This window comes from Natrix helvetica, assembly GCF_964273705.1.
Source record: "Natrix helvetica genome assembly, chromosome: 1".
NCBI lineage: Eukaryota > Metazoa > Chordata > Lepidosauria > Squamata > Natricidae > Natrix > Natrix helvetica.
This window is the reverse complement of record NC_138548.1, coordinates 7,394,079-7,536,697: the sequence shown is the minus strand read 5'-3', so window position 1 is coordinate 7,536,697 and position 142,619 is coordinate 7,394,079. Positions and strand designations below refer to the sequence as shown.

At 46.0% G+C, this 142,619-nt stretch overlaps 4 protein-coding genes across 7 annotated transcripts in view; 3 read left to right on the top strand and 1 right to left on the bottom strand.

Annotated features, from left to right (window-relative positions):
- Positions 1-11,696, top strand: part of SHD (Src homology 2 domain containing transforming protein D) — a gene marked incomplete at its 3' end in the record, with an annotated part of 61,125 nt that extends 49,429 nt beyond the window's left edge. The window contains exons 7-8 of the mRNA XM_081937194.1: positions 4,603-4,719; positions 11,510-11,696. Of these exons, the coding sequence (XP_081793320.1) occupies positions 4,603-4,719; positions 11,510-11,696 (304 nt within the window). The remainder of the gene's footprint in view (positions 1-4,602; positions 4,720-11,509) is intronic.
- Positions 11,697-48,582: 36,886 nt separating this feature from the next.
- On the top strand, positions 48,583-82,319 carry FSD1 (fibronectin type III and SPRY domain containing 1). Its single transcript, XM_081934252.1, has 13 exons — positions 48,583-48,774; positions 55,707-55,802; positions 58,311-58,442; positions 60,114-60,215; positions 61,461-61,483; positions 62,088-62,209; positions 64,781-64,990; positions 67,748-67,846; positions 69,377-69,536; positions 76,071-76,150; positions 76,705-76,956; positions 78,059-78,147; positions 80,925-82,319. Exons 1-13 carry the CDS (start codon positions 48,760-48,762, stop codon positions 81,033-81,035), a joined length of 1,491 nt encoding a protein of 496 aa, XP_081790378.1. The 5' UTR covers positions 48,583-48,759; the 3' UTR covers positions 81,036-82,319.
- An 8,010-nt stretch (positions 82,320-90,329) lies between these two features.
- On the bottom strand, positions 90,330-115,692 carry STAP2 (signal transducing adaptor family member 2). 2 transcript variants are annotated; one of them, XM_081941540.1, is made up of 13 exons: positions 115,235-115,687; positions 113,810-113,881; positions 109,619-109,750; positions 108,140-108,196; positions 106,180-106,307; positions 105,124-105,255; positions 104,403-104,472; positions 103,413-103,515; positions 102,796-102,882; positions 99,819-99,989; positions 94,400-94,510; positions 93,242-93,328; positions 90,330-91,011 (listed from the first exon to the last, which is right to left on the bottom strand). In XM_081941540.1, exons 1-13 carry the CDS (start codon positions 115,328-115,330, stop codon positions 90,953-90,955), a joined length of 1,305 nt encoding a protein of 434 aa, XP_081797666.1. In that variant the 5' UTR covers positions 115,331-115,687; the 3' UTR covers positions 90,330-90,952. The 2 variants fall into 2 exon arrangements, with proteins under 2 accessions (XP_081797666.1, XP_081797667.1); XM_081941541.1 differs by lacking the exons at positions 90,330-91,011; positions 93,242-93,328 and adding an exon at positions 93,947-94,081 and having other exon boundaries at positions 115,235-115,692.
- A 7,404-nt stretch (positions 115,693-123,096) lies between these two features.
- Positions 123,097-142,619, top strand: part of MPND (MPN domain containing) — a 32,159-nt gene continuing 12,636 nt past the window's right edge. For 2 of the 3 annotated variants that reach the window (XR_014174382.1, XM_081941452.1), the window contains exons 1-8: positions 123,097-123,204; positions 125,135-125,352; positions 127,020-127,250; positions 129,176-129,335; positions 131,736-131,811; positions 133,484-133,580; positions 135,279-135,351; positions 141,051-141,127. Coding sequence is in view for 2 of the 3 variants with exons in the window: in XM_081941452.1 (XP_081797578.1) it covers positions 123,174-123,204; positions 125,135-125,352; positions 127,020-127,250; positions 129,176-129,335; positions 131,736-131,811; positions 133,484-133,580; positions 135,279-135,351; positions 141,051-141,127 (963 nt within the window). In the remaining variant the exon portion in view is untranslated. Of the gene's footprint in view, positions 123,205-125,064; positions 125,353-127,019; positions 127,251-129,175; positions 129,336-131,735; positions 131,812-133,483; positions 133,581-135,278; positions 135,352-141,050; positions 141,128-142,619 lie in introns of all 3 variants that reach the window. The other variant, XM_081941453.1, reaches the window with a different exon arrangement.

Below are 142,619 nucleotides of genomic sequence, written 5' to 3'. Positions count from 1 at the left end.
CAGGACTCGGTGCACAAATGGGGATAAAACAGTCTTTTTTTTTATCATGCTGGGAAAAATGCCCAGCGGAGGGAATTTGGTTCAAATCGTGGTCAAAATAGAATGTTTGTCATTTCTATCATCCTTTGACATAATCAAAATGTATTACAGATAATTTCAGCTTACAGCCATTCATTTAAGTGACCAAGACTGATCCAAATTGGGTCATTTAGTGACCGTTCAAAGTTACGATGGCAGTGAAAAAAGGGACTCATAACCATTTCTCACACTTATGACCGTTGCAGCCTCCCGGAGGTCACAGGATCAAAATTCATACCGCTTGGCAGGTGCATCATATTTATGACGGCTTATTTATTTATTTTAAAAACTTACCATTTCCGCCTATTTGCACATGGCGACTCAAGGTGACTTAAAAGGTAAAGATAAAGGTTCCCCTTGCATGTATGTGCTAGTCGTTCCTGACTCTAGGGGGCGGTGCTCATCTCTGTTTCAAAGCCGAAGAGCCAGTGCTGTCCGAGGATGTCTCCGTGGTCATGTGGCCGGCACGAATAAATGCCTAAGGCGCAAGGAACGCTGTTACCTTCCCATCAAAGGTGGTTCCTATTTTTCTACTTGCATTTTTTATGTGCTTTCGAACTGCTAGGTTGGCAGAAGCTGGGACAAGTCACGGAAGCGCCGAACTGCCAAACTGCTGACCTTTCTGATCGACAAGCTCAGCGTCTTAGCCACTGAGCCACCACGTAAGGCGGCTTACAGGAATATAAAAACAATATATATAAAAAATAAAACTAAGAGAATAAAATAATAATAAATAATAATAAAAAATAATAAAATAAAATAATAAATAATAATAAAATAATAAAATAATAAAATAATAAAATAATAAAATAATAAAATAATAAAATAATAAAATAATAAAATAATAAAATAATAAAATAATAAAATAATAAAATAATAAAATAATAAAATAATAAAATAATAAAATAATAAAATAATAAAATAATAAAATAATAAAATAATAAAATAATAAAATAATAAAATAATAAAATAATAAAATAATAAAATAATAAAATAATAAAATAATAAAATAATAAAATAATAAAATAATAAAATAATAAAATAATAATAAAATAATAAAATAATAAAATAATAAAATAATAATAAAATAATAAAATAATAAAATAATAAAATAATAAAATAATAAAATAATAAAATAATAAAATAATAAAATAATAAAATAATAAAATAATAAAATATAATAAAATAATAAAATAATAAAATAATAATAAAATACGGGAAAGCTAGAGTCATTTAACAACCGTCTTACTAATTTAACAACTGCAGTGAATCACTTAACAACGGTGGCAAGAAAAGTCATAAAAGAGGGCAAAAGCCCTTTAACAACTGTCTCATTTAGCAACAGAAATTTTTGGCTCCATTGTGGATCTGTCTCCTTTATAAAACCATTTAATAAGGCCAGGTGGTAGGTTTCAAATCCCCTTCCAACCGGTACGGTTGGAACGGTGGCGGCGGCGGCGGCCTCATGGATGCGCGCAGCGGTTGCGTACACATGCACAGCATGAGTCTTAGCTGTATGCACCGTGGCGTGCGTGGCAGCGCAGAAGCTTTAAAAGACAGGTGAGGACCTCGGACGGGAGGGTGGGCCCTCCAGAGCACCGTACCGGAACGGTATCCGGTGCTCCGGGCTGGCTCTGGGATGTACTGGGGCGTACCGCCTGCAACCCACCACTGGTAAGGCCACAGCTGGAATAGCTGCATCCCGTTTTGATCACCATGTTACCCAAAAGATGTTGAGGCTTTGGAAAAAGTGCAGAGAAGAGCAACTAGGATGATTAAAGGCCTGGAGACCAAAACATGCCAAGAACGGCTGCAGGATTTGGGTTTGGCTGGTCTAGAGAAAAGGAAGACCAGGGGAGACAGGATAGCAGTTGCCACAAAGAAGAGGGAGTCAAACTATTCTCCAAGGCACCCGAGGGCAGAACAAGAAGCAATGGGTGGAAACTAACCAAGGGGAGAAGCAACTTAGAACTGAGGAGAAACTTCCTGACAGTGAGAACAATTAATCAGTGGAAGAGAAGTTGCCTCCAGAAGTTGTGAATGCCCCAACACTGGAAGTCTTTAAGAAGATGTTGGATAGCCATCTGTCTGAAATGGTTTAGGGTTTCCTGCCTAGGCAGGGGGTTGGACTAGAAGACCTCCAAGGTCCCTTCCCACTCTTCTATTGTATTGTAAGAGCAACAAAGATGATTAGGGGACTGGAGGCTAAAACATAGGAAGAACGGCTGCAGGAACTAGGTATGTCTAGCTTAAGAGAAAGAAGGACTAGGGGAGACATGATAGCAGTGTTCCAATATCTCAGGGGTTGCCACAAAGAAGAGGGAGTCAAACTATTCTCCAAGGCACCTGAGGGTAGAACAAGAAGCAATGGGTGGAAACTAATCAAGGAGAGAAGCAACTTAGAACTGAGGAGAAACTTCCTGACAGTGAGAACAATCAGTGGAACAGAAGTTGCCTCCAGAAGTTGTGAATGCCCCAACACTGGAAGTCTTTAAGAATGGATTGGACAGCTACGTTTCTGGAATGGATTAGGGCAGGGGTCCCCAACCCCCTATTTGAGTATTGGCACCAAATCTCTCTCCACGGAATTGGCCAAAATGTTGGGAAGGGGCTGATGGTTTAGGGCAGTGATGACTAACCTTTTTGTTGTTGCATCCCGAAAGCATGAGCCCACACCCATAATGCAATGCTCACACGACCCCATCCCGCACACTGTTCCCCCCTGCGCATATGAAGGTGACCTCCTGTACATTCAAGGGGGATCCCCATGTTACTCCGCCCCCATGCATGTACCCCATACCCCCTCCCTCACCCATTTTTGGCTTCCAGGTTGGTGCAGGAGGCTTTCCAGGCCCAAAATGGGGTGCAGAGGGACCTTCGCGTGGTGCCCCATTTTGGGCCCGGATGTCCTGCACCAACCTGGAAGCCAAAAAGGGGTGCAGAGGAACGGCCCAAGGCCCCAAAATGCAATGCGAGTGCCCCACATGCATGCACCCGCCCCTATGCATGGGTATGCATGTTTACTGCATGCACCTGAGACCCGAAAAGCAGCTGGCTGACAGGAGGCGTGCGTGCATGCGTGGTGAAGCTGGGCTGGGGCGACAACTGGCATGCCTGCAGAGAGGGCTCGCCATCACGGGTTTAGGGTCTCCTGCTTGAGCAGGGGATTGGACTAGAAGACCTCCAAGGACCTCCTTCCAGTTCTATTCCAACCTTCTCTCTACTGGCCTCCTTTACAGGCTAAGAAACTAGGGAGGGTCCCTTCAGAGTCTCTTCCTCTCCCCGTTATGCAGCAGAAGGCTCAGCTGCCTCTTATCTGACTCTCCCCTAGGCAGCATCTCTGCCTCCTGTCCCCCAAGGCCATTCTCACATCCCATTCACACACAATCTGGTGCTCTCCAGGTTGCGATGGGCTCGCAATACTGCCAGCTGGAGGACAGGCTGGGTTAGATACAAGGGTGGGATTCAAAGATTTTAGCAACCAGTTCTCTGCCCGGTTGCTGGGTGGACATGGGGATGGTGGGCGTGGCCTACTCTGCCTCCTGCACCACGGGGGAGGGGCCTTTTTGCCCTCCCCAGGCTCTGGAGGTTTTTCTCGAGCCTCCGGAAGGACGAAAACAGCCTCACAGAGAGGCCAGGAACAGGCCTGTTTCCAGACTTCCGGAACCTCTGGGAGGCCTGTTTTTTTCCCTCCCAGAGCCTCCATGGCCACGGGTCCTGCACTTACCATATTTCTCAGAGTATAAGATGCACCTTTTCCCCTCAAAAAAGAGGCTGAAAATCTGGGTCCGTCTTATACACTAAATACAGCACTTTTGGCCTCCCGAAATTCCTCCCCTTCACCAAAATGGCCATGCGGAGCCTTTAGGAGGCTTCCAGAGTGCTCCTGGGGGCTGGGGAGGGCAGAAATTAGTAAAAACCGGCGCATTTTTTGCTCAATTTTACCCCCACCCCCCAGAATCCAGGAGCACTCTATAAGCTTCCTAAAGGTTATCCATGCCCTTTTTAAAATGAAAAACGGGCCTGTTTTTGCAAAAAACGGTCCGTTTTTTTGCTCATTTTTGGCCCACCCTCACCCCCAGGATCACTCTGCAAGCCCCCTAAAAGCTATTCATGCCTTTTGGGGTGGGGGAACGGGTCCGTTTTCGTGAAAAACGGGCCGTTTTTGGGAGGTTTGCAGAGTGCAAAACCTTTTTTTTTAATTTGCCTCTTCAAAAACTATGGTGCGTCTTATACTCCCAAAAATACGGTAACTGGCATCCAAAACAGGCTGCGTGGAAACTCCTGGGAGGGGCAGGGTGGGGCGGGGCCAGCCAGTCATTGCAACTACCTGTTTGGCAAATCGGATGTGGAAATTAGCATCATCCTGTTCACCCGGATTGGTCTGACCCGGCTGAATCCCAACCCTGGTTAGACAGTCTTTGAGGATCTTTATGCTTCAACCAGACTCTCAGGAAGTAAACCCACAGAGAGGCAGGGCAAATGTACTGGTTTGACTGGTTTTTGTTTTTTTGTGGTTTGCAGGTGGTTTCATGGCCCCATCAGCAGAGCTGAAGCCGAGACACTCTTGACGTTATGCAGGGAAGGCAGCTACCTGGTTCGGTGCAAGGCCAGCCGCAGTGAATATTCCCTCTCGCTCAGGTGAGGAGGGGGGGATCTGACAGGTACCCCTCGACTTATGACCCCCATTGGCGAGTGATCCAAGCGAGTCACCTCCAATTTTACAACCCTTTTTTGTTTGGGCCACGGTTGTTAAGCGAATTGCTGCGGTCATTAAGTGAGACACGTGGTCGTTAAGCGAATCCAGCTTTTCCCCATTGGCATTGCTCGTTGGAGGCCCCCTGGGAAGATCACCCCTGGTGATCACATGCACCCTGGGATTTTGCAATCCATTGGAAGTACATGCTGGTTTCAAGAAGCCCCCATTGGGGCTAGATCCCCAGAAGGACACTGTGATGGTCGTAAGTGTGAGAACTGGCCCCACCAGTTCTGTGCTTGTGGAATTAATACTATTATTTAAATTTCTACCTCGCCTATTTCACCTAAGTGATTCTGGGAGGTTTACAGCAATTGTCCTGGACTTACCAACGGTCGTTTAGCGACCGTTCGTAGTTGCAACAGCACTGAAAGAAGTGACTTGACCATGTTTCACACTTACGACCATTGCAGCATCCCCATGGTCATGTGATCAAAATTCAGATACTTGGTAACTGACTCGTATTTAATGACGATCGCACTGTCCCGGGGTCATTTAATCACCGGTTTCACTTAACAACAGCCTGAATCTCCTAAGAAGTGTGGCGATTCACTTAACCACCGTGGCAGAAAAGGTCTTAAAATGGGCCGCAACTCACATAACAACTGTCCTGCTTAGCCATGGAGTGGTTGGGCTCAATTATGGTCGTACCAGAGGTGGGTTGCTCCCAGTTCGGCCCGGATTGGGCGAACCGGTAGTAGCTGCGGTGGGAGGCTCCGCCCACCCACCTGGATGCTTCTGCACATGCTCAGAAGTGTCGCATAGTTGTTAAGTGAATCACCGCAGGTTGTAAGTTAGTAACCCGGTTCTTAAGGGAACCTGGCTTCCCCCTGGACTTTGCTTGTCAGAAAGTCGCCCAAGGGGAAATCACGTGACCTTGGGACAACAGCGACCGTCATAATGGCTGAACGGCCCCCAAATGAACTGTTGTAAGTTGAAGACTATCTGCATTTGGCAAGGTTGAGCCTTCCATTCTTCCTCCTCCTCCTCGCTTCCCCAGTTTCTTCCTCTTCCTCCCCCTTCAGATTCTTAGACTTAGAATAACTTTATTGTCACTTTGAATCTACTGTAATCGGCGTGCATTACAATGAAATTTCGTTGGATACAGCTCTGAATGGAGTGGAATAGAATGAATGGAATGGAATGGAATGGAATGGAATGGAATGGAATGGAATAGAATAGAATAGAATAGAATAGAATAGAATAGAATAGAATAGAATAGAATAGAATAGAATAGAATAGAATAGAATAGAATAGAATGAAACAGGATGGAAACAAAACAGAAACAGGGACAGAACAGAATAGAATGAAGCAGAATAGAAACAGAACAAGAACAGAACAAAACAGAATAGAAAGAACAGGAACAGGAAAGGAACAGAATACAATAACAACTTTATTGCCACTTTGAATCTACACTAATCCACATACATTAAAATGAAATTTTGTTGCATACAGCTCTCAATGGAATAGAATTAGTAGAATAGAATTAGTGGAATGGAATTACAGAACAGAACAGAATAGCTCTCAATGGAATAGGATAGGATAGGAACAGAAACAGGAACAGAATGGAATAGAATAGAATTATTAGAACAGAATTACAGAACAGAACAGGATAGAAACAGAATAGAAACAGAATGGAAACAGGGACAGAACAGAATAGAAAAATAATTTAATTGTCACTTTCAATGTACACTAATCGGCATACATTAAAATGAAGTTTTGTTGCATACATCTCTCAATGGAATAGAATTAGTAGAATAGAATTAGTAGAATAGAATTACAGAACAGAACAGAATAGAAACAGAATGGAAACAGAACAGAAACAGGGACAGAACAGAATAGAATAATAATTTAATTGTCACTTTCAATGTACACTAATCGGCATACATTAAAATGAAATTCCGTTGCATACAACTCTCAATGGAATAGGATAGGATCGGATAGGATAGGATAGGAACGGAACAGGAACAGAATGGAATAGAATGAAGTGGAATAGAAACAGAACAGGAACAGAACAAAGACAGGAATAAAACAGAATAAAATAACAACTTTATTGTCATTTTGAATGTACACTAATTGGCATGAATTAAAATGAAATTTCATTGCATACAGCTCTCAATGGGATAGAACAGAACAGGAACAGGACAAAACAGAATAGAAACAGGACAGAAACAGGAAGAGGGAAAAGAACAGGAACAGAATAGAATAATAACTTTATTGTCACTTTCAATGTACACTAACCGGCATACATTAAAATGAAATTCCGTTGCCCGCAGCTCTCAAAGGGTCACTGCCTCCAATATCCACTACACAACCACAACAAAAGAAATAAATACAAAATTATGCATTTACCCACATACATTATATGACCCAGAGAAACAACACAATTGTCTTCAATTCACTTCAGTTTCTTCTCTGGCTGTTCTCTCCCCCCCTCCCCCCGCCGCGTCCTCTGTCATGTTGTTGGGGGGGGGAAATCCCACTTCCAATATACAATTTCTAAGCAGATTTCTTCTGCAAACGCGCAGAGTGCTTAAACGGATTTGGTGCGCAGCCAGGGGACACATCGGAAAGGGGGCGGCGAGAAACACACACATCCCTCCGCGTCTTGCCCCAGGAGATGCCAAATCGGGCTTGTTCGGATCAGATCTTGGAAGCATGAAATATTGCCGCACCCCCAAGAGACTCCCATCATCCCCAGCCCAATTGTCCTCTGTTGTGATTTACAGAGCAGTTCATTTCCATCCCGTTAAGCCCGTGGGCGCTGAGACTGGGAAAAAGAAAATACGAACGGACAGGAGGGGTATAATCTGTGTTTGAGAAGGTCACAACTGCAGCCCCCCTCTGTTGTCACACTGCCCCCTCCCTTTCCCTTCACGGGGATCTGCCAGTGCTTTGATCACACCGTGGTGCATCAGTGCGCTGCCGTGCACAACCTTTTGTTCTCTTTTCTGCTCCGTCGGAGCCGTGAAATTACAACCGTTTTTTTTTTAAATCCTTCCCGCAAATGGAGAGTCTTCCTTTAGAGACAGGATTAATGTCGTTTGACCTGCGATTCTGGCTGGAGAAAGGAGTCTAAAATCTACAATTTCTCCTTTTTTAAAAAAAATTGAATAAGAACAGTCTCCGGGTCCGTATGGAGATCAGCCACCTTTACACATGGTTGAAAAGAGACAATAAAAAAGAAGGAAAGGAAGAGAAAAAGCCCGAACGGATTCTCTCCAACCGGATAAGCAGGGATTGACACCAGACAAACAATCAAGCAGAAATAATACCCTTATCTAGAAGGAGGAGAAAACCACACTTGCAGCCCTGCTGGCAGGGCAAGCTACTGTATATAGATAGGGAATAAACCCCCACACTCACCAATGTGAGTGTGGAAGCAACCTACCTCTGGAGGAACCAGTGGTAAGAAAATTGGCAACCCACCACTGAACAAGGAGTCTGTGCGATGGTAGGGAAAGAATTTTCTTCTGCTAGGTTATTTTCAGGAGGGACCCCTTTAAGGATGGAGTTAAAATCAAAGTGGCTGAATAACACCACACTAGAAGAAAGATGTGGAGGCTCTAGAAAGAGAGCAGAGAAGAGCAACTAGGGTGATTAGGGGACTGGAGGCTAAAACATACGATGGAAGATTCTAGTCCTCATGGTTTTGATCGAAGCACAAATGGAAAGAAGAATATGCTGTGCTGAGGCAGGGCTGGCCGAAACTTTTCCCAGGGTTTCAAGCAAGGCTGGAAAATGGGAACACAAACCAGTTATTTCACTAAAGAATTTGTCTTTCTGGCCCTTCCCAGACCAGTTTGGTTCTTACCTGGACTATTGGATAACCATTTGTCTGAAGTGCTATAGGGTTTCCTGCCTAAGCAGTGGGTTGGACTAGAAGACCTCCAAGGTCCCTTGCAACTCTGTTATTCTAGTCCATTTCGGACTACTGGATGAGGTTTAAGAGCAGAAACCTGCAAGACTTTTAAAATTCCACGCTTGCATTTAGAAATGTAGTGGCTCAAGCAGTCATTCATGCTTCCCAAGATCTGACGACACAACCAGAAATAATGTTTCTGTTGCAACAGCAGCTGCTGCTTCAGGCACAGGTCCCACTTGAAAAAGGGAGAAAAACAGGAAAAACAGTTGGTCCCCATCTGGGATCCACCTCATAAATGCACAACAAAAAAGATGTTTTAGCATGCAAATCATTCCATTTGGAGAGCAACCTGGAGGCAGGAGGGAGGGAGATTAGGAGACCCTGCAAATGGGAGGAGTGGTGTTACACTGGAAGCCCCTCCCCTTTGGGACACAGGTGGCTCCTCGACTTACAACCACTTCTTTAGTGACCGTTTGAGGTTACGACACTGAAAAAAGTGGCTGGTGTCCGGTTTTCACACTTACGCCCTTTGACACATCCCAACGGTCACGTGATCAACATTCGGCCGCTTAGCGACCGGCTCATATTTATGACAGTTGCAGCGTCCTGGGGTGACGTGATCCCCTTTTGCGACCTTCTGACAAGCCGAGTCAATGCGCAAGTTAGATTGTCAACCGTCCGGTAGGCATGTACAGCAAAAGAAAAGTCCCGGGACATGTTTATTACCAAGAGTAAAGCTTTACTGACAGATCCATGCAGGCGCAGAAGAAGCAAAGGCAGTTCTGAAGTTTTGGCGCGAGAAATCTACGATCTTAAGAACTTTAAGGTCGACGGGAGGGGGTTTGCAAAATAATAGCAATAGCATTTAGACTTAGGGTACATAGCAGTTCACAGTGCTTTACAGCCCCCCCCCCCCGCCTCTAAGCGGTTTACAGAGTCTGCCTGTTGCCCCCAACAGTCGGAGTCCTCATTTTACCCACCTCAGAAGGATGGAAGGCTGAGCCAACCCCGAATCCGTCAGGATCGAACTCCTGGCGGTGGGAATGCAGAGTTAGGAGAAATATGGCATTCTAACCACTGTGGAGAGGGAGGGAGGGAAATAGAAGGTGGGGAGAGAGAGGGATTATAGATAGAAAAGAGAGAGATGATAGATAGATAGATAGATAGATAGATAGATAGATAGATAGATAGATGGATGGATGGATGGATGGATGGATGGATGGATGGATGATAGATAGATAGATAGATAGATAGATAGATAGATAGATAGATGATGGATGGATGATAGGTAGGTAGGTAGGTAGGTAGGTAGGTAGGTAGGTAGGTAGATAGATAGATTAAATAGATAGAGTTAGAGTTAGGAGAAATATTGCATTTTAACCACTGTGGAGAGGGAGGGAGGGAGGGAAATAGAGGGGGGGAGAGGGATTATAGATAGAAGAGAGAGAGAGAGAGAGAGAGAGAGAGAGAGATGGATGGATGGATGGATGGATGGATGGATGGATGGATAAATAGAGGTGGATGGATGGATGGATAGATGGATGGATAGATGATGGATGGATGATAGGTAGGTAGGTAGGTAGGTAGGTAGGTAGATAGATTAAATAGATAGAGTTAGAGTTAGGAGAAATATTGCATTTTAACCACTGTGGAGAGAGAGGGAGGGAGGGAAATAGAGGGGGGGGAGAGGGATTATAGATAGAAAAGAGAGAGAGATGATAGATAGATAGATAGATAGATAGATAGATAGATGGATGGATGGATGGATGGATGATAGATAGATAGATAGATAGATAGATAGATAGATGATAGATAGATAGATAGATAGATAGATAGATAGATAGATAGATAGATGATGGATGGATGATATGTAGGTAGGTAGGTATGTAGGTAGGTAGGTAGGTCGATAGATTAAATAGATAGAGTTAGAGTTAGGAGAAATATTGCATTTTAACCACTGTGGAGAGAGAGGGAGGGAGGGAAATAGAGGGGGGGAGAGGGATTATAGATAGAAGAGAGAGAGAGAGAGAGAGAGAGAGAGAGAGAGGGATGGATGGATGGATGGATAAATAGAGATGGATGGATGGATGGATAGATGGATGGATAGATAGATAAATATAGATAGATAGATAGATAGATAGATAGATAGATAGATAGATAGATAGATAGATAGATAGATAGATAGATAGATATGGATGGATGGATGGATGGATGGATGGATGGATGGATGGATAGATAGATAGATAGATAGATAGATAGATAGATAGATAGATAATCGTAGATTAGATAGGTAGGTGGGTAGGTAGATGATAGATTAGGTAGATAGAGTTAGGAGAAATATTGCATTTTAACCACTGTGGAGAGGGAGGGAGGAAGAGAAAGGGGGAGAGAGAGAGAGGGATTATAGACAGAAGAGAGAGAGAGAGATGATAGATAGATAGATAGATAGATAGATAGATAGATAGATAATCTATAGACAGACATAGACAGAGAGACAGCAATAGATAGATATTTTAGATAGACAGAAGATAGATATAGAGATGATAATTATAGGTAGCAATAGCACTTAGATTAAGATACCGCTTCACGTTGCTTCCCTGCCCTCTCTAAGCAGTTTACAGAATCAGCCTCTTAACCCCAACAATCTGGGTCCTCATTTTACCGACCTCAGAAGGACAGAGGGCTGAGTCAACCTTGAGCTGGTCAGGATCGAACTGCTTGCAGTGGGCAGAGTCCGCCTGTAATCCTGCATTCTGGCCACTCTCTAAACATCTCATAAAATCTAATTTATCTCCTCTTTTCTGGCACAGGAGCAGCCAAAGTTTTATGCACATGAAGTTCACCCGGACGAAGGAGAACAGGTACATCTTGGGCCAAAACAGCGCCCCCTTTGAGAGCATCCCAGAGGTCATCCATCACTACACCACTCAAGAACTGCCCGTCAAAGGGGCAGAGCACCTTTCCTTGCTGTATCCGGTGACGGTTCAGACTGCGTAATATAGACTGGGTGCAGGCCACGGACTCGCTCCGGATTCAGACAATCGGCGCCAATCATCGTCCGGACTGGAAATGGGGGTCTCGCCAGTGACTTTCAGACAATCTCTCCATTTTGATGGGGGTCTTCCCATCCTGCAGAGAGAGCTCCCCTCCTCTTCCTCTCCTGTTTTCAAGCAATAACTGCGCCTCTTTGCTTCTAAACTACGAGTAGTTCTCGACTTACAACAGTTCATTTAAGGACCGTTCAAAGTTACGTCGTCAGTGGAAAAAAAGGGACTATTGTTCACACTTATGACCGTTGCAGCGGCCCCTTGTTCAGGAGATTCAAAATTCAGGCTGTTGGCAAGGGACTCATATTTACGATGGTCGCAGTGTCCTGGGGTCCCTGATCCCCTTTGTGGCCAGTAAGTTGGATTGGCTTCACTATTGTGTGACTCACTTAACAGTGGCAGGGATTCACTTAACAATGGTGGCAAGGAAGGTCGTAAAATGGAGCAGAACTCACTTAACAAATGTCTCCCTTAGCGACCACAATCTTGGACTCGATTGTAGTCGTACGTCGAGGACTTCCTTTATAAAAGTGCGATGACTACAGTAGTCCTCATCTTCACAACCATTCATTTAGTGACCCTTTAAAGTTACGGCGCCGGAAAAAGCAACTTACTCCTTTCCTCGCCCTTACGACAGTCTTAGCTTCACCAAGGGGATCAAAATTTGATTGTATTTACGACGGTCGTAATGTCCCTGGGATCCCATGACCATCCTTTGCAAACTTCCTAGCCAGATTCTGACCAGCAAAGACAATGGGAGAAGATGGAATCACTTACCAACCGCAGGAATCACTTAACAAATGCCCTGATTCGCTTAACAACCGGGCCCAAAAATGTCATAAAATCGTGCGTGGCTCGCTTAACAACCGCCTTACTTAGCAGTGGAAATTTTGGGCCTAATTCTGTTCGTAACTCGAGCCTTTTCTATAATTTCCTGTTCTTGGTGTAGCTTTCAAGAAATCTGGGAAAGTTGTCTCGGAGTTTCTCAATTCTGATTGCTTTAAGACAGGTGGACTTCAACTCCCAGAATTCCCCAGCCAGCCATGCTGGCTGGGGAATTCTGGGAGTTGAAGTCCACACATCTAGTTGGAACCATAGAGCAAAGAAACTACAGAGTGTTTATGAGGCACTCTGGAACAGTTTGACGTAGGCTTTCCTGCCTAAGCAGGGGGTTGGACTAGAGGACCTCCAAGGTCCCTTCCAACTCTGTTATTCTAAACAATTCTAAATCAAATCCTGTGGTGTCGTTATGAATTCCCCCTCCTCAAGAGACCTTCTACTCTTACTCTTTATTTCTGACTCTTCATTTCTAAAGGGCCAAGATGGACTCCGGATGGGTGGGTGGATTTAGGCCAGAGCCATCATCGTAGTATGATGAGATTTCCGTTTTATTTCTGAATCCCCCTTTGCAGCCCACCAATTCTCTGTTTGAATTTTATTTCGGAGAAAGAAAAGAATAGGTATCTGGCTGTACGGGTAGTCCTCGACTTACAGCAGTTCATTTAGTGACCGAAGTTGCAACGGCACTAGAGAAAGTGACTTATGATCATTTTTCGCAGTTATGGCTTTTGCAGCATCCCCATCGTCACATAATCAACATTCAACATGCAAAGTTCACTTAACAACCTGACTACTAATTCAGACACCTGGCCATTGATTCATATTTATGACGGTTGCAGTGTAAAATTCAGACCAGTGGTGGAATTCTTTTTTTTTTACTACCGGTTATGTGGGCGTGGCTTGGTAGGTGTGGGAGGGCAAGGATATTGTAAAATCTCCATTCCCTCCCCACTCCAGGGGAAGGATACTGCAAAATCCCCATTTCCATCTCACTCCAGGGAAAGGATTCTGTAAAATCTCCATTTCCATCCCACTCCAGGGAAAGGATACTCCTTCCTCACTCCAGGGGAAGGATACTGCAAAATCCCCATTTCCATCCCACTCCAGGGAAAGGATACTCCTTCCCCACTCCAGGGGAAGGATACTGCAAAATGCCTATTCCTTCCCCACTCCAGGGGAAAGATACTGCAAAATCCCCATTCCCTCCCCACTCCAGGGGAAGGATACTGCAAAATCCCCATTTCCATCCCATTCCAGGGAAAGGATACTCCTTCCCCACTTCAGGGGAAGGAGACTGCAAAATCCCCATTCCCTCCCCACTCCAGGGGAAGGATACTGCAAAATCTCAATTTCCATCCCACTCCAGGGGAAGGATACTCCTTCCTCACTCCAGGGGAAGGATACTCCTTCCTCACTCCAGGGGAAGGATACTGCAGAATCCCCATTCCCTCCCCACTCCAGGGGAAGGATACTGCAAAATCCCCATTCCCTCCCCACTCCAGGGGAAGGATACTGCAGAATCCCCATTCCCTCCCCACTCCAGGGGAAGGATACTGCAAAATCTCCATTTCCATCCCACTCCAGGGAAAGGTTTCTGTAAAATCTCCATTCCCTCCCCACCCCACTAACCTGCTTTCCAGCTCCGTTCTCCTGTGCAGGGCAACAAAAGAAGACCCAGCCGATCAGCTGGGACTCCGGAGGCAGAGAATAGATGGGGGCGGGGCCAGCCAGAGATGGTATTTGCCGGCTCTTCCAACTACTCAAAGTTTCTGCTATCGGTTCGCCAGAACCGGTCAGAACCTGCTGAATACCACCTCTGATTCAGACGATTGGCCATTGACTCGTATTTATAACGGTTGCAGTGTCCTTGAGTCACATGACCCCTTTTTGCGGCCTTCTGACAAGGAAAGCCAATGGAAAAAAACAGATTCACTTCACAGCTGTATTACTAACTTAACAGCTGCAGTGATTCACTTAACAGGGAAGATCGTAAAATGGAGCAAAACTCATTTAACAATTGTTTCACTGAACGACATAAAATTTTGGGCTCAACTGAGGTTGTAAATCAAGGAATACATATGAATCATTCTAAGCCTGGTGGGCATTCAAAATCCCCTTTCCCCTCCAATTGCCTCTTTGACTTCTCCAACAAGCTAGTCCTTAACTTACAACCTTTCATTTAGTGACCGTTTAAAGTTACAACAGCACTTTAAAAAATGACTTGTGACCATTTTTTCGCAATTACGACTTTTGCAACATTCCCGTGGTCATGTGATCAAAATTCAGACGCTTGGCAATTGGTTCATATTCACGACCGTTGCTGGATCCTAAGGTCACGTGTTCCCCTTTTGCGACCGTCTGTCAATGGGGAAGCCGGATTCACTTAACAACCGTGTTACCCACTGAACAACCGCAGTGATTCCCTTAACAACTGTGGCAAGAAACGTCATAAAATGTGGCTAGTCTCACTGAACAACTGCCTCCCTTAGCAACAGATGTTTATGGCTCAATTGTGGTATAAGTCGAGGACTACCTATACTGTCTTTTCCCATTTTGAACTTGGCTTCGCACTAAGCAATTTTGAGGATGGGTTGGCTATGCAAGGAGGTGTGAAAAGAGTCTCTCTCTTCTTCACCGGCAACGTAATTCTGAGGACCTGTGGCACTGAGAAAATAGGACAACATTTTAAATCTACTGCAGGGGTGTCCAAACTTGGGAACTTTAAGACTTGTGGACTTCAACTCCCAGCATGGCTGGCTGGGGAATTCTGGGAGTTGAAGTCCACAAGTCTTAAAGTTCCCAAGTTTGGACACCCCTGATCTACTGTATATTCACAATGTCTACACTGTGGCTGAAATCGGTTGGAGTGGTCCATTTACTTGTTTCCTTCATGTCTTTTTCATGAGATCCATTGGTTCAGGCTTTAGGGGAGGAGAAACGTACTTTGAGGAGCAATCCACGTTTCTCTAATTCTCCAGAAACGAAACAAGAAAGAATGAGGCTCTCCACAGAGTCTTTTTCCTTGCTAAATATAATGGTGGTGCCATGCCACCTTTCTGTCTTCTTCCATGAAGAAAAAGAAAGGAAAGATGAGAAAGGAAGGAAGGAAGGAAGAGGAGGGAGGGAAGGAAGGAAGGAAGGACAAAAAGAAAGAGAAGGAAGGAAGGAAGGAAGAAAAGAAAAAGAAAGAAAGAGAAAGAAAGAAAGGGAAAGGAAGGGGGGAAAGTCAAAGAGAGAGAAAGGAAGGAAGAAAAAGAAAGAAAGAAAAAGAAAGAAAGAAAAGAAAAGAAAAGGGAAAGGAAGGAAAGAAAAAAAGTCAGAGAGAAAGTAAGAAAGAAAGTAAGTAAGAAAGAAAAGGCAGGGAGGAGGGAAGGACAAAAAGAAAAGAAAGAAAGAAAGAAAGAAAGAAAGAAAGAAAGAAAGAAAGAAAGAAAGAAAAAAAGAAAAAAAGAAAAGAAAAAAGGCAGGGAGGTAGGGAGGAGGGAAGGACAAAAAGAAAGAAAGAAAGAAGGAAGGAAAGAAAAAAAGAAAAGAAAAAAGGGAAAGGAAGGAAAGAAAAAAAGACAGAGAGAAAGGAAGAAAGAAAGTAAAAAAGAAAGGAAAGAAGGAAAGAAAGAGAAAGAAAGAAAAAAAGAACAAACAAGGGAAAAGATGCTTTGGACCTGATGTCCTTCTTCTACATCTCTGTGTCTTTGTCTTGTATTTTTTGGTGAGTGGACCGTTCCCTCTGTACGTCCAGTGTGTTCTGTGGACAATATTTCTCTGTTTCCTTCACCAAGATAAGAGTTCCTTTCTATTAAACACTGAGGTTCTCCTGGGTCTTTTTGCCTCTGTGTGGTTGTGTTTAATTTTTCTTTTTTTACAGTATCCTTCCCCCAGGAGTGGGGAGGGAATGGGGATTTTGCAGTATCCTTCCCCTGCCACACCCACCAAGTCACGCCCACCAAGCCACACCACGCTCACAGAACTGGTGTTAAAAAAATGTTGAATCCCACCACTGGGCCTGTCTTCTTTGCAAGCCAGAAAGTGCTGCACACCGAAAAAGCAGGTGGGTCATAAGGATAGAGCCAAAGCGCCTTCAGCCAGCCAGTTCTGAACTGCTTTCAGCCAGAGTAAGCAAAAATTGCTTGCATTGATTGGCCTGCAAGCCAAAACTGGCGGGACCACAAAACAGACCAAGTAATGCTCTGGGACTCAAACAGACAGGCCTCTGCCACATCACCAGTGGTTTAACAACTGGTTCGGTGATCACGTGATCCTTGTGCTCCATGCATATCACCAGTTTTCACAAAACTTACCTTCCATGCTACTTCTGTTGAGTAATACAACTGAGGCGCGACTCTGCCGTGCAAGTCAGCTGAGAGGATATAAGTAAGTAAAGCACAGGGACGGGCAGGTGGGTCCACCTGATCGTCGGAGCGAACGGTTTGCTCCCCAGCTGATCATCGGAGCGAATGGTTTGCTCCCCAGCTGATCATCGGAGCGAACGGTTTGCTCCCCAGCTGATTGTCGGAGCGAACGGTTTGCTCCCCAGCTGATCGTCGGAGCGAACGGTTTGCTCCCCAGCTGATCGTCGGAGCGAATGGTTGGCTCCCCAGCTGATCATTGGAGTGAACAGTTTGCTCCCCAGCTGTTCGTCAGAGCAAACGGTTTGCTCCCCAGCTGATCATCGGAGCGAACGATTTGCTCCCCAGCTGATCATCGGAGCGAACGATTTGCTCCCCAGCTGTTTGTCAGAGCGAATGGTTTGCTCCCCAGCTGATCTTTGGAGTCAACAGTTTGCTCCCCAGCTGATCGTCGGAGCGAACGGTTTGCTCCCCAGCTGATCGTCGGAACGAACGGTTTGCTCCCCAGCTGATCGTCGGAACGAACGGTTTGCTCCCCAGCTGATCGTCGGAGCGAACGATTTGTTCCCCAGCTGATCGTCGGAGCGAACGGTTTGCTCCCCAGCTGATCGTCGGAGCGAACGGTTTGCTCCCCAGCTGATCGTCGGAGCGAACGGTTTGCTCCCCAGCTGATCGTCGGAGCGAACGGTTTGCTCCCCAGGTGATCGTCGGAGCGAACGGTTTGCTCCCCAGGTGATCGTCGGAGCGAACGGTTTGCTCCCCAGCTGATCGTCGGAGCGAACGGTTTGCTCCCCAGGTGATCGTTGGAGCGAACGGTTTGCTCCCCAGGTGATCGTCGGAGCGAACGGTTTGCTCCCCAGCTGATCGTCGGAGCGAACGGTTTGCTCCCCAGCTGATCGTCGGAGCGAACGGTTTGCTCCCCAGGTGATCGTCGGAGCGAACGGTTTGCTCCCCAGCTGATCGTCGGAGCGAACGGTTTGCTCCCCAGCTGATCGTCGGAGCGAACGGTTTGCTCCCCAGCTGATCGTCGGAGCGAATGGTTTGCTCCCCAGCTGATCGTCGGAGCGAACGGTTTGCTCCCCAGCTGACCGTCGGAGCGAACGGTTTGCTCCCCAGCTGATCGTCGGAGCGAACGGTTTGCTCCCCAGCTGATCGTCGGAGCGAACGGTTTGCTCCCCAGCTGATCGTCGGAGTGAACGGTTTGCTCCCTAGCTGATCGTTGGAGTGAACGGTTTGCTTGAACCGGCTGAATCGCACTCCTGCACATAACAGGCCAGACATAACAACTGTGGAGAAGAAAGCAAAAAATGAAATAAAATTATTCTGGAGATAGCAAAAATAAAAGAAACTGAATTGGGGAAGATCACAGAATATAAAGAGTTGCGAAGAGAAGTAGAATGACTCTGGCAAAAGAAAGCAAAGACAGTCCCAAGAGGGATGGGCGCCTTGGTGAACTCCCAGAACATCTGGTTGCACCACTTGAGCGTCATCGGCAATTGGCAAAATCCCCATCGGTCAATTGCAAAAGGCAGCTCGACTGGAAACAGCTGACCTCTAACAACGATATCTTAATATTATTAAACGTTCACATCTGCCTATCCCCGGTCCTTCGGAAGGACTCAAGGAGTGGACAAATATGCCACCCTGAACATCTGGCTGACTCTGCAACTAACCATAATAATAATTGTGCTGATGGTATGGTATGGCATAGCATATAGAATAGAATATGGAATGGAATTTCTCTTCTTTTCTCTTCTCCCCTTCCTTTCTTCCTCCCCTCCTTACCATTTCCCTCCCTTCTTCCTTCCTTCTTTCCTTCCTTCCTCTTCTTCCTCTCCTTCTTTCCTATCTCTCTTCCTTTCTCTTTTCCCCTTCCTTCCTTCCTTCCTCTCCTTCTTTCCATCTCCTTCCTTCCTCTTCTTCCTCTCCTCCTTTCCTATCTCTCTTCCTTTCTCTTCTCCCCTTCCTTTCTTCCTCCTCTTCTTCTTCCCATCTCCCCCCCCCTCCCTTCCTTTTTATTATGGGTGGTAGTCCTAGCACAAACTGTCATCTTGTATTTTGAAAGAAAAGTACGGTGGAAAGCAAATACACTTTCAAACCAAACCAGTAATCAAAAGCAGCTTGCTCCTGCCAGCAAGGCATTTCCAAGCACCTCACGTTGGTCCCTGCAGGCTGCAATTTGGGATATTCCCATCATGCATTGCTTTGAGGGATCTCTTCTCTTAGAGCAGTTTTGTGGGCCAGCCAGGAATATGGAATCAGGATGGCTAAAGTTGGTTCACACCTCCTGGGACAAACCACTTTCCTGGGCTTTGATGGGCATCGCTTGCGCCAGGCAGTGCGCGATGCACAATTCAGTCCCACTTCCTATTTTGTCCCAAGTCCATCCCCGCCTTGTCTCCTGGAGGACACCGGTCTCCATAGAAACGGGCCAGCCTGACAGCTGTGTCCTTTGTTGCTTGAAGGTGAAGAGGCAAGAACAACATTACGGCCAACTGAACAACAGTTCCTTGCGGGACGTTGCAAACAGAGGTCACAATAAGAGCACCACAGTTCAAAATTACACAATTCCCTTTGGGTTACTCTCCGTTCAAACTTCAAAGGGATGAACTGTGTGTTCTGACCGAGGCTTCCCAAGAGCATGAAGAAAACTTCTTGTCCCGACAAAAACCCCTTTTATTTTATTTTTTTCAATTTTATTAACAAACATGTAAAATACACACACACAAAACTTAGACGTATAACACATGTACACAGTGCAATACAAACAGGAGCTTCCTGTTCTTTCTAGTAGCAATTATCAATCGATAGCGCTCACCTTATATTATTTCCCATTCAATTGTATTTCATTTGAGTTTCACCATTCTTAACTTTCTTATTTTACTCATAACTATTATTTTTGAGTTTTGTTACATTCCTTCATTGATTCTTGTTTCTTTCCTCCATCCACCTATAGCATTTATCCCATATCTGGTAGAATTCTGATTCTTCTTTTCCCTGAATTTCTTTAGTTAGTTTGTCCATTTCAGCACAGTCCATAACCGTTCTTATTATTTCATCTTCGCTTGGAGTTAGTTTGTTTTTCCATTTCTGGGCAAAGGCAATCCTTGCTGCCGTAATTATATGTAGTATTAAATACTGGATTTCTTTTTTGTATTTCGCAGACATTATTTCTAATTAAAAAAATTCAGGTTTCCATTCTATTTTAACCCATTATTGCCTCCAGCCAATTTTTGATCTTTTTCCAGAATTTTTTAGCCTCCTCACGGGTCCACCATAAATGGTAATACATTCCGTGTATCGATTCGTATTTCCAACATTTTGGGGAGGTATTTGTTGATATTTTAGCTAACCTTGTTGGTACCAGGTGCCAGGTACCAAAAACCCCTTTTATTAATTGACTGTGAATTCTCCTCATTCACATCCAGCAAAGTCTTTCAAGGGAGGATTTACAGTCACAGACCTTCTCTGGCTTGGAGAGCTGCCAGGCCGATATCTGCAAAACTTGGCCAGGAGTTTCGGAGAGTCAGGAACCAATTAAGCAAACTAATTGTCTCCTGCAAACTCCACTCCACTTTCGCTCCTTTTTTATTTCCTCTGGGAGGGGCCATTCACCGTCCACCTGTGGCCTTACTCTCAAGTCGACCCCTGTTGTTTAGCTGCTCCCTTTGTCTGGCAACTCTGTGCATGCGCAAACTGGGAACAGGCTCCAGCTGTTCTTCTGCCTCACTGATGCCTGACTCCGAAGGCAGCTGATAACTGTCAGACGGCTCTGGCCCCCTCTCTGCCTCCGATGCAGAGCCCTCATCAGAGCCTTCCCCAGACTCCAGGACTGGCCCATGTTCCTCCCCAACCTCCTCACTGTCCGAATCTGCTGCCACCTCTGCTGGCTACTGGTGGGCCACAACAACCGTGGAGGAAAGCAGCACAGGTAAATTTTGAGCTCAAAATTTTTATTGCTAAGCGAGACAATTTGTACGTGAGTTTTGTCCCATTTTATGACCTTTCTTTTTTTATAAAGAATTTTTTTATTTTTGAATAAACACAGACAAAACACACACACACCAAAAAACCACACAAAACCATCTTCCATTACAAATTGTAGAAAGTGTGTCAATTGGTTACAAAAACTCCCGTGCATCCCTTCCACAGTCATCACCTACAATTCATATCAAATCATACATTTTACATCAAATATATTTATATATATATTACTATCATCATACCTCAACCTTCATTTGACTGTAATTGTTTTTATGTCCTTTTATATAAAATATTCCAGATTTAAAGCAAAACCACATAATGGCATTCCATTAGCTCTTCCCAATATCATCCAGTTACATTATATCTTTATAACATGTTCTAAATAAAAATTGGTTATATTTAATAACAGAGTTTCTAAACCTCCTTTCGTAGTCACCATTTGCAATTTATATCAAATTTCCTCTTAGCAAACCAATACATAAATATGCATTATTATCATTATCAATCAATTATTTAACTGTATCCATTATCACTTCATTTTACACATAATGCTCTAAATTTAACTAAATTTGACTTAATTTTTTATTATAAGCTTTCATTACATCAACCTGTGTCTTTCCAGTAATAGTGCTATCTTATGTCTCTTGCCATTTGTGGTATTAGTATTCTGGTTATTTCCTTAGTAAGTTTTGTATGGACTTCTCTTCGCAACCTATTGCTTATTGCATATCTTGTATAAGCTCGAAACCCTCCATCTGTTTCTTCGATCAGCTTATTTTTGGTTATCACTAGTGCTTCTGACAAAATTTATCTCCTTAGTTCCATCAATTCTTCTCTCTTTTCTTCTTCTATACTTTGAAATCTGGGGTAGAGCTCCAGTCCATCTATCTCCCCTTTCCATATTCCACTCTTTCCATTTCCAACCACACTCAGTTCACTGTTAGTATCAACAATTTTCTTGTCTCTTTGTTTATTTTTTCCTTCAGATTTTAGAACTCTGACCTCCACTTTCTTCATTTGATGAAGATCCTCAATGTTTTCATCAAATTTTACTGTTCTACAATCTATGTTCTCCAATCTCTTCTCAATTTTCTCTGTTACTTCTAATAATTTTTGAATTTCAAACATAATCTTTTGCAATGTTAAGGTTCCTTTTTCATGTTGCGCCATTCTTCCAACTTGTAAACACTGCCACTCTGACATTCAAAACTTTTTATTAAATTTAAAGCAAGTTCATTTATAATCTTTCAAGACAAGGCTTTGTTTTCACTCTACCCCAACTGCCAAGAGCACCTGTATAAACAACCCATGCTCTTCTCACTATCACTCTCTGTAAACAAACTGAGGAACCTTGAAATGCAAAGTCAAATGATCAAAGAGAAAAAAGAAAAGACAATATTTCCAAGCCTTCCAAGCCTTCCAAGCCTCCAACCTCCAAGTGGCAGTGTTACTTCCTTTCCCTCTATTATTACAGCCCTCTTTGCATTCCTTTTATATCTTCTTTATATTCCAGGCTTAAAGAAAGCAAAATTCTTAAATGGAGCAAAAAAAAAACCCATCCAATCCAGCATTATAAAAATAAGGAAAAATATTTTAATCCATAGGTATAAAAAAAAGAATATAAAAAGTAGTAGAAGAAAAACTAATCCGTTCAATTTAAAGAATAGGAAACATTTGCAAAAACTTCATCCGTAAAAGAAAATTAAAAAAAAGGATAATACACTGTCTTATATAGCTTAATTTTGCCGCTTGTTCTCTTCTGTTTTGAAATTTAATTTAGCTTTATTTTTTTTGTGGTAGTCTCTTTTATAATAATATTTCCTCACCAGATGGACACACTTTCTCTTTCCGTTTTCCTCCCGTTCTGGAGCGGTCCCAACTTCAGCAGCTTCAATGGCTGCTCTTCTCTCACTGGCAAAAAGAGATTCTCCTGGATCAATCAGGGACTTTGCGGTGTCCCTGAGATCAGCAGGACGTACTCTTCCCTGTCACCATCTCTTCGGGACAGTTTAGGTCCAAAAGGACCGTCCAGTGACAAAACTATCAAGTGTGATCTTGGAGCTCCAAGATTGCACGTCGTGTTGTTGCGACGTCAGCTCCTCCTTTTTCAATTTTATGACCTTTCTTGTCCCAGTTGTTAAGTGAATCACCACAGTAGTTAAGTTAATCACACAGTTGTTAAGGGAATCTGCCTTCTCCATTCTTTGCTTGTCAGAAGATCTCAAAAGGGGATCATGTGACCCCGGGACCCTGAAACCGTCATAAATCTGAACCAGTTGCCAAGCGTCTGAATTTTGATCACGTGACCACGGGGAGGCTGCAATGGTCGTATGTGTGACATGATCCCCTTTTGCGACCTCCTGACCAGCAAAGTCAATAGGGAGACCAGATTCACTTAGCAACCTTTTTCCTAACTTAACAATGGCAGCGATTCACTTAACAACGGTGTCCAGAAAAGTTGTGGCAAAGCTCGCTGAACGAATGTCTCGCTGAATAATGGGGCTCAATTGTGGTCGTAAGTCGAGGACTACCTGTAAAAGGTTTAATTAAAGGCACGGAGGGCGTCCTTCAGCCATTTTTTCGCTCTTTCGTAGTGTAAGCAAAGAAGAAACACACCATTTTGTTCTCTGGATCCCCAAAATTTACAAATAAACATATGCTCTTTTACAAACAGACACTCCAAAGATCGATATGCAACATTTCTGTCCAGAAATACACTTAAACAGACAAATATTGGAGGATAAACATTGCTAACCGAGCCAATAAATGGTAATTAAATTTGAGCGAATTCATCCTGTGTTGGAAGAACGGGGTTTTTTTCCCCCCAAGCTCTTTGATACATGCTCATGCTTCAACCGAGCAATTTCCAACACTTTAATATGCCACTAATCCAATGAAAAATGCAGTTTCCCCTTTTTCCAGAGTTGTGCAATTACCGAACCTGGCACTTCATAACAATAACATAACAATGCATTTGTTATGTCACAACCATTTACGTGCATTGGCAAAAAAATAAATAAATGGAAACTTGAAAGACCCAGGCTTCCCTGGGAAATACCGTCTGGCTGTTTCCCCAATTTCTTGAGAGAGAGAAAGAGAGAGAGAAAGAGAGAGAGAGAGAAGGAAGGGAGGGAGGGAGGGAGGGAAAAAAAGAAAGAAGGAAGGAAGGAGGGAAGGGAGGGAGGGAGGGAGGGAGGGAGGAAGGAACAAGGGTGGGAGGGTGGGAAGGAAGGAAGGAAGGGAGGGAAGGAAGGGAAGGAAGGAAGGAAAGAAAGGAAGAAAGAGGGCGGGAAGGAAGGAAAGAAGAAAGAAAGAAGGAAGGAAGGAACAATGGAGGGAAGGAGGGAGAGACGGAGGGAGGGAAGGAAAGAGGGAGGGAGGGAAGGAAAGAAAAGAGGGAAGGAAAGAAAGAAAGAAAGAAAGAAAGAAAGAAAGAAAAAAATTTCTGCTAAAACCGTGATGGCACGTGTGCCCAAAGTGACATGCAAAGCCATATTGCCTGGCACGCGAGCTGTCTCCCCAGCTCAGCTCCACGCATGCACGCACGCTTCCCACCGGCCAGCTGATTTTCAGGTCTCTGCCACGTCCCATCCCCCCCGTGGGCCATTTTTGCTCCCAGGAGGCTGCAGGGAGGCCTACTAAATTTTTTCGCCATTAAGTGAGCCATTTCTTTTGCCCCGTTTTTACGACCTTTCTCGCCGCCATTCTTAAGTGAATCAGTGCAGTGATGCATTAGCAACCCGGTTGTTAAGTGAATCTGGCTTTCCCGTGGGACTTGGCTTGTTAGGAGGTCACAAAAGAGGATGACAGGAGCCCAGGATGCTACGACCGTCATAAATATGAACCAATTGCTAAGCATCTGAATTTTCACACGATCTGGCAGATGCTGCCAAGGGGGTCACTGTGAGAAACGGTCGTGACATTTTTTTCAGTGCCGTCGTAACTCAGAATGGTCGCTAAACGAACTGCCGTAAGTCGAGGACTACCTGTGTTTGGGTTGGTTAATTGGAACTGAAAGGGGAACGCAGCAAGGAGGCAGCTAAGGGGTATAGGATTTGGGCTTTGTCGGGGACCAGCTGTTCTGATACATTATTAATCCGACATGCTTCAACTCTTCTTACGGATGAATTATGGATGGGGTGGAGGCCTCGTCTGTCGGTAACAATTAGCATCCCTCCGCTCAAAATGCTCTTCCTCGGAGAAGACGCAGCCTCCTTTCCTGCCAATCCTCGACTTACGACCAGAAAGGGAGCCCAAGCATTTCTGTTGCTCAGTGAGATATTTGGGGAAGTGAGTCGCCACCAGTGGTGGGTTCCAGCTGCCATTACTACCGGTTCGGTAGTAAAAAAAATTGCTTGCGCCGGCCAGCATCCCTCACACGCAAACCAGACGTGTGATCCACGCGCATGCCCATTTTCATTAAAACAATCTGCAAATGCACACATTAAAAAACGAGTAAAAATTACATTTAAAAAAAATGAAGATTGTTGCCGAACAGAAAATCAAGATGGCGCCGCCGATCATAGAACCGGTGCAGCGACATGTCTGCCGCAGTTACTACCTATTTCCGCCGAACCAGACGGAATAGGTAGGAGCCCACTTCTGGTCGCCACCATCGTTAAGCGAGGAAACACAGGTTGTTAAGTGGACCCAGCTTCCCCCCGTTGGCTTTGCTTGTCAGAAGGTTGCAAAATAGAGATAATCCTCGACTTACAACCACAAGGGACCCACAAACATTCAGTCGTTAAGCGAGACATTTGGGGGAAATGATTTTTTCCTTCATTTTACCAACTCCTTTGCTCAGTGGTTAAGGGAATCGCCATCATTGTTAAGTGAGGAAACATGGTTGTTAAGTGAATCCAGCTTCCCCCGTTAGCTTTGCTCATCAGAAATTTGCAAAAGGGGATCGCATGACCCCTGGGACGTCGCTACTGTCATAAATACAGGTCGTCCTCAACTTACAACGGTTCCCTTAGTGACCGTTTGAGTTTCAACGGCACTGAAAAAAGTGATTTAGGACTATAGTTCACACTTAAGACTGTTGCAGCATCGGTCTTCTCACTGATAACTGATAACCTAATCTTTGCTGTGTGGGAAATTCTAATTAACCAACCACCATAAATCAGAACTTGGAAAAGCAGGAGGCGAAGAAGAAACATACCCGAGTTTTGGCTGTATACAAGCTTGTTCCAATTAATATATTTTGAGCAGCTATGACTAACGAGATGAAGAGTGACAAGGAAAGGAAATAACAGAGTCAAGAACTGAGAAATGCAAGGTTTTTTTTTTCTTTCTTCCTTTTTCTTCTGCAAAAGATTAAGATGGCTTCAGCTTCTCTTCCGGTTTCACAGAAGTTGAATTAACTAAATTTAAGGTGGACCAGAACCTCGAAATAAGACTTGTATAACTAACTGCAATTTTGGAACTGGACATTAAGGAAGAACAAAAGACCAAGTTGGCTCCCGTCGCTCTTCCCCAGAGCAGCTGAAGTAGATAAATTTAAGGTGGACCAGGACTCTGAAAGAAGAACTGTATAATTAACTGTAACTTTGGAACTGGACATCATGGAAAGCTGGGAATTTGAAGAACTACACGAAATTATAAAAAATATGCATACATCATTAAAATAATTAAAATCAAGACTAAATAGAATTCTGAACCCAGAGAAGCAGGGATTTAAAAAAGAAGGGAAAGAAGAATGGGGAAAAGCTAAAGAAACGGTAGAAACGGTGGGAAATAAAAAGCAGACAAAAAACTCCATTGGCCTTGGCAGTGGTATAAGGAAGATGGTAAAGGGGGAATGTGTCTCAACAAAAGGGAATAAAAAGCAGACAAAAGATATTTTGGAGGTTGACAGTGGCATAAGGAAAATTGAAATAGGTTATGTTCCAACAAAGAGAAATATAAAAGATTTCTTTGATGGTGGAGTGGGGAAAATTGAAGAGGGTGGATGTGTCAAAACAAAGAAAAGGGAGAAGGCAAGAACAGAGAAGTGGGACAAAAGACTTACTAGGAAAAAAATCAGACAACTAGAAATAGTTATATGGGAAAATATAAAACTAAGATAAGGGGTTTATTCCTAAATATGACAATAAAATGGAATTCAATATGATAATGGAAAGATAATTAAATTAAATAGAGGTCAAAATACATCGAATATGGACAAATATGAAACTGATATGGGGAGATTGTAAAGCAGAGGTCTATGATTCACTTTTTTACGTGATAATTAAACTGAGTTGCTAATTGATTGAATATGACAATTCAAATTTATAGACTTCAATTCCCAGAATTCCCCAGCCAGCCTACCTTCAAGTTTACGGACTTCAACTCCCAGAATTCCCCAGCCAGCCTACCTTCAAGTTTATGGACCTCAACTCCCAGAATTCCCCAGCCAGCCTACCTTCAGGTTTATGGACTTCAACTCCCAGAATTCCCCAGCCAGCCTACCTTCAAGTTAATGGACTTCAACTCCCAGAATTCCCCAGCCAGCCTACCTTCAAGTTAATGGACTTCAACTCCCAGAATTCCCCAGCCAGCCTACCCTCAGGTTTATGGACTTCAACTCCCAGAATTCCCCAGCCAGCCTACCTTCAGGTTAATGGACTTCAACTCCCAGAATTCCCCAGCCAGCCTACCTTCAAGTTAATGGACTTCAACTCCCAGAATTCCCCAGCCAGCCTACCTTCAAGTTTATGGATTTCAACTCCCCCAGCCAGCATGGTCGGCTAGGGAATTCTGGGAGTTGAAGCCCACAAGTCTTTAAGTTGCCAAGTCTGGAGCCCATTAATGCAATGGGCTCTTCCCCTCGCTTGGCACAATTTCTTTGAGATTGGGGTGTGTGTGTGTGTGTGTGTGTGTGTGTGTGTGTGTTGTCAATCAGAAGCCCCTCAGTCTTTGCCACCCTCTCCCGGCCAAATTGCTGACAGCCTGCATGTACATGGCACCTTTCACTGGGTGGGGAGGGGGCTGCATTTATTCAAAAGTCCCTTGAAATCAGGAGGTGATGATGCCAGTTTGACAGAAGGGCCTGAAAGGAGCAGAGGGGGGGGTTGGGTGTGTGTGTGGGAGGGAGGTGTGGAGGGGCTGGGGGTGGGGGGAAGGGTAGGGGTGCAATGGTGGAATTAATCAACCAAACGTCAAGACATCTGCTCCGGTACCCATTGGCGTGCCAGCAGCTCTGAGGAAGCCTCGCAGCGCAGCGGGTGACATTGGAAGTAATTTCCAGCAAATCGTTAAATGGATGAGGGGAGTGGGGGGGGGGACCCCTCCCACCATTCAGGCTTTCGGCAGGGGGTGGAGAGATTGCACCCACACAAACCCTCCCAAGCTCCCTCCGGATCTCTTACAGACAACTGAAATTAGGGAGAAGTTGTTGGGGGGGGGTGGCGTGGGGGGAGGAGGAGAAGCCCCATAACTTCTTGATGGTGGGAATGGATTAAAAGGATGGAGTTGTGGCCATGGGGGGTGGGGTGGAGGGGCAGGAAGAGGGGTTGAAGTTGTCAGAAATGGCAAAAGAGGAGGGGGAGGAAGAGAAAAAGAAGGGAAAGAAGAAGGAAAGGAAAGAAGGGAAGGGAGTATATAGATGAGGAAGGGAAGGATAGGAAAGAGTGAAGGGAAGGGAGAGAAAGAAAAGGAAAGGAAGTATATAAATTAAGAAGGGAAGGATAGGAAAGAGTGAAGGGAAGGGAGAGAAAGGAACGGAAAGGGAAAGGAAAGGAAAGGAAGTATATAAATGAGGAAGGGAAGGATATGAAAGAGTGAAGGGAAGGGAGAGAAAGGAACGGAAAGGGAAAGGAAAGGAAGTATATAAATGAGGAAGGGAAGGATAGGAAAAAGGGAAGGGAAGGGAGAGAAGGGAAGGGAAAAAGAAAGGAAGGGAAAGGAAAGAAAGAAAAGAAGTAAATATTTGGTGAAGGGAAGGGAGTAGGAAAGAGAAGGGAAAGGGAGGAAGGGGAAGGAGGGACAGAGGGAGGAAAGAAGAGAGAGAAGAAAAATAAATAGATGAGAAAGGGAAGGGGGAGGGAGGAAGTTGAATGAGGGACAGAGGGAGGGAGGAAGAAAATGAGGAAGAAAAAACTGAGAAAGAGGGAAGGAATGGAGTAAAGGAAAGGAAGTAAATAGATAAGAAAGAGAAGGGGAATGGAAGGGAGGAAGGGGGAAGGAGGGACAGGGAGGAAAGAAGAGAGGGAAGAAAAATAAACAGGTGAGAAAGGGAGGGGAAGGGAGGAAGTTGGGCAAAGGACAGAGGGAGCGAGGAAGAAAACGAGGAAGGAAAAACTGAGAAAGAGGGAAGGAATGGAGGAAAGGAAAGGAGATAAAAACCCCACCACTCTCTCTCTTTGGGGGTTTCCCTCTGTTGTGGAGCAGCTGGTCTCATCAAAATTCTCGGAAAGCTTTGAGTTTAGCTGATCTATCCATGAATGGCAGCCTTTTGAGAAGAGGAAGAGCAGTAGCATCTGTCAAATCGGTGGTGGGAATTTGTGCTCCTAATCAGATCTCAAAGCAATTTGAGAAATTAGAATCCGGAATGAGGAGGGGGCTTCAACCGTGTGTGTGTCCCCCCCCTCCACCAGGGCCAAGAAAGGTCCAGAGGCACAGGGAAAAAATGGAGACAAAAAATCTACTTTATTTCAAAAATGAGAAATCAAATGGGAAAGATATGGCCCACCAGAACTGATTCCCTCCCCCCACCTCTATAAAAACTCAAATGTTATGCCATATTCACTGAGTATGGCCAACTATCAATCAAATGCTGGATGGTATAACCTGAGGAACTCAGCGCCACAAGATTTAGAGAAATGTGAGGCGTGAGATGGGGCGCATGCGCGGGGAGTTGCAGACACATTGCATTTTGGAGGTTCAGGCATGCGGGTACGCATTCACACATGCAAGCTCCTCCTCCTGGTCCTCCTCTTCCTTTCTCCTCCTCCTCCTCCCATCCTTCTCCTTCTCCTCCTCTTCCTCTCTTTTTCCGTCTCTCCTCCTCCATTCTCCTCCTCCTCCCTTCCTTCCCCTTGTCCTCCTCTTCCTCCTTCTTCTCTTTCTCCGTCTCTCCTCCTCCATTCTCCTCCTCCCATCCTTCTCCTTGTCTTCCTCTTCCTTCTCCTTCTCTTTCTGTATCTCCTCCTTTCTCCCCCTCCTCCCATTCTTCTCCATCTCCTCCTCCTTGTCCTCTTCCTTTCTCCTCCTCCTCCCATCCTTCTCCTTCTCCTCCTCTTCCTCCTTCTTTTCTTTCTCCATCTCTCCTCCTCCATTCTCCTCCTCCCATCCTTCTCTTTGTCTTCCTCTTCCTTCTCCTTCTCTTTCTGGATCTCCTCCTTTCTCCTCCTCCTCCCATCCTTCTCCTTGTCCTCCTCTTCCTCCTTCTTCTCTTTCTCCGTCTCTCCTCCTCCATTCTCCTCCTCCCATCCTTCTCCTTGTCTTCCTCTTCCTTCTCCTTCTCTTTCTGGATCTCCTCCTTTCTCCTCCTCCTCCCATTCTTCGCCATCTCCTCCTCCTTGTCCTCTTTCTTTCTCCTCCTCCTCCCATCCTTCCCCTTTTCCTCCTCTTCCTCCTTCTTCTCTTTCTCTGTCTCTCCTCCTCCATTCTCCTCCTCCCATCCTTCTCCTTGTCTTCCTCTTCCTTCTCCTTTTCTTTCTGTATCTCCTCCTTTCTACTCCTCCTCCCTTCCCTCCCCTTGTCCTCCTCTTCCTCCTTCTTCTCTTTCTCCATCTCTCCTCCTCCATTCTCCTCCTCCCATCCTTCTCTTTGTCTTCCTCTTCCTTCTCCTTCTCTTTCTGGATCTCCTCCTTTCTCCTCCTCCTCCCATCCTTCTCCTTGTCCTCCTCTTCCTCCTTCTTCTCTTTCTCCGTCTCTCCTCCTCCATTCTCCTCCTCCCATCCTTCTCCTTGTCTTCCTCTTCCTTCTCCTTCTCTTTCTGGATCTCCTCCTTTCTCCTCCTCCTCCCATTCTTCGCCATCTCCTCCTCCTTGTCCTCTTCCTTTCTCCTCCTCCTCCCATCCTTCCCCTTGTCCTCCTCTTCCTCCTTCTTCTCTTTCTCTGTCTCTCCTCCTCCATTCTCCTCCTCCCATCCTTCTCCTTGTCTTCCTCTTCCTTCTCCTTCTCTTTCTGTATCTCCTCCTTTCTACTCCTCCTCCCATCCCTCCCCTTGTCCTCCTCTTCCTCCTTCTTCTCTTTCTCCATCTCTCCTCCTCCATTCTCCTCCTCCCATCCTTCTCTTTGTCTTCCTCTTCCTTCTCCTTCTCTTTCTGGATCTCCTCCTTTCTCCTCCTCCTCCCATCCTTCTCCTTGTCCTCCTCTTCCTCCTTCTTCTCTTTCTCCGTCTCTCCTCCTCCATTCTCCTCCTCCCATCCTTCTCCTTGTCTTCCTCTTCCTTCTCCTTCTCTTTCTGGATCTCCTCCTTTCTCCTCCTCCTCCCATTCTTCGCCATCTCCTCCTCCTTGTCCTCTTCCTTTCTCCTCCTCCTCCAATCCTTCCCCTTGTCCTCCTCTTCCTCCTTCTTCTCTTTCTCTGTCTCTCCTCCTCCATTCTCCTCCTCCCATCCTTCTCCTTGTCTTCCTCTTCCTTCTCCTTCTCTTTCTGTATCTCCTCCTTTCTACTCCTCCTCCCATCCCTCCCCTTGTCCTCCTCTTCCTCCTTCTTCTCTTTCTCCATCTCTCCTCCTCCATTCTCCTCCTCCCATCCTTCTCTTTTTCTTCCTCTTCCTTCTCCTTCTCTTTCTGGATCTCCTCCTTTCTCCTCCTCCCCCCATCCTTCTCCTTGTCCTCCTCTTCCTCCTTCTTCTCTTTCTCCGTCTCTCCTCCTCCATTCTCCTCCTCCCATCCTTCTCCTTGTCTTCCTCTTCCTTCTCCTTCTCTTTCTGGATCTCCTCCTTTCTCCTCCTCCTCCCATTCTTCGCCATCTCCTCCTCCTTGTCCTCTTCCTTTCTCCTCCTCCTCCCATCCTTCTCCTTGTCCTCCTCTTCCTCCTCCTCCTTCCTCCTCCTCCCATCCTTCTTCTCCTCCTCCTTGCTTCCTTTCTCCTCCTCCTCCTCCTCCCCCTCCTCCTCTTCCTCCTCTTCCTCCTCCTCCTCCTCCAATCCCTCCTTTTGCCTCATAAAAGAGACCCAGGCTGCCTGCAGGCTGTTGTCGTCCCCCTCCCCAGCTATGAACCCCAGTCGTTGAACCCTTTCCCCCGGACAGAGAAGATGGTCATTGGTCAGACTGCCAGAGGATGCATCCAAACAGCCTTCAGGGTCAACATTAACCCTGGTGCTGACGTGAAGCCAGGATCTCCTCCTTCTCTCTTGCCAGAGATAAATGCTTGCAGCTCAAAGCCACTCTGGGCTTGCCTTCCTTCCATCTGCCTTCCCGTTTCTTTTCCCTCCCCATCTCCCTGGATCCCCCCCCTTCCCTCCCCGAGTCGTAAAGCCGCCTGCAGCTAGATGTCACACATGCTCATAATGAAGTTTCCCCATTAATTACCACCATTAAAAATCCAATTAGTCTATTAGAAGTGCTGGCAGGCAGGCAGGGGATGCGAGAAGGCAGGAGAGGCGGCAGCCTGGCCCGAAAGCATCTTTTTCATCCTTCGCCTCGTTACAAGCCAATTTTTGGAAGAAATGTCCTTCTGAGTCCAGTTCCAAGCAGGGAAAAAGAGACTGGAGACATGGAGGCTGCTTGGAAAGATGGTTTAATGGTGGACAGGGCAACATGGTTTGAGGTCCTGGGGGGGAAACGGGCAGAGATGCTGAGAGTACCTGGGTTTTATGCCCACTCTGGGCTTTTGAATTCGAGCTTGTATTCGGATTGGTTGTCAGGCTCCCATGGGGCCATGCAGGGGCAACTCGGTAGGTTGTCCTGAGTCCCAAGCTTGGTTGACTCTTGCTGGGTGATGATGTAATGAAAAGACTTTGGGGTTCCTATTATGGCTCTGCCTGAAGGAGGTAGACCTTTGTTATGTAGAATAGGCTGGCTCAGGCCTTAATGGTCCATTGACAAAGTTGGGGATGAGTTTCTGCCTCCCTTTTAGGGGGGAAATATTCTGCCCTTTGCTAAAATGGGTGGAAACTAATCAAGGAGAGAAGCAACTTAGAACTGAGGAGAAACTTTCCGACAGTGAGAACAATTCATCAGTGGAACATCTTGCCTCCAGAAGTTGTGAATGCCCCAACACTGGAAGTCTTTAAGAAGAGGTTGGATAGCCATTTGTCTGAAGCGGTATAGGGTTTCCTGCCTAGGCAGGGGGTTGGACTAGAAGACCTCCAAGGTCCCTTCCAACTCTCCTATTGTATTGTATTATACAATACCTCATTTTTCTAGAGAGGGGTGGGCGCTAACTTCCTACACCAGCTTGTGAGTGCCTCTCCCCATCCCATAATACCTGCTGGATTACGTGGGAGGAAGAAGAAAAAAAAACCTTTTCCAAATCTTGGGATTTGATCTCAGAGATTGGAAAGGAATAGATTGGCTTTTTCTTTTCCTCTTAGATATATGCCTTAGTTACTCCTTAAAGATAAAGGTAAAGGTTCCCCTCTCACATATGTGCTAGCCATTCCTGACTCTAGGGGGCGATGCTCATCTCCGTTTCAAAGCCAAAGAGCCAGCGCTGTCCGAAGACGTCTCCGCGGTCATGTGGCCGGCATGATTAAATGCCAAAGGCGCACAGAACGCTGTTCCCTTCCCACCAAAGGTGGTTCCTATTTTTCTACTTGCATTTTTTACGTGCTTTCGAACTACTAGGATGGCAGAAGCTGGGACAAGTAACGGGAGTTCACTCTGTTACCCGGCGCTAGGGATTCGAACCGCCAAACTGCTGACCTTTCTGATCGACAAGCTCAGCATCTTAGCCACTGAGCCATCATGTCCCTGTTTATTTGTCCTTAGATTTATGCAATATATATATATATGTATTTGTGTTACAACCCCTGGTATGCCCTTTATTTATTTATCAGCACAAATACAACACACACACACACACACACACATATATACATATACATATGCATATACATATACATATACATATACATATACATATACATATACATATACACATACACATACACACACACACACACACACACACACACACACACACACACACACACACACATATATATATATATATATATATATATATATATATATATTTGTGTTGTATTTGTACTGATAAATAAATAAAGGGCATACCAGGGGTTGTTACACAAATAAATACGTAAATAAATAAATAAATAAATATTCTGAATTCTGAAGATATACAGAGTTTTCTATTCTGAGGGTGGGGGAAACATGCATGAGTGCTATTTAATTTCCTTTTTTGTTGCTTTTTGATCACAGAAAACGACGTGCAGGGAGTCCTGGACTTATAACAGTTCATTTGTAGTGACCGTTCAAAGTTGCAATGGCACTAAAGTGTGACTTATGGCTGTTTTTCACACAGCCTCCCCGTGATCAAAATCCACCCCCTTGGCAACTGACTCGTATTTATGACCGTTGCTGTGAGGCAGGACATAAAATGAATCAGGATATAAAAGTGAGACATGGCAGAAAGAAGGAATGAAAACCTGCTTTTGAGACATGTACAAGAACAGGAAATGTTAAAAGCCAAAACCGCAAGTTTAGCTACAGTTCACACATATGAGTTAAGAGTACAGCTAGCCACAGAAAGTTGCTGGAAAACTTAGGTAAGATATTTAGTAACAGGAACTATGAACCCATCCAGTGCTGTTCTGCTGCTTTTGAAAGAGACAGTATATAACTTTTCGATAAGTTGGTGTTCAGATGTTTAAGATGTCTGCTTTGGCTAACTTGCTTTGAAACTTTGTGCAAATGAAAACTACTACTTTTGATTCCGAAGTCTGAGTCCCTTAATTTTCGGCAACAGCTGTGTCCCGGGGTCATATGATCCCCTTTTGCGACCTTAAAATGAAAGGGGAAGCCGGATTCACTTAATGACCATAGGAAACACTTAACAACTGCAGTGATTCACTTTGCAACTGTGGAAAGAAAGGTCGTACAATGGGGCAAAACTTGCTTAACCACTGTCTTGCTTAGCAATGGAAATTGTGGGCTCAGTTGGGGGTCATAGGTTCAAGGACTGGTTCTATTCCGGACAATTTTGGGGGACTGTATTTTGGCTTCAAGGCTCTCTTTGATTACTTTTTTCTGACAGTCATAAAATAACAGAATAACAAAGTTGGAAGGGTCCTTGGAGGTCCTCTAGTCCAACCCCCTGCTCAGGCAAGACACCCTACACCACTTCAGACAAATGGTTGTCCAATCTCTTCTTAAAAACCTCCAGTGATGGAGCAAATCTGATAGAGCAAGAGGGAATTTTGGCACAAGCAGCTTTTCTGCTGGGAGGACTGCCATGATGAGAGAACTGTAGCCAGAAAAATATTCGTTTTTCCACCCTGCTTCAAAAGGCATTAGACAGATGCTGCTGGGCTGAAAAAACATTATCAAAAGAGCTGCTTTGCAAGCAGCAGCTGAAACGAAACTGAGTTGGAAATTCATTTCAAAAACCAAGATCAGGGTGAAATTCACCAAATGTTGCAAATCAGTTCTTCAAACTGGGCAACTTGGAAGACAGGTGGACTTCAACTCCCAGAATTCCCCAGGTGGCATGCTTTAAGAGGGGTGGACTTCAACTCCCAGAATTCCCCAGCCGACATGTTTTAAGATGGGTGGACTTCAACTCCCAGAATTCCCTAGCTGATATGCTTTAAGATGGGTGGACGTCAACTCCCAGAATTCCCCAGCTGGCATGTTTTAAGATGGGTGGACTTCCACTCCCAGAATTCCCTAGCTGATATGCTTTAAGATGGGTGGACTTCAACTCCCAGAATTCCCCAGCCGACATGTTTTAAGATGGGTGGACTTCAACTCCCAGAATTCCCTAGCTGATATGCTTTAAGATGGGTGGACTTCAACTCCCAGAATTCCCCAGCTGGCATGTTTTAAGATGGGTGGACTTCCACTCCCAGAATTCCCTAGCTGATATGCTTTAAGATGGGTGGACGTCAACTCCCAGAATTCCCCAGCTGGCATGTTTTAAGATGGGTGGACTTCCACTCCCAGAATTCCCTAGCTGATATGCTTTAAGATGGGTGGACTTCAACTCCCAGAATTCCCCAGCCGACATGTTTTAAGATGGGTGGACTTCAACTCCCAGAATTCCCTAGCTGATATGCTTTAAGATGGGTGGACTTCAACTCCCAGAATTCCCCAGCTGGCATGTTTTAAGATGGGTGGACTTCCACTCCCAGAATTCCCCAGCCGACATGTTTTAAGATGGGTGGACTTCAACTCCCAGAATTCCCTAGCTGATATGCTTTAAGGTGGGTGGACTTCAACTCCCAGAATTCCCTAGCTGATATGCTTTAAGATGGGTGGACTTCAACTCCCAGAATTCCCCAGCCGACATGTTTTAAGATGGGTGGACTTCAACTCCCAGAATTCCCTAGCTGATATGCTTTAAGATGGGTGGACGTCAACTCCCAGAATTCCCCAGCTGGCATGTTTTAAGATGGGTGGACTTCCACTCCCAGAATTCCCTAGCTGATATGCTTTAAGATGGGTGGACTTCAACTCCCAGAATTCCCCAGCCGACATGTTTTAAGATGGGTGGACTTCAACTCCCAGAATTCCCTAGCTGATATGCTTTAAGATGGGTGGACTTCAACTCCCAGAATTCCCCAGCTGGCATGTTTTAAGATGGGTGGACTTCCACTCCCAGAATTCCCCAGCCGGCATGTTTTAAGATGGGCGGACTTCAACTCCCAGAATTCCCCAGCCAGCATGTTTTAAGATGGGTGGACTTCCACTCCCAGAATTCCCCAGGTGGCATCCTTTAAGATGGGTGGACTTCAACTCCCAGAATTCCCCAGCCGGCATCCTTTAAGATGGGTGGACTTCAACTCCCAGAATTCCCCAGCCGGCATCCTTTAAGATGGGTGGACTTCCACTCCCAGAATTCCCCAGCCGGCATGTTTTAAGATGGGTGGACTTCAGCTCCCAGAATTCCCCAGCCAGCATGCTTTAAGATGGGTGGACTTCAACTCCTAGAATTCCCCAGCCAACATGTTTTAAGATGGGTGGACTTCCACTCCCAGAATTCCCCACCCGGCATGTTTTAAGATGGGTGGACTTCAGCTCCCAGAATTCCCCAGCCAGCATGCTTTAAGATGGGTGGACCTCAAATCCCAGAATTCTGCAACCTGCTCACTTTACAATGCATGGGCTTCAACTCGCACAATTCCCCAGCCAACATGGGGAATTCTGGGAGCTGAAGCCCATGTAATGTTAAGTTAGCCTAGCCACCATCCATAGCATCTCCTTGTGGTGTCCCATCCATCAAGTGTAACTTCCCTTTTTCAGGTTCAGCTCGCCGCTTCTGCTACCAACGGCCCTCTTAGACTTTTTCAAATATCTTCCATGGGTACAACCCAGCCAACAATTTCTGCACTTCAGACCTAAACCATTTTCTTCTTCTACTTCTTCTCTCTCTCTCTCTCTCACTCAGTCTTCCCAGTTTCTAATTGATTAGAGCCGTTTGAAAAATTAGGCCTAAGCGCTCCACTAATCAAGATAAATGGAGCCTTCGCTTGTAGTTACAGCAACGAAAAAACGAGGAAGGAGATTTGGTGGCCACTGAAAATGCCGGCGTTAACGGAAGAAGGAAAGTTCATCCTGGAAAAAATAAGACGAAAAACAGCATCAAGGAATAGAAAAACGTGGCCATTTGTATCTAAAAAAGAATATCATGTTTTTTTACTTAGTACTTGGCTCTGGTTGATTGATTATGGACCCTTCCAGGAATTTCCTGAAAAGCTGGCAGGGAATCTAGAAATGTAGGATAAATGGGCAGAAGACTAGTAGAGCATCAACAAGGCACCTGAGGGTAATTAATTAACCAGTGGAACAACCTGCCTCCAGAAGTTGTGAATGCCCCAACACTGGAAGCCTTTGAGAAGATGTTGGATAGCCATTTGTCTAAAACGGTATAGGGTTTCCTGCCTGGGCAGGGGGTTGGACTAGAAGACCTCCAAGGTCCCTTCCAACTCTGCTATTGTATTGTATTGTATTAAGATGTTGGATAGCCATTTGTCTGGAACAGTATAAGGTTTCCTGCCTAGGCAGGGGGTTGGACTAGAAGACCTCCAAGGTCCCTTCCAACTCTGCTATTCTATTCTATTTTTGATCAGGCATATAAATCTGTCCGTTCCTGGATGAGAAGCAAAACATCTTCAAAGAAAATCCAGAAAATCCAGTTGCCTCTTGAAAAAAAAAAAGCACCTTTGGGTTTAAAAAGTAAATGATGAAGCTTTCTCCTCTCCGTGAATGCTACAATTGGAAGGAACGTTTATGTCCTACTTGTACGTGTTCTCAAACTTGTGAGTGAGCATAGATAGGTAGAAACGATTCAGTTTTACCCCTTTGAGAATCTCCTGCCAACAGCCACAAGTTATTATTTTGTGATAAATCCCCGTTTTTGTTTTTGTTTTTTAAAAATTGCATGGGCTGTTGGGTTGTTTTTCATTTTTATTCAATTCTCCTTGCTGACTCTGAGCGGTTTACAGATATTAAAAGAGTAAGAAGGCACAGACAGAGAGAAGCATATTGCAACCGACACCAAACCATCAAATGAAAGCAGCTATCTTATGAAGAACGGTTGCAGGAACTGGGTATGTTTAGCTTAAGAGAAAGAAGGACTAGGGGAGACATGATAGCATTGTTCCAATATCTCAGGGGTTGCCACAAAGAAGAGGGAGTCAAACTATTCTCCAAAGCACCTGAGGGTAGAACAAGAAGCAATGGGTGGAAACTAATCAAGGAGAGAAGCCACTTGGAACTGAGGAGAAACTTCCTGACAGTGAGAACAATTAATCAGTGGAACAGAAGTTGCCTCCAGAAGTTGTGAATGCCCCAACACTGGAAGTCTTTAAGAAGATGTTGGATAGCCATCTGTCTGAAACGGTATAGGGTTTCCTGCCTAGGCAGGGGGTGGGACTAGAAGACCTCCAAGGTCCCTTCCAACTCTGCTACTGTATTGTATTGCATTATTGTATATCTTCCTCGACTTGTAACGATTCATTTAGTGACCGCTTGAAGCTACAATGGCACTGAAAAAAAGTGACGCGGGACCAGTTTTTCCACACTTACGACAGCAGTCACGTGATCAAAATTTGGACACTCAGCAACTGATTCATATATATGACGGCTGCAGAGTCACGTGATCCCCTTTTGCGACCTTCTGACAGGGAAAGCCAGTTTCATTTAACGACTGTGTAACTGAGTTAACAACAGCAGGGATCCACTGAACCATTGTGGCAAGACAGGTCGTAAAACTGGGGGGGGGACTCACTTAGCAACTGTCTTCCTTAGCAAATGGCAATTTTGGACTCGTCGTAAGTCGAGGACTATCTCTATGCCAACATAAACACACACAAACATATTCAAGCACACTGACAACTCATTCACTAATTTCCCCAAATCCATGACTGTGGACGGAGACCTACGTCATAGGTGAGGGCGTCTGGCAAGTTAGGTCAAAAAAGTCAAAATGGAAGGTCGCCTGGTTAGATTTTTTTTTTAATTCACGTCAAAACCACTGTCTAGGTCAGGGGTCAGCAACTTGGCCTGGCCTGTTAATTTTAACTCATTTTTAAATGTATTGTCCTATAAATTGGGGTTGTTGTTTTTTTTGGATATGTATTTAATTTCTTTTAAACTTTTGGGATGTGTGTTTTTTAATGTTGTACGCCCCCCTGAGCCCTTTGGGAGAAGGGTGGCATATAAATCCAATAAAAACAAACAAAAACAAACTTGTGGCTCTTCCATCCCTCTGCTGTGGCTCCCTGTGGCTCAAAATATGTGTCACAACTGTCAATATGTGACACCTGACAGCACACCATTAATTGAGTTTTTCGACCCTGGTAGGCCAACCATGGATCAATCCAAGAAAAAGGAAAGTTTCAGAAGAAAGCAAAACGTTTAATTCAAATACATAGGTTCGTTTTGTGGCCACTCAGGAAATCGTCAGGCACAGGAAGGTTTTTGTGGCTCCTGGGGTTTTTTTTTTTCTGTGGGAAACAGGTCCAAATGGCTCTTTGAGGGTTTAAGGTTGCCGACCCCTGGCTAGGTAGTGCTCGGCTTATGACGATAAGGGAACCTTTCCAATGAGGTTGGAGGTTGTGACAGTCGTAAAACGGGTTTATACACCACAAGGACCAGATTCTACATCCTTGTTTTGTGATGGTTGTTAAGTGAATCCTTTCTTTGCCCTGGAGATTTTTTTTTGGGGGGGGGACAGAAAACCGTAAGCAAATACCAGCTTTTGGCAAAAGTCTTGGAAATTGTGGCAATTGTGGCTGGGGGACATGGCCAAAGATTTGCAGAGACCCCCGAAATGCGGTTACAAGATCTGGGGAAGAAATGGCCATCAAATTTTACATGTATACATCCGAACTAGACTGTGTTGTTTCTCTGTGTCATATAATAATAAACGTGGGTATGTGGGCCATTGCAAAAAATATATATATTTATATGTATATTTATTTGTCACCCATCTCCTCCCACTTATGACTGCAGGACTGTAACTTTGTGCTTGAATCCTTATGATTTGTGCTTGAATCCTTATGATATCAATTGTTTCCCGATTGCTTATTTGTATCCTATGACTATCATTAAGTGCTGATTCTTGATGAATGTATCTTGTCTTTTTATGTACACTGAGAGCATCTGCACCAAAGACAAATTCCTTGTGTGTCCAATCACACTTGGCCAATAAAGAATTCTATTTTATTTGTTCTATTCTATTCTATTCTATTCTATTCTATTCTATTCTATTCTATTCTATTCTATTCTATTCTATTCTATTCTACTCTACTCTACTCTACTCTACTCTAACCTACCCTACCCTACCCTACCCTACCCTACTCTATTCTGTAATTCTATTCTATTCTATTCTACTCTACTCTACTCTACTCTACTCTACTGTACTCTACTCTACTCTACTCTATTCTGTAATTTTATTCTATTCTACTCTATTCTATTCTATTCTACTACACTCTACTATACTCTACTATACTCTATTCTAGCCTAGCCTACCCTACTCTACTCTACTCTGTAATTTTATTCTATTCTATTCTATTCTATTCTTATTGTATTCTACTCTATTCTACTCTACCCAACTCTACTCTACTCTATTCTGTATTTTTCTTCTATTCTATTCTATTCTAATTCTATTCTATTCTTACTCTATTCTATTCTATTATGTTTATGTAGTGTATATTGGAGCTGGTGACCCTTTGAGGCTGTATGCAGTGAAATTTCATTTTAATATATGCCCATTACTGTATATTTAAAGTGACAATAAAGTTATTCTAATTTCAAAATGGGATAATCTCCACCTTAGATTACCGTAGATTAGAATGGGTGTTGGCTATTCCTGCCAGTTTAGTATCATCCACAATTTTAGTAATCCTAAACTGAACACGGTTGCTAAAGTTATAAATTGAGGACTGCAAGTTCTTGGCTTATGACCACAATTGGTGAATCAGATTTTACTGGATAATCATATATTATTTATATAGAAAGTAACAGGAAAGGTGAGCAATTGGGTGGATGGATCCTCAATTAGTTAGCTTTAAGTGCCCCCTAGTGGCCACGAGAAGGATTGGCCTAGCTGCAGCTTTTGCAAATGCAGTGCCTGACTTACAAAAATCAGAATTGAGCTGGAAGGCACCTTGGAGGTCTTCAAGTTCATCCCCCTGCTCAAGTAGGAGATACCATTTCAGACAAGTGCCTGTCCAGTCCCTTCTTAAAAACCTTCCAGTGATGAAGCACTCACAACTTCTGGTGGCAAGTAGTCCCACTGGTTAATTGTCTTCACTATTAGGAAGTTTCTCCTTAATTCCAGGTTGCTTCCTTCCTTGGTTAGTTTCCATCCATTTCTTGTCTTGCCTTATGGTGCTTTGGAGAATAATTTGACACACACCCCCGCCCCGTCTTCTTTGTGGCAGCTGCTCAAATACTGGAAGACTGCTATCATGTACCCCCTGGTCCTTCTTTTCTCTAGACTAGCCATGCTCAGTTCTTGCAACTGTCCTTCATCTCTTTTAGTCTCCAGGCCCTTAACCATTCTAGTTGCTCTCCTTTGCAATGTTTACAAAGTCTCAACATCATTAGTTCAAAGTTGCAAGAACTGAGCATGCCTAGTTTGTCAAGAATCAGCACTTAATGGTAGTACAAATAAGCAATCAGGAAACAATCCATATCAATATAAATCGTAAGAATGCAAGCCACAAAGTTACAGTCATGCAATCATAAGCAGGAGGAGAAAGATGACAAATACAATACAATACAATACAATAGTAGAGTTGGAAGGGACCTTGGAGGTCTTCTGGTCCAACCCCCTGCCTAGGCAGAAAACCCTATACCATTTCAGACAAATGGCTATCCAACCTCTTCTTAAAGACTTCCAGTGTTGGGGCATTCACAACTTCTGGAGGCAACTTCTGTTCCACTGATTAATTGTTCTCACTGTCTGGAAATTTCTCCTCAGTTCTAAGTTGCTTCTCTCCTTGATTAGTTTCCACCCATTGCTTCTTGTTCTACCCTCAGGTGCCTTGGAAAATAGTTTGACTCCCTCTTCTTTCTGGCAGCCCCTGAGATATTGGAAGACTGCTATCCTGTCTCCCCTAGTCCTTCTTTTCATTAAACTAGACATGCCCAGTTCCTGCAACCGTTCTTCCTATGTTTTAGTCTCCAGTCCCCTAATCCTCTTTGTTGCTCTTCTCTGCACTCTTTCCAGAGTCTCCACATCTTTTCTACATTGTGGCGACCAGAACTGAATGCGAATATTCCAAGGGTGGCCTTACCAAGGCCTTATAAAGTGGTATTAACCCTTCACCTGATCTTGATTCTATCCCTCTAGTTTTGCAGCCTAGAACCGGCTTTTTTGGTAGCTGCTGCACACGGCTGGCTCCTATTTAAATGGTTGTCCACTAGGACTCCAAAATCCCTCTCACAGTTACTACTACTGAGCAAGGTATCATCTACACTGTACCTGTGCATTCCATTTTTGTTGCCTAAATGTAGAACCTTACTCTTTTTACCATTGAATTTCATTTTATTAGATAGTGCCCAATGTTCAAGTTTGTCAAGATCCTTCTGTATCTTAAGCCTATCCTCCGGAGTGTTGGCTATTCCTGCCAGCTTGGTATCATCTGCAAATTTGATGAGTTCCCCGTTTATTCCCTCATCCAAATCATTGATGAAGATGTTGAAGAGTACGGGGCCTAAAACAGAGCCTTGGGGTACTCCACTGCATACTTCCCTCCATGTAGATGCAGTTCCATTGAGGACTCCACGTTGAGTGCGGTTGGTCAGCCAGTTACAAATCCATCTGGTGGTGATGCTGTCCAACCCACATTCTTCTACTTTATCTAGTAGTAGGTTATGGTCTACCTTATCAAAAGCCTTACTGAAGTCCAAGTAAACTATATCGACGGCATTCCTCTGGTCCACTAATTTTGTCACTTTGTCAAAGAATGCAATAAGATTAGTCTGGCATGATCTGTTTTTGACAAACCCATATTGGCTTTTGGCTATGACTTTGTTTGCTTCTAGGTGTTCGCAAATTCGTTGCTTGATTATCTTTTCCAGAATCTTTCCTGGTATTGAGCTCAGGCTGATAGGTCTGTAGTTTCCTGGATCTGTTTTTTTTTCCCTTTTTTGAAGATGGGAACCATATCAGCTCTTTTCCAGTCCTCTGGTAGTTCTCCGGTGCTCCAGGATCTCTGAAAGAGATAGTTCAGTGGTTCTGAGATCTCGTCTGCCAGTTTCTTCAGAACCCTGGGAATCCATCCGGTCCTGGTGATTTGAATTCATCTAGGGTAGACAGGTGCTCATTTACCATTTTCTTCCCTATTTCAACTTGTGTCCCTAATCTGATTTTTGTGGTGCTGCTTTTGATAGATTCATTTAACTGCCCAATTCACTTCAACCCCCTTTTCCCATAATCTCTTCCAGCTTTGAGGTAGGACGTTAGAGCTATGTAGATTCATCAATATCCGAGTTGCCATGTTTAGTGGAATATGCTGGCTAGGGGAATTCTGGGAGTTGAAGTCCACACACCTCTTCAAGTGGTCAAGGTTGGGGAAACCCTTGCATTAAGGCAATCAAAATGTATAAATTAAATAAAGCAATGAATCAAGCTGACTCTAAAACAGGGGTGTCCAAACTTGGGAACTTTAAGACTTGTGGACTTCAACTCCCAGAATTCCCCTGCTCTAAAACAAAACACCATTGCCCAGTAATGCAGCAAAATTATCTCTTGGCTGCCCTCTAGTGCTCACCAGAACATTTACAGCTCAGGCCCAAACCTGCAAGTAACATTTGACTTATATTTTTTAAGTTAAATTTTATTATTTTACTAACTGATAACCTGGCGTTGCCCGGGTATTTATTTATAGGGGGGAAATGTCTGGATCAAACTTAATTTCTGATGTTGGATTTTCCCCCTTACCAGAGGAGGGGCCCTTGGGGAGTACTGTGAAGCCGTTACCATGAAGCCGTAAATCCACTGTGCTGTACAGCAGAAGCCATTTTAAGGCACAACAGGCTGTATCTGAACAGAACACACACACACATCCCGAGAGGTGTCTTACCCCCACAGTATTTTTTTCCAGAGAGTAAGTCATCTGTGTACCAAGTTTGGTTGAAATTGCTCAAGGCATTCCAGAGTTATGCTGGAATATAATATACATACACTGAGTATTTGTGTTACAACCCCTGGTATGCCCAAATATGGGAGGGAGCTCAGTACTCCCCCTTTCTGTCCTTCGGTTCATTACAGAAGACCATCCAGGCAGAAAACCATATTTTTATTTTTAATGTTGCCTTTGCCTATGTTTTTGTTGTATTTGTGCTGATAAATAAATAAAGGGAGACTAGTATAGATCTATTCCAAGCTTTTTAGCTCTCATCAGCTAACCACCCTTACTGGGATTCGAACCTGGGCTGCATTACATATTAGGCAGGAGTATTAGCCACTAAGCCACCGGCTCTCCTCCTTATCAGCTGAGCCAGGGAAATAGGTATGTATTTGTGTTACAACCCCTGGTATGCCCAAATATGGGAGGGAGCTCTTCTGTAATGAGCTGAAGGACAGAAAGGGGGAGTAGTGAGCTAAAGGCCCAAAGTCACCCAGCTGGCTTTCATGCCTCAGGCGGGACTAGAACTCACCATCTCTTGGTGATTGGCCCAAAGTCATGTAGCCACTTTCCATGCCTAAGGTAGGACTAGAACTCACAGTCTCCTGGTGATTGGCCCAAAGTCACCCAGGGGACTCTCATACAAAATGCTATCTTTCCTTTCTTTTGCCACAGGTTATTGTTCTGACCCCCTCCTCTTGTATACCAAGACACTCCGACACAAAGTCTCTTCAAAGATGTTTATTGACATACAGGTTCCACCTTGGCAGCAATCCAGCCTGCCAAGGTCAAGATAGCACTCTGGGCAGCAATCCAGCTACAGCGACACCCCTTGGCAGCAATCCAGCTACCAAGCTCCAGATAATCACCTAGCAGCACTCCTGCCTGCCAAGGTCCAGGGAACAGATTGACAGCAATCCAGGTAAAACCTTTAGCAGCAATCCAGCCTGCCAAAGTACGACACAGATCTGAGCTTCTCCAACTCCAATGATCAGTTGATTCCTGCAAAGGGTGTGTCCACAAGCAGTCCCTTTATAGTCTGGAGAGGAGTCTAATGATCAGCAGCTGAGAGCCATTATCTCCTATAATTGCTCAATTGCTCCTTACACCGGGTAGCACGTCGGTAACGAGCATCTAATAGCTCACTGCTGATGTCTGACTCACTGTCCTGTGACTCCTCCCCACTGCTCCAAGGCATGACATCAGGAGCCCCCTTCCTTTGGCTTTCACCACTGCTCCATGCCTCAGGCGCCCCCTGGTGGCCAACCAGCCTCTCTGCGCCCTGCTCAGCGTCAGAACCCTGTCTAGGGTCCCCCACCTCCTCTTGAGCTGACTCAGAGGACACCTCGCTGTCGGAGTCTGGTGGCAACTCCAACGGCTCCTGCTGGGCCACAACAGGTTATTATTATCATTATGGTTGGTCACCCAATTAGACGGATATTTAAACTAGGTTTGTCATTTTTAGCCACTGATTGAGTCCTTCCCAGGCCGAAGCAGGCATTCTCATCCTTATTATTGACTTCTAAAATTTATAAATCAGAATAGAGATGGAAGGGGCCTTAGAGGTCTTCTAGTCCAGTCCCCTGCTCAAGCAGGAGACCCCCAAACCATTTCAGGCAAGTGGCTGTCCGGTCTTTAAAAACCTCCTGTGATGAAAAACACCCACAACTTCTGGTGGCAAGCTGTTCCATTGGTTAATTGTTCTCACTATTAGGAAATTCCTCCTTCATTCCAGGTTGCTTCTCTCCTTGATTAGTTTCCATCCGTTGTTTCTTGTCCTTTGGAAAATAAATCGACCCCCTCTTCTTTGTGGCAGCCTCTCAAATACTGGAATGCTGTTGTCCCCATCATGATTTATATAAAAGCACAGGTAGCTTTTCACTCCAGGGGCAAAGAAACGTTTTAAGTTTAATTTGTGTTATCTCCAGGCTGCCATGATGCAAGGCATTTAATCTAGCTCCTTAGGCAAGGGGAGAGCAACCTGCAGCCCTGAAGCTGCATGTGGCCCTTTCATTGTGTAGCAGAGTTGAATGTGTGGCTAAAGGAGTGGTGTAAAAGGGAAGGCTTTGGTTTTATTAGTCACGATGCCTGCAGCTGGTCCAATGAAAAACTGTACAAAAGAGATGGTTTGCACCCATCCAAGAAAGGGACTGAGTTACTTGGCATTAAATTCACAGATTTTCTGGATAAACATTTAAACTGAACAGCGGGGACAGAGAATTAATTGATACAGAACATTTCTGTCCCCAGCAATCTAAAATGCAAAGGGTTATCAGTGCATGTAACACAGATGTTTGTGCGGGGAAAATTATCACTCCCGCTGTCAAGCAAAACCAAGCATTTAATAGTGAGCGCCATACCATGTGCACGAATCATACAAGTGGCAAGAAAATAGGGGCAGTCAGGCATAGCACAGGTTATGTAGACAGTAAACACAAGGTCAATCAAAATGGACTCAAATGTCTATATACCAATGCACAGAGTATGAGGAATAAACAGGGAGAATTAGAAATTCAAGTAAAAGAGGGCAGATATGATATTATTGCCATTACAGAAACTTGGTGGGATGAAACCGACAAATGGAATATACAGCTAGAAGGATTTAAATCATTTAAAAGAAATAGACCAAATAAAAGAGGAGGTGGAGTTGCACTATATATAAGAAATAAATTACCCCTCTACAGAAATAGAGCAAAACAATGATGAGTTTTCCGGTCAGCTCCACAATCGATAAAGCTTTCGGATCAGACAGGTAGAGAGAAAAAGGACGCAGCGCTAGGAAGAGACTCTCTCGTGGGGAAACGGGACTTCCGGTCAGCTCCAGAATTGAATGGGGGGCTTCCAGTTAGGACTTTGTGGCTCTTTGAGTTTGTAAGATTGCTGACCCCTGGCTTAGACAATCAACCTTCTCTTGCATCGTTGGAGAAATCACAAACTACCCTGTTCACACAGCAGAAAACCCCATCCTTGTTTAGAAAATGAAGCCACATCAGCAGCCAAACCAAGTTAAGAAATCAACTCATTGTGGAGGATTGACAAGTGCTGGAGTTTTTCAAGTAAAATTCGGACAACCGTTTGTCCAGGATGGTATAAGGACTCCTGCTTTGAATAGGGGTTGGACTAGAAGACCTCCAGTGTCCCTCCCAGCCTTACGGTTCGATGATTCGATGAATTGTCACAATTAAATAAAAGACCTGGCTTTTCCCACAACAAAAGTCATAACAGAAAAACAAAGTAACATAGATTAAAGAAAACAAAAAGTCAGAGAAGAGCAACTAAGATGATTAGGGGACTGGAGACTAAAACATATGAAGAACGGCTGCAGGATTTGGGTTTGGCCAGTCTTGAGATAAGAAGGACCAGAGGGGACACGATAGCAGTCTTCCAGTATTTGAGAGACTGCCTCAAAAAAGAGAGGGTCAAGCTACTCTCCAAAGCACCTGAAGGCAGGACAAGAAGCAATGGGGGGAAACTAATCAAGGAGAGAAGCAACCTGGAATTAAGGAGAAACTTCCCGACAGTTAGAACAATTAATTAGTGGAAATTTAGCCTCCAGAAGTTGTAAATGCTCCAACACCGGAGGCTTTTAAGAAGACACTTATCTGAAATGGTATAGGATTTCCTGCTTGAGCAGGGGGCTGGACTAGAAGACCTCCAAGGTCCCTTCCAGCTCTATTCTAATTCTGATTCAAACCAAGTTTGGGATCCTGACATTGGGTATGTGTTAGCCAGAAAGGAGACAAACCCAGATATATTGTTAAAGCTTTGATTTAAAAAAAAAATGGTTTGGGCTCATCATGCCAATTCCTTTGTTCACCCTTGTGATTCCCCCCCCCCCTACTCTTTCTCTCTCCCCTCCCTAATCTCTCTCTCTCTCTCTCTCTTTTCTCTCCTCTCTCTGCTGGACTACATTTCCCAACATCCCTCTGCAGCTGCGCAGACAACAGCGCTTGTGAGTTCAGCAGCTCCCAACAGCTTTGTTAATTCCAGAGAAGGGAGGGGAGGGGGGGAGGAATTAGTAGACAGGCCTTTTCTTCCTCCTCAAACACCCCGCCCAGGAGCTGCTGGAGGGGGCCTTGGGAATCCTTCCCCCCCCCCTCCACTATCCGGAAGCTCACTTGCTTTCCATACCAGCCCTGAAGATGGAAGAGCAGAAGGTAAGGATGCTTTAAGGCAGGGATGCAGCAGTGGCTGGACCAAAAGGGGTATCGGATGGCAGGGCTAATGGATCCAAGCTGTCCCCATAGGAAGGGAGAGGGAGGTGTCTGTCTGGGCTTGTCTGTCTGTCTGTCTGGGGGCCCCTCCGTCACTGAGCTTTCTGCAGCCAGGGGGGGCTCTGCAGGCTGGTTCTCCACCCATCTCCAGCTCTGCTTTGTCATTGCCGGACTTGTGTTTTTAGAACCGCCGTCCATCCAGCAAAGGAGGGGAGGGTGGGGGAGGAGCATGGGTCTTTTGAGAGGGAGGGGTGCAATGGGAGGTTTAGGGTTAGACCGGGGACCTTCTGCATCCTCCCAAACATTAAATTAAGATGCTAGTCCTCATGGGTTTGAAGAAAGCTTCGGTCGAAAGCAGGATAAGCCAGGCGAGAGGGTGGCATTTTTCTTTGCAGGGGGATTGGATAGGATTGCTGAGGTTCTGGAAGGAAAGGTGGGGTGGGGTCTTAAGTCCCCACACCCCACCCGCAACCACACCTTGGAAGGTTAACCTCGCTGTTTGAGCAGGTTGCAGCAGTGAGGACCCCTCCCGACAGATTTAAAAGAAAAAGGAGAACTCCTTTCATGTAGAAATCCTGTTGAACAGGGTTACAGATGAACAGAGTTGGAAGGGACCTTGTAGGTCATTTAGTCTAAACCCCCCGCCCACCCAAGCAGAAGACCCTACACCATTTCTGACTGATGACAGTCCAGTCTCTTCTTGAAAGCTTCCAACGATGAAGCTCCCACAACTTCCAAAGGCAACTTCTCTTCCATGGGTTGATTGTTCTCCCTGCCAGGAAATTCCTCCTTATTTCCAGGTTGAATCTCTCCTTGATCAGTTTCCATCCATTATTCCTTGTCTGACCTTCAGGTGCTTTGGGAAATAGCTTGACCCCCTCCTCTCTGTGGCAGCTCCTCAAATATTGGAAGACTGCTATCTTGTCTCCCTGGTCCTTCTCTTCATTAGACTAGCCATGCCCAGTTCTTGCAACTGTTCATCGTATATTTTAGCCTCCAGTCCCCTAATGATCTTGATTAATGATCTTGTTTGCTCCGCTCTGCACTTTTTCCAGAGTCTCAACGTCTTTTTTATAGTGTTGTGACCAAAACTGGATGCAGTATTATAGGTGTGGTCAGAGGAAGGGACTTGGTAGGTCATCTAGTCCAACCCTCCCTGCCCAAGTAGGAGACCCTACACTACTTCCATCAGATGGCAGTCCAGTCTCTTCTTGAAAGCTTCCATGGATGAAGCTCCCACAACTTCCGAAGGCAACTTCTGTTCCGTTGGTTGATTGCTCTCACTGTCAGAAAATGTCTCTTTATTTCCAGGTTGAATCTCTCCTTGTTCAGTTTCCATCCATTATTCCTCGTCTGGCCTTCAGGTGCTTTGGGAAATAGCTTGATCCCCTCCTCTCTGTGGCAGCCTCTCAAATATTGGAAAATGTTATCATGTCCCCCCTGGTCCTTCTCTTCACTAGACAAGCCATGCCCAGTTCCTGCAACCGTTCATTGTATGTTTTAGCCTCCAGTCCCCTAATCCTCCTTGTTGCTTTCTCTGCATTTTTTCTAGAGTCTCAACATCTTTTTTATAGTGTGGTGACCAAAACTGGATGCAGTATTCTAGGTGTGGTCTTACTAAGGCTTTATAGAGTGGTATTAGTACCTCCCTTGGTCTTAATTGTATCCCTCTGTTCATGCAACTTAGGATTGTGTTGGCTTTTTTGGCTTCCTCTGCACCCGGCTGGCTCATATTTAACTGGTTGCCCCCTAAGACTCCAAGATCCCTATCTTGGGGTCTTGCGCTCCAAGGAAACTGCTTGAGCCACTACATTTCTAAATGCAAGCGTGGAATTTTAAAATTCTTGCAGGTTTCTGCTCTTAAACCTCATCCAGTAGTCTGAAATAGACTAGAATAACAGAGTTGCAAGGGACCTTGGAGGTCGTCCAGTCCAACCCACTGCCTAGGCAGGAAACCCCACACCACTTCAGACAAATAGTTATCCAATAGTCCAGGTAAGAACCAAACTGGTCTGGGAAGAGTCAGAAAGACAAATTCTTTAGTGAAATAACTGGCTTGTGTTCCCATTTTCCAGCCTTGCTTGAAACCCTGGGAAACGTTTCGGCCAGCCCTGCCTCAGCACGGCATGTTCTTCTTTCCGTTCGTGCTTCGATCAAAACCATGAGGACTAGAATCTTCAATGTTATTTGGGGGGGGGGGATGCAGAGAGTTCTAACTCTGTAGGGGAAGATGCCTTTCTCAAATTCTGCACAATTGGTTGGCATAGATAGTCTTCTGTCAAGTCAGCCCAGAATGCCCATCATTGCCACAGTCTGGGAGTGATGGGAATTGTAGTCTTTTGGAGCTAGGAGGTACCAATTCTTTTCTTTGAAGGTGTTTTCATGAGGGAAAACACTACTGGAACATTTAAAAAAAATCCTTTCCTTCCATTTTCTTCCCTTCCCTCTTCCCTTTCCTCTTCCCTTTCCCTTCCCTTTCCTTCCTTCCTTCTTCCCTTCCCTTCCTTCTTTCCTTCCTTTCCCTTCCCCCTTTCCCTTCCTTCCTTCTTTCCTTCTCTTCCCTATTCCCCTTCCCTTCCCTCTTTCTCTTCCTTCTTTCTTTCCTTCTCTTCCTTCTTCCCCTTCCCTTCCCACTTCCCTTCCCTTCCTTCTTTCCTTCCTTTCCCTTCCCCCTTTCCCTTCCTTCCTTCTTTCCTTCTCTTCCCTATTCCCCTTCCCTTCCCTCTTTCCCTTCCTTCTTTCTTTCCTTCTCTTCCTTCTTCCCCTTGCCTTCCCACTTTCCTTTCCCTTCCTTCCTTCTTTCCTTCTTTTTTCTTCCCTCTTTCCTTTCCTTTCCTTACTTTCCTTTACCTTAGCCAAAACTGATGCTGACTCTGAATTTTGGAAAACCATAGAGCAAGAAAGTGGACACCCAAATTTGGTTGACTAAGTGACCTGGGATAATTATTACCTATCAGTCTGTCCTTCCTCGCAGGGACATTGTGTTAAGGTTAAAAGGCCAAAAAACCCATGCGAGGCAGCTCATCTCTCAGAGGAAATGTGGCATTTGATAGTTTTAAACATTAGAGACACATTCTTGAAATGAGAGAGATTGGCTGTTTTCAATTCCTCAAGTACAAAGTGGCAGGAATATTTTTTTTAAAAGGAGACCCGGTGTTTCAGATGTAAATTCTGCGCAGAGGAGAAGAAAAAGCACTTCTGAACGCTGTCAGAGACATCCTTCCTCAGACTTAAGAATTGTTGATAAGAATGACAAAAAAAGACTGGATTCCTCTGGTTGACAGAGGAATAGAATCAAGATCGCATGAAGTGTTAGCACTGCTGGAGAGAAGCAACCTAGAATTCAGAATAAATTTCCTGGCAGTTAGAATGATTAATCAGTGGAACTACCTGCCTCCAGAAGTTGTGAATGCTCCAACACTTGAAGTTTTTAAGAAGATGGATAACCGTTTGTCTGAAGTGGTGTACGGTATCCTGCCTAGGCAGGGGGTTGGACTAGAAGACCTCAAAGGTCTCTTCCAACTCTGTTATTCTATTCTATTCTATTCTATTCTGTAATTCTATTCTATTCCATAATTCTATTCGGTTCTATTCTGTAATTCTATTCTATTCTATTCTGTAATTCTATTCTATTTCATAATTCTATTCTATTCTGTAATTCTATTCTATTCTGTAATTCTATTCTATTTCATAATTCTATTCTATTCTATTCCATCCCATGCCATCCCATTCCATTCCCTATTCTCTATTTCTCTTCTCTTCCCTTCTTTTTTCTATTCTTTCTTCTCCTCTCCTCTCTTCTCCTCTTCTCTTCCCTTCCCTACCCTTCCTTCCCTTCCTTTTTCTATTTTCTCTCCTCTCCCCTCCTCTTCCCTTCCCTTCCTTTTTCTATTTTCTATTTCTCTTCTGTTCTGTTCTATATTCTCTTCTACATCTATACTTAAACTGCCCGGAGACACTCAGGTGAGATGGGCAAAGCTTTTCTAGGGTGGCAGATCAAAGCGGTAAATGTAGCTCTATCATCTTCCCTGTAGCTTCTTCTGGTTTTGAAAGTTGGGCCTTAAAACAAAAATCAAGACAGGAAGAAATTAGACCCATTTGAGCTGTGGTGCCAAAAAAGCTTCCTGTATATTCCTTGGACAGCAAAGCGGATAAAACCAGGCATGTCCCTGGAAGGCAAAATCAGAAAAGTGCATCTCACTTATTTTGGACACGTCGCATGGGAGAATTCCCCGGGGAAAGCAATTATGTCGGGAAGAGTTAGTGGCAAAAGGAAACCAGGCCATCAAAGGACACATTGGTTGGACACCATCAAAGCTGACCCCACCCAGGGCATAGATCATAGAACGATAGAGTTGGAAGACTTTATTTTACTTTTTTAACTTTTATTTAGATTTTTATACCGCCCCCTCTCCCCAAAGGGACTCGGGGCGGTGTACAGTCGGATAAAAACACATCAATAAATAGAAAATACAAACACAAAAGAGGAGGCAATAAGAAACTGTACATATCGAAGCAAAGTAGTTAAAAAACAATATTTAAATAACCCTAAAAATACCCGATTAAAATATCTGCCAGGAGGTAGAATAAAACTATAAATCTATAAATGGGCCAGGCCGGCTAAACGGAACAGGTGAGTCTTCAGTTTTTGTCGAAAGGAGCGGAAGTCGGTGGTGGTTCTGATATCGGGGGGGAGGTCATTCCAGAGGGTTGGGCCCATCACAGAGAAGGCCCTACTCCTAGGCGCCGCCCGTTGGCATTGCTTAGTAGACGGCACCCGGAGGAGTCCCTCCCTGTGAGAGCGAATCGGTCGCAGGGAAGTGTGTGGTAGGATGCGATCCCGCAAGTACCTAGGTCCTGAGCCATGGAGCGCTTTAAAGATAGTAATTAACACCTTGAAACGCACCCAAAAGACCACAGGCAGCCAGTGCAGCTCGCGCAGGAGCGGTGTTACGTGGGAGTACCTAGTACTCCCCATAATAGCCCGCGCGGCTGCGTTCTGGACTAGCTGCAGTCTTCGAGCGCGTCCCAAGGGAAGCCCCATGTAGAGGGCATTGCAGTAGTCCAGCCGAGACGTCACCAGTGCATGAGTGACCGTGCGTAGGGCATCCCGGTCCAGTAGGGGGCGCAATTGGCGCACCAGGCGAACCTGGTGGAACGCCCCCCTTGCCACGGCTGCCACATGGTCATCCATTGACAGCCGGGCATCTAGGAGGACGCCCAAATTGCGCGCCCGTTCCACAGGGGGCAATTGCTCGCCCCCTATTGTCAGTGATGGAATCAACTGACTGAACCGGGGTGCCGGTAGCCACAGCCACTCAGTCTTGGAGGGGTTGAGCTTGAGTCTGTTGTCCCCCATCCAGACCCCGACGGCTTCCAAACACCGGGTCATCACCTCGACAGCCTCGTTGGGGTGGTCTGGGGTGGAAATGTACAGCTGCGTATCATCAGCGTACAGATGATACTCCACCCCAAAACCACGGATGATCTCCCCCAGCGGCTTCACATATGCATTGAACAGGAGGGGCGAGAGGACCGACCCCTGAGGCACCCCACAAGTGAGTGACCTTAGGGTCGACCTCTGCCCCCCTGCCAACACACATTGCGTCCGGTCAGAGAGGTAGGAGCCGAACCACCGCAGAACGGTGCCTCCAACTCCCATCCCCCCCAGCCGGCGCAATAGGATACCATGGTCGATGGTATCAAGAGCCGCCGAGAGATCTAATAGGACCAGGATAGAGGAACAACCCCTATCTCTGGCCCTCCAGAGATCATCGACCAACGCGACCAAGGCCGTCTCCGTGCTGTGTCCAGGCCGGAAGCCGGACTGGCGTGGGTCTAGATATTCGGATTCCTCAAGGTGTCGTGGAAACTGCTGTGCCACCACATTCTCTACAACCTTCGCCAAAAAGGGAAGGTTGGAGACTGGACGATAATTAGCTAGCTCCGTCGGGTCAAGGGAAGGCCTCTTGAGTAAGGGCCTCACCACCGCCTCTTTCAAGGCAGCAGGTAAGGACCCCTCGCTCAAAGAGGCGTTCACCAAGCCCAGTAGCCAGCCTCGTGTCACTTCCCAGGATGCCAGTACCAAACAGGAGGGACACGGGTCCATTAAACATGTGGTCAGTCGCAGCCGTCCACGCAACCTATCCAAATCCTCGGGGGCAACAGAATCAAACTCCTCCCAGAATGGTCTCACAAGACTCACTGTTGGCGGCTCCTCTGGTCCACTGAAGGGGGCCCATCCACTCCGGATCTGGGCGATTTTGTCCTGCAGATATTCCCCAAACTCCTCTGCTCTGCCCTGTAAAGGGGCTTCCCGCGTCCTCTGTGATAAGAGAGAGCGGGTCACCCGAAACAGGGCGGCAGGGCGGAGGGCGGATTTTCCAAAGCACCTGAAGGCAGAGAAGGAATAAGGGATGGAAAGTGATCCAGGAGAGATTCAACCTAGAAATAAGGAGGAATTTTCTGACAGTGAGCACAATCAACCAATGGAACAGAAGTTGCCTTCAGTAATTGTGAGAGCTTCATCACTGGAGACTTTCAAGAAGAGATTGGACTGCTAACTGTCAGAAACGGTGTATGGTCTCCTGCTTGGCTGGCGGGGTTGGACTAGATGACCTCCAAGGTCCCTTCCAACTCTGTTAATCTGTAAAATTCTCAACCATGGCAATTTGAAGATAGGTGGACTTCAGCTCCCAGAATTCCACAGCCAGCTACACTGGCTGGGGAATTCTGGGAGCTAAAGTCCACCTATCTTCAAGTCGCCATAGCTGAGAAACACTGGTTTAACTTAAGCATCAATTGATCTGTTTGAAGCGAGAATCCCAGATTAATGCCAGACGGTGATTGTTTTTTTCCTTTTTGGGTGGGGACAGGATGACCTGAGGAAGATCGTCACGACCCTCGCGGTGAAGAACGAAGAGATCCAGAATTTCATTTATTTGCTCAAGCAGATGCTTCAAAATGTGGAGGTAACAGGGCTTGGAGCCACTGGGGAAGGCGGAGGTTAACCTTAAAATGGTTTACCCAGGGGTTCCGGATGCAACAAGGCTCACCTGCGGCTGAGGCAGTGAAGGTGCAAAAGAGCCAGGGGAGCTGAGGGCACCGCAGTTGGCTTCGTGGCTCTGTCCAGGCTGCATCAGTCCTTGCGGCATCGGTTGAGGCGCAAAGACCCAGAGGAACCCGAGCCAACCTCTGCCGGCATCGTGGGCTCCTCCAGGTTGCATCGGGGTCCGGCGGTAGCAACAGTTGAGGGGCGAGCACCCCAGAGCAGCTGAGCCAGCCGCCACCAACATTGTAGCTCAGTCTAGCTTGCATTGGTCCCGGGGATGGTGGTGGCCATAGGATGGAGACCCAGCAGAAGCCAATCCGGCTGTTGCCGGCATCGAGGTGCCCTCTGGGTTACATTGGTGGTGGAGGTGATCGTGTAGCAGAGACCCAGGTGGAACTGGGCCAGACAGAGGTGGTACTGCTTGCACTTGGTAGCACCGGGCTTGCCGGTTGTGGCCGGGGATGATCAACGCATATCCCGCTGGGCGCAATCAGGCGAGCCGCCATCTTCTGAGAGTGCAGTGTGGGTGGACAGGCAGTAATTCCTCCCCCTGGCGGCTGAGACCTCCAGCTCGTCCGGCAACTTCTCTGCCGGATGAGCAGGTCTCCTTTGCTGTTCCAGCCCACTGCCAAGCACTATTAGAAGGGGTTTTACTTTCAATTTGGCAGGCCCCATCCTCCCTCGTCCTGTCTTCTCCGGTCCTCCGCCTTCCTTGAGTTTTCCTACTCCCTGGTCGACTAGGGAGCAGTCGGGGCTCAGTACCCCGGACAGCATCCAAGGATCTGGGGAGCTGATAAGTTGTTTTAGGGCACATTCGGGTTAGGGTTCCAAATAGCATCCTCATACAAATGAGAGTCCAAAGCTTGAAATTCCTCAAATTTCAAGGGGGGAGGGCAAGGCTGAGGGAGAGAAGGGGATAGGATAGGGGTGCTTTCCATGGTCCCAGGCTGAGGGAGAGGGGATAGGATATGGGAGGCTTCTGTGGGGCAAGGCTGAGGGAGAGAATGGGATAGGATAGGGCAGGCTTTTGTGGGGCAAGGCTGAGGGGAGAAGGGGGTAGGATAGGGGAGACCTCTCTGGGGCAAGGCTGAGTGAGAGAAGGAGATAGGATAGGGGAGATTTCTCTGGGACAAGGCTGAGGGAGAAAAGGGGATAGGATAGGGGAGCTTTCTATGGGGCCAGGCTGAGGGAGAGAAGGGGGTAGGATAGGGGAGGCTTCTATGGGCAAGGATGAGGGGGAGAAGGGGAGAAGATAGGAGATGCTTCTGTGGGGCAAGTGCTGAGGGAGAGAAGGGGATAGGTTAGGGCAGGCTTTTGTGAGGCAAGGCTGAGGGAGAGAAGGGGAGAGAATAGGAGAGGCTTCTGTGGGGCAAGGCTGAGGGAGAGAGGGATAGGTTAGGGCAGGCTTTTGTGAGGCAAGGCTGAGGGAGAGAAGGGGAGAGAATAGGAGAGGCTTCTATGGGGCAAGGCTGAGGGAGAGAAGGGGGTAGGATAAGGGAGCCTTCTGTGGGGCAAGCCTGAGGGGAGAAGGGGGTAGGATAGGGGAGACCTCTCTGGAGGAAGGCTGAGGGAGAGAAGGAGATAGGATAGGGGAGACCTCTCTGGGGCAAACCTGAGGGGAGAAGGGGATAGGATAGGGGAGCTTTCTGTGGGCAAGCCTGAGGGAGAGAAGGACATAGGATAGGAGAGGTTTCTGTGGGGCAAACCTGAGGGAGAGAAGGGGATAGGATAGGGGAGACTTGTGGGGCAAACCTAAGGGAGAGAAGGGGGTAGGATAGGGGAGCTTTCTGTGAGGCAAGTCTGAGGGAGAGAAGGGGATAGGATAGGGGAGGCTTCTGTGGGGCAAACCTGAGGGGAGAAGAGGGGAGACTAGGGGAGGCTTCTCTGGGGCAAGGCTGAGGGAGAGAAGGGGATAGGATAGGGGAGTCTTCTGTGGGGCAAGGCTGAGGGAGGGAAGGGGAGAGGAGAGGTTGATGGTAATTACTTATTAATTTTCATTAATTAATTCATTAATTTGTTTAGTGTCGATTTATCATGCCCAAACACATAGTGGAGCACGGGTATTCTGCTAGTATAGTCATAATAACATTCCTTTGTCAAACAGTCAAGGACATTTTGCCCTGCACCTGGAGGAGTGTGACTGGGAGGCATCTCCAGTTTTGGATGGTGCCTGATTGGGCCATGTGGCAGACATGTGGGTACTGGGCAGGGACTTGAACTTTCTTTTGGGTGGGGAAAACCTGGAAGCTTTCAGATTCGGGTTTTCCCAGATGTGCCAACATGACATCTCTAATAAAGTGGAACTTTGAGGAAACTCAAGCCTCGGAGTCTTCTTTTTCTGGGGGTGTTACTTGGAACCCTGACACCGTTCTCCAATCCCATCAGGACCAAACTACCTCCACCTTCCTCTTCTGTCTTCTCCCTCCAGAGTAATTCGAATCGGGTTCAAGAAGACCTGGAAGCTGAATTCCAATCCCTGTACGTCCTGCTGGACGAGCTCAAGGAAGGAATGTTGATGAAGATCAAACAAGATCGAGCCAGTCGGACTTACGAGCTGCAGGTAAGCCTGCTCCACGAAAAAGGACAGCTGTGCATTATGGGTTTCAAGATCCATGGCTGAGAAGACCATCAAGAGATCCATATTGGCTTGGGGGGGGGGAACGGAATTCTGGGAGTTGAAGTCCACCTTTCGTAAAGTTGCGAAGGTTGAAAAATGGCATTCGATAGGGTTGGTTGGGCCTCCAATGATGGCTATTTAAGGTAAACTGTGCTTGAACATGGAGGCTCAACTTAGGGCTTTTCCCCAAAGTTTAGAATCTTTGGTGCTGCTGTCCCCGTAGGGGGACACCTGTCTAGTTGCAACCAAGAGACAGCATGAGAGTTATTGCTGTGAGTGGCTTTATTATTATTAATTAATCATCTTCTTAATTCGTCATCTGCTTCCCTTTCAAAATCTATCTGAGCTTTGCAGTCCCTCCCCATCTTGGATGTTGACTCGAACCCGGGTCTCCTAGCTCAGGGGTCGGCAACTTTAAACACTCAAAGAGTCATTTGGACCTGTTTCCCACAGAAAAGAAAACACCGGAAGCCACAAAGGTCCTAACCGGAAGCCCCCATTCAATTCTGGAGCTGACCGGAAGTCCAGTTCCCCCTACCATAGAGTCTCCTCCTAGCGCATCATCCTTTTTCCTCTACCAGTCCTAACTGAAAGCTCTATCAATTGTGGAGCTGACCGGAAAACTCACTCCTTACCATAGAGTCTCCTCCTGGCGTGCTGTGCTTCCCCCACTCCCCAAAGGTCCTCTCAAAATTGTGGTGCCGACCAGCAAGAGGAAGCCACCACCGAGGGATAAAAGAGCCACATGTGGCTCCAGAGCCACAGATGGCTGACTCTTGTCCTAGCCAATCCCTCCCTTTGACCCCGTCCCAAAATCAAAATAATGGAGATTCAGAGCAAGGAAAAAAAAAGTGGGCAAGCCAAACTTCTCTTCACTCACTCTTTCAATTATTATTATTATTATACGATTGTATCACAGCGGCCAGTTGTTTCGCCGGGTTTGGCATTGATTACTAGTCGGGGCCCACCCAGGGGCCTAGGACGTCGTAACGTATTTTCGTAATATACGTGCGGATCGAAGCAGTGCAGCTTTTTGCATTTGACTGATGGTGATTTTGTCAAGTTTTAACTGTTTTAAATGTAATTCCAGTGCTTTTGGAATAGCACCCAGTGTGCCGATTACCACTGGAATTACCACTGCTGGTTTGTGCCATAATTGTTGAATTTCAATTCTTAGGTCCTGGTATTTCGCGTTTTTTTCACGTTGCTTCTCGTCAACCCTGCTATCACCTGGTATTGCGATGTCTATGATTGTAACCTTATTTTTCTCAACCAGTGTGATGTCTGGCGTGTTATGCGCCAGTATTTGGTCCGTTTGTATACGAATATCCCATAGGATCTTAGCCATCTGATTTTCTGTGACTTTTTCAGGCTTATGTTCCCACCAGTTTGTTGTTTTAATATTATAATTTTTGCACAAATTCCAGTGGATCATTTGTGCTACTGAATTGTGCCGCAATTTATAATCAGTCTGCACGATTTTTTTACAGCAGCTGAGTACGTGGTCAACAGTTATTATTATTATTATTGTTATTGTTGTTGTTATTGTTATTATATTTTTACTAACATCCTCTTTTTTTGGAAATGCTCTTTCTGCTCATCTTTTGCACCCAGAACCAGCTGGCAGCATGCACAAAAGCTTTGGAAAGCTCAGAGGAACTGTTAGAAACTGCCAACCAGACCCTGCAAGGGGCTGAGAATCATGACTTCTACCAGGTAAAAATAATTCCCAGCTCTGTGTGTGTGTGAGTGCGTGTGCGTGTGCGTGTGCGTGTGTGTGTGTGGTATTCGTGCACACGTCACTACAGAACAAACTGTGCAACGGAGGCAAAGCCGTTGGTTAAATGGGTGCGAGGGGATTCCACCATGCCTTAATTGTGCGTCCTTCTTAACGGGCATGCTAATGGACAGCTACAACTCCCATGATCGCCCACAAGTTGGAGGCTGTGGATGATGGGTGCTCTCATCCAACCCCTTTTGGAGAACATTGACCCAAATTCCACAATGACCCCCACAGATTTGGATGGATCCCAGCCTATTGCGTGGATTAGATGACCTTTGGAGATGGGCTCATTTATTTATTTATTTTAATCAGTTCTTGCTTACCTCACAGGGATCTTAGGAGGGTTTAAAAAGGAGCCAGATTTGATATTTATGGGAGGGGGGGGAGGTTTACAGGTAGCCCTCGACTTACGACCACCATCGAGACCAGCATTTCTGTCGCTAGGTGAGACCGTTGCTGAATTTCATCCTGTTTTACGACCTTTCCTACCACCGTTGTTAAGCGAATCCTGCCGTTGTTAAGTTAAGAATGCCTTGGTTCAAAGAATCTGTCTTCTCCTTTGGAGTTTGCTTGCCAGAGGTTTACAAAAGGGGATCACGTGACACCCCCCCCCGGGACTTTACGACCGTCATAAATATGAGTCAGTTGCCAAGCTTCCGAATTTTGATCAGGTGACCATGAGGATGCTGCAACGGTCGTAAGTGTGAAAAACAGTCAGGAGTCACTTTTTTTCAGTGGCGTTGTAACTTTGGAGGGTCACTAAATGAGTGGTTGTAAGTTGAGGACTAGCTGCATTATGTTTTTAATTCGCCCTCACCTGCTTCAAGGTGGGGTTTTTTTTTGGAGGATAAAAAGGCCCAGATTCGGATGGATCACAATGTTGGACAATATTGGGGTGTTTTTTATATTTTTAATTCACCATTGGCCTACCTCGCAGGGTTCTTGGGAGGATTAAAAAAAGCATAGGGGAAGCCTGAGGATGGTGAGAATGATTTTCTGCATGCATGCAGTGGATGGCAGCTTAGCATGTTTCCTGGGGGCTTCCTGTCTAGAATGTCCTTAAACGTACGCCATGCTTCTTTAATTCGTCTTTGTGATACTTTCCTTCCTTTTCTTCTTCCTTTTTTCTCTCTCTTCTTCTTCCCTTCTTCCTCCGTCTTCCTTGCGCTGCTTCGAAGGCTGCTAAACAGATCAAGGACAGGTAGGCTACCCCTGGGACACACCTGGCCGCTAAAAGTCAGCTTTTGTCATTGTTATTTTCTCTGGGGTGGGGAAAGGGAGGCATAAAATGTCTTTAAAATGGCTCTGAAATGTCTGGACTTCAATTCCCAGAATTCCCCAGCTGGCTGGGGAATTCTGGGAGTTGAAGTCCAGACATCTTAGAATTGCTAATTTGAGAAACCCTGATTTCTAGTCCAAATTGAAGCTGGCCCTCCTCAAAGTAGGCAAGGCTAAGTGCACTCTACCCGTGCCCCAGCGTCCCCTTGACTTCCCATCGTCTCGACCAGCTGCCAGCCCATCTTCCTACATGTGTGGGTGGTTGCTTGTTGGGGCAAGTCGCTCTTCGCGTGCTCAGAAGTCCTTGGCTTTTGCCCTGGAAGCCAGCAGACAGTGCAGAGTTTACCCTCGGAACTCTGCACATGCTTTGGTTTTTGCAAGGCTGGATGCGGGCGCTGGGTCCTTTGCATGTCGCCTGCTCCGATCCCCCTCGCTGAGCTGTGAAAGACGCATTGTCGGGCCAGGCGGGTGGGGTGGAATTGGATGGCACGCCTTTCGAACTCGCCTCTTCCTTTCCCTCCATATAGTGTGACGATGGCCCCGGCTTTCCGCCTCTCGCTCAAGGCTAAAGTCACCGACAACATGAGCCACTTGATGGTGGATTTTGCCCAGGAGCGCCAAATGCTGCAGACTCTCAAATTTCTGCCAGGTGACTTAGAAAATGTGATTTTACTTATGCAGGGGAAGGTAGATTTTTTTTTCAGCCGAAGACTCCCAAGTCCATGGTTCACAGCCGGGGTGCTGTGAACATACGCTCCAGGCGTATTTTTATTAGATTTTTTTTAAAGCCCTCCTTTATTACTTTATCAGTAATTCACTGCAGTGAATATATCTAGTATTCCTTCCCCCCTTTTATTTTCCCCCTAACAACAACCCTGTGAGGTGGGTTTTGTTGAGAGAGAAAGACTGGCCCAATCACCAAGCTGGCTTTCATGCCTAAGGCGGGACTAGAACTCACCATCTCCTGGTGATTGGCTCCAAGTCACCAGCCAGCTTTCATGCCTAAAATGGGACTAGAACTCACTGTCTTCTGGTGATTGGCCAAAAGTTATCCAACCAGTTCTTATACTAAAGGCAGAACTAGAACTCACCGTCTCCTGGTGATTGGCCCAAAGCAGTCACCAGCCAACTTTTATGCATAAAATGGGACTAGAATTCACAATCCCCTGGTGATTGGCCCAAAGTCACCCAGCCAGTTTTCAGGTCTAAGGCAGGACTAGAACTCACCATCTCCTGGTGATTGGCTCTAAGTCACCAGCCAGCTTTCATGCCTAAAGTGGGACTAGAACTCACTGTCTTCTGGTGATTGGCCAAAAGTCACCCAACCAGCTCTCATACTAAAGGCAGAACTAGAACTCACCGTCTCCTGGTGATTGGCCCAAAGCAGTCACCAGCCAACTTTTATGCATAAAATGGGACTAGAATTCACAATCCCCTGGTGATTGGCCCAAAGTCACCCAGCCAGTTTTCAGGTCTAAGGCAGGACTAGAACTCACCATCTCCTGGTGATTGGCTCTAAGTCACCAGCCAGCTTTCATGCCTAAAGTGGGACTAGAACTCACTGTCTTCTGGTGATTGGCCAAAAGTCACCCAACCAGCTCTCATACTAAAGGCAGAACTAGAACTCACCATCTCCTGGTGATTGACCCAAAGCAGTCACCAGCCAACTTTTATGAATAAAATGGGACTAGAATTCACAACCCCTGGTCATTGGCCCAAAGTCACCCAGCCAGTTTTCACGTCTAAGGCAGGACTAGAACTCACCGTCTCCTGGTGATTGGCCCAAAGCAGTCACCAGCCAACTTTTATGCATAAAATTGGACTAGAATTCACAATCCCCTGGTCATTGGCCCAAAGTCACCCAGCCAGTTTCAGGCGTAAGGCGAGTTTACAACTCACTAGCTCACTGGTTACTAGTCTGCTGCCTTAACCACTACCTCAAACTGGTTTGCAGGTAGTCCTCAACTTACAACCAGCATTGGAACCCCCCAAAAATGTTATTAAGCAGTACAGTCATTAAGTGAAAGTAAAAACATTAGCTTATGTTAAAAGCTAAAACTCAGTTATAAAAGTAATTTATTAGAAAACAGACAACTAATTTGCTCTGTAATATATATTTAAAGTTCGTCTTGGTAAGGATTTAAAGCAGCTTTTTTTAAACTCGGCAACTTTAAGATGGTTGAACTTCAACTCCCCAACTCCCCTAACCAGTATCTGTGGACTTCAACTCCCAGAATTCCCTAGGCAGCATGGTGGCTGGTTAGGGAATTCTGGGAGTTGAAGTCCACACATCTTAAAGGAGTCAAGTTTGAAAAACACTGCTTTAAAGGTATCCAGATATTAACTGATGGCCAAATATGGCCTTTTCAGGCTCGTGCCTCGGTGTGCACATTTTTCAATGAGACAAACCGAGACAGGAAGATCATTTTATTACAACTGATCATTCAAAGAAGGAACCCTGATCTTTAGCTTGTATCCCCTTTTATAGTTAACATAACAAAGAAATCTGAAAGAGTAAAGTTGATTGGACAGGATAATAGCATACATGTTTATTAAAATGAGGGCTGAAGGGGAATAAATTATCTCACAAGAGGTAAGCCAGATCCCAATTTTTACTAAAAAACTTTTCTTATCAGGAACTAATCTCCAGCTGTTTATCAGTTGAGGAATGTTAAAAGCTCATAAATCTTGAACATCACTTGAAAAGAAAGAATATAAATCAGAGTAAAATACAAACTAACTATGTTAATTAACAAATAACAAAACCCATGTTATTTGCCCCTCATAATCAACTTCTTCCAAAACTGGGAGAAATTAATTAAAATTGAATTGAATTCCCCCAAAAGCTTGAAATATAATTTTCCCATTATGGTCTTTAATAATTTTTAAACTAATTAGCACATGTTTATTGATACCATGGGGACAGTTAGTAATTTTAAAAATCCTCATTGCCTCTAACCTTGAGTGACTGATGTAGAACTTGAAGAGGTAATTGAATCCCCTAAGGAAAGGGGGCTAGTCCCTGGTGAGGCCGAAATGAGACTCCTGATTGTGAATCCTTTCTTTTATCTCCCTGATTTGAAACAGTATAGGGTTTCCTGCCTAGGCAGGGGTTGGACTAGAAGACCTCCAAGGTCCCTTCCAACTCTACTATTGTATTGTATTGTATTGTATTGTATTGTATTGTATTGTATTGTATTGTTGTATTATTGTATTGTAGTTCCCAGCGCACCTGAGATAGACGTGGCGGAATCCTTGGTGGCCGACAATTGCGTAACCCTTGTATGGAAAATGCCGGAAGAAGATAGCAAGATCGACCATTACGTGATGGAATATCGAAAGACCAACTTTGAAGGGCCTCCTCGGGTCAAGGAGGACCATCCCTGGATGGTGATCGAAGGGATCAGGCAAACCGAGTATACGCTGTCCGGTAGGCAAGCTGGTTGGGACTCAAGAGCTGGGTTCAAATTTATCTACCGGGGGTGGGGTCGGGTCAAACAGTGGATCTCTTATGGGAGTGGGTGACTATCTTGCCCACTAGATTTGGAATTCGCATCTTGTCTGAGGATGCTAAAAAGGTCTGGAACAAACCATGATGATGTGAAGCTCATTAAGATGACATTTTGCACAAACCACAATGATATCAATCAATCAGAATAGAGATGGAAGGGACCTTGAAGGCCTTCTAGTCCAACCCCCTGCTGAAGCGGGAGATGCTATATCCGTGATGGCGAACCTACGGCACAGGTGCCACAGGTGGCACACAGAACCCTCTCTGTGGGCACACACGCTGTCGCCAGCTGCTCTTCTCTTTCCAGTGCGCACATGTGCACCAGCCAGCTGGTCTTTGTGAGTGCCAGAGCCCCTGAAAATGGCCTGGAAAACGGCCTGGAAACAGCCCGAAAAACAGATTGAAAATGGTCCGAAAAACCCCTGAAAACGGCTTAAAAAAACCACCTGAAAACGATCAGAAAAACAGACTGAAAATGGCTCAAAAAACAGACTGAAAACAGCTTGAAAAACAGACTGAAAACAGCCCAAAAAACAAACTGAAAATGGCCCAAAAAACAGACTGAAATCGGCCTGAAAAACGAACTGAAAAGAGCTGAAAAACAGGCTAAAATGACTTGAAAACCAGTCTGAAAACGGCTCGAAAAATGGCCTGAAAATGGCCCCAAAAGCAGACTGAAAATAGCCAGAAAACCAGTCTGAAAATGGCCCAAAAAACAGTCTGAAAACAGCCCCCAAACAGTCTGAAAACTGTTATGTCTTAGCCTCAGAGAAGTGGCTCCGTCTCCGAGGCTCGCCATTGGTCAAGGAACGTGTGTGGTAAGAGCGGGAAAGTCACCGAGCTCTGATTGGCTAACCGTGGGACTGCCTGCATATAAATTGCTGTCAAGCGGGAACTGTTCTAGCTCACTGGTTCTGGAGTTGCTGTTGCGCTAGCTGTTCTAATAAAGCCTTGTTATCCGAGTCCTGCCTTGCCTCAGTCATTGCCACCCCTTTGAATTTAATAAAAACAGTTCAACAAATGGCCTGAAAAGAGCCCACAAAACAGACTGAAAATGGTTTGAAAAACAGACTGAAAAGGCCCCAAAAACATCTTGGAAAATGGCCTGAAAATGGCCCAAAAACGGGCTGGAAATGGCTTGAAAAACAGACTGAAAATGGCCCAAAAAACATTCTGAAAATGGCTTGAAAAACAGTCTGAAAATGGCACAAAAAAAACAGCCTGGACATGGCTCGAAAAACAGTCTGAAAACAACCCGAAAAACAGCCTGAAAATGGCCCAAAAAACAGCCTGGAAATGGCTCGAAAAACATTCTGAAAAACAGCTCGAAAAACAGCCTGAAAACGGCTTGAAAAACAGACTGAAAACGGCCCAAAAAACAGGCTGAAAACGGCTTGAAAAACAGACTGAAAATGGCCCAAAAAACAGACTGAAAACAGCTCAAAAAAACGGCCTGAAAATGGCCTAAAAACAGTCTGAAAACTGTTATGTCTTAGCCTCGGAGACGTGGCTCCATCTCTAAGGCTCGCCATTGGTCGAGGCGCACACGTGGCAAGAGCGGGAGAGTCACCGTGCTCTGATTGGCTAACCGTGGGACTGCCTGCATATAAATTGCTGTCAAGCGGGAACTGTTCTAGCTCACTGGTTCTGGAGTTGCTGTTGCATTAGCTGTTCTAATAAAGCTTTGTTATCCGAGTCCTGCCTTGCCTCAGTCATTGCCACCCCTTCGAATTTAATAAAAACAGTTCAACAAATCGCCTGAAAAGGGCCCACAAAACAGACTGAAAATGGCTTGAAAAACAACCTAAAAATGGCCCATAAAACAGACTATAAACGGCCTGGAAAACAGTCTGAAAATGGCTCAAAAAACAGCCTGGACATGGCTCAAAAACAGTCTGAAAACAGCCTGAAAAACAGACTGAAAATGGCTTGAAAACCAACCTGAAAACACCCCCAAAATATTCTGAAAACGGCTTGAAAAACAGTCTGAAAACGGCTCAAAAAAACAGTGTGAAAATGGCCGAAAAAACAGACTATAAATGGCCTGGAAAACAGTCTGAAAATGGCTCAAAAAACAGCCTGGACATGGTTCGAAAAACAGTCTGAAAACGGCCCAAAAAATCAGACTGAAATTGGCTTGAAAAAAGTCTGAAAACAGATTTAAAAATTGACTGAAAATGGCCTCAAAAAAGAACTGAAAACAGCCCCCAAAAGGTCTGAAAACAGCCCCAGAAACAGACTGAAAACAGCTTGAAAAACAGTCTGAAAATGGCTCCAAAAACAGTCTGAAAACGGCTCCAAAAACGGCCTGAAAACAGCCCCAAAACAGACTGAAAACGGCCCGAAAACCAGTCTGAAAATGGCTAGAAAAACAGTCTGAAAGTGGCCCGGAAAACAGTCTGAAAACAGCTTGAAAAATGGCCTTAAAATGGCTCAAATAACTGCCTGAGTGGCCCAAAAAATGGCCAAAAATGGCCAAAAAACAGGCATCTGTGTACCGACAAGCTGTTCTTCAGGTTTCCGGTGCTCCGGTGTGCACACATGCACACACATGCACGAGCGTTTCGGTTTGGGCACTCGGTGCGGAAAAGATTCACCATCACTGCCCTATACGGTGGTTGACATGGAAAAATATTCAGTTCCCTTCACTTCCTCTTTGCTGTTCCATCTCTACAGGGTTGAAATTTGACATGAAGTACATGAATTTCCGGGTCAAAGCCTGCAACAAGGCTGTGGCAGGAGAGTTTTCGGAGCCGGTCACTTTGGAAACAAGAGGTGAGCGACCCCAAGAGGTTATTTGTGCATAGGTGGGGGGTGGCGATGTGGATTTCCAGCCCTGCTAAAAATTAACCAGGATTGGAAAGTTCCAGTTCTGATGCTGGCAGTTTCTTAGTTTGGATTTATGGGGAATCCAGGTTTGGGATCCCCAAAGTGTTAAACTCAGGAGCATCTGGAGCAAAGGTCAAAAAAGTCAAAATGGTGGCTGCATCTGGAGGATCAGGGCCTCAGCTAATAGCGTGGGTTGAGTCTGCAGAATGTCAAGAGAAAAGGAGAATGAAGGTTGGGCTAGACCAGAGGTGGCATTCAGCCGGTTTAGACTGGTTCGCCTGAACTGACAAGTGGAAATCGCGGGTGAGCCCGCCTATGCGCCCCAGCTCTATACCGTCCTATTTAGGCACGTTTTCAAGCCCCACGCATGCGTGCAAGCCCCCCGCACAATCACTTTTGCGAAACGGTAGGGAAAGTAAGTGAATGCCACACCTGGGCTAGGTAGTCTAAAAGGTCCCTCCCTCCCGTTAACTTGTTGATCAGTGAAGTTGAGCGTTGCAGGAAATTGTCCCTCCCAGTAAGTAGAGCAGAGTAGGAAATGCGCAGGAAGGCTAAAGCTATTTTATAAATATTGGCTATACAGCTAGCCCTTAGCTTATGCCTGTGGCTCAGCGACCTCTGTGGTCTTTAAGGCAGAAATGATCTGGGGATTTTGGATCCAGATTGGGAAGAAAGGGAGGGAGGGAGGGAGGGGTGGGAGAGGAGTGGAGAGGAGGGAGAAGGAAGGAAGGAAGAGATTGGGAAGGAGAGGAGGAGGAAGGGAGGAAGAAATTAGGAATGGGAGGGGAAAGAGAGGAAGGAAGGGATAGAGAGGCAGGGAGAGAAGGAGGGAGGGAGGAAGAAAAGGAAGGAAGTTAGGAAGGAAGGAAGGAAGGAAGGAAGGAAGGAAGGAAGGAAGGAAGGAAGGAGATGAAAAATTAGGAGTGGGTGAAGGCAGAGAGGAAGGAAAGGAAATGATGGGAGGGAGGAGAGGAGAAATTAGGAGTGGGAAGGAGGGAGGAAAGAAAGAAATGAGATGAAAAATTAGGAGTGGGTGAAGGCAGAGAGGAAGGAAAGGAAATGATGGGAGGGAGGAGAGGAGAAATTAGGAGTGGGAAGGAGGGAGGAAAGAAAGAAATGAGATGAAAAATTAGGAGTGGGGGGAAGGCAGAGAGGAAGGAAAGGAAATGATGGGAAGGAAGACAGGAGAGGAAATATTAGAAGTGGGAGGGAGTGTTGGAGGAAGGAAGGAAAGAAAGAAATGAGATGTAAAATTAGGAATGGGAGGAGAGGCAGAGAGGAAGGAAAGGAAAAAGAAAAGGAAAGGACAGGACAGGAGGGCGCAGAGGAGAGGAGAAATTAGGAGTGGGAGGGAGGAAGGATGGAAGAAGGAAGGGAGGGAGGAAGGGAGGGAGGAAGAGAGGGAGGGAGGAAGGAAGGGAGGAAGGGGCTTGGAAATGAACATCAAAATACCTTTCTTCTTTCTTCTCTCCCCAGCCTTCATGTACCGCCTGGATGGCAGCACCAGCCACCTGAATCTCAAGGTGGAAGACCTGGGGGTGGAATGGGACGCCATGGGCGGGAAGGTACAGGACATGAAAGCAAGAGAAAAGGATGGGAAGGGCCGAACCGCCTCCCCGGTTAATTCTCCAGCCAGGTAACATCTTTGCTCAGTTTGGTTGGTTTATTTCTTCATTTAGTCAGCCTGATCGTCACCACGGGAATGCTGCAAAGGCCATAAGTGTGAAAAACAGTCCTGTCTTTTTTTCCCCACCACCGTCGTAACTTTGAATGGTCGCTAAACGAATGGTTGTAAGTCGAGGACTACCTGTATAGCTTCACTCTGGCAAGATTCTGCCTCTATGGTGGTGTTAAGTTGGCAAGAACGCAGATTGACGCCGTGAGGCAAATCCAACTGGTTTATTTAAACAGAAGTAACAGTAGTCAAATACAGGAGAGAATCAGCGGCTAATCCTGCCTGACAGCTATTTATATGGAGCTGTCAGGCAGGATAGCCAATCAAGTAACAAAGAGTTGCCCGCGTTTAGCCAGGCCGCGTCTTAACCAATCAGATGCGACCTGGCTGTTGCTGTTGCTGGCTGACTCGGGGAAAACTCCCGACGTCATTGCCAGGACACTACATTCCTTCCCCCCCAGTGAGGGCGCATGTGCGGACGTAGCGCATGCGTACTCACGCAAGTAAGCTGGACGGCGCCGGACCCGCCCAGAACGCCTCAGAGTTGCTGGAGTCGCCGGCAGGGAAGGAGGTGCCCGTGGAAGCTCCTCCCGCAAGGGAGTGGAGCTCCGGGCGCCATCTTGAAGGCCCGTTGCAGAAGGTGGAATCTCCGCAACAGGTAGGCAGGGCTGAGGGGGCGCGGCTGAAGGCGGGCTTGAGACGGGGCATGGTGAACAACTTCCCGGGTAAGGTTGGCCTGACTCGGGGAAGGCCAAAGGAGAAGGTAAAAGAGGAGGAAGCCGCCCACTGAGGTGGGAGTCCTCCAACATGGACGGCCGGGAGGCGGCGTCCAGAGAAACCAGATCCCCGGGCAGCTGGGAATCATTGTACGGCCATGGTGGAAAGGCACCATAGGGCGGCTTGGCTGCAGGAAGAGACGGAATGATGCCAGCGGTCGATCTCACAGGGATGTTGTTGGTCCCAGACAACTGGCGGCGCCTCAGTTGATCCAGGTGGCGCCGCCATTCGGTCCCGTCAGGTAGTTGGACCCTGTAGGAACAGGGACCGGTTATGGAGGTGATGGTGGCAGGCACCCACCTGGCATCCCCCGAGAACGCCTGCGCCCAAACCAGGTCCCCCACCAAGAAGCTACGGGAAGGGGGCCCCAGGTTGCCAGGCTGTTCCTTGGAATAGAGCGGGTGCAGCCTATCCAAGGTGGTCCGCAGGCACCGGCCCATCAGCAGCTCGGTTGGAGACCTTCCGGACAGGGGGCAAGGCGTGGCATGCTGTACCAATAGGTAAGCAGCCACCCTTGAAGGCCAGTCGCCTTCCTCCATCCTGCCCAATGCCTCCTTGGCCGAGCGGACGGCCCGTTCCGCCCGACCATTGCTGGCAGGATGGTAAGGCGCGACTGGGGCGTGGCGGATGCCTTGGGAGGCCAGGAAAACCTGGAATGCGGTGGACGCAAACTGAGGACCATTGTCAGAGACGATGGTGTCCGGCAAGCCATGGGTGGCGAAAAGCCTAGTCAACTCTCTGACGGTGGCCTCGGCCGTGGTGGACCTCATGAGGATGAGTTCCACCCAGCGGGAGTAGGCGTCCACCACAACCAGGAAAACCTGACCCCGGAAAGGCCCCGCGAAGTCTAAATGTATACGAGACCATGGTCCCCGGGGAAGCTCCCATTACCTGGGCGCAGCAGCCAGAGGCGCTAGCCGGAGGCACGAGCCGGAGGCGCTAGCCGGAGGCGCCAGCCGGAGGCGCCAGCCGGGAACGTTGGCAGGGAGAGCAGCCGGCCACTCAGGATGCAATCTCGTCGTCCATCCCGGGCCACCAGACATAGCTGCGAGCAAGAGCTTTCATTCGCACTATGCCCGGGTGGCCCTCGTGGAGACGAGACAGCACCTGGTGGCAAAGGCTGGGTGGAATTACCACCCTGTCACCCCACAGGAGGCACCCACTGTGGAGTGACAGCTCCAGCTGCCTGGCCTTGAAGGGGCGGAGGTCTTCAGACACCGACCCCTCTGGCCAACCCCTCAGGACCCACAATATGACTTGCGATAGAGCTGGGTCTGCCCTGGACTGGGCAGCCACCTCCTCCGAGGAGAGGGGCAGGGCCAAGTCAGCTATCGCCAAAACCGACAGGCACGGCACTGTCGGAGGATCGGTGACAGGGACGGGGCAACGGCTGAGGGCATCAGCGTGCCCTAAGTGTTTCCCTGGCCGATATTCAAGAGAGTAGCTGTACGCAGCTAGAAATTCTGTCCACCTGGTCATCCGTGGTGACAGAATAGGAGGGGTCGGCCTGTTACTGGCCAGAAGCCCAAGGAGTGGCTTGTGGTCGGTGAACAGCATAAAGTGCCGCCCGTACAAGTAATCGTGGAACCTTTTGATCCCAGACACTGCAGCCAGAGCCTCCTTGTCTATCTGGCTGTAATTACGCTCCGCAGAAGTCAGTGTCCGGGAGTAAAAGGCGATGGGGGCCTCCGAGCCATTGGGCAGGACATGGCTCAGGACCGCCCCCAAACCCACGGGAGAGGCGTCACAAGCTAGAGTCAGAGGCAGCCTGTCACTATATTGCACTAGTACTGCCTCTGACAACAGCAGCTCTTTGACAGCCGCGAACGCATGCGCTTCGCGGCTGCCCCAGCGCCAGGCCATCGATCGGTCGAGCAACCGATGCAGCAGCTTGGCTAGTGACGCCTTATGGGGAAGAAATGGCGCGTAGAAGTTGAGCAAGCCGAGGAACGCCTGCAGCTCCGTTTTGGAGGCAGGCGTGGGGGCGTTCCGTATGGCTGCTACTTTGGAGGGGGTGGGGTGAATTCCCTGGGCGTCAATGGTGAAACCCAGGAAATCCACCCTCGGCAAAGCAAACAAGCATTTGCTGCGCTTTAATTTTAAGCCCGCGCCCCTGAAACGGTCGAGGACCTTCTGGAGTATTTCGATGAGGCCTGATCGGCTGCTTGCGGCGATCAAGACATCGTCGAAATACGGAACCACGCCAGGGAGCCCATGGAGCAGGCCCTCCATGAGGCTCTGGAAGATCCCCGGGGCAACGGAGACGCTGAATTGTAAGCGGCGGCAATGGAAGGCTCCACGGTGGGTGATGATGGTCTGCGCAGCCGCCGCCTCGTCATCCACCGGGAGCTGCTGGTAGGCCTGCGCCATATCCAGTTTCGCAAAGATGCAGCCCTGTCCTAAAGAATGGAACAGGTGCTGCACTACCGGAACTGGACAGGGGTTCGCCTGGAGGGCAAGGTTGATGGTTGACTTAAAGTCCGCGCAGAGGCGTATGGAGCCGTCCGTTTTGACAGGGATCACTAATGGGGTCTCCCATCTAGAGTAATCGACCGGCTCCAATACCCCCTGCGCGATGAGCTTATCCAGCTCGGCATCAACCTTGGCCCTCAAGGCGAAAGGCACCTACGGGCCTTCAGCCTAATCGGGGCAACCTGGGGGTCAAGATTAAGGAAGATGGGGGTGCCCTTGTAAGCTCCCAGCTGCCCATCAAAGACGTCGGCATAATGCGCCAGGACGTTGGCCACGTCAGGAGGCGTGGCCACTACCTGCCGTACCCCGTGCACAGAAAGGCCCAAGGCAGGGAACCAATCGAGGCCCAAAAGGGCTGGCAAAGGCTTTTCCACAATCAGCAGAGGCAGACACCCAGAAAAGTCCCCATACTCCACCCGCACCAGGTAACAGCCCAGGGTGGGAATTAAAGTCCCCTGGTAGTCCCGTAGGGCAGAGTCTGGGGAGGAGAGCTGTGCCTTGGAAATGCCCGGGCAGAGGCGAGAGAACTCTGCCCAGGAGAGGAGGGATCGGGAAGAGCCCGAGTCCACTTCCATAGTACATGGGGAGCCCTCGATCAGGAGCGACGGCTTGATGCGCCCCACACCTGCGGCCGCGTGGAAGGCCGACTCTGCAGGGTTGGTTTGTTGGTCGGTGTCGACAGCAAAACACCCATCTCGCGACTTCTGCTGCTGTTGACTCAGCTGGGCTGCTGGCCTCGCTGCGTTGGTCGCTGGTGGCAGAGCGTCGTCTTGGCGGTGGGGAAGTGGCAGAGGCGCCCGGCAGACTTGTGCCAGATGGCCCTTCTTCAGGCAGCGGCGGCATACGGCAGTCTTGAACAGGCAAACCGAGCGGTCATGATTATCGCCGCAGCCCAGGCAGGCAACAGGAGCTTCACGGGTTCGTTGAGGCACTCACCGCCTGGCAGACTGACCGAGGCGGGCCACTACGCCGTCTTCTGGGTAGCCGACAGGCAGAGGAACCAGCTCGTCTACCAGGCAGGTGCGGCCTGGAGGCGGGGGCAGGTGAAACATTTCTGCCATCGACTCATCCGACAGCTCCGCGGCTCTGGCTTGTTCGATGGCCCCCTCGAAGGTGATGTCAGCCTGAGATAGGAGACGCCGCCGGAGGCGCAGGTCCTTCACTCCGCACACAAACTGCTCCACTAGTGCCGAGTCGATGTTTGAGAACTCGCACTGCATGGCAGATGTGCGGAGCGATTGGAGGAACTGGCTGATTGTTTCCTCAGGTTTTTGGACGCAACGCCTGTAGGCGTAGCGTCTTGCAATCCAGGACGGCGTAGGGGCATAATGATGCTGCAGCCTCCCGGTCAGAGTTGCCCAGTTGAGCGTGTGGGCCGGCCGTGGAGCTGCCAGAGCTCGGGCAGCGCCAAACATCAGGGGACCGCAACAGCTTAAGAAGAAGCTGCATTTCTCGTCTTCGGGAATGTTCCTCTTGCCGTTAGCTATGAGGAAACATTCGAAGCGCTCTAGGAATGCTTCCCACGTCTCTCCGGCGCTCCCGAATGGCGCGAATGGTGGCAAGGACGCCATTCTCTTCGCCTCAGGGTCTCGCGGAGATGTGGAGAAGAAAGGGAGAAAAAAAATGCCTAAGCCTGGTTCTGCCGAAGTAGGAACGCGTGGTGGGTCAGCGGCGGCTGGATCCCATCCTCGTCGCCAGTGTTAAGTTGGCAAGAACACAGATTGACACCGTGAGGCAAATCCAACTTGTTTATTGAAACAGAAGTAACAGTAGTCAAATACAGGAGAGAATCAGCGGCTAATCCTGCCTGACAGCTATTTATATGGAGCTGTCAGGCAGGATAGCCAATCAAGTAACAAAGAGTTGCCCGCGTTTAGCCAGGCCGCGTCTTAACCAATCAGACACGACCTGGCTGTTGCTGTTGCTGGCTGACTCGGGGAAAACTCCCGACGTCATTGCCAGGACACTACAGGTGGGAGTAGATAAAGAATTGAACTTTGGCTGGATTGTTTTATGTCATTCTCAAGCTAGGCTGATAAATACTGCCATTAAATGAATGCAGGTCGTCCTCGACTTACCACAGTTCGTTTAGTGACTGTCCGAAGTTACAATGGCACTGAAAAAAGTGACTTACCACTGTTTTTTGCACTTACGACTGCTGCAGCATCCCCATGGTCACATGATTTACATTCAAAGGCTTGTCAACTGACTCGTATTTATGACGGTTGCAATGTCCGGAGGTCAGGGGATCCACTTTTGCGACCTTCTGACAAGCCAAGTCAATGGAAAAGCCAGATTCACTTAACAACCGTGCAACTAATTTAACAACTGCAGTGATTCACTTAACAAATGCAGCAAGAAAAGTCGTAAAATGGGGCAAAACCCATTTTAGAAATGTCTCACTTAGCAACATAAATTTTGGGCTCAGTTTTGGTTGTTAAGTCGAGGACTAAATGCATAGATTTATAATAAGTCTCGGGCACACATGGAGCAAGAGAAACGAAAAGATGCCTTTCTCTTGTGAAGCCTTGGTTTCTCCAACTTGGCTTTGTCTGTTGTGGCCGCCAGTGGAGCTGGCGGCAGATTCAGAGAGTGAGGAGGTTAGGGAGGAACCTGGGCCAGTCCTGGAGTCTTGGGGAGGCTCTGATGAAGGCTCTGTGTTGGAGGCAGAGAGGGGGTCAAGGCCGTCTGACAGTTATCAGCTGCCTTCAGAGTCAGAAATCAGTGGGGCAGAAGAACATCTGGAGCCTGTTCCCAGTGTGTGCGTGCGCAGAGCTGCCAGACGAAGGGAACAGCTAAAGAACAGGGGTCTACTTGGGAGTAAGGCCACAGGTGGACGGTGAATGGCCCCTCCCATAGGGAATAAAAGAGGAGCAACAGGGGAGTGGAGGTTGCAGGAGACAATTAGTTCATTCCTGCATTCTTGCCAAGAATTGAGGCATTTGAAAGATATCGGCCTGGTCACTCTCCAAGCCTGATCAAGGTCGGTAATTGTGAACTACCTTGAAAGACTGTGGGAGAGGAAAGACTTTGCTGGAGAGGAATTCACTGTACATTAAATAAAAGGGGTTTTATCGGGAAGAGGACTCGGCTTCGTGCTGCTGGGGAAGCCTCGGTCAGAACATTGTCACAGTGTGAAAGGAGACCTGGGTTCTAAATGGGGTGCAATTCCCAGACCCCCATTGTCTCCCACTCTTGAATGGTGGTCTCGGGACCTCCCTCGCATATGGATTTTCTCATCCACAGGTGCGTCCAGTCTCCAAAAAGGATGCCGACAGGCCGCGGAGGGAGAGACCGATTCACAGCCGAATCCTACACGGTGTTAGGTAAGAACCTTGTCAGCATCCTGGGTCATGCTAGAAGAAAAATCTGGTCCAGTTCCAAGCTGGGAGAAAGATGGAGGAATTAAAATGGAGGCAGGCTGCAGGAAAGAAGGTCTCTGTTTGTTTAGAAGCCAGAAACTTCAGTGACAGCAACATGTTTCTGGGGTGGCTGACAAAGTGAGGGTTGAGATAGGTGAGCTTTTATCATCTCTTTGGGGCTTTGTGATTGAGATGCCTGTTTGTTGTGAAATGTACTTTGACCTGTGTTCGAGTGTGCCTTTAATTCTAATTATTGTTGCCTGATTCCCATTGTGGCTGGGGGGTCATGCCCTCTCCTTGGAGCTGGATGGGGGAATGTAGATTCTTTATGAATAGGGTAGCCGGGGTACAAATCTCTAAAGACTTCAGGATTCTGCTTTGGGTGGCTGGCTGGGGAATTCTGGGAGCTGAAGTCCATCCATGTTAAAGCTTGATAAACACATTGATTTTAGCCAATGAAAACCAAGCAAACAAATTTATCAACCGATCCAAGGGCTCGATAATTCTTCCCGTTGCAGGAGACACCTTGATTGACAGCGGTGACCACTACTGGGAGGTGCGCTATGACCGAGACAGCAAGGCCTTTGCAGTGGGTGTGGCTTATCGGACTTTGGGCAAGTTTGACCAGCTGGGCAAAACTTCTTCTTCCTGGTGCCTTCATGTCAACAACTGGCTGCAGGTCAGCTTCACCGCCAAACACAACAACAAGGCTAAAACCTTGGACATCGCAGTTCCGGATATCCTAGGCATCTATTGCAATTTTCACGAAGGTAATTTCTTATGAGGAGATGGGCGGCAAATAAATTTGAATAATTTTAATTTTAATAATTTTAATAATTTTAATAATTATTTTAATTTTAATTATTTTAATTTTAATTATTTTAATTTTAATTATTTTAATTTTAATTATTTAAATAATTTAATTTTAATTATTTTAATTTTGATTATTATAATTTAATTTTAATTTTAATAATCTTAATTTAATTTTAATTTTGATAGTTGGTCGATACCTAGGATGTTGGCAGCAATCTGTATCAACCATCAGAGCCAGTCAATGAAATTTCTGATACATTTTTAAGTGTGCAGTTGACTGTTTCATATTTAATTAATACAAGTTTTTAATAATAATAATAATAATAATAATAATAATAATACATTCAGTTGACTGAGTTTCATGTTTAATGAATAAAGTTTATAATAATTATCATTATAATGATGATGATAATGTCTTCTGAAATTATTATTATGACTGAATTTCATGTTTAATGAATAAAAGTACAACAACTACTACTACTACTACTATTATTATTATTATTATTATTATTATTATTATTATTATTATTATTATTTCAGAAAACAACGTCTTGTCCCCTGCTTTGGGGATCAGGATGTGGTAGAATATGGCTTCCCGTGATGGGCGTGGCCAGTCAGGACTATGGGCGTGGCTATTTGGTAGAGCTTTGGCTAGCCAAACGGAGCTTCCCTGTGGAGGAGCAGTCTACCTTAGAATGCTCCTGCCACTTATTTGCCTCTCGGGAAGGAGGCCAGTAATCCTGAACGTACAAACCGTTTCGTTTAGTGACCGTTCAAAGTTACAACGGGGTCAAAAACAAGGGACTTAGGACCGTTTTTTCACACTTGCGACCCTCAAAGTCGACGGGGAAGCTCGATTCGCTTAACAACCACGTTACTGGCTTGCTAAACTGGGTACGACCCACTCAGTAACAACCTTCCTTCGCTTAGCAAAGGAAATTCTGGTTCCGATGCTGTCAGACTGGGACAGATTAATTTTGTGGCCCCACTTCTACTTCTTCTTGTCCACATTCTCTCCTTTCCATCACCCCTCAAGCACCCCCTTTTTTTCCTTCGCAGGATTCCTCTCCTTCTACAACGCCAAAACCAAACAGTTGCTGCACACGTTTCGGGCCAAATTTACCCAACCGGTTCTCCCGGCCTTTATGGTAAGAGATTCAGAAGTAGTAGCGGAGAAGATACCTGTGGGTTTTATAACATCTGGTAAAGATTGTTGAAATGCTTTCTTCCTTTTTTTAAAAAATAAAGAATACAAGATTCTAGCCCTCATGATGGGATTTTGCAGGAGGACGGGAAAAGCTGACATCTATTGAACTCATTAAAGGAGATAGATTAATTCATTGGATCAAGGAAGTGAATTTCGCCAGACGAAGTGACAGAACCACACACCCCACCACAAATTTATTAATTTATTAAATTAATATGCAGCCCGTCTCGCTCTGCAAAGCATCTCAGGATGGCTGATTTATATTTATTGACTAGCTGATAACCCAGCGTTGCCCGGGTATGCATTTATCCCAATCCTGTATTAGACAGAGCCCCCTTGTGAAGCCCTTACCATGGCAACTCCACTGTGCTGTACAGTAGAATCTATTTTAAGGCACAACAGGCTGTATCTTAACAGAACATGAATCCAAAATGCACACTCTCACTGCCAAAAGTACTGTGACTTGACGCTATAGATATAATTCAGTCCTTTCCATTTTAACGGCCCAGACGTTCCAGAGTTATGCTGGTACACACACACATGGACACAAACACCGAAGGGTGTTAGGGGTATCTTACCCCCACAGTATTTGTTTCAGGAGAGTAAGTCATCTGTATACCAAGTTTCATTGAAATTGTGGTAGGCGTTCCAGAATTATGCTGGAACACACACACACACACACACACACACACTTTTGTATAGAGAGATTATGTACATCTAGGCTCAAAGGATTAGAAATCATTCCTTTTTTTTTCTTCCTCCATATCTACATCTAGAGTATGCTATGCTAGCTTTGGATTATGAGCTAAATAATTATTCAGCTAGCTGAGAAATTAGAAGTGTAGAATTATAGAATCTTGGAAGTGGGAGGTACCCTTGAGGGCATCCAGTCCACCCCCACCCCTCTGTTGTGCAGGGGTCCAAATTAAAATACCCTCCCTGTTGGATGGTGGCCCAGCCTGTATTTAAATACATCCCATCGGGTTTTCACCAGGCACGCAAACTGCTCTTATTGTTAAGAAGTTTTTCTTTCATTCAACCGCAATATCTACTAAACTTACATCTTGGGCTCTGGATCTGTAAGGATTAGACCGTTTTCCGATATGACTTTTGAAGAAGACTGTTAAATCTCTGTCTTCTCTCCAGCCTTTCACAACAAATGTCTATCTAATTTAATTGAATAATTCAATGTCATTTAATGGATTAAATTGAATAATTCCATGGATTAAATGTAATTAATTTAATGAGTTTCCCTTAATAATTTAATTTAGTGTGGTTTAGTTGAATAATGCAGTTTAATTTAATTTAAATTTAATTGAGGCACTTTAATGTAATTTAATAATTCAATTTGGTTTAATCGGTTAAATTTAATTCATTAAATTAATAATTTATAAATGGGCCGATTCCCATCCTGACTCTGGGCATCCCACAGTATGAGGCAATTAAAAATAGAACAATGCAGAAGAGTCACCTTGTGGCAAGACAGGAGGGAAAGGAAAGGAAAGAAAGAAAGAAAGAAGGAAGGAAGGAAGGAAGGAAGGAAGGAAGGAAGGAAGGAGGGAAAGAAAAAGAGAGAGAAAGAGAGAGAGAAAGAAAAAGAAAGAAAAAAGAGAGAGAGAAAGAGAGAGGGAAGAAAGGAAGAAAGAAAGAAAGAAGAAAGGAAGAAAGAAAGAAAGAAGAAAGAAAGAAAGAAAGAAAGAAGATGATAGATAGACAGATAATAGATAGATAGATAATAGATAATCTAAAAGATAATCTATATCTATCTATCTGTCTGTCTGTCTATCTATCTATCTGTCTAATCATCTCTATCATCTATCTGATGATAGCGATAGATGATTAGATAGATAGAGATAGATGATTGATTCATAGATGGATTGATGGATGGATGGATAGATAGATAGAAAGATAGAGATGATAGAGATAGATAGATAGATAGATAGATAGATAGATAGATAGATAGATAGATGATAGGTAGGTAGGTAGGCAGACAGACAGACAGACAAGACAGACAGACAGACAGACAGACAGAGATGTATGTAAGGATAGAGATAGATAGGTAGTAGGTAGGTAGGTAGGTAGGTAGATAGATAGATAGATGATAGGTAGGTAGGTAGACAGACAGACAGACAGACAGACAAGACAGACAGACAGACAGACAGACAGATAGATAGATAGAGATGTATGTATGGATAGAGATAGGTAGGTAGTAGGTAGGTAGGTAGGTAGGTAGGTAGGTAGGTAGGTAGGTAGGTAGATAGATAGATAGATAGATAGATAGATAGATAGAGATAGATAGATAGATAGATGATAGGTAGACAGACAGACAGACAGACAGATGAGGTAGACAGACAGACAGACAGACAGACAGACAGACAGAGATGTATGTATGGATAGAGATAGGTAGGTAGGTAGGTAGTAGGTAGGTAGGTAGGTAGGTAGGTAGGTAGGTAGATGATAGATAGATAGATAGATAGATAGATAGATAGATAGATAGATAGATAGATAGACAGACACAGAGAGAGAGAGAGAGAGAGAGAGAGAGAGAGAGAGAGAGATAAGACAGACTGACTGACACAGACAGACACCTTGCTTTTTAGGGGTTTACAGCAGCTTCCTTGTTTTGCTTGCTATCTCTTGAGTTTCTATCATTCTTTGAACCTGTTGCAATTTTTCCCCCCAAGCTTATTTTCGCTTTTTCCTTTTCTTCCGGGTCAGGTGTGGTGTGGCAGCTTCCATGTCTACTCCGGTTTGCAAGTTCCCAGCGCCGTCAAATGCCTTCAGAAGCGCAACAGCGCGACTAGCAGTTCCACCACCAGCCTCACTTAATGACGCCCGTCACGTTCCTCCTTTCCAAGATGGAGTGACAGTCCGTTCACGGTCACAAACCCCACTGTACTTTAAAAAAACCACAACAACAATATATATTCAGTTTTTCTTCCAGGTTTTGGATCCAGGGGTCTCCAAACTTGGGAACTTTAAGCCTCGTGGACTTCAGCTCCCAGAATTCCCCAGCTAGCATGGAGAGCGTGATCCATAAGTGCCACCAGCCTCTATGGTCCTGGGGTGCACAGATCCATCTTCCGATCATGGGACCAGAAACCTGTGGGGTGCCTAATCCCATAATTCATCCTTACACTTGCAGGGGTCTCCAACCTTGGCAACTTGAAGACTTGTGGACTTCAACTCCCAGAATTCCTCAGCCAGCTGGCTGAGGAATTATGGGAGTTGAAGTCCATAAGTCTTCAAGTTGCCAAGGTTGGAGACTCCTGCCCTACAGGATACAAACCATAGAGAGGGATCTTTGTAGCCCACTTCCTTGTCCCAAGTTGAGGAAGCCATCTTGGATTCCTCCCAACAAACATGGCTACCTGAGGAATTCTGGGAGTCGAAGTCCACGAGTCTTAAAACAGCCACGTTTGAAGACCCATTGCATTACGCACTCGTCATGGAGATTTAAAAGATGTTAGCTGGAAGATATTAGATGATTTAGATGGGATGGCAAAAAATATGGTGCCCTTGCTGGATTTTAATCCCGGGGGGGGGGTCTCCCGGGGTGCTGTCAGTGGGGTACGAGATGGCGCCTCTCGAGTAGCACGAAAACATGGTTGGGGGGGAAAAAGGACAATAAAAGCACTGTGCATTTTCTGGTTTTCTGACCCCCTCCCCAAATTTTTTTCCAAAAATTACAGAGGCAAGCCACTCCCGTTGCAAAGAGCAAAATTCTGCAAAAATGAGACAATTTTAATCTGGCCTGGGCTAAGAATGAACGACTGAGCCAATCCAAAATCTTTTTTTTTCCTGGTTTTTGGGGAAAAGGAGAACGTGGCTTCAATGTATAAACACTGGATTTGTTGCAATTTTGGCTGTTGGTTCGCAAAAGTTAGGTTATTTCTTTTGAGGGGAGAAAACCATTTTCCCGTCGCTCTTATTTGAGTCATGATTTTATCCGGAAGAATAAACTAAGATGCTAGTCCTCAAGAAGAAATGTAGGATGCTAATCCTCAAAAAAAAAAGCTCATAGTCCTCAAGGATACAACTAAGATTCTAGTCGCGAATCAACTAAGATTCTAGTCCTCGTGTTTCCGAATAAAAGGCTGCTTAGAAAGGAAACCTGTCATATCATCGATCCGAGTTTGCAGATATTTGAGAGTGTCCGCCATTTTGAACAAGGCAACCGATCAGTCCTCAACGTGCCCCTGTTCCATTTAGCAACCGTTAGCTGGGGAATTCTGGGAGTTGGAGTCCACGCGTCTTTAAAGTGATTGAGGTTGGGAAACCCTGCTTTTGGTGATAAGGTCCGTATTGTTACCTTGGCAACGCCATCAAAGGGTCTCGTAATTTTGTTCTGTGAAGCTTTTCCAACTTTTAACAGTCGGGTTTGGAATTCCCCGATGATGTCTCCCATCCAATGACTAACCCGAGCAAATGTTGCTTAGCTTCCAAGCTCCGATCGCATTGTCCAGTTCAGTACTGTAAGTAAGCAAATAACTTGATTGTAATCCAAATGATAACGTACAAATGCCCTACCACACAATAACAAAACAAAGCAGTGAAATACTAAGAGGCAGTAGTAAAAATATTAAATGCAGGAAAAAATCACAACTATAGATCGTCCTTAACTTAACAATTGTTTGTTTAGCACAGGGGTGTCCAAACTTGGGAACTTTAAGACTTGTGGACTTCAACTCCCAGAATTCCCCAGCCAGCCATGCTGGCTGGGGAATTCTGGGAGTTGAAGTCCACAAGTCTTAAAGTTCCCAAGTTTGGACACCCCTGGTTTAGCAACTGAAACTGAGATTCTTGACGACTGGTTCATACATTTAGTCCTCAACGTATGGCCACAATTGAGTCCAAAATTTCTGTTGCTAAGTGAGACACCTGTTAAGTGATTTTTAGCGCATTTTATCACATTCCTTGCCACATTTGCAGTTGTTGAATTGTTCAGTTGTTGAATTGTTGAGTGAATTTGGTTTTCCCCCCGACTTTGAAGGACGCAAAAGGGGATCCCAGGACCCTGGGACACTGCGACCGTCATAAATATGAGCCAGTTGCAAAAGCATTTGAATTTTGATCACTTGTCCATGGGAATGCTGCAATGGTCATAAGTGTGAAAAAGCGGTCACAAGTCACTTTTTTCAGTGCCCTTGCAACTACGGTCAGCAAATGAACTGTCGTAAATCGAGGACTACCTGTAATTATGATGCTGGCATCACCTCAGGGTTATGTGATTCCTTTTGCAACCTTCCAGCAAGCAAAATCAAAACCGGGCTCACTTAACAACCATGTACTACTAACAACTGCAGGGATTCGCTTAACGACTGTGGCAAGAAAGGTTGTAAAACGAGGCGAAACTCACTTCACCAAATTCAAGCCCTTGGCCACCGACTCATATTTATGACGGTCGTAGTGTCCCGGGGGTCATGTTGATCCCCTTTTGCAACCTTCTGACAACAAGTGAAGTCAACGGAGAAGCCAGATTCACTTAACAACCATGTTACTCACTTAACAACTGCAGGGATTCACTTAACAAATGTGGCAAGAAAAGTCGTAAAATGGGCCAAAACTCACTTAACAACTGTCTCCCTTAGCAACGGAAAGTTTTGGGCTTCATTTGTGGTCGTAAGTCCAGGACCACCTGTAGGCTCACCTCAAACCTTGGAGATCACAAAACGGTGTTACTTTTCCTCGAGTGTCTTTTCTCCTCCATGAGGGAGAGAAGCTTAACTTTTATTTCAGAAGGAGAGTAGTGCAGAAATGTTGATTCAATCAGCTCTTTTCTGGGGAAATCTGCGCAAACTCACTTAAAGGTGGAATTGTCAAAGCAACACTTGAAGCCAAATTAATGAAATGTGTAATTATGTGAAATAATCCAGAAATGATGGGCCAGAACAAGGGAGGTCAATTTGCATCACAAAACGAGATTTGTTGGTTGTTTTGTTCCTTTTCATGTCTTCCCCCTTCGACCAGTTTCTGACCTCCGTAATAAATTTAGGAAACACAGAAGTTGAGATCTACCCCCCCCCCAAAAAAAAACCACTTTTGACCCTGTGGTTCTGGGGAGCCCATTACAGGTAGCCCTTAACATACACCCATTCATTGAGTGACAGTTTAAAATTACAATGGGGCTGAAAAAAGTGTCTGAGGCCAGGTCCTTGTACTTACGACCGTCACAGCAGCTGTTCAGTCATGCGATCAAAATCTGGGTGCTTGGCAACTAGCATTCTCCTTCCTTCCTTCTCTCTTTTTTCCTTCCTTCCTTCCCCCTCCCTCTCTCCTTCCTTCTCCTTTTTCCTTCTTTCCCCCTCCCTCTTCTCTCCTTCTTTCCTTCACTCCCTTTTTTCCTTCTTTCTTCCTCCTCTCTCCTCCCTTCTCTTTTTTCCTTCCTTCCTTTCCCCTCCCTCCTCTCCTTCCTTCCTTCACTCTCCCTTTTTCCTTCCTTCTTCCCCTCCTCTCTCCTTCCTTCTTACTCTTTTTTCCTTCCTTCCTCCCTCCTCCCTCTCTTCTTTCCTTCCTTCCCTCTCCCTTTTTCCTTCCTTCCTTCCCCCTCCCCCTCTTCCTTCCTTCTTTTTTCCTTCCTTCCTTCCCCCTCCCTCTTTTCCTCCCTTCTCTCTTTTTTCCTTCCTTCCTTCCCCCTCCCTCCCTCCTTCCTTCGTCTCCCTCCCTCCCAACTTCCAAGCAAAATCAATGAGGGAAACTGAATTCGCTTACCAATCACGTGATTCACTTATCAACTGCACTGATTCGCTTAACAAAGGTTGTAAAACTGGGTGTGACTCCCTTAACAATCACCTGGCTTAGCCATGGAAGTTCTGGTTCCTATTGTGGTCGTAAATTGAGAACTATCTCCACAGTACCATAGGATGCATAGAAAAGACTGGATGGCTGAGGAATTCTGGGAATTGAAGTCCACACATCTTAAAAGGTTGAGAAAGGTGCCAGTTGAGACTAGTGAAACCAATGAAACTAAGCCTTTGGCCTCATAACCAATAAATAAATTAATATTAATATTAATATTCTACTTATCTACTCATTTTAAGATGGAGAATCAGAAGATTCTCCCTTCCATTTTCTTTTCTGCAGGGCCCAGAGCATGGTTTTCATTATTCTATTTAACTCAAAATGGTGAATGTATCCCACACACCTCCTTCCTCGAATTTCTCCCAAAACAACAGCCCTGTGAGGTGGTTTGGCCTGAGAAAGAGACTGTCTCCAAAGTCAACCAACCAACTTTCATGTGTAAGATAGGACCAGAACTCACGGTCTCCTGGTGATTGGCCCACAGTCACCCAGCCAGCTTTCATGCCTAAGGTGGAACTAGAATTTACCAACTCCTGGTGATTGGCCCAAAGTCACTCAGCCAGCTTTCATGCCCAAGGCGGGACTAGAACTCACCGTCGCCTGGTGATTGGCCCAAAGTCACCCAGCCAGCTTTCATGCCTAAGGCAGAACTAGAACTCACCGTCTCCTGGTGATTGGCCCAAAGTCACCCAGCCAGCTTTCATGCCTAAGGCAGAACTAGAACTCACCGTCTCCTGGTGATTGGCCCAGAGTCACCCAGCTGGCTTTCATGCCCAAGGCGGGACTAGAACTCACCATCTCCTGGAGATTGGCCCCAAATTACCCATCCAGCTTTCATGCCTAAAGCTGGACTAGAACTCACAGTCTCCCACTTTCTAGCCTGATAACCTAATCACTAGTGACTAGGCCAAAATGGTCCCAGCTCAAAATGTTTTGATTTTTTTTTTATTGTCACTGAAGCTGATAGATTTATAATTGAGAGTGGGCCCTGAATGCCGAAATAATAAAACAACTTTGCTTGTTTGGTTTTTATCGATTCTTTTGGATGCCCTGAATGAAAAATATTGATTTTGTCTCAGAGATTGACCCGTCCAAGACAGCGGACTGTCTTGTGCCTCTCCTGGTTGAGAAAACCTTCTATCCAAGTTCACGGTTGATTAAAAATGTAGGCGGGTCGATCAAAAATATTCATGTAGGGCTCACTGCACTCTCTGCCCCTTTGGCCATGTATGTGGTGTCAATGTTGCCATGGCAATTGAAGGGGGGGGGACTTTCCCAGGGGTGGGTCGATGCTGGTTTTACTACCAGTCACAACCCGCCTGGCCTGTCCCTTCTCCTCCTTTAACCATTTCCTTCCTTTTCCCCTTTTCCTTTCTTCCTCTTTTTCCATTTCCTTCTCCTTTTTCCTTTCTTACCTCTTAATTTTCTTCCTTCCTCTTTTTCTTTCTTTCATTTTCTCCTTCCTCTGCCCCGTTTCCCTCTTTTCCTTCCTTCCCTCTCTCCCTCTTTTCCTTCCTTCCTTCCTTCCTTTTCCTTCCTATCCCTAGCACCCTTCTCTCCTTCCTTCCTTCCCACCCTCTTTCCCCCTTCATATCTCCTTCCTCTTTCCTTCCTTCCCTCTCTCCCTCCCACCCTTTTTTCTTTCTCTCCTTCCTTGTCTTCCTCCCTCCCTCCTCTCTCCCCTTCTCTCCTTCCCTTCCTTCCTTCCTCCCTCCCTTTTCTCTCCATCCTCTCCCTCCCTCCCACTCTTCCCCCAAAAGAAGGGGTTATTTCCCTAAACTGCTTTGGTCACCAATCAGCACTGCAACACATCCATCCTTTTAAAAATTGAATTTATGACGGGGAAATGGAAAAGCATTGCCTGAAACATGATTCCTGCACCAGCAAACAAACTAGTTTACCTCTGTGCAAGTCACAACAGCCCCCCCCCTTGCACACACACCTAGTGTTCCCATATTCAGGTCTTCCTGGGCAAGGATGAAGACCAGAAAATATTTCTTTATTGTGTTCCAGGAAACAAATAACCACATGGGGTAGTCAACACGTTCTAACCACGAAAGGGCTGGTAGTTCAGGATTAACCTGGTGAGAAAAATTAATGACCTCCCCCGTGACATCAGGATTACTTCCGATCTCCGCTCCTTCCGTGTACAGCTGAAGACCCACCTCTTTCAATTATCCGGCCTGGCTCAACCGTAAATTTTTTCTTATTCCTCCTGACAGTCCTTTTAAATTTTAAATTGTGGTTTTTATTAATGGGGTATTTTTAACGGGGACTTTTAATTGTCTAAATGTGATGTAATTTGTTACCTCCTCCATGCATGTATGTCTTGGTATATGTGTGTATTTGGATGTCTATGTGTTTGCACATGTTTTATGTTTTATATGTTTTATTGTACGCCGCCCCGAGTCCTGTCTGGAGAGGGAGCGGCTAATAAATTTAAATTTATTATTATTATTATTAAGTTTTCAGATGAACGGGGATTTATTTATTAGACCAATTAAGGGTTAAGGAATGTGGCCTTGTACAGCTAGTCCTCGATGTACCACGGTTCGTTTAGTGACCGTTGGAAGTTACAACGGCACTGAAAAAGTGACTTAGGACTGTTTTTCCACATTTACGACCGTTGCAGCCTCCCCACTTTTCAAATAATTTGATTTGATTAATTTCAAACATATCCACCTGGACCCTGCCATCTTCCCGCCACTAAGCGAATTCCAGATGTTAAGAAGACGACCAGAGAAAGGTGGAAAATCCATCTAGCTCCTTCTTGCACACTTGGGGATTTACCTCTCATTAAACCTGTGCTGGAACAGGCGGCAAAGGACTCCATTTCCAGAATAGCAGAATGACGGAAGGGACCTTGGAGGTCCTCTAGTCCAACCCCTTGCTCAAGCAGGAGACCCTATGCCATTTCAGATAAATGGCTGTCCAATCTCTTCTTAAAAGCCTCCAGTGATGGAGCACCCAGAGCTTCTGGTGGCAAGTTGTTCCGGTGACTAATTGTTCTAATTGTCAGGAAATTTCTTCTGAATTCCAGGTTCTTTCTCTTCTTGATTAGTTTCCACCCATTGCTTCCTGTCCTGCCTTCAGGGGCTGGAGAGAATAAACTGACTCCCTATTCTTTGTGGCAGCCCCTGAGATATTGGAAGACTTCTATGAAGTCTCCCCTAGTCCTTCTTTCTCTTAAGCTAAACATACCCAGTTCCTGCAACTGTTCTTCATATGTTTTAGTCTCCAGTCCCCTCATCCTCTTTGTTGCTCTTCTCTGCACTCTTTCTAGAGTCTCCACATCTTTTTAATATCATTGTGACCAAAACCGGACGCAATATTCCAAGTATAAAAACCATGTTTTAGAGGCTTGCAATCTAGCATTTGAGGTCAGTTAGGTTAAATCATGAATTTGGGGATGTCAATTAATCCTACATTGGTAGTTTTCCTTCTCCATTTTGGTCTCGTGATTTCCGCTCACCTTGACTTTCTCCTGGTTGCATGTCACACAACTTTGCTTCACAGGAGATTTATTTTTCCTATAAGGCGCCAAAAGTGGGTTAGTGCGTTGCCCTGGATTTGCGATTGTGTTTAGGCGGACAAAGCCTTAATTTTGCAGGAATAGCGTGACGTTCCATCCATCCAAGAATATTCCAAGGGTCCTGTAGATTCCCCTTGATCTTACAATACAATAGCAGAGTTGGAAGAGACCTTGGAGGTCTTCTAGTCCAACCCCCTGCCTAGGCAGGAAACCCTATACCGTTTCAGACAAATGGTTCTCCATCATCTTCTTAAAGACTTCCAGTGTTGGGGCATTCACAACTTCTGGAGGCAACTTCTGTTCCACTGATTAATTGTTCTCACTGTCAGGAAATTTCTCCTCAGTTCTAAGTTGCTTCTCTCCTTGATTAGTTTCCACCCATTGCTTCTTGTTCTATCCTCAGGTGCCTTGGAGAATAGTTTGACTCCCTCTTCTTTGTGGCAACCCTTGAGATATTGGAAGACTGCTATCATGTCTCCCCTAGTCCTTCTTTTCATTAAGCTAGACATACCCAGTTCCTGCAACCGTTCTTCATATGTTTTAGCCTCCAGTCCCCTAATCATCTTTGTTGCTCTTCTCTGGACTCTTTCTAGAGTCTCCACATCTTTTCTACATCGTGGTGACCAAACCTGGATGCAAATATTCCAAGTGTGTCCTTACCAAGGCCTTATAAAATGGTATTAACCCTTCACGTGATCTTGATTCCATCCCTCTGTTGATGCAGCCTAGAACTGTGTTTGCTTTTTTGGCAGCTGCTGCACACGGCTGGCTCCTATTTAAATGGTTGTCCACTAGGACTCCAAGATCCCTTTCACAATTACTACTGTTGAGCCAGGTACCACCTATACCAGTGATGGCGAACCTATAGGAGCCTGGGGAGGGCGAAAAGAGCCTCCCCCCTCCCCCGGAGGCTTCAGGGACCATCCCTGAAGCCTTCGGAGCGCTTAAAACGACCCTCCGAGCAACCCAGAAGTCACTTCCGGTTTGCTCGGAGGGTGGTTTTAAGCGCTCCGAAGGCTTCAGGGAAGCCTCTGGACAGTCCCTGAAGCCTCCGGAGGGCCTCGGGGGGGTCGGGGAAGGCTCTTTTTGTCCTCCCCAGGCTCCTATAAAGCCCCTGGAGCCTGGGGAGGGCGAAAAAAGCACGTAAAAATGGAGGGGTCGCGCGTTGTGCGCGCATGCGCACTGGGGGTTCGCGCATTGCATTATGGGTGCGGCACACCCGCACATGACCCCCCTGCGCTCCCCCCACTTGTGGCACGCGAGCCCAAAAAGGTTCGCCATCACTGACCTATACCGTCCCTGTGCGTTTCATTTTTCTTGCCTAAATGTAGAACCTAACTTCAGACCTCTTCTAGACCTCTTGATTTTTAGACCCACTTCCTCTTATTCCTCCAAGTTTGGAAGCAGAATTGTTGGGATTTTCCCCCTCCTTCACTGTCTGTCTCACTACCTGTCCAAACATATCAGGTTGGGTTTTTTTCTTCTTATTCTTTTCCTTGCTGATCTCTTCTCAAGAGCCGGATTAGCCTTCATAGAATAACAGAGTTGGAAGGGATCCTGGAGGTCTTCTAGTCCAGCCCCCCTGAACAAGCAGGAGTTCCTATACCAGTGAGGGCTCACCTTTTTGTCCTTGTGTGCCGAAACTGTGCATGTACGCACACGCAACAGCACCCATAATGCAATGCAAGTGTGACACACACACACACACCGCTCCCCCTGCCCCCAACACATGCACACATCACCACCCCCACCCCGCTCCCCCTATGCATGCTTGCACGACACCCACTCCCACCCCCACCCCCCAGTATACCTCCCTGAAGCCTCCTGGGAGCAAAAACGCGCGAGAGTTTTGCAGCAGAGACCCAAAAATCAGCTGGCTGGTGGGAGGTCCGTGCAAATGCATGGTGGAGCTGAGCTGGGGCAACAGCTCGCGTGCCTGTAGAGAGGGCTCTGCGCGCCACTGTGGCACCCATGCAGTAGATTCACCACCACTGTCCTATATTATTTCAGACAAGTGGCCGTCCAATCTCTTCTTAAAAACCTCCCAGTGTTGGAGCAGCCACAACTTCTGGTGGCAAGTCGTTCCGCTGGTTAATTATTTCCTGGATCCAAGACGGATTGGTTATTTCTTTGTGCCACGTTTAGGAGCTCTCCCCAAATCTCCTTCTTAGTCCCTTCTGAATGTAGGATCTGTGCTGGCTGTGACATCACGGCAGCCCAGCCCAGGACTGCGAAGGAGAGTCAAAGGCAGATCAAGGGTGGGTTTTCTGTCCTGACCCGCAAAACAGGATCGCTGGTTCGCCCGAGAGAGCGGATCCAGAGGGATCCAGAGGTAGATTTTGGTTGGGAATTCAGCCAGTTCCTCTCTTCCTTGTCACCGTGGGGATTCTTTCATCGAAATGTCCGCCGTCTTTTAATCCTCCATCTTGGCCCTTCGTTCCTGAAGTTTGCGTTTCAGCTCCTCGGTCATCGCTGCAAGGAGAAACAACACGTCAACAACACACACCCAGAGGGTGCCTGCAGAGTGAAAAAAAACCCAACCAAACAAACAACCCAAGTATGGAAATGAAAGGGAGTCCTCCTTTAATGACCGCTCGTCTTACGACCGTCTGAAGTTATGACAGCCACAAAACAGGGGTTTTACAATCCTGTGAAGCACAGGATGTGCTGCGGCCTACCAGCTGCCAGGGGAGCTTGGCCGCAGACTCAGACGATGAGGAGGTTGGGGAGGAACTTGGGCCAGTCCTGGGGTCTGGGGAAGGCTCTGATGGGATGATCTGCGTCGGACACAGAGATGGAGCCAGGGCCGTCCGACGTTTCCCAGTCACCCCGAGAGGCAGCTGCCTTTGCAGGCTGAGATGAGTGTGGAGGAGGAACAGTTGGGGCCTGTTCCAAAAGCGCATATCCACAGAGCAGATAGGAGAGGTGAGCAATGGAGGACAATGAGCTGGCTCAGGAAGCAAAACAAACATAGACGCTGATTGGCTCCTCCCTGGCTGGGGAATAAATAGGATGCAAAGGGAGTGGTTTGGTTGTTGCAGGCAACTGTTCGTATTTCTAGAAAGTTTTCTCCTCCTGTGTCTCGGGCAACAAAGACTCCCTTTGTTCTGACCTAGGCTCCCCAAAAGCACAAAGCCGACTCCTCGTCCCGATAAAACCTCTTTTCTAGTTTAAAGGGAATTCCTCTCCAGCAAAGACCTGGCCAACGATCTCTTGAAAGACCAAGAGGTTTCACAACCACACACCTTTATCAAGCTTGGAGAGCTGCCAGGCCGATATCTTCCAAACGCCGCTCAGTAGCAGACGATACTTGGCAAAAAGTCAGGAACAGATCTTCACCCTAACGAATTAAACTAATTGTCTCCTGCAAACTCCACTCCCCTTTTGCTCCTCTTTTGTTTCCTCTGGGAGGGGCCATTCACTGTCCACCTGTGGCTTTATTCCCAAGTCAATCCTTGTTCTTTAGCTGTTCCCTTCTCCTGGCAGCTCTGCGCATGCGCACACTGGGAACAGGCTCCAGCTGTTCTTCTGCCTCACTGATGTCTGACTCCGAAGGCAGCTGATAACTGGCCCCCTCTCTGCCTCTGACGCAGATCATCCCATCAGAGCCTTCCCCAGACTCCAGGACTGGCCCAGGTTCCTCCCCAACCCTCCTCACTCTCCGAATCTGCTGCCTGAAGGAATGAGAGGTAACCTTACGTAAAGACATGCGTAGGAAGCTACCATGATCTCAGTAGCTGGTTATCTTGGATACCTACAAGCTCACCTAATTAGCAGAACCAGATGTGGGAATAAAGGAAAGGTTACGCACAGACATACGCATTTCAGCTATGGTCTCGAGTAGTCTGTTATCTTTTAGCCCACTATCTCACCGAGCAAGCAGGAGTTAACCTTGGCCTGAATAGCATTCTGAATTCACTAGAGAAAAAAATGGGGGAGTAAACCAAAACAATATATTGTTGCTCTGTGCTTTGCTTGTAAAACTGTATAAAAGCCAAATAAACTCTGCAAAGGCAGACAGACATTTTTGACACCACTGCTTGATGGATTTCTGAAACCTACAGCTGCCAACTCTGCTGGCATAATGAACTGATAAGGACTATTGAATACCTTGCCTAGACTTTCTCTTGGGGAATGTAGTTAATTCCCAAGGTGCAAATAAAGAGGGGTGTTTTTTTTGTGGGGAGTCTGTTTCTTGCTTTTGCGAAGGCCGAGCGAGAACAGGTTGCTGTAAACCATCCCACTGCCTCTCCTGCAGTCACACAACCACAAATTGAAAGAGTTAGCTTACCTTTAGCAGGTTGCGCCGTTCCAAAGTCACGTGACTACAATTTACTAGTAACAAAAAAAATGCCTGCAGGTAGTTTCCGACTTACGACCGTTTGTTTCATGACCCTTCAAAGTTATGATACCACCGAAAAAAAGCGACTTCGGGGTGTTTTTTCACACTTACAGCAGTTGTGGGTATCCCCACGGCCACATGATCAAAATTCTTGGCAACTGATTCATATTTATGACGGTCTCAGCATCCGGTGGTCACGCGATCCCCTTTTGCAACTGGGGGAGCTGGATTCACTTAACAACCCCGTTATTCACTTAACAAATATCTCACTCAACAACAGAAAATTTGGGATTGTGGTCATGGACTAACTGCAATTAATGGAATCTTGTAAGTGGATTTATGCACAATAAACTAACTTACCAGTAGTGGTGCTTCTGAGTAACAAAGTCTTGTCTTTGGTGGAGGGGATATCACGTCTGGGGGAAGATTTATCCTCGAGCAAGCTGCCTTTAAGAGATTAAGAAAAGCACATGTTGAGACTCTAGAAAGAGTGCAGAGAAGAGCAGCAAAGAGGATTAGGGGACTGGAGGCTGAAACATATGAAGAATGGTTGCAGGAACTGGGCATGTCTAGTTTAATGAAAAGAAGGACCAGGGGAGACATGATAGCAGTGTTCCAATACCTCAGGGGTTGCCACAAAGAAGAGGGAGTCAAACTATTCTCCAAGGCACCTGAGGATAGAACAAGATGCAATGGGGGGAAACTAATCAAGGGGAGAAGCAAACTAGAGCTAAGGAGAAATTTCCTGACAGTGAGAACAATTAATCAGTGGAACAGAAGTTGCCTCCAGAAGTTGTGAATGCCCCAACACTGGAAGTCTTTAAGAAGATGTTGGATAGCTATTTGTCTGAAACGGTATAGGGTTTCCTGCCTAGGCAGGGGGCTGGACTAGAAGACCTCCAAGATCCCTTCCAACTCTGCTATTGTATTGTATTGTACAACTAAGGAGAAATTTCCTGACAGTGAGAACAATCAATCAGTGGAACAACTTGCCTCCAGAAGTTGTGAATGCTCCAAACACTGGAAGTTTTAAAGAAGGGATTGGATAACCATTTGTCTGAAGTGGTGTAGGTTCCCCTGCTTGAGCAGGGGGTTGGACTAGAAGACCTCCAAGGTTCCTTCCGGCTCTATTCTATCCTATCCTATAACTTTGAACGGTCACTTTGTAAGTCGAGGACTGACTGTATCTCCAAATTCCAACTGCAAATAAGAGACCAGGAAAAGAGATATACCTCTTTCAACCGTAGAAGAGATCCTGCCCACTGGCCCATTACCTACCTTAGCACATAACATCCAGTGCTCCTATTTAGGTTGGCAGAATCATGAGGACTAGAACCCCTAATTTTATTATTTTATTATTATATTTTTAGAAAAAGAGATCAGGATTCACAGGTCAAGCCCCTTCGGATACAGTCCTGTGAACTGGACACACCTGGAGAGACCAAACTAGCTTGTTGCCTTTCTGGCTGGATGACAATAATTGTCTCGACACAAGGACCCAAGTCTCCCAAATCATACCTGGCTTAGGTGGCTTCTTCGGTGGCTTGGGAGGTACACGAACAGGTGGGGGCGGTCCCTTCCACCACGCCTCCTGGTCCCCGGGTTGATCCCACGCCACACCTGTCCCAGCTGGAAAGGTGGGGAAAACATACTTCAATTCTCATGGCAGAAAATTTCATTTAAAAAAAAAAACCAACAGTACAATTAATCCTTGACTTGCAATAGTTCATTCAACTGTTTTTCACACTTGCAGCATCCCCGAAGTCATGTGATCAAAATGGGCAACTGGCCCCCAGGGGTCATATGAATGAAGAAGAATGACAACAGTGAAATACCAATGAAGAAGAAAAACAACAGCTCCCAAAAGAAACCAGCATGGCTGCATAAACAACTATCTGACAAACTGAAAGACAAAAAAAGTAAGTATAAAAAGTGGAAGGAGGGGGACATAACTAAGGCAGAATATCAGCAAATAGCCCGAGCCTGTAAAGATGAAGTGAGGAAAGCTAAGGCTCACAATGAAGAAAGGCTTGCCACAAAAGTAAAAATTAACAAAAAAAGCTTCTTCCAACATGTTAAAAACAAGAAAAAAGTTAAGGAAACAATTGGTCCATTGCTAGGAGAAAGTGGCAAGAAGGTGACAAGCAACAGGGAGAAAGCAGAACTATTTAACTCATGTTTTGCATCTGTCTTTACACAAAGGGATAAAACAGTCCAACCTATCAAAAGCAGCACCACAAAATTAGGAACACAAATTGAAATAGGGAAGAAAATGGTAAGTGAGCACCTGTCTACCCTAGACGAGTTCAAATCATCAGGACCGGATGGATTACACCCCAGAGTTCTGAAGGAACTAGCAGACGAGATCTCAGAACCACTGAATTATATCTTTCAGAGATCCTGGAACACCGGGGAACTACCAGAGGACTGGAAAAGAGCTGATGTGGTTCCCATCTTCAAAAAAGGGAAAAAATTAGATCCAGGAAACTACAGACCTATCAGCCTAACCTCAATACCAGGAAAGATTCTGGAAAAAATAATCAAGCAACGAATTTGCGAACACCTAGAAGCAAACAAAGTAATAGCCAAAAGCCAACATGGATTTGTCAAAAACAGATCATGCCAGACTAATCTTATTGCATTCTTTGATAATGTGACAAAATTAGTGGACCAGAGGAATGCCGTTGATATAGTTTACTTGGACTTCAGTAAGGCTTTTGATAAGGTAGACCATAACCTACTACTAGATAAAGTAGAAGAATGTGGGTTAGACAGCATCACCACCAGATGGATTGGTAACTGGCTGACCAACCGCACTCAACGTGTAGTTCTCAATGGAACTGCATCTACATGGAGGGAAGTATGCAGTGGAGTACCCCAAGGCTCTGTTTTAGGCCCAGTACTCTTCAACATCTTCATCAATGATTTGGATGAGGGAATAAATGGGGAACTCATCAAATTTGCAGATGATACCAAGCTGGCAGGAATAGCCAACACTCCAGAAGATAGGCTTAAGATACAGAAGGATCTTGACAAACTTGAACATTGGGCACTATCTAATAAAATGAAATTCAATGGTGAAAAGAGTAAGGTTCTACATTTAGGCAACAAAAACGGAATGCACAGGTACAGTATAGGTGATACCTTACTCAGTAGTAGTAACTGTGAAAGGGATCTTGGAGTCCTAGTGGACAACCATTTAAATATGAGACAGCAGTGTGCAGCAGCTGCCAAAAAAGCCAACACAGTTCTAGGCTGCATCAACAGAGGGATAGAATCAAGATCACGTGAAGTGTTAATACCACTTTATAATGCCTTGGTAAGGCCACACTTGGAATACTGCATTCAGTTCTGGTCGCCACGATGTAAAAAAGATGTGGAGACTCTAGAAAGAGTGCAGAGAAGAGCAACAAAGATGATTAGGGGACTGGAGACTAAAACATATGAAGAACGGTTGCAGGAACTGGGTATGTTTAGCTTAAGAGAAAGAAGGACTAGGGGAGACATGATAGCATTATTCCAATATCTCAGAGGTTGCCACAAAGAAGAGGGAGTCAAACTATTCTCCAAAGCACCTGAGGGTAGAACAAGAAGCAATGGGTGGAAACTAATTAAGGAGAGAAGCAACTTAGAACTGAGGAGAAATTTCCTGACAGTGAGAACAATTAATCAGTGGAACAGCTTGCCTCCAGAAGTTGTGAATGCCCCAACACTGGAAGTCTTTAAGAAGATGTTGGATAGCTATTTGTCTGAAACGGTATAGGGTTTCCTGCCTAGGCAGGGGGTTGGACTAGAAGACCTCCAAGGTCCCTTCCAACTCTACTATTGTATTGTATTGTATTGTATATGATCCCCTTTCACGACAAGCAAAGTCCAGGGGGAAAGCAAATTCACTCAACAATCGGGCTGCTCACTTAACCATTGCAGAAAATTCACTGAATTGTGGCGAGAAAGATCATCAAATGGGGCAAAACTCACTTAGCAACTGTCTCGCTAATCGACAGAAATGTTGGGCTCAATTGGGGACGTAAGTCGAGCCCTACCTTTACGGCCAGATTTCCAGCCGTTCCTCCAGAGTGCAGGAGGATTGCCCATCAATCTGCTGGGGGAACAAACCTCAAATCCAGCCTCCCTTCCGCTTGCAACCTTCCTGCCGTCTTCCCCAATGACTTTCTGGGGAAGCCGGCAGGAAAAAAAAGTCTCAAAGGATAATCACGTAATCACAAAGCACTTGGCAACTGGTTGTAAATGCAAACAGGTTGCCAAGTATCCGAAATGCAGTCATGTGACTTGAGGGATTTTTTTTTTATTACAGCCGGATGTGTTTTACGGGCCATGAGGCACCCTGTTCCAGTTGTGAATGGTCATTAAATGACAGTCATAAGTAGAGCTCTAACTACAATCCCAAATCAGACTCATTTTATGACAGCCAAAAGTGCCTTACGGGCCGTAAAAATTGCGAGTGGTCATGTATTCTATGTGTTTTATTGTACGCCGCCCCGAGTCCTTCGGGAGAGGGTGCGGCTAACAAATAAATTTTATTATTATTATTATTATTATTATTATTATTATTATTATTATTATTATTATTATTATTATTATTATTATTATTATTATTATTAAATGATGGTTGTAAGTCGAGGACTACTTGCAATCCCGAATCAGACTTCATTTTATGACAGCCAGAAATGTTTTATGGCCCCTAAAGCCCCTATTCCAATTCCAAGTGGTCATTAAATGATGGTCGTAACTCAAGGACTATTTGCAATCCCAAATCAGACCCCATTTTATGGCAGCCTGAAGTGTTTTTACGGCCCAGAAAGCCACCACTGCAGTTGCGAACGTCGCTAAACAATTCCGTCGTAATTCCAGGACTCCTTGGAATCCAAAATCAGACCCCTGATTTGCCCATTTGGACAGGAAACAGACTTTGAAGTACCAACAAACTCTATTTATGTACTTATATTTCATATTTCCTAACTGCCCCTCTCCTTCAAGAGAGGGGCTCTGGGTGGTGTCCGGTGAGGGGTGGGATTCAAAAATGTTAGCAACCAGTTCTCTGCCTGGTTGCTGGGTGGGCGTGGCCATGGTGGGCGTGGCCCACTCGGCGTCCTGTATCACAGCGGGTTGGGGAGGCGTTTTTGCCCTCCCCAGGCTCCAGAGGCTTTCCTTGAGCATACGTGAGGGAGAAAATGTCTTCCCCTGGGCTCCGGAGGCCTGAAACGGGCTCATTTCTGGACTTCCAGAACTTCCGGGAGGCCCATTGTTTACCCTCCCAGAGACTCCGGGTGGACCCTGCCAAGCTCCGGACCCGTCGCAACTGGTATGCTGCGCACAGGGCCGGGTGCTCACGCCACCGCCCTGTGACAGCCAGCTGCTCAGCGGAGGTTGCACAGGCACCGCATGCTGTGTGCGCATGCGCTATTGGCCGGTCGCATTATAAACAGCTTTGGAACGCGGGCAGGCAGGTGGGCCAAATGAGCCACAGTACCAGTATGGTGGCCGCTGCTCCCAGCTGCTATCGGTACAGCCGTACCGGGCTATACCGCCTGGAACCCACCACTGGTGTGGAGACTCCTGGGAGGAGAGGGGTGGGCGAGGCCAGCCAGTCCTTGCAACTACCGTTTGAGCAAACCAGATGTAAAATTAGCATCCAGTTCTCTCAAACTGTTCCGAACCAGCTGAACCCCACCTCTGTGTCCAACACAATCAATAAAATGAACTCTAAAAATCAGAAGAATTTAAAATTAAACCAATTAAACTTTCTTTAAAAAAAAGATACAATTTCCAACCAGTGTAAAATTCCAAATTTCACAGCGTTTCAACTTCCATTTTGACTTTTTCTACACCCCTTGCAAACACCCGCGTTCTAAAATCGTGTGCTCTTCCTGCCAGTGCTGTCGTTCCACTGGGGCAGGGGTCGGCAACCTTAAGCACTCAAAGAGCCATTTGGACCCGTTTCCCACAGAAAAGAAAACACCGGGAGCCACAAAGGTCCTAACCGGAAGCCCCCTGTTCAATTCTGGAGCTGACCGGAAGTTCAGTTCCCCCACCATAGAGTCTCCTCCTAGCGCGGCATCCTTTTTCCTCTACCTGTCGTAACCGAAAGCCCTATCAATGGTGGAGACAACTGGAAAACCTTCCCCTTGCCATAGAGCAGTGATGGCGAAGCCATTTGTCAGGGCACGTGAGGCGCTGCCCTGTAAACTGGCCAGCGCGCATGCGCATGCTGGCCAGCTGAGTTCACCCTTTTTAAAAGCCATTTTTCGCCCACCCCAGGTTCCAGATGCTTTATAGGAGCCTGGGTAGGGCGAAAAGAGCCTCCCTCCCCCCCCCCGGGAGGCCCTCCGGAGGCTTCATGAGCTTCCCTTAAGCCTCCGGAACGCAAAAAACCACCCCTAAGGGCAAACCAGAAGTTCAGGAACAGACTTCCGGTTTGCTCGGAGGGTCGTTTTGACTGCTTCGGAGGCTTCAGGGAAGCCTTCCGAAGGTCCCTGAAGCCTCCGGAGGGCTTCCGGGGGGTGGGGGAGGCTGTTTTCACCCTCCCCATGCTCCTATAAAGCCTCTGGAGCCTGGGGAGGGTGAAAAAAGCATGCAAAAATGGGGGGTCGTGCCTGTAGTGCGCGCATGCGCACTGGGGGGTCGCGCATTGCATTATGGGTGTGGCATGCCTGCACACGACCCCCCTGCGGTCCCCCCACTTATGGCACACGAGCCAAAAAAGGTTCGCCATCACTGCCATAGAGTCTTCTCCTGGTGCACTGTGCTTCTCTCCCCCCCCCACCACCAGAAGCTCCTCTCAAAATTATGGCACCAACCGGTGACGGAGCCGCAGCAGAGGAAGGAAAGAGCCACATGTGGCTCCAGAGCCGCAGTTTGCTGACTTCTTCTTTGGGGATTGTAATGTCACTCGCGTGATCCGTCACTCTCAACTCACCTTCTTCATTCACGTACGTCGTCTCCGGAGGGTCTTCCTCCTCGTAGATATGCATGGGTTGGGGAGTTGATGCCCGGCGCGGAGGCGGGATGGGCACAATCGGTGGCAGAGGAGGAGGCGGGGACGGCCACGAATTCAGCGATTCGACGCTCTTTTGTTTCACGAGTTTGCCTGCAGGCCAACGGATAGACGTACAGGTGATCCTTGACTCATTTAGTGACCGTTCGAAGTGACAACAGCATTGAAACAAGGGATTTACGACCGCTTCTCACACTTAAGACCGCTGCGGCATCTCCCATAGTCACGTGATCAAAATTCGGACGCTGGACAATTGGTTCGTATTTGTGACAGTTGCAGAGTCCCCGGGGTCACGGGATCCCCTTTGGCGACCTTCTGACTCGCAAAACTCAACGGGGAATCCGGATTGTTTTTAACAACTGCCATGATTCACTTAAGGACTGTAGCGAGAAAGGTCATAAAATGGGGCAAAACTGACATCACAGCTGTCTCCCATAGCAACTGAAATGTTGGACTCAATTATGATCATAAATTGAGGATAATCTGTATTGGGGAGATTCCACCAAGATGATGAATCCATTAACTCTATCATCTATCTATCTATCTATCTATCTATCTATCTATCTATCTATCTATCTATCTATCTATCACCTATCCATCCATCCATCATCTATCTACCATCTATCAATTCTCTCTCTCTTTCTCGCATCTATGTATCAATCTATCAATCTCCATCCATCTACCCCATCTATCAATTATCTCTCTCCTTCTTCCATCGATGTATCAATCTACATCTATTATCTATCTATCTACCTGCCTACCTGCCTGCCTATCTATACATCCATTCATTCATCCATCCATCCATCCCTCTATCATCTTACCATCTATCAATTCTCTCTCTCTCTCTCTCTCTCTCTCTCTCTCTCTCTCTCTCTCTTCCATTAGGTATCAATTAGGATAGATTGATTAGGTATCAATCTCTATCCATCCATCCACCACCTGTCAATTATCTCTCTCCTTCCATCTATGTATCAATCTATCAATCTACAACTATTATCTACCTATCTACCTGCCTGTCTGCCTGCCTGCCTGCCTGCCTGCCTGCCTGCCTGCCTGCCTATCCCTCCCTCCCTCCCGCTATCATCTTACCATCTATCAATTCTCTCTCTCTTCCATCTAGGTATCAATCTATCAATCTCCATCCATTCATCCATCCATCATCTATCTACCATCTATCAATTCTCTCTCTTCCATGTATCAATCTACATCTATTCTCTGTCTGTCTGTCTCTGTGTGTGTGTGTCTCTCTCTATCTAATCTATCTATCTATCTATCTATCTATCTATCTATCTATCTATCTATCTAATCTATCTCTATGTGGTGGCACAGTGGTTAGAATCCAGTATTGCAGACAAACTCTGCCCACTGCCAGGAGTTCGAATCTAACTGGCTCAAGGTTGACTCAAACTTCCATCCTCCTGAGGTGGGTAAAATGAGGAGCCAGATTGTTGGGGACAATAGGCTGATTCTGTAAACCGTTTAGAGAGGGCTATAAAACACTGCAAAGTGGTATATAAGTCTAAGTGCTATTGCTTTCTACATTTCGTATTTCTAAAGCAGCCATCTCCCTCACACAGGGCCTCAAGGCAGGGTACAATATAACACAACCAATAAAAGAAAACAACATCTAAATCCTAACTTGAGAAACTAAAAAGTAAATTAGGGATAAGCATTTGAAAATTATATTATATGATGACAATTAAAACATCCAAAGGGGGGGAGGAAATCCCTAGATGGCCATTTAGTGTCGGATTATTACAAGCATTAAGGCATTAAGAGTTGTTAACCTAATTTTGCAAAGCTTCTTCTCCCGCAATATTGTACCAGGGCATACAAAACCTTTGCCAGACCAATTCTTGAATGCAGCTCGTCTGCCTGGAATCCACACTGTATACTGGACATTAACGCAATTGAGCAAGAGTGGTCAATGCCTGGAATGCTCTACCTGACTCCTTTGTTACATCCTCAAACCCCCCTTAAACTGTCTTACCGTGGACCTCACCCTATTCCTAAGAGGTTCGTAAAGGGGGCGTGCATAAGCGCACCAGCATGCCTACTGTCCCTGTCCTACTGTCCCCATTTATTTGTACCCATTTCCTTTGTTCATGTCCATATTTATACTTATACCTGTTATCTTGTACATGTTTGACAAACCAAATAAAATAAAAATAAAAGTTAAAGTAAAGTAAAGTAACGTAAAGTAGAATAGAATAGAATAAAATAACATAACATAACATAAAGTAACATAAAGTAGAATAGAATAGAATAAAATAAAGTAGCGTAACGTAGAGTAGAGTAGAATAGAATAGAATAAAGTGACATAACGTAAAGTAAAGTAATGTAAAGTAGAATAGAATAGAATAGAATAAAATAACATAAAATAAAGTAACATAAAGTAAAATAGAATAGAATAGAATAGAATAAAGTAAAGCAACAGAGTAGAGTAGAGTAAAGTCACGTAAAGTAGAATAGAATAAAATAAAATAAAGTAAACGTAACGTAGAATAGAATAGAATAAAATAAAATAAAGTAACATAAAGTAAAGTAACATAAAGTAAAGTAGAAAAGAATAGAATAGAATAAAATAAAATAGAATAGAGTAGAGTAAAGTCACGTAAAGTAGAATAGAATAAAATAAAATAAAGTAACGTAACGTAGAATAGAGTAAAATAAAGTCACGTAAAGTAGAATAGAATAAAATAAAATAAAGTAACATAAAGTAAAGTAGAAAAGAATAGAGTAGAGTAGAGTAGAGTAGAGTAGAGTAAGGTAAAGAAATAAAACAAAACAAAATAAAATAATAGCATTTGTGGACTAATTTGAAGCGGGAAGTCAAACGGAGGCTGCCTTCCTCCATGATCCAGGTGCGAATCCAGCCTCAGAATCAGCATCGAAGTACCTTTCCCTGGTGAGGTCTGGGGGTCTTCAGCCTCCAATGGGGACCCCGACATGCCCTGCTCGCCTTCCTGATCCGCCTCCACGACCTCTGCAAAGGAGACAAGTCGCGGTAGAAAATGAGGAGGGGATTCTGACTTCTGATGACATTGGGACTATAGGTAGTCCTTGACTTACAACCGTTCGTTTAGTGACCGTTCCAAGTTACAGCGGCACGGGGAAAAAAGGGACCATTTTTCACAGTTACGACCGTTGTAGCATCCCTGTAGCCACGTAATCAAAATTCAGAAGATTGGCAAGTGGTTCATATTTATGACGGTCGCAGGGTCCCCAGGGTCACGTGATCCCCTTCTGCGACCGTCTGACAAGCGAAGTCCGTGGGGAAGCCAGGTTCACTTAACAACTGCCTGACTAACTTAACAACGGCCGTGATTCACCGAACAATGGCCGTGATTCACTTAACAACGGTGGCAAGGAAGGTCGTAAAATGAGGCAAAGCAGCTGCCTTGCTTAGCCACAGAAATTTGGGGCTCTGTTGTAGCCGTAAGTCAAGGATTACCTGATATTTCCCCCCTTTTCTCTCCAATTTCCCAAACAACTCTAAAGACGGTTGAGACCTACCCAGCGCCATGGCGTAGCTCTTCTCCACATTGAGGGGCACGAGGAGGCCCCTGGTCTTGGTGATGAAGAAGTCAAGCACGGCCATGAGGGAGGAGCAGTAATTCTGGGGAGGGGAGAAAAGCGAGGGAGGGGAGAGCGTGGAAATGGAGAGGAAGCTTTCGTGAAATCGGCTGGAAAAAAAAATCTCAAACCATTACTGTGGAATTGCAAGACATTTGGAAAATCTCCTCTGCTTTGAGCTACTCCCGCATTGGAGCTTGGATGGCTGGGGATGGGAGAAAGAAGGAAAGAAGGAAACAACGGGAAGGAGATGTAGGGGAGGAAGAAAGGAAGGAAACAGATGGAGGGAGGGCAGAAGAAAATAGAGAAGGAGGAAGGAAGGAAGGAAAGAAGGAAATGAAAGAAGGAAAAAAGGGGAAGGAGAAGTGGGGGAGGAAGAAAGGAAGAAAACAGAGGAAGGGAAGGAGGGCGGGGGGAAGGAAATAGAGAAGGAGAAAGGAAAGAAGGAAGGAAAGAAGGAAAGCGGAAAACAAGGAAACGAGGAAGGAGAAGTAGGGGAGGAAGAAAGGAAGGAAACAGAGGAGGAAGGGAGGGAGGGCGGAAGGAAATAGAGGAGAAAGGAAGGAAGGAAGGAAGGAAGGAAGGAAGGAAGGAAGGAAGGAAGGAAGGAAAAGGAGAAGTACTGGAGGGAGAGAGGAAAGAAACAGAGGAGAAAAGAAGGAAGGAGGGAGGGAGGGAGAACCCATCTATAATCTCACAAGGTTGCCATATGCTTCAAGAGTTCAGCTGAGACCATGCAAGCTTTACACAATTTTCCCCGCTTGCATGAGATCTAGTAACCTGGGGAGCACGTCCATTTTAAAAAGTATAGATTTGAAATGAATAACTTGAAACAGTTACCTGATCAAGTTCTATTTTCCCCTCCCTTCTTTCCCCAAAACCTGGTTTGCCTTCCTCGCCCCCCCCTGTAACCCTCCTGGTCCCCCTTACCGGCTTTTCCATAACGATGACGTACTCCCCACCAACGGCGTTGATTTTATAGTGCTTGATGCTCACGGCTCTGTAAAGAACACAAAACGGAATTCGAATTCTGTCCCCTCTTAAGTGTCATCCCAAGGTCAAATGATTCTATTTTAGGCCGTTTCCAAGGTCAGAAGGCGAAACACAGCTAGTCCTCAACTTACGACCGCAATTGAGCCCAAAATTTATGTTGTTAAGTGATAAATTTGTTAAGGGAGTTTTGCTCCATTTTACGACTTCCCTTGACACATTTGTTAAGTGAATCGCTGCAATTGTTAAATTAGTGTCCCTGTTGTTAAGTGAATCCCCATGGGCTTTGCATGTGAGAAGGTCGCAAAAGGGGGATCACGTGACCCCGGGACATTGCGACCGTCATAAATGTGAGTCGGAGGTCAAGTGTCTGAAGGTAAATCATGTGACCACGGGGATGCGGCAACGGTCATAAGTGTGAAAAACGGTCCTAAGTCACTTTTTTCGGTGCCGCTGTAACTTCAAATGGTCACTAAACAAACTGTTGTAAGTTGAGGACTACCTGCAGTACGTTAAGCTCATTGTTCTCTGTAGATGTCCGAAGAGCAGGAAATAAGTCATAAGTCGAGAACTAGTAACCGGATCTTGAAAGATTGAAGTGTGTGTGTGTGTGTGTGTGTGTGTGTGTGTGTGTGTGCGTGCCTTTGTCCTTCCAACTCACCCGGGAGCCTTCTGCCGAACGGTCAACGAGAAGCTCTTCCCATCCTGTCCAGGACGCAGCAACATGTTGCCATAATTTTCGTTCTGCTCCAGAAGGGCCACAGCTTCCGTTCTGGAGACCTGGAAGAAACAGCTGGGAGAAGAAAGGAAGGAAGGAAGGAAGGAAGGAAGGAAGGAAGGAAGGAAGGAAGGAAGGAAGGAAGGAAGGAAGGGACAGAGAAGGAGGGAGGGAGGAAAATAGGAAGGAGAAAAAAGAAAGAAGGAAAAAAGAAAGAAGGAAAAAAGAAAAAAGAAAAAAGAAAGAAAGAAAGAAAGAAAGAAAGAAAGAAAGAAAGAAAGCAACAAAGAAAGAAAGAGACAGAGAAGGAGGGAGGGAGGGAGGGAGGGAGGAAAATAGGAAGGAGAAAAAAGAAAGAAGGAAAAAAGAAAAAAGGAAGGAAGGAAGGAAGGAAGGAAGAAAGAAAGAAAGAAAGAAAGAAAGAAAGAAAGAAAGAAAGAAAGAAAGAAAGCAACGAAGCAAGGAAGAGACAGAGAAGGAGGGAGGGAGGAAAATAGGAAGGAGAAAAAAGAAAGAAGGAAAAAATAAAGAAGGAAAGAAAGAAGGAAGGAAGGAAGGAAGGAAGGAAGGAAGGAAGGAAGGAAAGAAAGATTTTCTCAATGTCACCTATCTGCTTTCATGTCTAAGGTGGAACTATAACTCCCAGTCTCCTGGTGAATCACACAGTTGGTTTTCATGCCTAAGGCAGGACTAGAACTCACCGTCTCCTGGTGTTTGACCCAAAGTCACCCAGAGGGCTTTTATGCCTAAAATGGAACTAGAACTCCCAGTCTCCTGGTGAATGTCCCAAAAGTCCCCCTCCCAGCCTTCACGTCTAAGGTGGAACTAGAACTCACCGTCTCCTGGTTCCTAGACTGGCCCTTTCACCACTACACCATAACTGGCTTGATGCGACTGTAATGCAATTCGCAGCCTAACCGGTTTTCCAATGAAACAGACGAAGAAGGCCATCACACGTTTGTGTGAACAAACACCGCAAGCAGCTCACAACTTACTCACTTGGGCAGTTTCTCTTCCCTTTCCAGGGTCCCGCTGAGGTTGGATCGCCTCTCCTTTTCCATCTCCAAGCTTTCGGACAACCTGTACAGGTGGCCAGGCAGCAAAGATACGGATGCCGGGACCTTCATCTAAGGATGACGGAAGGCAGACTGAGCTGGTGGTACCCACCATTAAAAAATCTAATGTTTTTAACAGCGTTCAGAGGTAGTCCTCGGCTTCATGGCCCCAACATTTCTGTCGCTGAGCGAGACATGGGTGAAGTGAGCTTTGCCCCCCCCCTTTTACGACCTTTCTTGCCGCAGCTGTTAAGCGAATCGCCGCAATTGATAAAGTTTGCAATCTGGCTTTCCCACGGACGTCCCTTGTCAGAAGGTCGCAAAAGGGGATGGCGTGACCTCGGAACACGGCGACGGTCGTAAGTATGAGTCGGTGGGCAAGTGTCGGAGTGTGGATGACATGATCCTGGGGGTGCCAGAAAGCTCGTAAGTGTGAAAAACTTATACCTGGTGTATATATAGTAGAACAGTGTTTCTCAACCTTGGCGACTTTAAGTCCCGTGGACTTCAACTCCCAGAATCCCCCAGCCAACTGGCTGGGGGATTCTGGGAGTTGAAGTCCACGGGACTTAAAGTCGCCAAGGTTGAGAAACATTGCAGTAGAAGGTACCGGTTTGCAAATCCCTTTTTTTTTCCGCTGGCGTTGCAACTTTGAAACGTCACTAAGTGTCCCGTTGTAAGTCGAGGACTACCTGTGCAAATCGCCTTAACGTTTCTTCCGGGGCTCTTTAATGTTGAAGAAAAGTCACAAGATTACAGACAGTCTTTGACTTACAGCCACAACTGAGCCCAAAATGTATGTGGCTAAGCACGACATTTGTTAAGTCCTCCAAGTTACAACCTGTCTCACCGCCGTTGTTATGCGAATAGCTGCCATTGTTTCAGTGAATGATGCGGTCGCTCAGTGAATCCGGCTTCCCCCGTTGACTTTGCTCGTCAGAAGGTCGCAAAAAGGGGATCAGGTGACCCTCCCGGGACCGTCGTAAATACGAGTCAGTTGCCAAGTTTCCGAATTTTGATCATGCGACCGTTGGGATGCACCAAAGTTAGTTCGACTTCCCGTTCCGTTTGAAGTATTCCTACCCTCCTACTCTTGTCGCCATTTAAAATAAATATGTACAAGTCCTTCCAGAATGATTTATTGCTTAAGAAGGCGGGCAGAGAATAAATGACCCCCTACCCAGGGGTGAAATCCTCCCGGTTCGGCTGAACCGGTAGGGGACAATTGTCCTTGGTTCTATGAACTGGTAAGGGGAAAGAAAGCTTCCAAGGATCGCACAGCTCAGCTGTGAGCCGTGTGATGGTCAAAAGTTTTTCTCCCCTCTTTTTAAAGCATTTTTTTCTGGGCACAGCTTCAGAGGATGCCTTGAAAGAGCACAGCAATCCAGGGCTGGGGAGGGGGACCTGGAGGTTATCTAGTCCAACCCCCTGCCCCAGGGGAAAGCTTCTGAGGATTGCGCTGCTCACAGCTTTTTCCCTGCTTTTTAAAGCATTTTTTCCCTGTTGGTTTGGGCAAATAGGTAGAGAAAAAATGCTTTTAAAAGCAGGGAGGTGGGGGGTTGCTGTGAAAGAAAGAGAGAGAGAGAGAGAGAGAGGAAGGGAGGGAGGGAGGGAGGGAGGGAGGGGAAAAAGGAGAGGGAGGAAGGACCATAAACCTGGCACTAGACGCACCTTCAGAGGATGCCTTGAAAGAGCACAGCAATCCAGGGCTGGGAGGGACCTGGAGGTCATCTAGTCCAACCCCCTGCTCCAGCAGGACATTGTTAAAGTGAATTTCTGTCTTTTGATACCACCCCCCTCAGTGACATGACTAGCAACGCCCACCCAGTCGCATGACCCCCCCCACCAAGCCACGCCCACAGAAACGATAGGATTTTTTTTTTAGATTTCACCACTGCCCTTACCTCCACCATGGTGAGTATAAAACCTTTCCACATTTCCTGCTGTTCCAGGCTTTCCATCTGTAAAGGGAAAACAAAGTCCATGTAAATTGTAAGGTAAGAATTATGCCAAGATTAGAACGATGGGATCATAGAGTCACAGGGTTGGAAGGGACCTTGGAGGTCATGGAATCACAGATAGAGGTGGCAACAGAGGTCATGGAGTCAGAGAGTGACAGGGTTGGAAGGGACCTTGGAGGTCATGGAATCATGGAGTTATGGGGTCGCTGTGAATCATAGAGTCACATGTTTGGAAAAGACTTTGGAGATCACGGAATCACAGTGTTACAGAGTGGGAAGCCACCTTGGAGGTCATGGAATCATAGCTATAGGGCTTGCAACAGAGGTCATGAACTCATAGAGTCAAAGGATTGGAAGAGACCATGGAATCACAGTGATAGGAGTTGCAACAAAGGTTTTGGAATCATAGAGTGACAAAATTGGAAGGGACCACGCAGGTCATAAAATCACGGTTATAGGGGTCACAACAGAGGTCTTGGAATAATAGAGTCACAGGGTTGGAAGGGACCTCGGAGATCATGGAATCATGGAGTCATGGGGGTCACTGTGAATCATAGAGTCACAGGGTTGGAAGTGAGGCTATGGTATCACGGGGTCATAGGGTTGGAACTTGGAAGCCACCTTGAAGATCATGGAATCATGGAGTAATAGGGTTGAAACGGAAGTCATGGAATCATAGAGTCAAAGGGTTGAAACGGACCTTGGCCATCTTGGAATCATAGAGTCACAAGGTTGGAAGCAACCCTGGAGGTCATGAAATCATAGAGACACAAGGTTGGAAGACACCTTGGAGATCATGGAATCAAGAGCCATAGAGTTGGAAGAGACCTTGAGATCTTCTAGTAATCTTGTTCAACCTCCAGCCCACACAGGACTTCTCACACTATCTCAGAGAAAACGGACGTCCAATCTTAGCTGAAGACCTTCCAGTTATAGAGCCTCCCAACATTCTAGAATTAATTTTGTTGTGATTTAGATTCTAGACGGAGGGTCCCCCAAACTTGGCCACTTTAAGGCTTCTGGACTTCAATTCCCAGAATTCCTCAACCAGTGTGGCTAGCTGAGGAATTCTGGGAGTTGAAGTCCACAAGTCTTAAAGTGGCCTAGCGTGGGAGCCCCCTGTTCTAAATTAATGCAGCCTTTTTCTAGCAGGATACAAATATTGACTTGGGTTAAACAAAAAAGATTATATTTGTCTGGAATGGTATAGGGTTTCCTGCCTAGGCAGGGGGTTGGACTAGAAGACCTCCAAGGTCCCTTCCAACTCTGCTATTGTATTGCATTGCATATGGTTTGGAAAAAATTTGCATCTGAGCTCTTGGCATACTTTATACTACAATCACATGCACAACTTTTTATTTTAACAACAGCTCATGAGTAGAATCATCCCTTTGTAACAAAAAAAGAAAGAAAATACGTTACCCTCAACTTTATTTCTTGGTTCAACATCCTCAGAACCAGCCCTGGTTTTTCCGTAGACATGGGACTCACACTTCTTGGACAGTTGTCTTCAGCCAGGGAGACCAAGTCAGTCAGATCAATTTTCTCAATATACTGGAGGTGAGGTAGAACGAGTCAAAAGGTTAGTTTCCAAGCTTCTAGTCCTCAAGGTTGCAGTTTATGCAAGTAAGCTGCTACGGCTAGCCTTCTTCCTTCTTATGTTTACGTTTGCCTTCACCCTGTTAAAGGGTTTTTCCTTTGGCCCAACAACTTTTTACAAGATTCAAAGAAAGGAGAGTCTTATGTCACTAAAATGTCAGTGTTCTGACTGACAAACATAACAAGCATAAAAAGCATGGTTGAGACGATTCAATCTCCGAAAGCAAAACTTTATTGATTACACCATTTCAGCACCAACAAGGGCAAAACCAGATCTAGCTAATTCCCTTGCAAAGCCACATAATTAAAATATAGGTTTCTCCCTCTCCCTGTTAGAGCAGGTCACATTGTCCAATGGAGTTTCTTTGTATTGTTATGAGAAAAAGTCTTTGGTTTTGGCAAACACCTGCCAAAGTGTCCTTGGCTCTCACAGCTCGTCTTCTTGATGTCTGGAGCATACATTCCATATCAAACACACACACACACACACACACACACACACACACGCACACGCACACCCACACAGAGGGTTTGTTGGCAAGCTAAGAAGCTATAATGGTTACAACAGCAAAAAACATGGTTCAAACTTGACATGGAGGTGCAGAGGATTTGAATCCGGGACCATGGAAAGCAAATAATCCACCGCTAATCTGTGGCCCCAAACTTATTCGGGTTTTTTTTTAGCCCCCTGCTTAATTTATCTAGGGAAATGTCATGCATCGTTAGGATGTCAGTTGATCAAAATTTTATTCAGTGAATAAATGAGTAGTTAGGGATCCATTCCACACTTCTAAAAAAAGATATTCAACAAGTTAGATTAGATAGATGTAAGCACAGGTAGTCCTCGAGTTGCAACAGTTTGTTTAGTGACGGCTTGAAGTTACAATGGCACTGAAAAAAAATGACTGTAAGGTCTTGCCTCTCCAATCTTCCCGAGAAAGGAGGACCCTGGAAACTCCTGTAGTTTCCAAAGGAACTTTTATTGGAAGGTTTGTGATAGCAAGAGATGTAGGCAAGAACTGAAGCGTCTCACTTAAAACCAGCTCTTTAAAGCAATGCTAACCAAACCTCTCCCACACTACGTCCTTGCAAGGAAACAGAAACTTCACATGGAGGGAACATCTGGGGGCAGGCGAGCCGTCGCCCAGTGCATGCGGGAGACATGTGTGCAAATGCAGGTGGGACGGGGGGGGTCACATGCACATGTGCGGGGGGTGGTGATGCAGGGCTTCCCCCCCCTGCAGCCCGTTCTGTTCCCAGGAGGGAGTCATGTGCATGCGTGGGGGGAGGGGAGAGCAAGGGGTGTGTGGCACTCCCCCTCCCCCCGCAGCCCATTTTTGTTCCCAGAAGGCTTCAGGGAGGCCTGCTAGGCCCAAAATGGACCACCAGGGGGTGTTTTGAGCATGCACAGAGGCAGGGGGATCATGGGGGGGGGGTTACCGTTAGGGTAGGGCACATGTACGAGGGGGGCGGAGGGTGGGCTTCACGCATGAATGGGTGGTCATGTGCGCATGCACCAGGGGGCATGGCGCATCGCATTATGGGTGAGGGCACGCGCACACGTGCAATTTCGGCGTGCAAGGACAAAAGGTTTGGTCGTCTCCAGGGGTGGGTTCCTGCTAGTTCTAACCTCTTCTATAGAAGAGGTTCCACAAATCTACCGTGCCGTTTAGAACCGGTTCCAGCTCCCTCCCCCCGCCTGTCCGCACATCATAAAGATGAAGAGCAAGAGAAGGAATTCTGGGAGTGGAAGGCCACAAGTCTTAAAGCTGTCAAGTTTGAACACCCCTGGGGTTTTTTTTTCTAAAGGGCTAGGGGGCAAGGGTCTTGTAACTTGACAACTTTAAGGCTTGCACACTTCAATGCCAGAGTTCCTGAGCCAACATGACTGGAGGAGGAATTCTGGGAGTTGAAGTCCACAAGTCTTAAAGCTGTCAACTTTGAACACCCCTGGGTTTTTCTTTTCTAAAGGGTTAGGGGTGCGAGGGTCTTGTAACTTGACAGCTTTAAGACTTGCGTGCTTCAAATGCCAGAGTTTCTGAACCAACATTTTGGTTGCTAAGCAACAGCGTTGTTAAGTGAGTTTCACCACATTTTACAAGTTGGCCACACCCACCCAGTCACATGGCTGGCAAGCCACTCCCACCCAGGTCAGATGGCCGGCAAGCCACTCCCACAAAGCAAGCCACACCTACAGAAGAGGTTCTAAAAAATTTTGAAACCCACCGCTGGTCATCACTGATAGAGAGATTAACATAGTAATGCAAAAAATAGAATCAGAAGCTTCATACAGAGATTAGCCCAGTAATGCGGGAAACAAAAACTTCATATAAAGATCACTCCGTTACTCCACCCCCCAAAATGCCAGCGTCCCTGTAGAAATATCTGGGACCTGTCAGTGACTGATCACCAGTTTTCACTCTTATGACAGTTGCCGCGTCCCGATGGTCACATTGAAGAACATTCAGAAGCTCGGAAGCTGGCATGTAGTTATGACGGTTGCAGTGTCCCCAGAGTCATAGATCCCCTTTTGCAAACTTCTGATGAGCAAAGTCTATGGAGGAGCCTGATTTCACCTAACAACCCTGTCACTAATTAGCAGCTGCAGTCATTCACTTAACAACGGTGGCAAGAAACGTCGTGAAAATTCACTTAACAGATGAGTTCGCGACTTAGCAAAAGAGAAATATTGGGCTTAGTTATGGCCATAAACCGAGGACTACTTATATAAATCGATAAATAATCCATTCATTCGCCTGTCGAATGAATGGATTATTTATCAATTTGTATAAGGAGTCCTCGATTTATGACCATAACTAATGTATTAATTATCAATTTATCAATTATAAAAATAAATTGATAAATAAACACAGTTTAGTGACGAGGTGGCAGAGGTAGTAGTAACTGTGAAAGGGATCTTGGAGTCCTTGTGGACAACCATTTAAATAGGAGCCAGCCGTGTGCAGCAGCTGCCAAAAAAGCCAACACAGTTCTAGGCTGCATCAATGGAGGGATAGAATCAAGATCACGTGAAGTATTAATACCACTTTATAAGGCCTTGGTAAGGCCACACTTGGAATATTTGCATTCAGTTTTGGTCACCACAATGTAGAAAAGATGTGGAGACTCTAGAAAGAGTGTAGAGAAGAGCAACAAAGAGGATTAGGGGAATGGAGGATAAAACGTAGGAAGACCGGTTGCAGGAACTGGGTATGTTTAGCTTAAGAGAAAGAAGGACTAGGGGAGACATGATGGCAGTGTTCCAATATCTCAGGGGTTGCCACAAAGAAGAGGGAGTCAAACTATTCTCCAAGGCACCTGAGGGTAGAACAAGAAGCAATGGGTGGAAACTAATCAAGGAGAGAAGCAACTTAGAACTGAGGATAAACTTCCTGACAATTAGAACAATGAATCAGTGGAACAGAAGTTGCCTCCAGAAGTTGTGAATGCCCCAACACTGGAAGTCTTTAAGAAGATGTTGGATAGCCATTTGTCTGAAATGGTATAGGGTTCCCTGCCTAGGCAGAGGGCTGGACTAGAAGACCTCCAAGGTCCCTTCCAACTCTGCTATTGTATTTATTTGTATTTATTGCATTTATTCCAAATTTGATAATCCTCGGTTTCTTCCCCCTCCTTCATTTCCATAGACAGTCTATCCATTTCTGCACATTCTTAGATTTTCCTTCTTATAATCGGGCCTGGGGGAGTATCTGTTTGCTTCCAGTTCTGTGCTTGTACGATTCTACTTGCAGTTAATATGTGTAATGTTATGTATTGCAATTTTTTCCCTCCATTTTCCCATCAAAGATTGCCGGGAGAAACAATTCCGACTTCAGCTCCATCCTTCGCTCAATTATCTCGTCCAGCCACTTCCTTATCTTACGCCAGTATTTTCCAACCCTGGGACAAGTCCACCACATGTGGTAGAAGGTTCCCTGTTTGGTCCCACTTAGCGAAAGTTGAACCCTTGGCCATGCTTCACACACACATCACGCAACACCGCCCTGGACTTACTTGACTTTCTCTGTTGGTGTGGTAGAAATACAATGTGGAGCCCCAGAGACCAGCCCAATATTTCTTATAATCCTATGAAAATAAAAAGAGAACAGAGGAATGATGAAATAGGATTCTCTTGAAACGACAAGGGCATGGAACTCGCAGTCCCGGCTGCCATCTTGACTTTTTTGCCCCATCTGCAGTCAACAACAGATTGGACTTTAAAAAAATTTTTTTTGCAAATTTCTGGGATTTCCAGAGAGAAAACGTTCCATTGAAGTTCAGGTAGTCCTCAACGTACGACCAGAATTGAGCCCACCAGTTCACGCTGCTAAGTGAGACATCGGTTGTGAGTTTTGCCCTGTTTTATGACCTTACTTTGCCACAGCTGTGAATTATTGCCCGACTGGCTATTACGCCTAAGGCGGGACTAGAACTCACCGTCTCCTGGTTTTCTAGGCCAGCGCCTTAACCTGGGGGTGGGGGTGATTTTATGATATTTATTTATTATATGACTCTTCTTTCATTTGCTTTATTGTTTTGATATGAGGTTTTATACGCTGTAAGCCGCCTTGAGTCGCCATGTGTGAATAGCCAACAATATAAATTCCATAAATATGTAAACAAGCAAATAAACAAACACACACAATCAGACTTGCGTTTCCATTCCATCACAGTTTACTGTTTTTGTAAGTTACCAAAACACACGATGACCAAGCGATTAGAAAAACAAAACGGAAACCCCGAGACGTACAAAAATGCAAAGTCCAATTTTTTTGTACCGCCACTGAATGACACTTATGAGCCACGGAGGCACGTGGCAGCCAGGGCCAAAGAGTTATCAAAGTTTCTCAACTTTCTCCCATTAGATTCTTTTCGCCTCATGAAAGGTGCCCGGAGTGGCTCCTTCTAATTTATAATAAAGTGACAGCATCTTTCAAATCTGGAAGTACAATTTTGTCCCTGTTTCATTCTCCTTTACGCCTTGAGACACCAGGGAGGGTCCCTTCTGAGCCTCATTCTCCATCCGTTATACAGCAGAAGGCTATGGGGCCTCTTATCTGATTGTTCCTTGGCTGGAAGGTATTCCCCTGTCTCCTTTACAGACTGAGAAACTAGGGAGGGTCCCTTCTCAGTTTCTTTCTCCACCTTTATGCAACTGTGGACTTATTTGTCCGTTGATTCCCTAGGAATCAGTTCTTCATCAGCCTCTCAAAGTCCTTCTCACATACCCTTGCACTTCCTGATATGCCAGACAAGGCTGTCTGAACCCCCACCCACCCCGATTAAAATTCAGCCCCTGCCCTCCTCTCCCAGGTAGGGGGGAACAGCTGTACTTCCCTCCCCCAGATGTGCACAGCTTCCAAAGAGTCTCTCTTCTGGTTTTCCCACGCTCTTTGTCCCCCTCTGTTTCTTCCCCCTAAACAAGCCAAAGAAAGGTACCTGATCCCATGGATTCTTTTTCTCCAAGAAGCCCTCGTAGTAATGGGGGGGCAGAGCGGCCTTGCCTTTGGCTGACCGCTGGCCTGGGACAGCCATTGCTTCCTGCCACTCTGGCCAGTGGTTGAAGGACTTTCTCTCTCTCTCTCTCTCTCTTTCTGCAGAGTTGAGGAATTTACACCAGGAAGCAAAAATGCAATAAATTCAACAGCACGGATTTTTTTTCTTCTTCTTCCTCCTGGGATTTTTTTTTCCAGGCACCTGTAAATTTCCCCGGGGGCCGTCCCCTCAGCCGGTGCCCTTGGCCGCTCGGACCTTGGACAGGGCAAAGGGCCCAGGAGGTTTTGCCAGCTGCTTCTTCCTCGCTTGAGCTCACATGAAGAAAAGGAGGCGGCTGGCTTTTGTTTCGGAGGCAAAGGACGAATTCAGACTTGCTGGTTGGTCCCGACCAGCTGTCACGATTCGTATCTGGCCCTGGCCCCACCGGGCAGCAGCTTCGTTTTTTCCGAATGGAGGAGAAGAAAGAAAAGGGAGAAGAGGAGCAGGGTTTTCTGAGAAAGTGCAGAAAGCTGCTTTCAAGATGTCTCTCTTGGTGATTCTGGGCAAAGCAAGGGGACGGAGTTCAAATCCAGCCTGTTGCTGTTGGGGAAATTGAGGCTGAGCTCCTGATGGCCAACATGGGTCAGGAGAGAGAGAGAGAGAGAGAGAGAGAAAGCGAAAGAAATAGAGAGAGAATGGGAGGGAGGGAGAAAGAAAAGAGAGAAAGGGAGGGATGGAGAGAGAGAAAGAGTGAGAGAGAGGGAGGGAGAGAAAAAATGAGAGAGGGAGGTAGGGAGGGGGAGAGAGAAAGAAAGAAAGAAAGAAAGAAAGAAAGAAAGAAAGAAAGAAAGAAAGAAAGAAAGAAAAGAGAAAGGGAATGAGGGAGAGAAAGAGAAAGAGAGGGAGGGAGGGAGAGAGATAGAAAGAAAAGAGAGAAAGGGAGGGATGGAGAGAGAGAAAGAAAGAGCGAGAGAGAGGGAGGGAGAGAAAAAATGAGAGAGGGAGGTAGGGAGGGGGAGAGAGAAAGAAAGAAAAAAAAGAGAAAGGGAATGAGGGAGAGAAAGAGAAAGAGAGGGAGGGAGGGAGAGAGATAGAAAGAAAAGAGAGAAAGGGAGTGAGGGAGAGAGACAGGGAGGGAGGGAAAGAAAGAGAGAGAGAGAAAGAGAAAGGAAGAGAGAGAGAGAAAGAGCAGGAGGAGGGAGGGAGAGAGAAATGCACTCCTCGATTTACGACTGGTTATTTAGCAACCTCTTTCCGTGATTTTGGGCAAAGCAGGGGCGCAACATTTGAACTCCTGGCAGAGTTCAAATCCAACCTGTTGCTGTTGGGGAAATTGAGGCTGAGCTCTGGATGACCACAGAGAGAGGGAGGGAGGAAGGGAGAGAGAGACAGACAGACAGACAGACAGTCTCCTTGATTTACAACAAGTTGTTTAGTGACCTTTGAGTCAGTCACATTCTCTCAGCCCACCCCACAGGGTTGTTGTTGTGGGGAAAAGAGATGGAAGCGTTTCAGACATGTTCGCCACCTTAAGTTATTTATAAAAATAATAAAGGCAGGATATAAATACATAAATAAAGTTAAGAAGGGACAAAGAAGGTGGAAACAGAGAGAAGAAAGACTGGAGAAAAAGTAGCAATATCCGTCTTTTTTCGGTGCAGTAAAACACACAAACATTTACAGATTACTTGGGAGTTGTTGGTAAGATGAATTGATGTAAACATTTCATAACACAATATGATATTGGTTATGTAATAATATACGTGTGATTATATGTTATGAAAACGGAAAAAAATAAATAACTTTAATTTAAAAAGATTTACAGATTACAAATGCTGATATCACAAGCCCCCTCCGTACTAACCAACTCCCTCTATGCCTCTAAACTCAAGCTATATATTGATTTTGTCAATGAGAGTAAAGTCCAAAAACGAAAAACAGAAAAACGTACATCCAACACTAACAAAAAAGGAATTTTGTGTGCCTTCATCATCATCATCGAGTGTTGCCCCAATTGTAATTGGAGCCCTTGGAGTAATACCTAAAGGGCTACCTTGCTACCACAAAACTGGGATACCAAATCTCAAGCCTACATGGCAAGATAAACCATCTACTATACATGGATGACTTAAAATGTATGCAAAAAACCCCACTGAACTTAAATCAATACTCAACACAGTTCAACTGTTCAGCAGTGACATCAAAATGAACTTTGGGCTTGAAAAATGTGCTATATTATCCATGCAGCGAGGAAAAATGGAAAAAAAAACAGAAGGAATAAACTGGGAAATGGAAATATAGTGAAAGCATTAGCAAAGCATGATGGTTACAAGTACCTAGGCATATTGGAAGCAGATAACATCTTGAATGGAAAAGTCAAAGAGTCAACGCAAAAGGAATACATCAGGAGGGTCCGCAAAATATTAAAATCAAAGCTGAATGCTGGAAACATAATTAAAGCCATTAATACATGGGCAGTTCCAGTGATAAGCTACTCAGCTGGAATCATCAACAGGACTCTGGCTGAACTGGAAAATTTGGACTGGAAAACACACAAACTTTTGAATATGTACCACGCTTTACATCCACGAAGTGACATCGACAGGTTGTACCTGCCAAGAAAAATAGGGGGCAGGGGGCTATTGCAAATCCATCAAACTGTAGAAGAAGAAAAACAAAGATTGAATGATTATGTGAACCAAATTACAGAAAAATTGCTGCAGGCTGTGAAAACGGAGAACAGCATAAAAACAACAGAAACAAAGGCAGAATATAAGGAAAAACAGCTGGATGACAGATTAAATAGATGGAAAACCAAAGCTTTGCATGGACAGCACTTGAAAAACATTGAAGGGAAATGTGATGACAACTTGACATGGAGATGGCTTAAGATGGGACCCATCAAGAAAGAAACGGAAGGTTTAATACTGGCTGCTCAAGAACAAGCACTACAAACTAATGCCATGGAAGCGAAGATCCAAAAATCCACTGACAACCCAAACTGCCGACTTTGCAATACCAAAGTCGAAACTGTTTCACATTTAATATGTGAATGCATCAAAATCGCACAAACTGCTTACAAAGCTAGACACAGCCGAGTTGCTAAATTAATCCACTGATCATTATGTAAAAATATGATTTACCTGTATCCAGAAAGTCATGGGAACATAAAGTGGAAAAAGTTATCGAAAATGAGAAGGTGAAGATCTTGTGGGACTTTCTAATACAAACGGATTGTCATTTGGAGCACAACACGCCAGATATCACGGTTGTAGAGGGCCGAAGCGTACAGTTTATTGATATGGCTGTTCCTGGAGATGCCAGAGTTGAAGAAAAAGAACTAGAAAAAGTCACGAAATATCGCGACCTGGCCATCGAAACTACACAGCTATGGATGAAGCATGTAAGAGTGATACCCATTGTCATCGGGGCACTTGGCACCATGTCCAAGAATTTTACAAGATACATCCACAAATTGCAGCTTCCTGCAATAACACCAGCGGAACTGCAAAAAACTGCGCTACTCGGAAGATCTTATATTTTAAGAAGGTCCTTGGTTGATACCTAGGACACTGGCAGCAAACCGTATCAACCATCAGCACCAGTCAGTGGTACTTGTGATGCATTTTTGAATGTTCAGTTGGCAGAGTTTCATGTTTAATGAATAAAGTAAATAATAATAATAACTGGATGGATTTTTCTCCTCTTATGTAACGGGCCTACAAATACTTAAGACGCTTTCCCATCCTTATTTAATAAAATTACTTTATTAAAAATAAACAAGTAGTGCGGAAAGGAAAAGCTCCATCTAATAATAAAATTGGCCCAACATCTAATCATACATATGTGTAAAAAATATAGCTAATCCTTGATTTATGACCACAATTGAGCCCAAAAGTTATGTTTCTAAGCAAGAGTTTTGTTGTGGGTTTTGCCCCATTTTATGACCTTTCTTGCCACTGTTGTTAAGTGAATCAATGGAGTTGTTAAATTAGTAACACGGTTGTTAAGTGAATCTGGATTCCCCATTGTCAGAAGGTTGCAAAAGCTGATCACGTGACCCCGGGATAAGGCAACCGCCATAAGTACATGCCAGTTGCCAAGCGTCTTAAGTTTTGATCACGTGGCCGTGGAGATGCTGAAATGGTCATATGTGTGAAAAATGGTCCTAAATCCCTTTTTTTTCAGTAACTTGGAGCTGTCACTAAACAAACTGTCGTAAGTCGAGGAATACCTGTATTAAAAAGAAAACAGTCGACAGGTTAAGCCAAATATGACATTTTTCGTTCCCTCTGTTCATAGAAACCGAAAATGAGAATTTTGGAGTGGTTTTTTAAAAAACAAACAAACCCAAGACCCAGAATTGATTTCTAAAGAGAAACAAAAGTGATTAAGAGATTAACAGAGTTGGAAGGGACCTTGTAGGTCATCTAGTCCAACCCCCACCACCCAAGCAGGAGACAATTCTTCTGCTTGAATTAAAGCTGCCCTCTGGTGTAGGGGTTTCCTGCCTGAGCAGGGGGGTTGGACTAGAAGACCTCCAAGGTCCCTTCCAACTCTAGTCTATCTCTGCCCACTTCTGAGCGCTGTCCCTTTAAGAGAAATGCAATCTGACCAAGGTTGGCAGCGATTCGTTTTTGAACTGGAGCCCAGAAATTTCTTGTTTATCTTACCCAGAAAAACAGGGCAGACCTGGCCTTTCCTAGCTGGCTGGCAAACCTAGAAGGTTAAATCTCTTTTTGGCAGGATTTTCTTTCTTTCTTTTTTTTTTTTGTAAATCACCACCGTCAATCTGCTATTTGTCTTTCCACATTCCAGAAGCTCTGCCCTTTGCAACTTCAATAAATATTGTGATTTTTTTTTAAAAAAAGGTTGACGGAAAGAGGCCGGGTGCAACAGAGGCAGGAGAGAATGGCTGCAGATACAGCTGTTTTTCCTCCTCTGCTTGTCTTTAGGGGATTTGCTACTCCACCCAACCATTTATTTAGTACAATAGAATAACAGAGTTGGAAGGAATCTTGAAGGTCTTCTAGTCCAGCCCCCCTGCTCAAGCAGGAAACCGTATCCCGTTTCAGACAAGTGGCTCTCCTGTCTCTTCTTTAAAACCTCCAGTGATGGAGTATCCACAACTTCTGGTGGCAAGCTGTCCCACTGGTTAATTGTCCTCACTGTTAGGAAGTTTCTCCTTAATTCCAGGTTGCTTCTCACTTTGATTAGTTTCCATCCGTTGCTTCTTGTTCTGCCTTCAGATGCTTTGGAGAATAGGTTGACCCCCTTCTTCTTGGGAATGGGACATTTTGCCACAGCCAAATTGACATGGCCAACACGTCATGGCCAACATGCCATGGCCAATTCATCATGGCCAACTTGCCATGGCCAACACGTCATGGGCCACTGGCCATGGCCAACATGTTTTGGCCAACTTGCCATGGCCAACACATCATGGCCAACTTGCCATTGCCAATTGATCATGGCCAACTCACTGCAGGATATTTGGAATTCTAGGAGTCTACCGCCATACATTGGCACAAAAGGAGCTTAATTACAATATGTCCTCTGCTGGCCAGCCTCAAAGGCTGAAGAAGGTCCTGCGATTTTGCTGCAATCCGAAAAATTAATTCATTTCCTTCCTGCTTCCCATTTCCAAGTGCCAAGATTTTGATCAGGACAGCTAGTCCTCGTCAGTTCATATAATGACCATTCAAAGTTATAATGGCACTGAAAAAAATGACTTATGACCGTTTTTCACACTTACAACCATTGCAGTCTTCCCCACGGGGAAGTGATCAATATTCCGACGCTTGACAACTGACTCATAGTTGGGAAGGTTGCAATGTCACACGATCAATTTTTGCGACTTTCTGACAAGAAAAAGGCAATGGGTGAAAACAGATTCATTTAACAACCGTTAAATGTTGTTTGACCACTGTTGAAATGTTAGGTTTTTCTAACTTAACAACTGCAGGGGATTCACTGAACGGCGGCAGCCAGAAAGGTGGGGAAATGAGGCAAAACTCTACTTAGAATGAATGAACGAGCTGGAAGGGACCTTGGAGGTCATCTAGTCCAGCTCCCTGCTCAAGCAGGAGAAACCTACATACTATTTCAGATAAATGACCATGAGGATGAACCTATGGCGCACGTGCCTAAATTGGCACACGGAGCCATGTCGCCTGGCATGTGCGGTGTTGCCCGTTCCTCTTCCGGGTTTCTAGCGCACATGCGCCAATCACCTGGCCTTTGTGCATGCGGCAGTGCCGGAAACTGGAAGAGCTGGTCTTCCGTTTTCTGGTGTTTTCCGGCCAGCTGACTGTCATGCGCTCATGCGTGCCAGTAACTGGAAATTCATTTTCCAGCATGCGCATGCCTCTTTGGGCACTTCCTCTTCCGTGTGAGCGTGCACTCCCTTTTCAGCAGTCGGTGCCAAAAAGGCTCGCCATCAGTGGCCGAGACTCTTCTTCAAAACCTCCAGCGATGGAGCGCCCACTTACCAAACGTCTCGATTAGCAACAGAAATTTCAGGCTCCGTTGTGGTCGTAAAGTGAGGACTACATGCGTAAGAAAGGCCTCCACTTGCGACCAGACTCTCCATGGCTAAGGAAGCTGGTTGTTAAGCATCCAATAATGCCACTTGGGCTCTTTTTTTTTGCAACAGTGATAAGGCAAATCGCCGCAGTTGTTAAGCGAAGCATGCGGTCGTTAAGCAAATCCAGTTCTCCCCCCGCCCCCCAATTGACTTTGGATGTTGGAAGCCCGATTGGGGAAGGCTGCGGATGGCGATCATGTGACCCATTAGGTTGCCAAGAGTCTGCATTCTGGTCACATGACTGGAGGGGTGCTAGAATTGGTAGCAAGGTCAAAGGTCATTTTTTTCCCCAGGGCCGTGGAAGCGTTAAATAGTCACTAAACGAATGGTTGTAAGTTGAGGACTATCTGTAATTGCTAGAGGCCTCGGTGGTCATTGTTTAGGTTACCTGAGTGGGGTCCTTTGTAATATTGGTGGGTGGGTGGGGGGCGTGTCACTGACATAGGGAGCTGTGACTCATTTCTTTTCTTTCCCTCTCTCTTTCCTTCTTTATTTTTGGTCTCTTCCTCCCTCCCTTCCTTTTCCCTTCCTTCCTCCCTCCACTTTCCTTCCCTCCTTACTTTTTCTTTCCTCCCTCCCTCCGTCCTTCCTTGTTCATTTGCCTTTCTTCCTACCACCCTCCTTATTTTTACCTTCCTTCCTCCCTCACTCCTTTCCTTCCTTCCTTTCTCCCGTTCCCTCCATCATTCCTTGTTCATTTTCCTTTCTTCTTACTTCCATCCTTATTTTTCCTCCCTCCCTCCTTTCCTTCCTTCTTTTTCTCCTTTCCTCGTTCTTTTATCTTTCTTTCTACCTCCCTCCCTCCTTTCCTTCCTTCCCTTTCTTCTTCTTCTTTTACCTTTGTTTCTTTCTCCCTCCCTCCTTTTCTTCCTTCCTTTTCTCCTTTTCTCCTTGTTCTTTTATCTTTCTCCCTCCCTCCTTTCCTTCCTTCATTTTCTCCTTTTCTCCTTGTTCTTTTACCTTTCTTTCTTTCTCCCTCCCTATTTTTCTTTCCTTCCTTCCTCCCTCCTCTTTCCTTCCTTTCTCTCTCCCTCCTTTCCTTCCTCCCTTTCCTCCTTGTTCTTTTACCTTTCTATCTCCCTCCCTCCTTATTTTCCCTCCCTCCTCTTTCCTTCCTTTCCTCTCCCCTCCCTCCCTCTTCTCCTCCTTCCTCCACCTCCCTTCTTCCCACCTTCGTTCCCCCCCCCCCGCCTTTCTCCTCCTCCTCCTGCCGGGCAGCTCCTGCCTTTTCTCCGCCTCCCTTTGTTTCCGTCTCCCGCGGCCGGCCAGGCGAGGATGCTGCCGGCCTGAAGCAACAGCAGCAGCAGCGCCCGGGCCATGGCTGGGGTTGGGGCTGCGGCGGCTGCAGGTACAGCGGGGCGAGGTGCGGAGGCTCCCCCGGCGCCCATCCCGGCCCCGCCAGGAGCGAGCCCTGCCGGGGCGAGGGTGCCTCTGAGCACGCACAGAGGGCGGGCGGAAAGGAGGTGGGAGGGGGCTGTGGGGGCATCGTCCGTCGGGCTTTGGAGCGGTTGGGTGGGTGGGCGCCTTCCTGGAACCTCTCCGGTCCTCGGGGACTTCCTTCCACCCACTTGCCGGCGTTGGGAAAAGGGTTTCTGAGCATGGGCAGAGGGCGGCAACGGGAAAAGCTGCGGGAGGGAGGAAAAAACCTTCAACCGGTAAGAAAAGGGAGAGGAGGAGAAACCTCGAGGAAGGACCGCAGATCAGCGCTTCTCAAAGGGGGGGGGGTGTAAGAGGAGTAGACTTCAACTCCCATAATTCCCCAGCCAGCATATGCTGGCTGGGGAATTCTAGGAGTTGAAGTCCACCCATCTTTCAAGGCTTCCCCAGGGTGAGAATGGCTTGTGATGGAAATGCATTTTCCCCAACCTCTCCTCTCTTAAAAGAAGGATGGTGGGCTGGGATCTCCTGTTATTCTCTAGCTCTCAATTTTGGTCCAACTCACATCAAGAATGAAGATTTAAAGGGGCCCTCCACAAAGGTGATCTCTCTCTCTCTTCTCTCTCTCATATCCATCTTTGTCTGTCTGTCTATCATCTCTCTCATTATCTATTTATCTATTATCTATCAATCTACCATCTCTCTCATTATCTATCTTTCTATGTCTGTCTGTCTGTCTGTCTATCTATCTATCTATCTATCTATCTATCTATCTATCTATCTATCATCTATCTATCTATCATCTATCTATCATCTATCTATCATCTATCTATCTATCTATCTATCTATCTATCTATCTATCTATCTATCTATCTATCTATCTATCTATATCATCTATAATCCATCCATCCATCCATCCATCCATCCATCCATCCATCTATCTATCTATCTATAATCCATCCATCCATCCATCCATCCATCCATCCATCCATCCATCCATCCATCTATCTATCTATCTATCTATCTATCTATCTATCTATCTATATATATATATCTATCATCTATCTATAATCCATCCATCCATCCATCCATCTATCTATCTATCTATCTATCTATCTATAATCCATCCATCCATCCATCCATCCATCCATCCATCCATCCATCCATCCATCCATCCATCTATCTATCTATCTATCTATCTATCTATCTATCTATCCTCTCTCTCTAAACTCATTGCCTGCCTACTTACCTATCATCTAATTTGCTATTATCTACCCTCCATTCCCTTCCCCCACCCTCCCCTCCCCTATCCCACCTTTATTAGTTTTATAAATAACTCAGGGTGGTGAACTTTCATAATACTCCTCCCTTCTCCCATTTTCCCCCCACATCAAGTCTGTGAGGTGGGCTGGGCTGAGAGAATGATGGTCCCAAAGTCTCCTAGCCAGCTCCCATGCCTAAGGCAGGGCTAGAACTCCCCGTCTCCTGGTGATGGGCCCAAAATTCACTCAGCCAACTTTCATGCCTAAGGTAGAACTAGAACTCACCGTCTCCTGGTTTCTGGCCTGGTGCCCTCTTTACTCTTAATAGAAAAAGAAGAGGAGGGACAAACCATCCCAAGCCTCAGAACTGTATCTTCAGGCCCTTACTCTAGTTTCCTTAGTGGATTGTAGCCTTCTTGAGGACTAGAAGCCTGAGCTTTTTTTTCAGAAAGGAACTCAAGCCAAGCGGCAGGGCACGGCACCAGATGCCGTGTGTCGCAGTGGGAGTCAGTGGGAGGAGAGGGCGATTTTGACAAGCCATCGCCCGTTTTCCTGATCGTCCTCGTCAGGAGGAAGCGAAGACGCGGTGAAATCCATCTATCGACTCCATCTCTGATTCGCTTCCCGCCTCCGTTCCAGGGATGGACGCGGAATCCCTGGCTGGGGATGAGTGTCTGGAAGAAGATGAGGAAGAGCTGGAGACCAGCTTGGAAGACCCCGAGCAGGACAGCGTGGGGAAAACCGTGCCAGGCGGGCGCAGCTGTGGCCTCCTGACCCGCCGAGGGATCACGCTACGAGTTCTTCTGAAAGACGGGCTGATCGAACCCGGGGAAGGAGTCCTCTCTATTTACTATCTGGTACGAGACCTTCTCTTCCGGCCTCCCCTCTTCTCTCTCAGGGCACCCCGGTCAAAAAAGTCAAGATGGCCGCCAGACAAGTAGGAGCAAAGTGTTACAGTGTTTCCCAAAGATGCTTTTTTTCAAGAGGCAACTGGACTTTCTGGTTTTTCTTTGAAGACGTTTTGCTTCTCATCCAAGAAGCTTCTTCAGCTGTGGGTGGGGAAGGGAAGGATTTCTGCTCCTTGCAGACAGCTGGTCATTTGCATCCTTAGAGAGGGTCATTGAGACCACCTGGAGGTTTAATCTGTGTCCTCAGTCACCTATGTGCAGTGGTGGGTTTCAAAACTTTTTAGAACCTCTTCTGTAGGTGTGGCTTGCTTTGTGGGAGTGGCTTGCCAGCCATGTGACTGGGTGGGAGTGGCTTGCCAGCCATGTGATCGAGTGGGAGTGGCTTGCCAGCCATGTGACTGGGTGGGAGTGGCTTTTCAAAGACAAAGGCCGCTCTTTGGAAGGCAGCAAAGTCCACATTTTGGACAGAGAGGAAGTTTGGTTTGAAAGGGGGATCAAAGAGGACATCTATGTCAACATTGAACAGCCCCCTCTCAACAGGGGGGGAGGGATACGACGTCATCTAATTCCAGTTTACAACACAGTCCTTTCAGCAGTTCCAAGATGGCTCCACACCCATTTGCACCACTCAGGTGACTCTGAGGACACAGACAAACCTCCAAGTGGCCTCAACGACTCTCTCAAAGGATGCAAATGACCAGCTTTGTCTGCAAGGAGAATAAATCCTTCCATCCTCCACCATCCAGTCAGAAGATGAAGAAGCTTCTTGGAGGAGAAGCAAAATCTCTTCAAAGAAAAACCAGAAGTCCAGTTGCCTCTTGAAAAAGCACCTTTGGGACATCCCATGACCTGGGATGACTGAGAATCTCCATCGACATTACAGTCTTTGTTAAAGGTACAGATAGTCCTCGACTTACCACCCCAATTGAGGCCAAAATTTCCGTTGCTAAGCGAGAAGAGTTGTTGCCCCATTTCATGACCTTTCTTGCCACCGTTGTTAAGTGAATCGTTGCATTTCTTAAGTGAATCTGGCCTCAGTGCTATAAGGGAGGGGGATTTGTGGATAGGGGGAGGAGGAGGAGGAGGAAGGGAGAGGGAGGAAAAGGACTGTAAGGTCCTTGGTGCTCTCTGAGTTTGATGGTTTTCTTGCGGACGTTTCATGACCCAACTAGGTAACATCATCAGTGCTAGAAGGGAGTGGGGTTTCTGGAGAGGAGGAGGAAGAGGAGGAGGAAGAGGAAGAGGAAGAGGAGGTGGGCAGCAGCTATGGGGTTCTTGATGCTCTCTGAGCTTGGTTATTTTCTTGCAGACGTTTCGTGACCCAACTAGGTAACATCATTAGTGCTAGAAGGGAGTAGGGTTTGTGGTGAGGAGGAGGAGGACTGTAGTGTCCTTGATTCTCTCTGAGCTCGCTTGATATTTATGGAGATTCTCAGTCATCGTTGCCCCCAAAGTGCTTTTTTCAAGAGGCAACGGTTTTTCTTCAAGGAGTTTTCTTTGAAGTCACATTTTTCAGTGCCGTCGTAACTTGGAAGAATCGCTAAGTGAACTGTCATATGTCGAGATAGCTACCTGTCTAGGGTTATTCATGCTCCGAATCTTCTTGCCCGTCTCAGGGGAAGAAATTCTGGGGCGACCTGCTGACCGACGGGAAGATCGCTTGGCAACAAACGGGACAGATCTTTAATTCCCCCAGCGCCTGGGCCACCTACTGTAAGAAGTTGGTCAACCCCGCCAAGAAGTCTGGTTGCGGTTGGGCCTCGGTCAAGTACAAGGGCCAGAAGCTGGACCAATACAAGGCCGCCTGGCTGAAGAAGCACCAACCCAACGCTCCCCCTGCAGAGGAGGTAAACCCTTCTGCTCTGCTTCAAAACCTCCTTCCAGAATTGGGTTGGTTTTTTTTCAAGTTACTGTAGTTTCAAGTTTTCGGAGTGTAAGATGCACCTCCCCCCACAAGAGTGTGGAAATGTTGGTGCGTCTTATACACCGAACGCAACCATTTTTGGCCTCCCTTGCATCCCATTCTTGTGAAAAATGGGCCATTTTTCGAAAAAACGGAAGGCAAAAACGCCTTTCTTTTGGCAAAAAACAGCCCATTTTCCACCCATTTCCCGCAAAAATTGGGGGCGTTTTTGCCTTTCCCCAGTCCTGCTGAAGCCTGCAGAGGGCTCCTGGGGGCCGGGGAGGACAAAAACCTTTTTTTTTCTTACTTACCTCTTCGAAATCTTGGTGCGTTTTATACACCGGTGTGTCTTATAGTCCGAAAAATATGGTATTTTTTTCAAGTTTCTAGTCCACAGGAGGTCAATTTGTGGCCTAAGCCTAATTCTACCCCTCAGCCATTTCCGTAGCAAACTCATTCACAGCTCTATTTATTAGACTAGCTGATAACCCAGTGTTGGTTGGCTATTTATTTATCTTAATCCTGTATTAGACAGGATTTCTAATGTTGGGTTTTCCTCCTTACCAGAGGGAGCCCCCTTGTGGAGTACTGTGAAGTTGTTTTACATGGCAACTCCACTGTGCTGTACAGAAGAAGCCGTTTTAAGGCACAACAGACTGTATTTTAACAGAACACCCCCCCCAAGGAGTGTTACATGTGTCTTACCCCCGCAGTATTTTTCTCCAGAGAGTAAGTCATCTGTGTACCAAATTAAATAGCTTGAAATAGATCTATACTAGTCTCCCTTTATTTATTTATCAGCACAAATACAACACAAATATAAAAAGGCAACATTAAAAATAAAAATATGGTTTTCTGCCTGGATGGTCTTCTGTAATAAGCCGAAGGACAGAAAGGGGGAGTAGTGAATTCCCTCCCATATTTGGGCTTACCAGGGGTTGTAACACAAATATGTGTGTGTGTGTGTGTGTGTGTGTGTGTGTGTGTGTGTGTGTGTGTTACAACCCCTGGTATGCCCAAATATGGGAGGGAGCTCACTATTCCCCCTTTCTGTCCTTCGGCTCACTACAGAAGACCATCCAGGCAGAAAACCATATTTTTATTTTTAATGTTGCCTTTGCTATGTTTGTGTTGTATTTGTGCTGATAAATAAATAAAGGGAGAGTAGTATAGATCTATTTCAAGCTATTTAGCTCTCATCAGCTAGCTGGATTCGAATCCCAGTAAGGGTATGGCTAGCTGATGAGAGCTAAATAGCTTGAAATAGATCTATACTAGACTCCCTTTATTTATTTATCAGCACAAATACAACACAAACATATATATAAGTGAGGTGTGTTCCATTTTACAACCTTTCCCGCCACAGTTGAATGGTTCGAGAGTTGAACCAACATTGGTTCACTTAACAACTGACACAAAAATGGGTGTAAAATCCAACTGGTTGCATTTTTTTGCAAGCTTTTTGATAATCACGCAAGTGAACCCAAAAATTTTATGGCTAAGCACGACGGTTGTTAAGTGAGGTGTGTCCCGTTTTATGAATGTTCTCGCCACAAGTTGAACCACAGTTCGACAGTTGAACCATTGGCTCACTTTGCGACCAACAGAAAAATGGGTGTAAAATTGGGTAAGTAAATATTTTTTACAAACTTTCTGACACCCAACTTTTAAGGGGTAGGCTCCAGTATGGTCTTATATCAAGGACTGTCTGCCTTCTCCTCCGGCTGAGACTTTGTAAGTCAGCCAAAGCCATCCAGGTGGTGCCCACTAGTGGGACCTCGGGGTATTGCAGGCATACAAATTAATACCCCACTGAAAAATCTGCTTTACCCACTTGGTGTTTTTTCCTCTCCCCTCCCCCCCTCCCAGAGTCTGATCAGTGAAGGGGAGGAAGAGGATCTGGGTGACGAGGAGGAAGATGAGGCCAAAGGGATGAAGGCAGCCTTGGCTGACTCCTTGCTGGCCAAGAAGATGGACGACAAAAGCAGGAAGCTGTCGACGAAAAGCCTGGCTGAAATGCACAGCACGGGTAAGAGGGCCAGCCTGGTGAAAATACCACTGGGGGCATGGAGGGACAGCCAGCTGAATTCCTCACTGCTGTATTTGGGAGGGTTCCTGCTCTCCACAGGTCAAAAAAGGCAAAATGGCAGACACAGGTCCACAGGTCAAAAAAGGCAAAATGGCAGACACGCAGTGGCGTGACCAAAGCTTCGTTGGTGCCATCCTGACTGTTTCCCTGTGGAAAAGGAGAGAGAAGGGGGAAAAGGAGAAAAAGAGAAAGGGAGGGAGGAAGGAACAAAGGAGGAAAGAAAAAGAGGGGGAATAGTGGGAAAGAGGAAGGAAGGAGAAAAAGGGAAGAGAAAGGAAGAAAGAGAAGAAAGGAAGGGAGGGAGGAACAAAGGTGGAAAGAAAGAGGGGAAGGGAGAGAGGAAGTGAAGAAAGCAAGAAAAGATAAAAAGGGGGAGGGAGGGAGAAAGGAGGAAAGAAAGAAGGGAAGGGGGAAAGGGAGGAAAGGGGGGAGGGAGGGAGGAGGAAAGGAAAGAAGAAAGGAAGGGCAAAAGGGAGGGAGGGAGGGAGGAAAAAGGAAGGAACAAAGGAGGAAAGAAAAAGAGCAGGAAGGAAGCAAGATCAGAAGTGAAGAAAGCAGGAAAAGAGAAAAGGAAGGAGAACGGAGGGAGAGAAAGGAGGGAGGGGGAAAAGGGAGGAAAGGAGGGATGGAGGAGGGGGGAAAAGGAGGAAGTGGGAAAAGGAAGGGAGGGAGGAAGCAGGAAATGGAAGGAAGGGAAAGAAGAAGAAAGGAAAAGGAAAGTAAGAAAGGAAATAAGAAAAAGAGGACGGAGCGGTGGTGGGTATGTCCTCGTGCTTCCCAAAGTGGCAATCCGCAGGCAAGAATAGCCTTAACTGAGGGATATTCCTGTGTTTGGATATTCCTAAGTAATTCTTCATTACTTAGACCAGTGGTCGGCAAGCCGCGGCTCGCGAGCCACATGCGGCTCTTTACACACTTTAATGTGGCTCTTCTGTGTGCCGGGCGCCCGCTCCCCTCCCTCCTCTCGGGCACTTCAAAACAAGCACCCCTTTCCCTTTTTTCTTTTCGACCCACAATGATTAGGGAGGATCCTGAAGTCGGGTGGGGACAAGAAGCGAGGAGGCAGAAAAAGAAACGGAGGCTAAGGAGCTTCCCCCCCCGCCTCCTCCCAGCAAAAATCTAACCGTACTGCCCGCCGGCTCCCTGATAAGATTTTTGCGGGGGGGGGGGGGGGGGGGAGAAGCTCCTTGCCTCCGTCTCTTTTTCTCCCTCCTCACTTCTTGGGGCTAGAAGACCTCCAAGGTCCCTTCCAACTCTGTTATTCTATAAGGTCGTTGCAAATTTGATGCAGGAGAAGTTTCTGACAAGTGGAATGACGAGAAGCGAGGAGGCAGAAAAAGAAACGGAGGCTAAGGAGCTTCCCCCCCCCGCCTCCTCCCAGCAAAAATCTAACCGGGGAGCCGGGCTGGCAGTAGCAAATTAGCCGATCACGCCGCGTGATCAGCTAATTTGTTACTGCCCGCCGGCTCCCTGATAAGATTTTTGCGGGGGGGGGGGAGAGAAGCTCCTTGCCTCCGTCTCTTTTTCTCCCTCCTCGCTTCCTGGGGCTCCACCAATGGGGGAGCAAGGCCCGCCCAGCGCCAGGCTTTGGGCTAACACAGAGGTCTGCAAAGGTGGCTGTTTTAAGACTGGTGGACTTCAATTCTCAGAATTCTGGGAGTTGAAGTCCACCAGTCTTAAGAGCCAATTTTGCAGATCCCTGCCTGGGCTAATATGATTGATGCCCTTGGTGGACTTCAACTCTCAGAATTCTGGGAGTTGAAGTCCACAAGTCTTCAAGCTGTCAGGTTTGAAGACCCCTTGGGGTTTTTTTCCTAAAGGGTTAGGGATGCAAGGATCTTGTAACTTGACAGCTTTAAGACTTGCGTGCTTCAAATGCCAGAGTTTATTGAAACTAAAAACAGTGTACCATCCTATGTATTTTCGGTTTTAAAAGTGTGGCTCTCAAAATAAATTTCAATCGTGGTTTTGGCGAGATTTGGCTCAGTTGAAAAAAAAGGTTGCCCACCACTGACTTAATAATTCTTTTCAATTGGAATCACTGTTTGTGTCCCAGAATTCTACAGCCAATAGGCTTTAAGATGTGTAGGCCGGGGAATTCTGGGAGTCGAAGTCCACCTGTCTTAAGGTTGCTGAGCGTGAGAAACATGGCTCTGGAGAGACCTTTTCATTCTCTTTTAATTGGGAGAAAAGGGGGGGAAAAACCCTCAGAAAAGGACATAAAACCCTTCTGGATCAAAGAAAGACACAGCGTGAGAATCTTATGGCCGTCTTTGCATCTGCCCAATTTTTATTCTGAAGCAATGACCGGCACGGGTTTTTTTTCTTGTCCCCCCCCAGATCACAGCAAGAGACTGGATTGCCGGAATCGAGTCCCTGTCCGCTATTGTAACCTAGGCAGTCGGGATTCCGTCAGGTACATTGATCCAGTGAGCGCCGTGTCTGCTTTAAGGGTAGCCAAGATAAAAAATATATACAATATAAAACATAAAACATAACATATAAAATATAAAATGAAATAATAAAATAAAATAAATTAAAAAATAAAATAAAGACATGAAATAAAACAATACAATACAGGGAATAATACAATACATTATATTACAGAAAGTAGAATAGAATAGAATACAATATAATACAATACAATACAGGGAATAGAATACAATACATTACAGAGAATACAATACAATACAATACAGGGAATAGAATACAATACATTACAAAAAGAATAGAATAGAATACAATACAGGGAATAGAGTAGAATACATTACAGAGAATAGAATAGAATAGAATAGAATAGAATACAGGAAATAGGATACAATACATTACAGAGAATACAATACAATACAATACAAGGAATAGGATACAATACATAGAATAGAATAGAATAGAATAGAATAGAATAGAATAGAATAGAATAGAATAGAATAGAATAGAATACGATACATTACAGAGAATACATACAATACAATACAGGGAATAGAAAACAATACATTACAGAAAAGAATAGACTAGGATACAATACAATACAATACAGGGAATAGAATACATTACAGAGAATAGAATAGAATACAATACAATACAATACAACACAGGGAATAGAATGCAATACATTACAGAGAATAGAATACAATACAGGGAATAGAAAACAATATATTTCAGAGAATAGAATAGAACAGAACGCAATGCAACACAATGTAATAGCAACGCAATACAACAGACTACAATACATATAATGACAACAAAGAAGGATTCAAAAACCAGATTCCTGGGGAAATAGATAGTTACTGCTTTAAAATGCATCTATTTTCCAAATGGTATTTCTTTATTTTGATTATGCATTGATCAATTCCTCCCTCTCAGCCCAAGAGCCAGTCAGGGAAAATGGGGAGGGGCTGGATTTGAGTTGGGAGACCTGGGTTCTAATGCCTCTCAGCCCAACCTGCCTCTTGGGGTTCTTGTTGGGGAGAATAATTGGGTGCTAGACCTTGAGATCATATACAAATCTAAGAAAGGAAGGGTAGGAGGGAGGGAGGGAGGGAGGAGGGAAGGGAGGAGGGAAAGAAGGAAATAGGAAGGAAGAAACAAAGGAAAAAGGAAGGGAGGGAGGGAGGAAAAAAGGAAGGGAGGGAGGGAGGGAGGAAAAAGGAAGGGAGGAAGAAATGAAGGAAAAGGGAGGAAGAAACAAAGGAAAAAGGAAGGGAGGAAGGGAGGAAGAAATGAAGGAAAAAGGAAGGGAGGGAGGAAAAAAGGAAGGGAGGGAGGGAGGAAGGAAAAAGAGAGGGAGGAAGAAATGAAGGAAAAAGGGAGGAAGAAACAAAGGAAAAACGGAAGGGAGGGAGGGAGGAAAAAGGGAGGGAGGAAGGGAGAAAGAAATGAAGGAAAAAGGGAGGAAGAAAGGAAAAAAAGGGAGGAAGGGAGGGAGGATAAAGGAAAGAAAAAATGGAAGGGAGGAACGAAGGAGAAAATGTACAGGGAGGAGGAAGGAAGGAGAAAGAGGAAGAAAGGGAGAGAGAGTCCTCCCACAAAGGAGGTTTCTAGTCCTCATGGATCACCACAATATTTGGGCTTTTCTTCCTTGCCTTTAGGAACCCACATACTTTGGTGGAGGTGACGACCTTCGCAGCCCTCAACAAATTCCAGCCCTTTAACGTGGCCATCTCAAGCAACGTTCTCTTGCTCGTGGTAGGTAACCCCTTTGCGCCCTGCAATGTCGGTCCAGGGTTGACTGGGGAATTCTGGGATTTCTGGATTCAGCGTATCCGGAGGGCAGAAGGACGATTTGCTGAACATTTTTATTGTGTTTGATTTATTGCAAGTGTTTGGAGGCTTGAGGAGAATTCAGTCGATGGGAAAGGACATCGAAGCAAATGAATCCGTCCAGGGCAAGGATAGGGAGTCCTGGACTTATGACAGTTCGTTTAGTGACCGTTTGACGTTACCACTGAAAAACGAGACTTACGATCAGTTTTCACACCTACAACCGTGGCAGGGTCCCCAGGGTCACGTCACGTGACCAAAATTCAAACACTTGGCAACTGGCGTGCATTGACAACGTGTCCTGCGGGGCGTGCGATTAATTCTTGTGTCCTTCTGACAAGCCAAGTCAGGGGTGTCCAAACTTGGGAACTTTAAGACTTGTGGACTTCAATTCCCAGAATTCCCTAGCCAGCCATGCTGGCTGGGGAATTCTGGGAGTTGGAGTCCACTAGTCTTAAAGTTCCCAAGTTTGGACACCCCTGAGCTAAGTCAATGGGGAAGCCGGATTCACTTAAGAGCCATGAGACTATCTTAACAACTGCAGTGATTCACTTAACAACAGTGGTAGGGAAGCTTGTAAAATGGGAGGGTAAAGCTCACTTAACAATGATCTGGCTTAGCAACAGAAACTTTTGGACTCAGTTGTGGTTGTAAGTCAAGGACTACCTACATAGGGGGGTACTGAGACAACTGACAATTGAGGTTGTTGGGGCCTTTGATGAGAGGGTTCGCCTCCCTTTGTATACATACATAGAGTTGTGTTTCTCGATATTGTTGATTCTAAGGTGGGTGGACTTCAACTCCCAGAATTCCCCTGCCAGCATCCTTTACGATGGGTGGACTTCAACTCCCAGAATTCCCCAGCCAGCATCCTTTAAGATGGGTGGACTTCAACTCCCAGAATTCCCCAGCCGGCATTGCTTTAAGATGGGTAGACTTCCACTCCCAGAATTCCCCAGCCGGCATTGCTTTAAGATGAGTGGACTTCAACTCCCAGAATTCCCCAGCCAGCATCCTTTACGATGGGTGGACTTCAACTCCCAGAATTCCCCAGCCGGCATGTTTTAAGATGGGTGGATTTCAACTCCCAGAATCCCCTAGCCGGCATGTTTTAAGATGGGTGGACTTCAACTCCCAGAATTCCCCAGCCAGCATTGCTTTAAGATGAGTGGACTTCAACTCCCAAAATTCCCCAGCCGGCATGTTTTAAGATGGGTGGACTTCAACTCCCAAAATTCCCCAGCCGGCATGTTTTAAGATGGGTGGACTTCAACTCCCAAAATTCCCCAGCCAGCATCCTTTAAGATGGGTGGACTTCAACTCCCAGAATTCCCCAAACAGCAAGGACCCCCACAGTCATTATTTTTATTTTACTATTATTAAATTTATATTGTCGCCTATTCACCCATGGCGACTCAAGGCGGCTTACGGAATATTCTCCTCCTCCTCCTCCTCCTCTCTTCTAGCATTGATGATATTACCTAAGTGGGTCATGAAACGTCTTCAAGAAAACGATCCAGCTCAAGAGGGCACCAAGGACCCCACAGTTCAATCGTGAGCTACAAATGTTCTCCTCTATTGCTTGTCCCGCTCATCCGTCTCCTTTGTTCACCTTTTCTTTAGGATTTCCACAGTCACTTAACAAAAAGCGAAGTGGTCGGCTACCTGGCAGGCCAATGGACCATCAACAGCCAATGTAAGTCCCCGAGGTCTTATCCTGAGGTGAGCTAAAAAGGTTGGGTGTTTGGGAAGTCGATGGGATCATTTTTCTATTCCTTCACAATTCACCCGTCTCCTTGGGAGCCAAAGAAAGAATGTTTTTCTCTCTGTTTTTTCACCCAAATCTTGGGAGTCATTCCCCATCCATCCATTGCAGTGACGTGCGGTCAGTGGAGGCAGGGGAGGCAGAGCCTCACCGCTCTCATCATAAAAAAAAATGGGGGAAAAGGGTCCCCTTCATGTTGACTTGGGCTCCGGTCCAGCTACCACCAACCAACGCCTGGGAAACACAGCTCCTCGGAGCTCCCCTATGCAGCCACCGCCCGCCCTCGCTGCCCCTTTCGTTGCTTTCCCATTCAGGCGGCTGCGCTGTCACCCCGCTCAAGCCTTGCCGCCTGCATGGGAAGCCGCCTGAATGGGAAATGGGAATGGGAAGCGCAGCCGCCTGAATGGGAAAGTAACGAAAGGGGCAGCGAGGGCAGGCAGTGGCTGCAGGCGGCAAGGCTTGAGCGGGGTGAAAGCGCAGCCCCTTTTCTTTGCTTTCCCATTCACCCCGCTCAAGCCTTGCCGCCGGGCCCCCCGGAGCCACTTTTCCTGGGCAGTGATTGGTGAAGCCGCTTGACAACCACACAGCCGGCCCGCCGCCTCTCGGGTCTTTAGGAAGCAAACGCAAAGCAACCCACCGCCACGGGCCCGCGTTTGTGGGTGCCGGCGGCTGCAAGCCTCAGATGGGCTCTTCTTCTTCTTCCTCCTCTCCCATACCCCTGGGAAGCTCCTGCCCCCATTTTGTGCATCTCCCTCCCTCACCCCGATTTTTTTCTCGGAGTCGGTGGCTCGGGAAAGGCCCGCCCTGTAAGTGAGTCTCTCGTTTGATGTGGGGCCATTCCTGGGAGCCGGCGGGTCTTTTGCTGGCTGCCAAGGCAGGGCGTACTCTGAGGTGATGACGCTGAAGAAGCCGTGCAGGAGGAGTTAGGGGGATGCAGAAGGCCTGAGGGAGCTGGGGATCGGGCTTTGGGTTGGTGGGAGACCTTGAAGGAGTGGGGGGGGGAAAGGGACTGGCGCCGGTGGAGGAAGCAACGCTACGTGGATCAGTGCACTCCGCAGTCCCCTTAATGTTCACTCAGGAAGGTGGGGAATGGGACCACGTGTGCTGGAGGCTGAGGCTGCCTCAGCCTCCTGCACACGTGGTCCCATTCCCTGCCTTCCTGATGACGTCACCAGCCTCACCAGCCATAACCCTCACCGCATGTCACTGATCCATTGTATAGGTAATCCTGGACACACAACCAGGATTGTGACCTTTCAAAGTTACAACGGCAGTGAAAAAGCTGAATTATGACCGGTTCTTTCTCTATAGGTAGTCCTCGACTTGTAAACAGTTCATTTAGTGACAGTTCAAAGTTAGAGCGGCACTGAAATAAGAGACTTCGGATCATTTTTCACACTTACGACCGTTGTATCATCCCTACGGTCACATGACCAAAATTTATATATAAATGTTTATTTATTTTTCTTTAAAAAAGACAAGACAACACATACAGCACAAGAGCAGGGAAGTAAAAAAAGAAAAACACACATTTTCATCAAGCATGTCGTTTGATTACAAGTTTTTGTGCGGTGGTTTTTACAATTAAGGATACAGTCACTAATTATCCATTAAACATAGTTAAATATTTCATTGAGCATTGCATGTTCAAGTTACCATTAGTATCACATGACCAAAATTCACTTTCTGGGCAACGGGCTCATATTTAGGACGGTCCTGGAGTCACGCGATCCCCTTTTGCGACCGTCTGGCAAGCAACGTCAGCGGGGAAGCCAAATTCACTTCACAACCGCGTGACTGACTTAACAACACTTAACAACCGGGGCAGGAAATTTTTGTAAAACGGGGCAAAAACTCACTTAACTCTCTTGTCCTGTTTAGCAACAGAAAAGTTTGTGGTTACTTGTGGTCGAGGATTTCACACTGGAGGAACTAGCAGAAAGCAAATTGTTATATTCTGAATATTGCTTGACCTCCAAATCTAAAGATAGATAAAGAAATATTACTAAAATAGGGTAAGGAAACTCTACAAGAGCATAATTGGAGTGATTAGAGGGCATTTCCTGCACCCAGCGTGAATGTGGAGTGGAAAAACCTTTGAGGTGTTTCCAACTGTTTGATTTTATTTGGCACAGAAATCTTCCAGATTTAATTTTTGGCCTCGACAAGGAAAGGGCTGGACTTTTCCGGCAGCCACAAAATACAACTTTATTTGTGGTTGAAAGACATTTCTTGAAAGAAAGAAAGAAAGACAGAACTGTTTTTATGATTTTTAGCCAGAGAATACATTAAATCTCACAACCAAACTATTGTCCACAAAATAAATATAACTTCGCACACTCAATACAGTTTCAATTTGTCATATTTATAAGAAAAGGAGGGCGTATTTTGCCAGCCACATAAGTACAACTGAATTTGTGGTTTGAAGAAAGGAATGAATGGATGAGGTTTTATTATGGCCTTTGGCTGATCGGTAAATAAAATAAACCCCACAATCGGTCCCTTTGTCCTTGCAATCAATAAAATGACTGTGTGGTAGCACAATCAATGCAGTTACATCAGCAGTGACTGATGTCTTGTTTTAACAGAAATATAAAAAGCCATTGTAAAAAACCACTGTAGTTAGAGCAAGTATCTAACACCATTTTATTTCTATTTGGGCTGATATCTGCAAGACAGTGAATTACTTAAAATTTCTAAATCATATAAAAAGTCACGAAGTAGTAATTTCCTTCCTGGTATCCCAACACAGAATAGCATATTGTAAAGAACATGAGGAAAACATACAATGATAATGTTATACAGTGTTTCTCAATTTTGACCACTTTAAGATGTGTGGACTTCAACTCCCAGAATTCCCCAGTTAGAATGCTTTAAGATGGATGGACTTCAATTCCCAGATATCCCAGCCAGAATGCTTTCAGATGCCTGGACTTCCACGCCCAGAATTCCTCAGCCAGAATGCTTCAAGATGGATGGACTTCCAGAATTCCCCAGCCAGTATACTTTAAGATGGCTGGAATTCAACTCCCAGAATTCCCTAGCCAGAATGCTTCAAGATGGCTGGACTTCAACTCCCAGAATTCCCTAGCCAGAATGCTTCAAGATGGCTGGACTTCAACTCCCAGAATTCTTCAGCCAGTATCCTAGCTGGGGAATTCTGGGAGTTGAAGTCCATCCATCTTAAAAGTGGTGAAGATTGAGAAACATCAACTTATGATAAGCTTAGAAAGGGACGTAGTTGATCTGAACTTACTTAACAACTGCAGTGATTCGCTTAACAACAATGGCAAAAAAAAGTCGTAAAACAACTATGAATCACTGAACCACCATCTTGCTCAGCAATGGAAATTCTGGCCCTAATTGTGGTTTTAAGCTGAGGACGCCAAAGTTGGCAGCTTGAAGACTTGTGGACTTCAACTCCCAGGATTCACTTATGAACTTCAACTTCCAGAATTCCCTTGTGGACTTCCATTCCCAGAATTCCCTTGTGGACGTCCACTCCCAGAATTCCCTTGTGAACTTCCACTCCCAGAATTCCCTTGTGGACTTCCACTCCCAGAATTCCCTTGTGGACTTCCATTCCCAGAATTCTCTTGTGGACGTCCATTCCCAGAATTCCCTTGTGAACTTCCACTCCCAGAATTCCCTTGTGGACTTCCATTCCCAGAATTCCCTTGTGAACTTCCACTCCCAGAATTCCCTTGTGGACGTCCACTCCCAGAATTCCCTTGTGGACTTCCACTCCCAGAATTCCCTTGTGGAGGTCCATTCCCAGAATTCCCTTGTGGATGTCCACTCCCAGAATTCCCTTGTGGACGTCCACTCCCAGAATTCCCTTGTGAACTTCCACTCCCAGAATTCCCTTGTGGACTTCCATTCCCAGAATTCCCTTGTGGACTTCCATTCCCAGAATTCCCTTGTGAACTTCCACTCCCAGAATTCCCTTGTGAACTTCCACTCCCAGAATTCCCTTGTGGACTTCCACTCCCAGAATTCCCTTGTGAACTTCCATTCCCAGAATTCCCTTGTGGACTTCCATTCCCAGAATTCCCTTGTGGACGTCCATTCCCAGAATTCCCTTGTGAACTTCCACTCCCAGAATTCCCTTGTGAACTTCCACTCCCAGAATTCCCTTGTGGACTTCCATTCCCAGAATTCCCTTATGGACGTCCATTCCCAGAATTCCCTTGTGAACTTCCACTCCCAGAATTCCCTTGTGGACTTCCACTCCCAGAATTCCCTTGTGGACTTCCACTCCCAGAATTCCCTTGTGAACTTCCACTCCCAGAATTCCCTTGTGGACTTCCATTCCCAGAATTCCCTTGTGGACTTCCACTCCCAGAATTCCCTTGTGGAGGTCCATTCCCAGAATTCCCTTGTGGATGTCCACTCCCAGAATTCCCTTGTGGACGTCCACTCCCAGAATTCCCTTGTGAACTTCCACTCCCAGAATTCCCTTGTGGACTTCCATTCCCAGAATTCCCTTATGGACGTCCATTCCCAGAATTCCCTTGTGAACTTCCACTCCCAGAATTCCCTTGTGGACTTCCATTCCCAGAATTCCCTTGTGGACTTCCATTCCCAGAATTCCCTTGTGAACTTCCACTCCCAGAATTCCCTTGTGGACTTCCACTCCCAGAATTCCCTTGTGAACTTGCACTCCCAGAATTCCTTTGTGGACTTCCATTCCCAGAATTCCCTTGTGGACGTCCATTCCCAGAATTCCCTTGTGGACGTCCACTCCCAGAATTCCCTTGTGGATGTCCACTCCCAGAATTCCCTTGTGGACTTCCACTCCCAGAATTCCCTTGTGAACTTCCACTCCCAGAATTCCCTTGTGAACTTCCACTCCCAGAATTCCCTTGTGGACGTCCATTCCCAGAATATCCTGTGGACGTCCACTCCCAGAATTCCCTTGTGGACGTCCACTCCCAGAATTCCCTTGTGGACGTCCACTCCCAGAATTCCCTTGTGGACGTCCACTCCCAGAATTCCCTTGTGGACGTCCACTCCCAGAATTCCCTTGTGAACTTCCATTCCCAGAATTCCCTTGTGGATGTCCACTCCCAGAATTCCCTTGTGGACGTCCATTCCCAGAATTCCCTTGTGGACGTCCACTCCCAGAATTCCCTTGTGGATGTCCACTCCCAGAATTCCCTTGTGGACGTCCACTCCCAGAATTCCCTTGTGGACGTCCACTCCCAGAATTCCCTTGTGAACTTCCATTCCCAGAATTCCCTTGTGGACGTCCACTCCCAGAATTCCCTTGTGGACGTCCACTCCCAGAATTCCCTTGTGAACTTCCATTCCCAGAATTCCCTTGTGGACTTCCACTCCCAGAATTCCCTTGTGGACGTCCATTCCCAGAATTCCCTTGTGGATGTCCACTCCCAGAATTCCCTTGTGGACGTCCACTCCCAGAATTCCCTTGTGGACGTCCACTCCCAGAATTCTGGGAGTTGAAGTCCACAGGCCTTAAAGTTGCCAAGTTTGGAAACCCCTGCTCTAAACTTATCCTATTTTGACCCTGATTGATGTATAAGGTTGCAAGTTAACAAATTGGAGCGGGGGGAGGGAAATCCTTGTTTAACCATAACCTCGTTGTGTTATGCTGTGTTGTGTCTCAGTGCTGACGGTGCTGCGGGCGTTCCCTTGCCGGTCGCGACTTGGAGACGGGGAATTGGCAGCCATCGTGGAAGAAGAGGTGAGGTGATGGATGGAAATGACCAGGGGCGGGATTGAAAAATGTTAGCAAGCGGTTTTCTGCCCAGTTGCTGGCTGGGTGGGTCTGGCGATGGTGGGTGTGGCCTGTCAGGGGAAAAAAACACCCTGAGGAAAAATTGAGGTTTATGGACCGGGCTGATTCCCAGCAGCATATCATTTAAGATGTTAAGAAAAGAAAAGAAAAGTCTTTGAGAAGTATATTCTAATTAATAAACAAACTTTAATACGAAAATAATAAAAGTAAATAAAACAGAAAGTTAACTAAATTGTTACATTTTGATAATAAAAGTTCCGTCTGCCAGCATGCTTGGCAGTCGGACAAAAAACAAAGGGAAGCTCTGGAATGTGTGAATCATGCGCAGTAAATCACTTTCAGATAACTTTTTATGACCTGCGCAATAAAGCTTTCTCAGTTTAACTCTTCAGTGTCAGTTTCAGTCAGTTCATGTCTAGCAAACTTTTTAACATCGTGACATGGCCTACTTGGCCTCTTGCACCACGGCGGGGTGGGGGTGGTTTTCGCCCTCCCAAACCTCCGGAGGTTAGAAATGGGCCCGGTTTTTGCCCTCCCAGAGCCTTCGCGCAGGCCCTGCACTTAATCTGGCATGACCAACGGGATGTGTAGAGACTCCTGGGAGGGGAGGGGCAGGGTGGGCAGGGCCAGCTGGCCCTTGCAACAACCGGTTCAACGAACCGGATGCAAAATTAACAACCGGTTCGCCCAAAGTGGTGCGAATCGGCTGAATCCCACCCCTGGAAATGAGAAAGGATCTCCTTGGATCCTCAAAAGGATCGGCCGGAAAGATCCCTTCCAGTTTCAAAGCACTGCTCAAGCAGTTTCCAGTTATCCTTACCGTAAAGTGTCATTTGAAATAGCCTGCAGGTAGTCCTCGACTTACGACAGCAGTTGGGGACCTGAACCTTCGTCGTTAAAGCGATGTGGTTGTTCGGTGAGGCATCCTGTGGCCACAATATGTGGTCTGGTCAGAAGATGGCTGGGAAAGTCACAGTTATGAGCTCACATAATGTTGGGATTCTGCAGTAGATAAAGAATTCTATTCTATTCTAAATGTGAGCTAAGCACCCAGATTGCGATCACGCGAGCATGAGAATGCTGCAGCCATCGTAAGTACGAGGACCGGTCATAAGGCACTTTTTTAGTACCATTGTAACTTTGAATGATTGCTAAAGAATAGTCATTTTTTTCAACACCGTTGTGATGTTGTGGCCCGCCAGCATCCAGCAGAGCAGGCAGCAGATTCGGACAATGAGGAGGTTGGGAAGGAACCTGGGCCAGTCCTAGAGTCTAGGGAAAGCTCGGACGAGGGCTCTGTGTCGGAGGCAGAGAGGGGGCCAGGGCCGTCCAACAGTTATCAGCTGCCTTCAGTCAGACATCAGTGGGGCAGAAGAACAGCTGGAGCCTGTTCCCAGTGTGTGCATGCACAGAGTTGCCAGATGAAGGGAACAGCTAA

Coding starts and splice junctions, on each gene's coding strand:
- STAP2 (XM_081941540.1), bottom strand. CDS start 115,330: ATGGCTGTCCCAGGCCAGCGGTCAGCCAAAGGCAAGGCCGCTCTGCCC. Junction 102,883..103,412: donor GAGCTACGCCATGGCGCTGG/GTAGGTCTCAAC, acceptor TCTCCTTTGCAG/AGGTCGTGGAGGCGGATCAG. Junction 93,329..94,399: donor GAAGAAGCCACCTAAGCCAG/GTATGATTTGGG, acceptor AATCTCTTAAAG/GCAGCTTGCTCGAGGATAAA.
- FSD1 (XM_081934252.1), top strand. Junction 55,803..58,310: donor AGATGCTTCAAAATGTGGAG/GTAACAGGGCTT, acceptor TTCTCCCTCCAG/AGTAATTCGAATCGGGTTCA. Junction 62,210..64,780: donor GACTCTCAAATTTCTGCCAG/GTGACTTAGAAA, acceptor ATTGTATTGTAG/TTCCCAGCGCACCTGAGATA.